This window comes from Capsicum annuum, chromosome 1 (assembly GCF_002878395.1).
Source record: "Capsicum annuum cultivar UCD-10X-F1 chromosome 1, UCD10Xv1.1, whole genome shotgun sequence".
In the NCBI taxonomy this organism is placed as follows: domain Eukaryota; kingdom Viridiplantae; phylum Streptophyta; class Magnoliopsida; order Solanales; family Solanaceae; genus Capsicum; species Capsicum annuum.
Genome location: NC_061111.1, coordinates 51,393,165 through 51,537,343, shown reverse-complemented (window position 1 = coordinate 51,537,343; position 144,179 = coordinate 51,393,165). Strand labels below are relative to the sequence as shown.

General features: G+C 36.3%; 1 long non-coding RNA gene across 4 annotated transcripts; it reads right to left on the bottom strand.

Moving 5' to 3' along the window:
* Positions 1-56,852: 56,852 nt before the first annotated feature.
* On the bottom strand, positions 56,853-115,509 carry LOC107854691. 4 transcript variants are annotated; one of them, XR_007057659.1, is made up of 4 exons: positions 115,187-115,509; positions 114,405-114,537; positions 114,246-114,321; positions 56,853-57,419 (listed from the first exon to the last, which is right to left on the bottom strand). It is a non-coding gene; the product is annotated as an uncharacterized LOC107854691 (long non-coding RNA). The 4 variants fall into 4 exon arrangements; XR_007057648.1 differs by lacking the exon at positions 56,853-57,419 and adding an exon at positions 68,096-69,651; XR_007057666.1 differs by lacking the exon at positions 56,853-57,419 and adding an exon at positions 78,306-88,775.
* Positions 115,510-144,179: the final 28,670 nt, after the last annotated feature.

Below are 144,179 nucleotides of genomic sequence, written 5' to 3'. Positions count from 1 at the left end.
GGTATGATTAGTCCCAGACCAGGGAGCCCTAAGTGCTCTATGGGGACTTGTTTGAATCAAAGAGACTCCCAGAGCAATAACAAAATAAGGAGAGTGAACCTAGTTACGTGTCCTCATTCCGTGAGTAAGACGAACATCTATTGTCTAGGTATTCTAATCATTAGAGCAGTATGAAGGCATGATATCTTTTTTAAAATACATAATACCATTGATTAGGCAACATTCAGACTCTACAGCATGGACTAAATCACAAAGAAGGAAAATATTCCTAAATACCTAGTAGCCTCCTGTCTATAAGTGTGGAGCCCTACACACCCAAAAACAAGACTCTACACGACGTGATTTCGCAGAAACCCTAGGACCACAAACCATGCTCTGATACTAAGTTTGTCATGACCCGAGATGGGGCCCTACCCGTGATGAGCGTCCCGAACCACGGAGGCGTGGGCGCCCTTTTATTTTTGGTAATCATACACAATACTTAATAGTAAAGAAAATAATGCAAAAATGAAATAAATAGAATCATGGCCATACTCTGAATTCAATTTAACAATACTAGTAAGAAATCCATCAACATCTAAACGTCTTTTCAGTCTGCGAAATCTCTAATAAATACAAAAATAATTAAAACTATCTGAAATCTGGGATAAGGCCCCCAGTAGACCAATACAATAATGAAATAACAATACTATGAGAATAGCATTCCGAGGTAAGGGAGGCTCTCCAACTGCACTTTTCTGGCTATCAACTCTATGGTTTAGCAGGACCTCTAGACGACGCCTCAGACCCTAAAAGATAGAGGGTCAATACAATTGTACTAGTATGCAGAGAAATCCAAAATAATGCATTTATATATAAAATAGGTGAGAGCAAGTCATGAAAACATCATGCATGATATAGTTTAAAACTCATGGGAAATTTTATGAGGTTCATAAAACCTTCTTATCAATGCAGTTTTGATATTTGTATTACTTCTGAGTTAGGTGGTCCACCCTATAATTCTACAACCCCACGGGCTATATGGAGTCCGCCCTTAACTCGGTGGCCAAGCCTCCAACCCATGTTTGCCCCAAGAGTTGGAGTTTCTAATTCTGATACGCCCCAAGGCACTAGGCCAACGTATAATTCCTCTAGGGAACATAATAATCCCGTATCGGGAAAACACAATTTCGGGCAATGAGTCTTCTGGACTCATGCCTTCTTTAGGTGACCACCTAAAATCTCATTATTCCCATTTTTAGTTTTTTTATGAAAATGTGTCTTTCTAAGTTCAAAATCTAAAAATTTTAAAAAAAATTCCATATTCTGTTTTGTTCTGTGCTACTATGGCATTATCTAAATAGGTATCATCATACTAAGACTTTCAAGTCATGTTTCTGAGCCATAAAAATCATATCTCAGTTTCTTCTTTTAAAACATAATGTTTAGACCACCATATTTCAACAATTCAAGAAGATTCATTCTTTGATACTGTAATACCCCACAAAATCGCATGTCAAATTCAGCTTGTAAAGATCCATGAAAGATCCCAAGACTTAGAAAATTTTGCTAAGTGTTCAAGATTCAACACTTAGTCATATTTTAGACCTCCAAACTTTGGGGATTTATTTGGTGACCTTCTCGACGTCCGTTTTTCAATTTTCAAGTTGAGTTACAATCGGGAAAGCTTTTAGTATATCCCGAGTGAGTTTCAGAATTTTTGGAGTAGCGTAAAGGCATGTTTGGGTCCCCAAAAAAGAAGCCCCGGGCGATTAGCCCGCGCAGCCTACTAACTCCAGTGCTTGTCCAATTTTTTCCGCATTTCAGGGTCAACTTCAAATGATAATAAATCCCAATATAATGAACTGTGAGAGCTTATATATATAAATGGAAATATATTTGAGTCTTCTTTCTAATGAAATTAGTTTCATCCCATTTGGACATCTAAATAAAACGTTATGATCAATTTACTTCAGCTTGTCAGACAGTCAATTAGGGATAGATTTGACCTTAATTGTTCCTTAGGGGTATTTTGGTCATCTTCCACCCCTATATATACCCCAAACATGGGATTAAGTCTTATTTGCAAAAAAATATACTCCTCTTCTCAAAATCCTCTCAAGAACTGAAGCTAGGGTTTAATTTGAAGACCCAATCCCATCAATTGAAGAACATAACTCCTCATTTATCTTCAACATCAAAAGAAAGGTTTCTCTCAAGATCATAACCTATAACAAGAATTAAATCCTTCTTCAAGAATATATGATATTCAAGTTTTTCATACTCAAGAGCCAATTTATTTTCTCTCAAAGGAACAAGAACCCTAGTCAAGGAATCAAGAACATGTCTAAGAATTTCTTCAAGAATCTTACACCTAAGGTATGCGTAGTGTTCATCCACAGATTCCTTTCAGCTGTACGAGTCCAAGAACTATGCTTTAAATACTATATTGTGGTTTTCTTGTTGAGATATGATCATGTACATGTTGATGGTTGTTGTTTATGCTTTAAGATGTTAATTTAGGGCATTTCTCATGAAGTGTGTGTGCTTGTAGTTAAAACCTATGAAATTGGGTGGTTTAAGATGACTAAATTATTAAGAACACCTATGCCATAAAGTGTTCATGCAAGGTGTTCGACGAAATGTCTAGAATAGGCATAATCATGTTTTCTTGATTTAAGAGTGCTCAATTAACAAGTCCTTACTCCATGTTTTATGATTTCACGTGAATTCCATGTTGTGTGAATAAAGTTCGAATCTTTACATGTTATTCATGATACCATGATATTTTGTGGATTCAATTGGTAGAATTGAGTTGAATTATGGTGTTATCGTGTATAAAATTGATCATTAAACCTATTCCCTAAATAGTTCATGTAAGGTGTTTGTTAAAATGCCTAAGTGAAGAAGAATTGAGCACTTTGACGTATTTGTGATCTAAATGATGATTCCATGTCATATCCATGTGCTTAAGTTGACTCCCATGCTAAAACTATGCCTACCATGTGTTTGATAATGTGCCTCAACGAATAAATGATGATCAAGTACCTAGTCTTCATGCTCAAAGATTTTGCCATGTCTCTTAAGTTATGCCATGTCTACTTGATCAAGATGATTTCTATGCTATTAATGTGCTATGAATATGTTGTTGGCTTGTCATGATATTAGAATTGACCATGATGTTAGCTATATGAAAAGGTTATGAAAACCACATGATGTATGAATTCCCCGTAGATGCTATATTATGGATTGTTAATGTTGGTCAAGTACTCTTGTATGTCAAGTCATGTAAGTTTCCTTCAATCGAGTCCTGGGGGTATTCGTACACGAAAAAAATATAGTTTTGTGCCTAAAAACATGTCATGTTTTCATGATACTCTTAGTCAAGCCATGTTCAGTAGACTTCAGTCAGCTAACAGAACTCAATAGCATTTAGTCAGTTAATATAATTCAGTAGTGTTCCGCTAGTCATCGGAACTCAATAAACTCATTCCATGTTCAGTTCAGTTAAATAGAACAATCAGTAACAGTTCAGTTAATTATAGTATGAACTAAGAAATCAGTTCAGTATAATCAGTTTAGCGTTATTTAGTTGGGAGTAGGATTCAGCACCGAGCAAATCGAAGGATGGGAACTCACCTGCCAGTAGAGGGTGTGATTCTCAGAAAAAGTCCTTGCGTTCTAGAACTATGTAGCCAGCATAGGTTGAGACATCAATACCTGTCAGTTGAGGGTAAATGAGGTAGCTTAACCTGTCAGATGAGGGTTCCCACCATTCTCATTAGAGTAACTGCCAGATGAGGGTCACTCACAGATTGTCCTTACCAGTGGCGCGGTATTGACACCCTTCCAATCAGGGAAGAGATTGGACCATAGCTTAGCTATTATAGCGTATTTTGGGCATGTCGATTAGATGACTACTTCCCACAGTTTTAGTATCAGTCTCAATAAAAGAACTCAGATAGTTATTCAGGATATCAGGACTTTCATATATAGTCAACTCAGATACAGTACAGAGCTCAACTAGTTCCATCAAATATAGGACTGTCAGATATAGTCATTCATGCTATAAGTTATCAGAACTCATGTTATCAGATATATCAGTTATCAAAATTCAGTTATCATTCATGATATGTTATCAGTACATTCATGTCATCAGTATTCATACTCAGTAGTCAGTATCACCACGAGTTTAGTTGCAGTTATGTATGTATGTATGTATTCTCACATTCATATCAGTCAGCATTGTTCATGCATATAAAACCCTTAGTATTTAGCCTACCTCACTCGTATACTCAGTATATTCAGTCGTACTGATGCATTCACACTATGGTGTTTTATTTGACGCAATAGGTACAGAGGAACGAGTTTCAGAGCAACAGTAGCATTGTAAATTTTAGCAGTCAGTGCTCTTCTTCATTCGAGGACAATATTATTATTACTTTATTACAGTATTTCAAATTAGTTTTTCAGTTCATGGAGTTAGGTGGAGACATGTTCCTTCAACTCCTTATTCAGTTCAGTTAGAGGCTTTCGAACTATATGTCAGATTAGATGTTCAGACTTCAGTATTTAAGTTTTTTTTTTTGGTATTGTTATACCTTGTTTTTCAAATATGTATCAGTATTTAACCTTATGGCCTTATAGTTCATGTTTCCGCATATTTTATGAGATATTATGTAGTTTATAGGTATAGATATCAATCATGGGTTAGCTTGTGGTCCTTCAGGGTCATGAGCACCGTGTAGCATTTTGGTTCAGAAAATTGGGGCGTTACAGATACACTTATCAAACTATGTAAAATCATTCCTTTGGATCATTTCAACAAACATGTGGTGGTTGTGCATTTTTGATAACCATGCAATCTTTCATTATATATTTAACATTTATCAATATGTGAAACCCCTCTCATCAATTTTAAGATCAAGCTTACATCATTCAACAATAGTCATAAACATATGAAATCATGCTTCTAAATAACATTCTAAAAAACAAGAGGTATCACAACATGAGAGGGAGCATAAAAAGTTATGCTCTCAGTTCAATTATCAAATTTAACCACATACACATATATATAAGATTTAAAATCAATTTGGGGGAAAAATGCCTAAAGACCAAAACCTTAATGTCACTAAAGAATTCAAAACACAAATTTCAGTGTAAATTCCAAAACCACTTTAAGATTTCAAAATCTCACAATGCTAAACGTTGTTGAAACAATATTTTATGCCCAAGTAGTTTTACAAAAATCCCACATACCTTATATCCCTTATGAGGAAGAGTAGAACCTAAATCACACCTTAGTTCTAGGAATTTTTGACTTGCAATGATGAACTCCTGCTCTTAGATGAAGGGACTAGGGTTTTTATTTGAGATATTCTAAGTAGTTTTTGATGATATGAGCCCTCAATAATTAATAATTTCATGTTATGGAAGAAATAAGATGAGGAAAAAGACTAATATGTCCTTTCCAAAGTTGGTTATTATTTAACATGATGTAAACTGGGCACCGATGTGCCAACTGACGCGATGCGTCGATATCACATAGGTTCACTACTTTATCGACACGACCGTAGATGTGGCATGTTGAATTCACATTGATTCACTATTTCCAACATCCAAACACACTTATAATGTCGTACGAAAAATCTGAAACTTCCCCGACACATTCCTTTCACTCCCCCAAACATGAAACAAATTAAAAATTAACTCTCTGAGGCTGGGAAGGTCAAAAATAAAATCATCAAAGAATAGGGGTTCAAAATATGACTAAGTCCTTTTGACACTTGGAAATTGTTTTCAAAAGATATACCATTCCAACTATTCCATGATGTGATACCAATTCGAGAAAACTATGGGGTGTCACACTTATTCTCCTACCAAATGACTAAGAAATGAACTAGCTGATGCTCTAGACAAATTGGATGAATTTAGAGCCTCCCTTGATATTGAGAGACAAAGGCTTTAGGCTCGGATCCAGACTCTAAAAGAAGATCTTGTAAGAGAATGGGCTGAAAATACTGAGATCATCTGCAGATTGACCAAGCTTATCTGACTTGTTTCATTCCCTTTCATCCATATTCCTTAGAGCTCCTAGGATTAACTCTCTACTTGTTTCTCTCTTTTGTATCTTGTGTGCCTATATAACTTCATATACTCTTTTTGGTGCTTTGATGGTAAATTATATATTGCTATATCAATGAAATCTTCATTTGCTTATGATTACATCATTACTTTATTAAATTATCCTTATACTGATTATCTTATTGATAGTTTGTGTGGACATACTAAGAATAGTCTATTTTGAAGTTTATAGGTTTTAGATGATGTCAAAAGGGGGAAAAATTGAATAGTGCAATGTTTATAAACCAATTGACCTAATTTATTTCTTCTGTTTCTTTTGACTGTTTTTCTGGCAAAGTGTTTCAAGAAAATTTGCTTCAAGATTGCAAAGTTTATCATCATTGAAAAGGGGGAATTTGTTAAACCAATGAAGTTTTGATGATTGACATATAAAATAAATATATTGAAGAAATATGTTACTCAATCTCATCCAATTACATGGAGACAAGCACTAGGAAAGCAGACTAGAATTAAAATCTCAATTTTCTGGAGAATGGATAAAGCTCTCTTGCATTCTTGGTGGATCATGTGTGATAAAAAGAAGTTTTAATTGAATACAAAGCTTGATGATAAGCTGAATAGAAAGTGTTGCACTCAAACAACGAGATTGACTTGAAGTAGGAGTTTGAAAACTACAAGAGTTTCACTAGAAAAGGGACTCTAACGGAAGACAGAAGTCTGATAAAGTTGAAGAGTCAAAGGGGAGGCAAAAGTAAACAATTAGTGAAGGAATCTTTGAAGAGTCAATATATATAGAGGGAGTAACTCACTTTGTTACTCATGCACTCAAAAAGGATAGCAACGCATCGATGAATTATCAAATAGTTTCAAAAGCTTGAAGCATCAAAGAAGAACCTGTTCCTTGTACTTAGAGTTAAGGAGTCTTAGACTTTATATATTAGGTTGGTTCTTGAATTGTAATGTTGTATAATCTCAGTGAAGTATAAACTGAGTTAGGAACTTTGTCTTCAAGTTTGGGAACTCGAAAACTTCGGAACACTTACCTTGTGAAGGTGTATGTTTTTTAGAAATAGGAGTTAGAGTTTAATTCCTTGAGTACAAGTGTTTTGTAATTTGTTGATTTGTTGAGGCTCAAATTGTTTTAGTGAAGTTGGGGTTAAATTTTGTAGAGGTACAAGTCATTTTTACACCTATTTTAGCTTGGTGTTTTCCACGTAAAACTTTATTGTGTAGTTACTTATTGTTTTAGCTAAATAGGAGCACATTGGTTAACCTGTTCCATCGATAGGCAGCAGTTAGGTAGAAAATAGGAAATCAGTAGGCTCATACTCTTAACAATCTCATATCAATTGGAGTTCAAATTCTGCATAACATGAATCTCCTTCATGAACTTCCCGAAAATTCATTTACCATAATCATGATACAAGTAAGCTCAAAGGGAATTGAAAGGTAATTGGGATACCCATACCAATTTTTGATTTAGTCACAATGAACACCTCGGCACAAGAAATTCCTTCACAATCTTTGGAATTATCTATAGAAAAAAATACACCTTTGAAGGAGGTGAACAAGAGGTAACATGGAAAACATGATCAAGCTATATATGTGGTGTCTTTGGTAACAAAATTCAGCAGTTCAGGAGGCTGCCAAGTAACTCAACTCCTAAAAGGATCAAACTACGAAAATGAAAACAAGCTACGGTACGTGAAATGAAATATAAAGGATAGATGAAACCATGTAAAGATAGACACAAAGTAGTAATTGAAATGCAAATAAAAGGTATATAAACACCTTCATCCTCAATTCAAATTACCTACAAACACCTAAACTCCTATGTGGACCACAAGGGAATCAATTTCCAAGCAACCGATGTTTCCAAAAGAGAAATGAATGCAAGCTAATTCAAGATTACAACTCACATGAGTATAATTGTTCATTAGCATCAAAGTTAGCCTAAAAATGAAAGAGAAACTCATACTTATAGCCTAGATCTAATTATTACAATTATGGGCCCAAAAGTAAGCCATTTCAACAAATTGGGCACATGCCACGCAGACCAAGCACCTACTCACGCAGGTCACAACACATGTGACACTGGTTTGGCCAAAGTGAGCATATATTTTTATATCTCACAACTTGTGCATGCAGGTGGCCTTAGAAGGTGCTTCCAGTGCACTTTTAAGCACTTCTTTTCATTTTTTTGGACCCACCAATTCCCCTTAACTCTCCTTAAATTTAATCGCCATCCTTTGGCTCTCTTTTGATAGCATTATGGGTTCTTTAAAACTCTCTTACTTCATGGTCATCCCACCAAAAGGTTCGGAGAAAATATGGATTGCATCAACTCTAATCTAACATTAAATCCATTCAAGGTGACATTGAACACCTCGGGTCATAAGTTACTTTCCCAATCTTTGGAATAGCTTGTTGAACATCAAGGTGAATCTGGCAACTTGCAATGTCTACCGAGAATAACAAAGACTTGATGTAAGGGGAGATGAGTGCTCTTAGTGGTTTGATTTGGTTGATGGAGATGAGCAATTTTGACCTCCTCTTTTGAATATAAAAATCAGTACAGAAGATCTTGTATTTGTGCCTAAAAGTGTGACTGTAAAGAAAAATGACTCAGGGGCCCTAGCATCAGGACTTAATCCAACTAATGCTTATTCTATTGATTTGGTCTAGAATTTTTTATGAAGGTGAGAAAGTGGAAGATAATATATTGTATACGCGTTTTGATAATGTGGATAGGGAGAAATGTAAGAAACAAAAGTAATAAACAATAAAAAACATGGACTGCAACGTAGTTTGGATGGTAAAGTGATTAGAGAGTATGTTGAAGGCATCTACTGATACGACCGGCAAAGCAGAATCATATGACAGTTTCAGTAGCTTCAACAAAATATAATAAATCCCTGAAGAAATGATGAACTATCCAAGTGCTGTTGAGTTTGATAAATCACCATTGTTCTTGGATTTTTTATTTTTGCACTATATTAGCATCCTCAATTTTTAATATCATTATATAGTCTATTACAACCTCTATGATATTCATACCTTACCTAGTTCTCTCTATCTCTTATTTTCTTTATGCTTGTTAAACAGTAGAGAAATTATAGAACTATAGAGTTCCTATAGCATCTAAGTCTATAACATCGCCATTAACATGATGTTGGTACTCCGGCATCAACGCCGACACAGGAACATCGACAGTAGATAAGTGCGCACATTACCTCTCTTCCCCAGTTGGTTTTCTCTCTCTATCCCCATCTCTCTTTGCTTCTCTTGTATTTTCTACTACTATTTCCAGTGGGATGGGATAAGGTCGCCATCGGCTTGACCAGTTTAGGATTCTAGCATGCACAGATTACTGAATCTGATTCTGGTGCCACTCCGGCGAGAATTTTTTGGCAAAATTTTCTGCATCAGTTAGCTAATCCGGTGACTTCTAACCTTTTCCATCTACTTTTTCTTGATTATTCTATATCTTGAATTGTTTTTAATTTGTGGGATTGACTTTTTTCTAGATTAGTCCATCTACTTTACACGTACCTTGTATTTCCTATTGTTTCTATGTTACTTTCGTTATGTTTTTATTTCGTTGTTTTTTCTCTTAAAGTTGTGGCTATGGGCATTGATGGTAGAATAGGGTCATGTCTAAGAGGGTTGGGGAAGAGGTCTATTTTGGGGGTAGGGTGCAGGGAAGGGCTAGTATAGGAACAGAGGGAAAAGTCTGGCATTAGTGGCAGTAGAGAAAGATGTATTGCTAGAGTTAACAGGTTGAGGGTTGTGTCTTGGAATAGGGGACTCTCCAAGGTAAGTCCATAGAGCTTGTGAAGATTCTTAGAATGAGGATGATTAATATTATGTGTGTCTAGGAGACTAAGTGGGTAGGGTCTAAGGCTAGGGATGTGGAAGGTTACAAGCTTTAGTACTCTGGAAGTGATAGGTGTAGGAATAAAGTTTATATCTTAGTTGATAAGGAGCTTAGAAGGCAGGTAGTGGAGCTTAAGAGGATCAGCGATAGGTTGATGACTATTAAGTTAGTCATTGAGAGGTGTACCATGAATGTGTGTAGTGTTTATACTCCGCAGGTGGGCTAGGATGGGGAAGAGAAGATGTAGTTTTGGGAGGCTTTGGATGTAGTGGTGAGAGGCGTGACTAGCTTGGAAAAGATTGTGGTAGCAGGGGATTTCAATAGGAACACCGAGGCATTATTGGGAGGCTTTGGCGATGTGCATGGTGGTTTTGATTTTGGGGATAGATATGAAAAGGGAGTCATTTTATTGGATTTTGCGAGGTCCTTTGGATTGGTGGTGGTGAATTCGAGCTTTCTGAAGAAGGACGATCACCTGATCACCTTTCGAAACACGATAGCCAAGACCCAAATTAACTTTTTGCTACTTAGGAAAGAGGATAGGGTGTTGTGTAAGGACTATAAGGTCATTCCATGTGAGAACCTTTCAACCCAGCGTAGGCTCTTGGTGATGGACTTGGGTATGATGAAGGATAAAATGAGAAGGGGTGAGGAGAGTTGACCTAGAATTAAGTAGGTAGCCTGATATCAATAAATGCACAGGATATATGGGAGAAGGTGATAGGTATGGGAGGTAGGAGTATGGGTGGACATGTATGGTATGTGGGATAAGGTGGCTAGGTGCATCAAGGAGACTGCTAGGGAGGTGTTAGGTGTTTCCTGGGGTCGGGACGGTCATCGTCAGGGGGATTTGTGGTGGAATGAAGAAGTTAAGAAGAAAGTGTAGACTAAAAAGGGGGCGTAAGCTAAGTTGGTTGAGAGTAAAGATGAAGAGGAAAAATGGGTTAATAGGTAGAAGTACAAGTTAGCTAGGAAGGAGGCTATGTTAGCTGTTATGGCTACTAAGATGTCAATGTTTCAGAGATTGTATACGAGGTTAGAGGAGAAAATAGGAGAAAAAAAATTGCTTAGACTTGCTAAGGCTAGGGAAAGAAAGGGTCATGACCTATACCAGGTGAAGTGCATTATGGGGGAGGATGATAGAGTTTTGGTAAATGATGGTCATATTAAGAAAAGATGGAAGTCATATTTTTATAGGATCTTAAACGATAAAAGGGATAGAGTTATTGAGTGAGGGGAGCTGGAGCACTCAGAGTTGTGTCATAATTTTAGTTATAGTAGACGTTTTAAGGTGGAGGAGGTCAGAGAGGTTGTTCGCAGGATATAAAGGGGTAGGGTAACGAGGCCTGATGAGATTCCTATAGATTTTTGAAAGCTTTCTGGCAAGGCTGGTCTAAGGTGGTTGACCGAATTATTTAAAGACATTTTTAAGATGGAACAAATTCTTGAGGCTTGGAGATGGAGTACTATGATCTCTCTTTAGAAGAACAAGGGTGACATTAAGAGTTGCAACAACTATAGGAGTATTAAGTTATTGAGTCACATTATAAAGATTTGGGAGAGAGTGGTTGAGTTGAGGTTGAGGAGGATAGTGTCTCTTTCGGAGAACTAGTTTAGATTTATGCCCGGGCGCTCAATGACCGAGGCTATTCACCTGGTGCGGAGATTGGTAGAACAGTAAATAGAAAGGAAGAAGCATCTGCACATGGTGTTTATAGACTTGGAAAAGGCGTACGAGAAAGTCCCTAGGGAGGTTCTTTGGAGACGAGTGAGGTCTCGGTGTTGTATACCAGAGCAATCAAGGACATGTATGATGGATCTAAGACCCAGGTGAGGATGGAGGGAAGAGATTTCAGAGAATTTTTGTCTTGACAGGGTTGCATCAGGGATCTACTCTTAGTCTATTTTTATTTACTGTGGTGATGGATGTGTTGACATAGCGTATTCAAGGAGAGGTGCCTTGGTGTATGCTTTTCACAGATAATGTAGTTTTTATTGATGAGATGCGAGGGGGTGTGAATGATAAATTAGAGGTGTGTAGATAGACCCTTGAGTCTAAAGGGTTCAGGTTGAGTAGGAGGAAGATAGAATATTTGGAGTGCAAGTTTAATGACTCAAGCAAAGAGAATGGGGTGGTAGTAAGGTTGGACTCCCAAGTGGTGAGTAAGTTTGGACTCCCAAGTGGTATGTAAGAGGGATAGTTTCAAATATCTTGGGTCCATGATTTAGGGGAATGGTGAGATTAATGAGGATGTCTCCCGCTTTATTAGGGTGGGATAGATGAAGTATAAGCTCACTTTGGGGGTGTTGTGTGATATGAAGGTGTCGTTTAAACTTAAAGGAAAATTCTATAGGGTGTCAGTCCGTTCGGCAATTTTGTATGGAGCGGAGTGTTGGCCAGTCTAGAACTCAAACGTTTAAAAATTGAAGGTGTCAAAAATAAAGATGTTGCGTTAGATGTGTGGGCTTACTAGGATTGATAGAGTTTGGAATGAGTTTATTCGAGAGAAGGTTTGAGTGGCTTTGGTGGAAGACAAGATGTGGGAAGTCCGACTGATATGGTTTGGACACGTGATGAGGAGGGCCACGGATGCCCTGGTTCGTAGGTATGACAGGACAAATTTGGATGGTTTTAGGTAGAGCAGGGGTAGTCCGAAGAAATACTGGAGAAAGGTAATTAGGCAGGACATGGAGCAGTTATTGCTTATGGAAGACATGGCCCTAGATCGGAAGATCTGGAAGACACGAATTAGGATAAAAGGCTAGTGCCAGTTAGGGACGTCAGGGTAAGGTATTACTTGTTGGGTGTACTTTTCTTGTTATGCTACCTTTATTCATACTTTATTACTAACTTGTTTACTAGTCTTTGTGTACTATTCCTTGTGGACATCGTATTTATGTTATGTCAGCCTATTCCATGCTTTATTACGAATCTAATTATTGTTCCTTGTCTTGAGCTGGGGGTCTATCGGAAACGACCTTTCTACTTCTCCGGAGGTAGTGGTATGGACTGCGTACATCTTACCCTTCCCATACACCACTGCGTGGGAATACATTGGGTTTGTTCTTGTTGTTATTAATTAGTAAAGGCTCATTGCGTCATTAGGATTGGTAAGCTAAGGTCTAGCTCTCCTTGTATGTACTATCCATGTTGAGAATTTCTAGTTTTATTAAAAAGCTACTAGACACTTTTTCTAGTAGTATATATTTGCAATAAGAAAAAGCATATTATATTCTGTATAACTCAATATATAATGAATAAGAACATATCATAAACGTAAAATTATTTCTTGACACATATATTGAAGGTATACTGATTGTAGCTTAACATCAAACCAAATAATACATGTACTTCCTATAGAAAAGACTGGCCAAATTTGAGGTTAAAGTCAATGAAGTTGGTTGGCACCTGGTTCAAACCACAGCAACAATAAAAGCAGTAGGTGATTTCTTCCTATCTATACCAGCATTGGTAGGCAGATTTTCCTAGTGCATGTTGCTGGTTCATTTTCATGGTTCATCTCTAATTTCATTGGGCTCTGAAAAGAAAATTTACATGCTCTCTCTACTGTTGAAGCTGAATATGTAGCAGCAACTTCATATTGTGCTCAATTATAATGGATCAAGTTGTAGCTGAAAGATTTTGGAATTGTTACTGACACAATTCCCTTAATGTTTGGTAACACAAGTGCTATAAATATGGCAAAGAAACCTATGCAACACAAGAAAATAAAAGCACAATGACGTAAGACATTATTTCCTAAGAGTTAATGTGGAAAAGGGAGCAATTCGTATGAACTTTTGCAAGACTGAAAATGAACGTGACTAATATATTTATAGGCTTTCCGCAAGGATCAATTTGAGTAAAATAGGTTAAAATTAGACCTAATCAAAATAAATTAAAATGCCCTAGTAGATTAAATTCCTCAAGTCATGGCTATGATTAAGGAACAGGTATCCTAGTTTCAATTTGTTCAGTTGATCTTACTCTGTAAAACACCTTTGCAGGTATACACGCATGGTGAGCAAGCACTTGAAGGAGAGATGATGAGGTAGACATCAAATAAAGGAATTTATTTCAAGCAAGGAAGAGACCTGGTCCCACCCCTCCGGTTAGTTCATGAGTTTCTTTCTTAAAAGTTGCATAAAGTAACTACTCTGAAAAGCTACATGTCGTTTCCCGCATTTTAGAAAAGTTGTCACATCATTCAAATAAAAAATGTGCACCAATTGGGACAATACGGGCCCCTTACTCTTTAACTCTATGTTACCGATTGGGACAGGACAGGTCCCTTATTCTTTAACTCAATATATTTACCTCTTTTCCTCTTTTTAAATGCAAATCAAATTTCCTCTTTTATCTTATTATCTCTTAAATATTCATTAACACTGCCCTGAATGATCATCTTCAACTTTTAAACTTTTTCCCCTTTTCATCTTTTTCTTCTCTAAATCACAATGTCTCACAAAGATTTATCCTTGAACCCTTCAAAAGAATCTAATACTACTTACTCACATACACCCACTGAAGAAAATCCCTTTTTCATTCCACATCCAGCACCCTTGGCCTTAGTAGAACACTCCGTCGATGAGATCTCAGAATCCACTAAACCAAATCCAAAAATGGCCATTCTCGTAGATGCTAGCGAGGCATTTGGTTCACGTATAGAGACTAAATTACTAGAAATTGCTACTCCTTCCGAGACACCAAAAATTGTTACTCCCTCTGAAAACCCTAAAGAACTAGGTTCCCCAACCCTCTAGGTCTATCCTATTCATTGCTCAATTATTTGAAGAGGACCTTCCAATTTAAAAATCAAATTCTTCTAGCAATGCTTTGGTAGGGAAAGATTTGTGGTAGAGAGTTACATCTTATTGGCTGGTGCTCAAAGAAAAGGTCATGTTGAGATAGATAAAAATCCTCTTACTGAATCTTCACTCCCCATATTTGATACAACCCTTATAACTATCGAAAAAATAGTTGTGGTTATGCATCCTCCAATGAAAGATGGGGAGGAGGATAGTTATGTACCATTGAGATGGAAAAGGCAAAATCAAGTGGAAACTAAAGGGAGAAAAAAATCTAAGGATCCTGCAACAATGCTTAATACCTATACCACTAAGAGTGTTCAAAAGAAGTTACTAGGTAACGCTATGAAAGCCAATAAATCAGCAATTACTAAAAGGAAAATAATGAAAAAGGCCTCAGTAGTAGATGAAGAGAATGTTGATGTGGTGGATATTGGTAAAGGAGAAGGTGATGTTCATATTCATATTGATGCTACAACAGCAAGGAGGAGGAATGAATCTCATTAAGGGAAGAGAATCAGTTCCTAAGAAGCAAGAAAAAAATCACTACCCTCAAAATGCATATTGCAGTAAAGAGAAAAGTTTATGGGGTACCTGGTCCCATACAAGAATGTTTGGCATGAGAAGAATTTAGGAGTGCATATAAGAGAATAAAACTAAAAAAAAGTGCAAGTGATATTCAAGGAAGAGAGAAATGAGATGCTGAAATCTCAAAAAGTTAAGCTAGGTAGGTTGTTTGATCCAAGGATTTTTATGCAACCAGGAATGGTTGAGTTGTTTGAGTACATAAGGCATCAGGGATAGTTGCACCTCTTTGAGAAACCAGTCCCCTTAGTGTTAGAAAAAGAAATGAGAGAGTTCTTTTATACAATAGAATAGGTAGAGGATGGATTGAGTATGTCAGCAGTAGTACAGGTGATAAAAAAGTTGGATGAGGAAATTTTGGGGAAAATTATGGACATTCCAATTTGTGAAGTCACATCTGTGAAAAATCAAAACCTTTTGTGGTGTTCATGTAATCAGCCTCTTAAGTGAGAGGGACATCTATAGTAGGAGTTAGAAGGAAGTTCCTAAAAAGAAGAATTTCAATAGCTGATTGAGTTTGAAAACAAGGTGTTATTGCCAAGGTCTGAGAAGAGGACCGTCCCCTCAATAATTGAGCTTTTTCTCATAGAATGCCTTAGGAAGTTTGAGCTTACAAGTTTGCCTGCAATAAAGATTGAGCCCATGTAAAAGTGTAATGGTAATGCCCTGAGAGTATACCCTAGATGCGACATGGTGCCTACATCCCCGAAGGAGCACAAGCTAACCCATACTGGTACCTGCTGTGAACACTGAATAAAATGACAGAGAACATGTGCAGAACTTAACTGAAAATTACAACTCTGCTTTTACAACCAAAACTGAAATGGAATACATCAACTTCTACTGACTGTCTATGAAGCTCTACTAGTACTGACTATAGGTAACCAGGTCATGACTCCTGACTAACCCAACTCAATACGATTGAATAAAGAAAGTACAACACTTCTCAAACTGTATACCTAACTCAAGCCCTTTAATCAAAAGGACTCATCACCTGCTGACTGGATGCCGCGAACTGACTGAATCTGAAGATGTACACTATACCTTGTACCTATATTCCGAGAAAATATAGCCCATATACGAATACGTGGGTCAGTAACATGGAAACACACCGAGCATATTGGGGTGCAATGCACATATAAAATAATATCTTAATATCATCATAGTTTATAAAATTATGCATGCTTATATAAATGACTCACTTAGCTCGAATTTAAATCATCATAATATAAGAGAGTAAAATATATCGGGTGAAACATGTGAGTCATCATAATAAATCTCAATTCACTTCCATCTCGATTCCAAATCATCAAGGCAAACTTAGTGAAATCTGAAATATTGAATACATCATAAATCTACATTTCAAATCTTTTTTAAATCAGTAAAATCAATCTAAGAATGAGGGACGACTCTTTGGGAGGTTCTTCTAACTGACATGTACACCATGTGAGCACCCATGATGTCCCACGACTATGCCCCGTAAGGTTAGGACTGTCCTACCCTTGCCATCGGTGTAGAACAATCTCATCTCAGTGATCACTATCTCAATTTTCCACATATAGTGGAAGTCAATGTCTCAACTTACGGTGGCACGCATTTCTGGGGTATGAAACCGTAGTAACATACCCAACTCAGTGCTAAATACTACTCCCAGTACTATGCTAAAAAATATCAAGACAAATCCACTTTAAGGGTAATCTTATATTTCTTAAGTTAAATAAATGATAAAATCCATAACTTGGTTCATAAAGTGGATTTTAACTCTATTGTGACCAAAAGGTCAAATCTTTCTATACTTCATCAAAAATAGTCTAAACATGGGTGTATGTAGCACATAAATTCTCAAAACAACAATCTCAATGTGGGTTAATGACCCTTACAGTGATACTTAATCAAAACATTTCAACATTTATGCTTTATATCACAAGCATGCATAATTTATACGGAAATCTAAAAATTTCAGCCTTTAATCATAACAATAATCTCAAACTCATGGAGTTTATTTTCTAAACATTCAAACTAATTATAGTATCTTGAAAAACAACATAGGATAAGATTTATCACTTCAAAATTCATGATAAAACATGTAAAAATCATGTATCTTTGTAAAATAATGCAAACTTTGGGCACAAGAACGAAAACGTGTTCTTGTTCATAACCCCACATACCTCTATGGTAACGGATTCGTTGAAAGATTGGACCCTCAATGTTGACTGTGTATCCCTAGTATTTTTTTCTCCTTTGGTGCTCTTGGATGATGAAATAAGACTGATAATAGGGGTATGATGTGTTTAGAATATATTAAATTCGTAAGGTTAAGTTTAGGGGTGTGTAAGGATTTCCAAAAGACTTAATTGCCCTCAAAATAACCCAAAAACGGAGTGTTTAAGTCACTTGAAACTATAAGATATGAGCCGCATATGATATCGCATATATTTACATAGGCGTCGCATATGATGTCGCCTATATTTACATAGGCGCTGCATATGATATTGCCTATATTTACATAGGCACCGCATATGCTATCGCATATGCTTTCCAGTGGCCATGTGCGATTAGTTAGGCAACGCACTCTACTTCGCAAAGCCATAACTCGTAGCTTGGGTGTCGGATTTTGGTGAAATTGGTATCGTTGGAAAGCTAATTCGATTCTATATAATTTTGTGGGTAGAAATATGAATAAATATCACATATTTATCAAGGTATGCTCATTCGAAGATGACCCTTGTAAATTCAAAAACTAAAACTTGATGGATTTCAAAACTATTAGCTTATACTACCTTAAGTGACTCATATAACCACACTTAACACATCATAAGATGTCTTATAAATAGGGTACTCTTGGTAATTTAGGTGCCCAAATATGTCTTACAAAATTAGGGTTTCCACATAAACAAACAACGGTTCATTTTCTAGCTTAGGAAAGTATGGGGCATTATAGTCTAGGTGCGGTTAGGAACATGAGTGTCTAAACCTATGATATGAGACATCATAGCTCAAAAAACGAGTATGCGTTTAGTACTTTAAATGTACTAGTATGCTAAATGGGGTTAGGCTGTTGTGTATGGGTTCATGTGCATTAATAAGAACTGACTGTAAGTATGGCATGAGCAAATTGATTTATTGCGTGTATGAAAGCTGTAAAATCTGAGAATGCATAACCAAGCATATGACATGAAATTGGTAAAGTGACATACTAAAATACTGATACTATAAAACTAGTGACTATATACCGTGGTCAACCAATCCTGAAACTAAGTACTGGACTGAAATGGTGTAAGCTATCATCCAACCGACATGCCCCAAAATAAGTTAAAAGGGTCCAACCTATAACCCCAGTTGGAAGGGTGTCAGTACCATGCCATGGGTACTAACACTGGCTACGTGAATCCACTAAAGTGTTGTCCCAAAAGAGTAAGGGCCAACCTCAACTGGTAGGGCCCTAATAAGATATGATTCAACCCTCAACTGGCAGGTTAACATCTCAACCTACATTGGCTACATAGTTCTAGAACATAAGGATTTCTACTAAAGGTCACTCCATCAAGTTGTAGGTGAGCCCCCATCCCTAGCTTCGCTAGGTGCTAAATCCTACTCCCATCTAAACTGACTCTAATTACTAAACTGAACTTAGCTCACTAACATGATGTACTAACTGAACTGACAATACTATATCTGTAAACGTACTGACAATGCAAAGACTAAGTAAACAATTAAGTTTTTGGGTATTCATAACCCCAAGGACTCAATAAAAATGATAACAAGATCATACCAACACTTTGAGAACATGACATGTAATCAACATTCAAAACTCATTTTTTCAGGCATTTCATCAAACACTTGCCATTGGATTACGCATGGAAGTAGTTTTTAAAGCGTGTAGTACTAGCATGATTTTGATACTAAGTTCTCAAAATAAGGCATAAATCAGCGACCAACACCATTCAAATATGTAGGGTTTAATAACAACAACAATTTCATGGAAATATGATATAAGCTTGAAATTTATGGAAATATACAGGCAAAATTCATAGGAACATGTAAAAATCATAACCTTAAACTTAAAATTGGATTCTTGGACTCCATGGGTGAAAAAGACACATGGATGAGCTTTTAACATACCTTAATTGAAGAATTCTTGGAAGTTCTTGGTGAATTTCTTGAGAATTGAACTTGAATGTTAAGGGGATAGGGTTTGTACTTTAGAGGGAAAGTTTTTTATTTTCAGAGGATTATGAAAAATGAGGCAATAATACTCTTTTGGGACCTAAAACCATTGTTAAAGTAAGGGGAAAAAACTGAAATACTCTTCTGGACTCGAGATTAAATGATGCCCAGTGATGCGATAGGCGACGAGCCGCGTCGCTCAACCTAAGGCGATGGGCGACACGCCGCATGCTGGCCAATGCGGTACTCCATGCGACGTAACCTAATGGCATTGAGTTGTTGTTTTGGTCATCCAAAAAAAGATCAAACCTTGCCCAAAAAATCTAAAACTTATCCAAAATTAAATAAATAAAACCCTGATATGAATTAACTTATAAACAACCTTTTCAGGGTCGGGAATATAATTATCAAAGTTTAGAGGCTAAAATGAGACCAAGTCTTTAATACTTAGCTAAATTTTTGATGTCTTAGGCCTCTCATGCATACTTTATGAGCTGAATTGAACTAGGAAGCATACGGGGTATTAAAATATCTCCATCTTGGGAACATTCGTACTAGAATGATACTGGTTAAGCTGAGATTTCTGAGCAAATGATATTACATATTGGATATGCATAACTGAAAACATGATCACATGACTAAGCCTAAAACATGGTAACTAACTAAATTGATTCATGAGTGCATGCAATGAAACGAAGGTAACTACATGGCTGGAACTGAGAATGGAAAAGATATAATATAAGGAAAACTATTATCTTGAGATAAGTCTGAGTTTGCAGAGAAAAGTTGAGCTGTACTTTCTAAAGGAACAACCTTAGCTGGGTCACCAATACACTTCTTTAACAAGGACACATGGAACACTGGATGGACTGATGCCAACTTTACAGGAAACTCAAGCTCATAAGCTACCTTTCCAAAACTACTCAAGATCCTGTAAAGGCCTACATATCGGAGATTGAGTTTCCCATTTTTGCAAAATCTCTTCACTCCCTTCATGGGAGAGATACACGAATAAACTATGTCACCAACCTCAAACTCAAGGTCTCTCCTCCTCACATCTGCATAGGATTTCTTCTAGCTTTGGGATTCCTTAAGCCTTTCTCTGATTAGCTAAACTTTCTCCAATGCATCAAATAAGGAATCTGGCCCTATCGATGCAGTCTCCCCTACTTCAAACCAACCCATAGGAGATATATACCTCCTTCCATAAATAGCCTCAAATGGAGCCATTTGAATATTGGAGTGATAGCTGCTATTATTCATAAACTCAATCAAAGAAAAGTGATCATCCCAACTACCCTTGAAATAAAAAATGCACGCTCTCAATATGTCCTCTATGGTATGAATGGTCTTCTTTGCTTGACCATATGTCTGAGGGTGAAAAGCTCTATTGAGATAAACTTGGGTGGCAAGGCCCTTCTGGAACACTCTTAAAAAGTTAGAGGTAAACTGAGTACCCCTATCAAAAATAATAGACAATGAGACTCTATGCAACCTAACCAACTCCCTAATATAGGGCCTGGCATAGTCCTTCGCTGAATAAGAGGTATGGACTGGTAAGAAATAGGCTGATTTGGATTTTTTTTTCTATAATAACCCAAATCAATTCATGCTAGCAACGTGAACAAGGCAACCTTATCACAAAATCCGTGTTCACCTCTTCCCACTTCCAAGTAGGAATACTGAACTCCTGCATAGAGCCACTAGGCTTTTGGTGCTCAACCTTGGCCTACTGACAATTAGAGAACTTAGCTATAAACTCCACAACATCCATTTTATTCCACTCAAACAATAGATTTTCCATAAATTGTGTTACATCTTAGTGGCCCCAAGATGAATAGAGTAACACGCACCATGCGCTTCTGTAGGAATCTGTTGCCTCAGGTCATCTACACATGGAACATACAGCCTACCCTGGAAATGCAACATACTGTCTCTCCCTTGGGAGAAAACCACCATTATCTCTGACTGATTCTTTCAACTTTACTAGGCTGGTATCCCTATCTTGCCTTTCTCTTACTTCGGCAACCAAAGAACATTCTGATCTATTTAGAACCCATACACTACCCTCAACTGAGCCTACCAAATGAATACCTAATCTGGCGAGCTGATGAACTTCCTGTACTAACTTCATTGTATCCTCCTCAACATGAGAAATGCTACCCATAGACAACCTATTGAGGGCATCTACCACTACATTGGCCTTGCCCGAATGATACAGAACACTAATGTCATAATCTTTTAACAATATTAACCACCTTCTCTAACAAGATTTAACTTACTCTGTGAAAATACATATTGCAAACTCTTGTGATCCGTGAACACATAAACATGCACCCTATACAGATAATGCCTCTAAATTTTTAAGGCAAACACCATAGCTGCTAACTTAAGTTCATGGTTAGGATAATTCTTCTCATAGGGCTTAATCTGCCTAGAGGCATAGGCTATAACCTTACTTCTCTACATTAATACAGAACGTAAACCAACTTTTGCTGCATCGCCATAAACCACAAACTTACCTAAACCATCGGGCAATATCAAAATGGGGGCTGAGGTTAGTCGAGTCTTCAACTCTTGAAAACTATTCTCACAAGAATCTGAACACTGAATCTTGACTTTTTTCAGAGTCAATCTGGACATGGGGGATGCAATAGATGAAAAACCTTAAGCAAACCATACGTAATAGCCAGCCAAACCCAAGAAACTCTTGATATCTTATGGAGGAATGGGTCTGGTCTAGTTCCTCACTGCATTGGTTATTTGAGGTTCAACTCTAATTCCATCACTGAAAACAACATGGCCAAGGAAAGCTATTGATCTTATTCAAAATTTGCACTTACTAAATTTGGCAAACAACTGATGGACTCTAAGAGTCTGTAATACTACTCTTAGGTGGTTTGTATGATCATTTTTAGTATGAGAATAGACAATAAATATCATCATTAAAAACTATGAAGAATATGTCTAAGTTCTATTCGAACACTCTATTCATCAAGTCCATGAAATCTATTGGGCAATTTGTAAGATCGAAAGACATGACTAGGAATTCAAAGTGACCATACCGAGTTTTAAAAGATATTTTTAGAATGTCACATTCTCTGACTCTGAGCCGATGATAGCCGGATCTGAGGTCTATCTTAGAGAAGTAACTAACACCTTGAAGTTGGTAGAACAAATCATTGATTCTGGGAAGTGGGAACTTATTCTTGATGGTGACTTTATTTAACTGACGGTAATTGATACACATACAAAGAGAACCATCTTTCTTTCGTACGACATGGATAGGAGCACCCAATAGGGAAATATTGGGCCTAATGAACCCATTATCTAGAAAGTCTATTAACTGATATTTTAACTCTTTGATTTCTACTAGATCCATTTTATATGGTGAATAGAGATAGGCTGGGTAACTGGAAGTTGGTCTATTCCAAAGTCAATTTCCCTTTCGGGAGGCACTTTAAAAAGATCTTTAGGGAACAAATCTAGAAATTCCCTTACTACTGAAAATGACCTGAGATTTAGAGTTTCTAAATTAGAGTCTTTAACTCAAAAAAGATGGTAAAAACACCCTTTCGATATTATTTTCCTCACTGTAAAGTATGAAACAACATAAACCCTAAATATTGAAGCACTACCTTTCCATTCAAGGACTTGTTCATTCCAAAACTAAAAATGAACAACTCTATTTCTACAATGAACTAAAGCATAGCATGAGTGAAGCAAATCCATGTCGAGAATGATATCAAAATTAGTCTTCTCTAACTCCATAAGATCAACTGAAGTAACTTTCTAGGATATTATGACCGGACAGTTCTTGTATACCTTCCTGGCTATAATAGAAACACCTACTAAAGTAGACACTGAGAAGGGTTTTTCTAAAGTCTTAGGGCTGACACCGCAATCAACAGCTATGTAAGGGGTTACAAAAGATTGAGAAGATCTGGGATCTAATAGAGCATAAATATGTAAATAAAAGACCTGTAACATACCAGTAACCACATCAGGAGAGTTTTCCTAATCCTATCGGGACTGAAGTACATACAATCTATTTGGGCGCTAACCACTAATAGCACGGGAAGTAGCACCCTGCGGAGTCGGTCGATCAAATAGAACTGGAGGATGACTGACTGCTGCTACTAACCACTCAGTGGGCAATACCTGATCCTATGGACTAGCTTGCCATACCTAAACATACATCACTTCTAACTCTACACACACCCTAATGGTTTCTATCGCATCTATGGAAAAGAGGATTTGTGAGACCACTGTTCATACTTCCCTAGGGTTTAGGGCCTAGTGCCTTATCCCAATCATAATTTCTAGGCCTCGGTGATGGCGCACTAGATGAAGATGGAGAAGGTCCTGAATACTTCTGACGAAATTAAGAAAGGTCACTACCCTTAGACCTCGACTGAGTAAAACTGAAGCTACCTATTCTAGCCCTCTTATTCTCTTTTTTCCTTATACTTTTGCTTCTCAATCTATTGAGAATTGACCATAAACCTAGAAAATTCTATATCATTAATCAACATAGCAGTCCAAAACTCTGTAACCACGCTATCAGCTATACCATAGACAAACTTACTCATCCTAGACCTATCATCAGACACAACATTAAGAGCATACCTGGATAGTCGAGTAAACTTAAGAGAATACTCCTTCACACTTATGTTTCCCTACCTCAGATTAATAACTCCTGCACCTTATCCTTCCTTAAATCCAACAGAAAAAACTTATCTAGAAAAGTTGTAGCATACACTTCCCATTCAATAGGTCCTGCATCTGCCCCTGTATCTCCCTTCCATTGCTTATACCAGGTGTTAGAAACATCCTGCAACTGGTAAGCACAAAAATCTGCACTATCACTAGAATTTACATGCATAATATTAGTTACCTTTTGAACCATGTTGAGGAATTCATGTGGATCCTTATTAGACTTAGATCCCAAAAACAGAGGAGGGTTTATTCAGGTGAAGTCCTGAATCCTAGATGCGACAGTATTGGCAACCAAAACAGCTGCGATATTTGTTGGCTAATTATTCTGGGCTACTACTGAGTGAGATAAGGTAGTAAATGGCGCTCTAAATTTAGCATGAGAGATAGGATTATTTAGGGGATCTTTCTGAATAGGTAGAGGTGCAGGATGATTCCTGTTTATCCTTATATTGGTGTTTATGGGAGGTATGTTCTATAAACTTAAAGGAAATTAGATTTGAAAGGGATTTTAAATTGAGATCATGCTCAGTCATACGATATGAACACTGAAACAAGGAAAACTTTTCCTAAACTATCTTGTAGCTTCTTACCTATAAGTGTGGCGCGCTTCACACCTATGCACAAGACTCTACTCAACGCGGCTTTTAGACTTCCTAGGACACTTTAAAACCTTAGGCTCTAATACAAAGTTTTTAACACTCCGAGAGTACACCTTGGATGCTACACAGTATCTATAGCCCCGAAGGACCATAACTAACCCATGCTGGTACCTATTCTGAGCACTGAATAAACTGACAGAGAACATGTGTAGAACTTAACTAAAAATGCCATAATGTTTTAAATATAAGAAACAATAATGAATCAAAATACTGAAAATATATATCTAAAAATAATACTGTAAGACTATCAATAACATCTGATAATTGAATAAATAACTGAAAGTGTCCGAAAGACTCTAACTGATTGACTATGGAGTTAATGGGAAAAGTCCCCAACTAAATCTGACTGACTACTGATTTAAATTGAAATAAACATAAATGGTACTCTAAATATGAGGACTCACCACTGCTACTATTGCTAATGTGCTGGGAGATCTAGTTGCATCAGGAACCTAAACGTTTGAATCTATAATATGAGACATCATAGCATAAGAAATGAGTATGCGGTTAGTACTTTGAATGTACTGATATGCTAAATGGGGTTAGGCTGTTATGCATAGGTTTATGTACAGGAATATGAACTGACTATAAGTATGGCATGAGATAACTAATGTATAGCATGCATGAAAGCTGTAAAATTTAAGAATGCATGACGAAACATATGACATGAAATTGGGACAGTTGTAAACTGACATACTAAAATACAGATACTATACTACTAATGACTATATTCCATGGTCAAGAAAGCCTGAACCTAAGTACTGGACTGATTACTAGACTAAAACTGTGGGGGCTATCATCTAACCAACATGCCCTAAAATAAGTTAAATGGGATCCAATCAGTAACCCCAGTTAGAAGGTGTCAATATTGTGCCATGGGTACTAACACTGGTTGTGTGGATACACTAAAGTGTTGTTTCAAAAGACTAAGGGTCACCCTCTACTGGTAGGTCTCTAATGAGAAATATGTCAACCCTCAACTTGCAGGTTAATATCTCAACCTACACTAGCTACGTAGTTCTGGAATACAGGTATTGCTACTAAAGGTCACACCCTAAACTGGAAGGTGAGCCCCCATCCTTGGGTTCACTCAGTACTAAATCCTACTTCCAACTGAACTGACTCTAATTACTGAACAGAATTGAGCTTACTGGCATAATGTACAGAATGAACTAACAATGACATATCAAAAAACATACTGACAATGCTTAGAGTAAGTAAACAACTATGTTTTTGGGTATTCATAACCCCAAGGACTCAATAGAAATGATTACAAGTTCATACCAACACTTTGAGAACATGACATGTAATCATTATTCAAAACTCATTCTTTGAGGCATTTCATCAAATACTTGCAATGCATGGCTTAAGTATGGCAGTAGTTTTTAAAGCATGTAGTAATAGCATGATTTTGATACTAAGTCTCCAAAATTAGGCTTAAATCAGTGAACAACACCATTCAAATATATAGGGTTTAATAACAATAACAATTTCATTGAAATATGATATAAACTTAAAATTCATGGAAATATATAGGCAAAATTCATGGGAACATGTAAAAATCATAACCTTAAACTTAAACTTGGATTGGACTAAATGGGTGAAAAATACCCATGTATGAACATTTAACATACCTTGATTGAAGAATTCTTGGAAGTTCGTGGTGAATTTCTTAAGAATTGAACTTGAATATTGAAGGGGCTAGGGTTTGTTATTAAGAGGGAAAGCTTTTGATTTTGAGAGGATTATGAAAAATGAGGCGATACTGCTCTTTTGGGACCTAAATACCATGTTAAAATGAGGGGAAAATACAAAAATACCCCCTAGACTTAGGATTAAATAAGCTGAAAATGCCCAGTGACGCGATGGTGACACGTTACATCGCTCAACTTGAGGCAATGGGTGATGCGCCGCTTTTCTAGCCTATGCAGTACTCGGCACAACGCGACCCAATCACATTGGGTCATTGTTTTGGTCATCCAAACAAACCTCAAATATTGTCCAAAAAACCTGAAACTCATCAGAAATGAACTATAGAGAACCCTGATCATGAATTAACTTAGAAACCAGCTTTTCGTGGTCCGAAAGATCAGAAAAAAATTATCAAAGTTTAGAGGCCAAAATTAGATTAAGTCTTCAACACTACCATAATTTTTGAGGTCTTAGGCCTCTCATGCATACTTTATGAATTGAATTGAACTAGGAAGCATACGGGGTATTACAACAAGGTTGTGTATGTCAACGAAGAAAAACATGGAATATCGTACAGGTATTTCTTGAATAAGGTATTCACTCACTTCAAGGTTGTCTGTGAAAGAGGCACACTTGGTACAGTGAAACAAATGTATACTCTAAAAACCCCTAATAGAGAATGAGTGCATTAAAGGAATAGTTGGGACGAAGTCCTAAGTTTTAGAGTTAATAGATGTTCAAGAAAAGTTTAGTGTGGAGGTAGATGAACTGAGACTGGCACTAGTTGTAAAGGATGCAAAGATTTCACATCTTAAGTTGAAGATTTGACAACTATCATTCGAGGGACTTAGTGCTTCAGAGGAATTGAAGAGTGAAAATGCAGCATCGAAAGAACATGTCATGGCTTTATCTTGATAAATCAAGGAACTGAATGTTGAAGTCAAGGAACTTGCTAAGAATATTCTAAAAACTCACTCTACTGAAAATGGAAGGATGGAGATTCTACTCATCTCTCTTGCTTCTAAGTCTCCACCTTCATAAGCAACCGTCTCCCCCCCCCGAGTCAGTTTCCTTTGGTTGTCCCTGTGGTTGTTTAATTAAGTTCTTTATATTTTTTTTTAAAATTGAAATGTATAGTACTTCTCCTAATTATGAAATTAATGGAACTCTTTATTGTGTCTATCTTTTACCTCTCCTCTATGTTTGTTTATTCATGTTATGGGCCTAGTGGCCATGAGTTATCCTATTGTGCTTACTGATTAACTTGGTTTACTGTCATTCTTTTTTTATAGTGCCAAAGGGGGAAGAAAAGTCTCAGTGAAGGTAGCTCTTAGGGACTTGGTTTTTATTATTTGTACTACTGATGGACTAATAGGAGTGTTGTTGAGAGGGGACGTTAGTTGAAGGGGGAAGTGCTGGTGTAAAGGTGGATTTGAATAATTCTTTCGAATGCTGAAGTAAGGGAGAATTCAAATGAATGAATGCTGAAGTAGTGGGAAATTCAAATATTCTTTATGTACACAGTGCATGCATTAAAACGGAGGAAATTGTTGTTCTATATTTTAATGATGACTAAGTAACATGTTTAGGGAAAAGATTCGTCATATGCAGTTACTAAAGAATGTTTAAGGACAACTATACAGTGTTTCACTCTGCATAGTTTTATCATGTAGCATAGTTATTATGCAGACAGTGTACAATATGGGACACCCGGTCAAATCGAATTCCTGCTAAAATTCTCACAAATCTATATAAGCAAAAAGAGATCATCTTCGGGAATTACCTTTTGCAGTCTCATATTCTCGAAAAAGAAACAAAAGTTCTTTTGCTCATGATCCAGAAGCTCTCTTGTTCCATAATTTTCTTATCTTGATTCTTATTCTAAAACCAAATTTACTCTAGTGTTTCTGAGTAAAAATTTTCATTTGTTTCATTTGTCATGAATCGGTAGAGTTGTCTAAGGATGGATGAATAGAGATAGTCGATTGAGTGAAGAGTGAGGCAGAGTTGTCTTGGGTGTTTTTTAATAGAGGTATTACAAGCTTTAGAATTTGGAATTAAATACTGTTGGAGTCTATAATCAGAGTTGAATGGCTATAGTGGAGCTTGGGAAATCCTGTGATGGCAAATCGTGGTTTTCCTCCCTTGATAAAGAGGTTTTCACGTAAAAAATTTTTGTGTTGATTTGTTTTGTGCATTTATTTTGTGTTCCTAGTTTATCTATCTATCTATCTATCCATCTCTCTCTCTCTCTCTATATATATATATATTATTAAAAGGAGAGGAAAAAGCCTCCTCATTTATCTATGTGGCATAACCAGAAAAAGTCACATGTGTCTTAATAACTAATTCAATATTAACTAATTAACTATTCACTAATGGCTGATTTCTTTAAATAATGCTTCATAATTGCCTTGCTTTAAAAAAATTATTTCAAATTTTTTAATTTTTTAATCATTATCCTCATCCTTATCCTATTAATTTGCAAGTTGGAATTCAAAGTAAAATATTATTATTACAAATTATTGAAGTAAATGAAAAGATCTTATCATATTCAAATTTTGTAATTTTGCAATTTTAATTATTGATTCCTGCAAAAAAAATATTTTTCTTGCGGGTTCTTTTACACTTTTTTATCAAAAAAAAAAAAACTTATCTAATCTCATAAGCTTTTACAACTTCTCAAATTACAATTCACACTTTGAATTGGAAACTGTTTTGTGATAAGCATTATCCATAACGTAATTGTGGTACGTCAGTTCAAACCAAATGGGTTACTTAATGCAAATAAAATTTTCTACGCTTCTAGTTCAATTAATCAAACAGTTTCTATGCATGTTATTAAAAATCTGCAGTTCTCTTACTGTAAGGCATCTAATTTGCTTCTACAACCAAGACACCGGCAATCTCCATTTTCAGCAAATTTGATTGGTAACCTTTCTACATCTATGAGTCTATGTAAATGTATTTAAAGATAAAGAATCCTATTATCCAAATTTCTTTTTATTTATAAACAAAATTTTTTATGCCTCTTTGGGAATTAGTTCTTACTTATAAATTGGGTTCAATTCTTTCTATGAGATTTCTTGATTTGCCTATACTTTTGAAGCACAGTTTTTTGGCATGCATATGTGTATACAACAATTACATTATTTTTGGTCAAGTGATTTACTATTAGCAAAAAATGTTAGCATCCCACTTTGACTCTGATATCAAATACTATGTTTTAACTGTTATTATATTAATTGTTGTTTGTTGTAAGATTTTTCTTGATAGACATACCAGGGATGGTCATATTCTATAATCAAGTGATTTCAATCATGATTTCATCTCACATTGTCAAACGGCCCCAAATAGCTATGAAGCCTGAAGAAATAAGTGAAAGTCATCGTCCTAATTTCGCCGAATTATATTGCAATTTTGACATTGTGAATGAGAGAAAATTGACATTTTAATCTACAAATATAACATTTTCTTGCTTGCTTTACATATGGCAATGAAATCATCACGTGTTTGCATCATATCAGTAACCGAAAATACTATATTAGTCAATGTTTAAAAAATTTAGTGAACTACCAATGACATGTATATAAGGGAATTCACAACACCTTTATAATGCATTTGTTCAAGTAAAATGGCACAATTGACATAAAGTGTGTTAATTAAACTCTATTCTTGCTTAGGGCAATTTGGCCAATATAAAACTTTTGTATTAACAGTTTCATATATCTTCTATAATGAATGAGGATCTATATAATTTTTTTACATTAAGTTATCATATGTTTTCCCATTGTTTTTTTTATATATCCCATTTACATGCATCCATGCAGCAAATTTGAACTTATAGGGGAATCAATAGGCATAATGGTACAATTGCTACCTTAATTTGCTCTGTTTATTTTCAAAGTTGTCTGCCTATATGGTTGAGTCTCAAATACTACCTTGCTGTAAAAATAATACGCATCTCGACTTCATTTGCTAAAATATAAAATTTGCTTTCTTATATGTTTTTATTACATCTGTATTTTCAGGAAAAAAACCGCCATAAAATTTGGCTAGACTGCAGTTTTTCAACCATCACTACCTGCAAATGCTACCGGTAGTATGCCAGGTGGAATATTTGTCCTATATTGTAATGATGTTCAACTAAAGCATGCATCCTATCATATGTCTCAAAATTATGGTGGGATCTATCTTAGAATTTTCATTATTTGGTTTCTTACACTTTAATAATATGAGAATTTAGACCAGCTCATATATATATTCCATATTACCTTCAAGATTTTTATTGTCAATCTGTTCTATATGTTCTCGAAGTTATCACGACACACAGATTTTGCATGAGCACATATCAATTTTATTGTCATCTTGTAGTTTCTCTGAGCTTACATTCTCTTTCTTTATCAAGTACCCCAAGTTCTTAACTTTATACAATCTATAAGCTCTTAAAGAAAGTGGAAGAAGAACACTAATAGGTATGCAAATATTCTCTTGCATTAAAATGGTTATAAACGATGCGCTAAAGGTGATGATGAAACTGACCCACTAGCTAAAGCCAATTCTCTATCACTTTTCAATTATCATCTTGATTTTGAAGAATGGTTGTTGCAGTAGATCTTAAAATGATATCTATGTTCAACGTATAATATATAGTGTACAAATGTGATATTTATAAACCTCTCACTTTATTTCGTTATGACATTAATCATTCATGAAATGGTAAATGTGAAATATTGACTATTCTCTATTATGTCTTGTTAGCGTAACTATGACAATAATCTACTAAAAATGCACAACCTGCAATTTAGAGCATTTTTAGCGTAATCTTATGAGAGTACTTGATAAGTGGTAAATTCTTAACTACTTTAAAATGCATGCAAGTCACATTGCATTTTTTTAAAGCCAACCCTGTCATGCATATTAGGGGAAAACAGAGGAAAATCCTAAGAGTAATATGTGAGGGACAAGAATTAAATTTGTTCAAACTTCTATTGAGGTGTATCTTAAGAAATCTTTCTACTTCTTGGTGAAACTTGAGTGATTTTAACAAACCTTACCTACTACTTGAGCTTGATGATGAAGATGTACCTATGAGATAATTTATATGGCAGATTTTGAGCTTCTTCATTCTAGTGTATTGTCTATTTTTTATGAATGATCATGTCTGCTATGCCAAATAGTTTATTTATCTTCTCATATGATTTTTGTATTTTTTTAAATAAAATAAAAATAAAAATTCTCAATAGATGGATGCATCATATAGGATAACTGGCTCCTCATTGCATGGGAATAGAATATTGTTATTGGTATAAATCTTTTTTTTTTTGAAATATTGTAGATGATATACTGATTAAAGTTTTAGTTTTTCGAACATCAGTTGAAACTTTTTTTTAACCATTGTTTATTTCATTTTATTTTCTTTTTGTCTATTTTTTTCGTTGGCTTACCTATTTTTGTTGCTATTGATGAGTAGTTTAGACAACTATGATTTTAAAGATACGTTTGTGTTAATTTTTTGGGGTTAATAATTGAGGTGTCTTCTCTGTTTTCAAATGTCATAGGTACTTTGGGTTTGCCTGTCGCGCCGTTTCTTGCTTCGATTTTCTTTCAACTGGGTTGCAAATTCTTTTTCAATAGCTTTCTAACATCCAATTTTCCTAGGTAATTAACTTGCCCAATTATTTTTGGTTTGTTCTATTTGCATATTTAGATTTTTCTTTGTTTATCAAAATGGAATTGTAATTTTCTTTTTCTAATATCTTCAGCAAATAGAGCTGTCTCTCTATCAAATTAGTAGTTGACATGCCAGATCAAGGATGCAAATATGGAGATTGTGGTTGGTAAAGTTTTCTTCTTTAACAAATTATGTATAATGGAGTATTTGAAAAAACTATTCTTATATCAAATAAGAATTTTACTTATCACCTCTTGACTCAAAAAGACACAAATTAAATTTTCAGTAGATATCTCACTAATCTCTTTTTCCTGGTAAATTTGATTGGTAATGTTTTTCCCTCTACTACGACTCTATATTTACATATATAGAATCCAGTTTTGTTGTACATGATAAAGATTCCTGTGAACAAGACAAGTCAAAGTGATGTACGTTAATTTTAATTGATTAGTTTATGTATAGAATTTGACAAATGTAGTGTCAGGAATTGACTAATATATGAGTTTTACTAAGATGCTGAATTAAGTGTCTTCTTTTTATTACATAAATTGGACTATGACTTCTCTCTCTCAAAAAATGAACAATAGGGATGTAATAACTGCAATTGTATTTCACAAATATTACTTTTACTGCTTGTTGTTCAAGGTGCTAGTTTATGACCAAAGGTTTTGTTTAAGGCATCATTTCTTGTTAATGGCTAAATGATTTGGTCGATATAAATTCTTAAGATTAAATTATCAGATATTTGTCCCATTGGTTCATGAGTTTTTGGTATATCACATTTATGTATCCATTGGTACCTTAATTTGCATCAGCATATTTATAGAGTTTTAAATATTACCTTGCGTTGAAATTATTCATATAAGAATCTCTTCAAGTTCACTTACTAAACTATAGACTTTGTGTTTACATTTTTCATTTGCATTTTCATTAAGAAAGAACTGGCAGAAGATATGACGAAATTCAATAAATACTACATCTTATTGCATTTTTTTCATCTTCACTACAACAAATACTATTGGTAGATGTGAAAGACCACCTATTCTCCTATATATGATGGGATATGTCCTACAAGCATCACTATTAATATATAATCATCATTTACTATAAATCCACGAGCTGCAACTCAATTTATAAATCATTCTTTGTCTAATCCTAGACCTTATAAATGGTAAGTTCTTAACTACTTCAAAACGCAAGTTAAATTGTATTTGTTTTGTAAAATCAAGCATATCTTGCATACCATGTGAAAAATAGAAGAAAATCTTCAAGAGAAACAAGTGATGGAGAAGGTTTAACAATGTTCAAACTGTTGGGAAGGAGTATTCTAAGAAAGGTGTCTGTGAGTTTCTTGATGAAAAATTGAGTTGTTTTAAGGGACCTTTATACCTCTAGGTTTATTTATTGTGTCTTACCATATATGCATAATATTTAATGGTGAAAAAGTGTAAAAATATTTACTGATGTCTTATGGTGTGCCTAATATTGCAGGTATAAGAAAACAATTACTGAAATTTCAATTCCAATAGGAGATGATGTAGGGTGTTTCTTTTGTTGACTATCTCTATTCGTTGTGGAATGTGCTTTGTGATTAGAGCATTATTGTGATTGACTAATAATATGTAAAGCAAAACTTGGATTAGAGCATGGTGTCATGGTTACCTTTAAGAGATTGAGAACATTGTGCTTGGTTCCTAAGTTACTGAAGCTAAGGATAAATTATATAAATTACAAGTTGTATTGAATCCATAATCTGCTTAAGGAATTCATATATCCCTATAACACAAATATCCTACAACATAGGAAAAATGACATCAATAATATAGAGAACCTTTTACAAACATCATTATATATATTTTAGGTAGTCTTTCAAAGTACAAAAATTTTATCAATAGCAGTCCCTTGCATCGAGTAGCTTGTAGGAGTTGTTTTACTAAACACCACAATTTTGAAAACGAATCAAGAATATTACAGTTGTTTTAGCATAGTGGCTATAATTAAGAAGTATCTTATCATAGTGGCTAATATTAATGCGTAACTCGCTCAACATCTATAACAAGTGTTGTTGTCTATTTCATTTTTTCTCCTTCTGTTATAATACAATAACTGCATTTTGAATATCTAAAATGTATAATAAGCTTTTACTGCAGTTCTCAAATTTATTTGGACTGTGATTTAAATCAAACATATTTTAGCTACCTGCATTTTTTGTCATTTTCTAGAAGGTAATTTTGATTTATTGAATAAAAAATCACAAGTCAAGATTAGTAATCAAGATGAAGTGAGAAATATAGTTATAACTTGCTTTTATTTGGCAATAGACAAACAAATTATTTAACCTACAGGTGTGGCTAATGGTAAAGCCTGTTATGCACTTCATCCCTCTGTATTTGTCATTGTTTATTTACTTAACTAACGTTCATATAGTTCTATTGAATTTAGAAGCTACAACATCTTAGTGAAGTAATTTAGATCGCATCCATTGTTGAGCTTTTTATTTGGTAAACAAAATGCATGCAAGAACTTGTCCTAATTATTTTTTGTGTGTCCTTTTCCAATTATTTTCAAAACAACAAATACCTATGTTTGGACACTTGTAATCAGATATGTGGAATGATGTTTTTCGTGGCACATTGGATAGTCAAAAAGTTATGATACCACTATTGTTTGAATGATAAGTTGTATAAGCTAAATATTTGTAACAAGTTAAGTATATTCTCTCTCTTTTGGTGCAAGTTCATTAAGTTGAGTCAACATTTGATGTTTTTTAATTGATGATTTGATATTGTGTATAGTTATTTGATTTATTTCTACATCTATTATGTACGATTTTAATTTGTCCCAGGCAACATGAATTACACTTATGAGATACAACTCAAAATTTATAAAATATTCTTGAGCAAAAGAAAATCAATCCCTAATGATGTCAAGTAACTTCTAAAGTAAAAGATCTTGATTATTCATGGTTTTCTATTCTTGGAAAACATTTTTATCTATTTGTACTAAATATTATTTATTTTTTCTATACTTAATTAAAAGTTATACCTTTTAGTAAGTTAATATGTCACCTTACTAAGACTTTGAGTTAAATACACACGAATATAGGAAGGCTTTTGCTAACATAACTTGAAGTTCTTTATCTTTTTTTAATCGTTCTTTATCATATTTTAATCGTTAAGTGTTTTTGTTCTTATTTAATCAACGCAAATATTTTTAATGATTAATTTCTTTTTGTCCACGCATCACGTGGGTACATATATTTGTTATTATTAGTAATTACTCAGGGACCTTGTCCCTTAGTGGTGGTGAACCCATATGATTCAACAGTGCACAATCAGTAAAGCTTGCAATTGATGGTCGTAGAAAGTTTGGACATCTTACCACATAAACAAAAAGTAAGAAGTCGGAGATCCAAAGATGAACACCTGGAGATCAGAGAATTCATTCTTGATAGCCTAGTTAATAAATTCCTTATAGTCAATCATAGGTAAACCTTATCTTTTTCTTACCCACTGCCAATGAAGTGTGGGAAACCATTAGAAAGGCATATTCTGATGTAGAAAATGCCACCCAAAATTTTGAGTTCAAATTAAAACTATCGAAAGCTAAGAAGGGTGAGAAAGAATTTGTTGCTTATTATAATAAAATGGTGTATTTGTGGCAGGAGCTAGACCATTGTTACAATGATAAATGAGAATGTTTTGTGGATAGCGTGAGAGGAAATAAAAGGACAGAAAATGAGAGAGTTTATCTTTTCTTATCAAGATTAAACTTAGAGTTTGATCAGGCCAGGTCACGAATCCTAGGAAAAAACCATCTACCTTCACTTCATGAAATATTATCTAAAGTTAGAACAGAGAAAACTCGGAGGAAGGTCATGTTAAAATGCGATTTAAATGTAAAACTAAAACCTTCTATAGGCTTTTCAACTTTTATAACAGTGAAAATTGAAGATGACAAAAAAAGTCCATGGTGCAATCATTGCACGAAACACTAACACACTCGTGAAATATGTTGGAAGATTCATGGGAAACCACCAAACTAGAAGAAGAAGGGAGTTGATAATCATGACTTTCTATATCAAAATTATCAGCCCATCTAAATGGCTTATTTTAATTGGGGCATCAACCTTCTCCAGTCTCCATTTATCAGGGGACAACTGGTAATTCTGCCAAACTCCTACAATCCCCATAATTTCGTCCAAATGTACAAAATCCCCCTATTTTTTCTTCTTCTTTTTTTTGAAACGTGTAGTGTACTATTCGTTTTTCTTAGTGCCAACTTTAACCCAAAAGTTTTTTGGATCATAGATTAAGGAGCTACTGATCACATGACCTAAAGTTTTGATTTTTTCTCTACTTATACTCTTTGTGTAGGAAATAATAAAGTCAATGTAGCTGATGGTTCCTTCTCTACAATTGCTAGAAAAGGATCTATTAACCTCGCACCTTCCCTCACACTTCATGATATTCTTCATGTTCCAAAACTCTTTTGTAGTTTGGTTGTTGTCCGTAATTTAACTCATTCTCTTTATTGTTGTGCTATTTTATTATTCTGATTTGTGTGAATTTTAGGAAAATGTCTCAGTTAAGATGATTGCAATGCGAGAGAATCTGTATGTCTTTATTTTCTTGAAAATTTGAACAAATGTCTACAATTGAATCCTATTTGTTTGAATCTACTTTTGTTTTGAATAAAGTAATGTGTTGACACTGTAGGCTTGGACATTCAAGTTTTTATTATTTAAGACATTTGTTACCTCAGTTTTTTAGAAGTAAAACTTTGTCCTTGTTCCAGTGTGAATTATATGAAATAGATAAGTATCACCGAGACATTTTTCCCTCTAAAAAATATCATGCTTTAAATCCTTTTATGATGTTTCATAGTGATGTTTGAGGACCATCAAGAATTACAACAATGCCTGAAAAATGGTGGGTTTTCACTTTTATTGACGACCATACTAGGTTGAGTTGTGTTTTCTAATTAAAGGACAAATTTGAGGTTAAAAATGAGTTTAAGACTTTCTGTGTCATGGTGGAGACACAATGTAATGAGAAAATTCAGATTTATTGAAGTGACAATGGTCGTGAATTCTTTAATGAACAATAAAAATATTTTTATTTAGAAAAACTGGGACAGTACACAAAGTTCTTGTCCAGATACACCTCAACAAAATGGCATCACAGAAAGAAAGAATACGTACCTTTTAGAGGTGACGATGGCTTTAATGCTTACTATTAAAGTTCCATACTACCTTTGGAGAGAGGCTCTCTTGACTGCTACTTTCCTAATAAATAAGATGCTATCTCGTCCTCTCAAATTTAAAACACCTTTTAACATTTTCAAAGAGAGTTTTCCAAATTCTAGGTTAACTGCAGATCTGCAAGTTTTTGGGTGTACAATATTTGTTCATGTTCATAATCACAACAAACTTGAATCGCGGGCTAAGAAGTGTGTTTTTTGTGAGATACGCTCCAAGTTAAAAGGGATATAAGTGTTATGATACACATTATAGGAGGATAATTGTCACAATGGATCCTATCATTCTTAGTGTCCCAACTCTATTTTACTACTCATCTTCACGGAGAGTATCATGTAGGTGAAGATTCTACCTTTTGGGATATTAAGGAAAATAGACATCAGAAAAATGAGGAGATAGATATTACATTAAATACTGATGTTAGGGATCTAGGATAATATATGATTAAGTGTGATTCAAATAATTAAAATGACAACAATACGAGAGATGATAGGGACCTAAATGACATAAATGATAGAAATACTGATGCAAAATTTGTAGAGCCTTCAAATGGCATAAATAAAAATGGGAACAGAGAACAAAGAAAAGAAATACAAGTGTACTCGAGAAGCAACCGAACTCAAGAAAAAAAGGCAAAAGATTCTCAACACTGCCAAAAGTCACTTCCACAAGACTTTATTGGGATTCAAGGTAATATTCCAACAGAGTCTATTTCTAATTTCTTCTTTGATTTGAGCCTACCTATTGAAAAAGGAAAAAGTATTAGAAATGCTCCTAAATATCTTATTTCTATGTTTGTGTCATATAAAAAGTTTGTCTCGCAGTTATTCAAACTTTACTTCACAACATTCTAGGGTGGAGATTCCAAAAACTTTGTAGGACTCTCTACGTGTTCCTGAGTGGAAGTAGACTATTTTGGAGGAATTGTGAGCTATTAAAAAAGCTGAGACATGGGAAACGGTGGATCTACCCATTGGGAAGAAACCACTAGGTCGGAAATGGGTGTTCACCATAAAATTCCTATCATATGGATCCTTGGAGAGGTATAAGGCCAACCTAGTAGCTAAGGGATTCACACAAACATATGGAATTGACTATCTTGAGTCGTTTCCTGCAGTAGCTAAGCTAAACTAAATAAAAGTACAATTGAAAATCGCAATAAACCTTGACTGGCTGCTTCAACAATTTGATATGAAGAATTCTTTCCTTAATGAGCAACTAGATGAAGAAGTCTATATGGATTCCCCACCAAGTTGTGAAGAGAAATACAAGTAAAAATATGCCGATTTAAAAGATCTCTTTATTGTCTAAAACATCTCCAAGCAATTGGTTCAAAATATTTACTTAATTTGAGAAGAAGAAAGGATATATGCAAGGACAAATAGATCATACAATGTTTACTCAACATTCAGTACATTTAATAAAAGGAAAAATAGCAGTTCTTATAGTGTATATCCATGATATCATCCTCATAGGAGATGATGTGTTTGAGATATAAAAACTAAAATAGTGTCTTGCCTCATAATTTTAGATAAAGGATAGGCCCGCTGAAGTATTTTCTTAGCATGGTGATTGCATGATCGAAGAAAGAAATTATAGTGTCACAAAGAAAGTATGTTCTTGATCAGTTAAAAGAAAGAATGAGTGGATTTAGAACAACTAAAACTCCAATTCACCAAAATTTATAGTTTGTGAATGACAGAAAATTCACCCATAGGGGCCAATATCAGAGATTTGTAGGCAGATGATTTACTTATCACGTACTAGACCTACTATTTCATTTATTTTGTGTCTAGTTAGTCATTTCATGTATTCTCCATCAGAATAACACTAAAAAGTTGTGTATCCAATCGTAAGGTATCTAAATAATTCTCTTGGAAAAGGGTTGTTTGCTACAAAGAATGAGCAAAGAAGTGTTAAGGCTTATACAGATATGGACTAGGCTGGTTCATACATTGATAGAAGATCTACATATGGATAATATGCATTTTTTTGAGGAAATTTAGTGATATGGAAGAGTAAGAAGCAAAAATTGGTGGCTCGGAGTCATGATGAGGCTACGTATCGATCCATGGCACATGAAATTTGTGAAATGTTGTGGCTCAAGAGATTTTTGTAAGAACTAAGAAGACCTATGAGTTTTCCAATGAAGTCCTATTGTGACAATAAGGCTGACCATAAGCATTGCTCATAATCCATTTCAACATGACAAAACAAAACATGTTGAAGTGGAAAGACACTTCATTAAAGAAAAATTTTTAAATAGAAGTATGTTAATCCCATTTGTTCCTACAACTGAACAAGTTGCAGATATTTTCACAAAATTTCTTGTAAGAAATACTTGCAAGTCCTTTGTGAGCATGTTAGGCACGCTCGATATTACATGCCAACTTGAGGGGGAGTATCGAATGAGTTGGCGTATTTAGTCATAATCTGCTCCACCGATAAGCTGGAAGATTTGATTATAATCTTCTCCACAAATGAGATGGATATGATTACAATCTAATTCTATAAATATGGGATTCACATATTGTTATTCTAGAAAAAAATATTAGAGAAAATCTCTAGATTTATGTATCTCCTAGGAATTAAGAATTGATTAGCTCTGTTTGATATTCTTGTTCACCTATAAATATTGTAAGACTATGAATAAAGCTATACTTTTGCAGTATCTAAACTTTAAATTTTGTTTGGTTATAATCAAGCCTGAGCTGTTGTGTTCTGCTGGACTGGCTATGGAGAAAGGAATCACTCAAGATCGAAAAGAAACTTATCTGAAACAGTTATCAGACTACCTAATACAAGACTTGATGGAAGTTTTTCATAAGGTTGACTTCAACTTACTCTATTGGAGGAGTTAGTGTTAATCATTCTTTGTTCAATTGTATATGTATGGATATGAATTATGCTAATCATTCTTTGTTCACTTGCTATCTCATTTAGGAACCTAACACAGCAATATCCAGAAGTCTGATGGATGCTGTTTTCAAAGGTTGTAGGTTTGTTATTTACTATGCGAATTTAGTTCTTTTATTCAAACTTACTGATAATATATTTTATTTATTTATGGTTCACATTCTCGGATACTTGGTAGGCATATTGTTGGGATATTGGCCTTTTCCCTTCCTATGTGGATAAATAAAACACAATTTGGACCAACCCACTTTTTCCACAGGCCCATTACTATGGGGAATAGATATAGATCTTTTTAGGTCTTATTTCACCATCCAAAAAAAAAGTGTTTTCAGCAACCAAAAGAAGGAAAGAGTGCAGATTTTCGTCCAAAAATTTTAGTCACAGCTGTCAACTTCAAATAGCGATCCCCGCTTCATTTCTTATCTGATCAAGCTGATTTTGGGAAAGCTTATTCCTAATCTTATTACTTTCATCTCAATATTTTATTAAACACTCACGGGGGTGGATTTGATGTCCTGTAACTCCTATTTTTCATCCATGAACAACAACTACATTATTGATGTTTTTGCTCCTTTTTATTCTCTAGTGTTGTTGCTCATTGTTTGGCACTTGTTTTGTTAAAAAATTTTGAGAACAATATTATAACTCTTGGTGATTATTGGGGAGGTGTGGTCCCGTATTTTTTTTCCCTTCACATCGAAGGATTTTCATTGCAAATTTTGTGTCTCGTATGGTTGACTTTATTTTTTTCTGCTATGTTCGTTTGGTTGATTTATTTTATGTCATATTATCTTTGATTTGCTTATTTCCTATTGGTTCAAATTGAAAGGAAAATTTTAAACTTGGGTATTTTTCCGCTATTACCCTGTCGTGCACTTTGATAGTGCCTTGCTCCTTTCCCAACAAAGTGGTATCTGAGTGTAGGATTAAAGTTGTTGATTGTCAATTTGACTGATGGAGGAAAACATAAGCAAGATGGTGTGTTTGAACGGTAATAACAATCATACATGGAAAGTCAAGATTAAAGATATTTTGTTTGTCAAGACAATGCATTTGCCTATGTTTGCATCTACTAAACATCAGTCCATGACAGATGAGGATTGGGAATTTGAGCACCTTGAGATTGGTGCCTATATTAGAAACCATATTTTTAATGAGACACATGCAAAAAGTTTGTGGGACAAGTTTGAGACTCTTTATGCTTCGAAGAACGACAATAACAAGTTGTTCATGCTTAAGAAATCAATGAATATTAGGTATAAAGAGGGTAGTCCTATTTATGATCATATAAATGATTTTAACGGTGTCCTTGACCAGCTTCCCGAAATAGGTGTAATGTTAAATGAAGAAATTCAGGGACTTTATCTCCTTAATACTCTACCATATTCTTGGGAAACTCTTTGAGTTTCTTTGACTAATTCTGCTTCTACTGGCGTTGTAACTATGCAATATGTTAAGAGTGGTGTTGTCATGACCCGAGCCAAGGCCCTGGCCGCAACGAGCATACAGAAACATGAAGGGTTAAGCACCCTTCACTATTTGGAAATCATGCGCACATTCAATATTATAAAGGAAATATGAAAATACACAACAATACGGAATCATGGTTAGTATTATAATTCAATTAAATAAATTTGGAACGAAATCCATAAACCTCTAACAACATCTAACATCAGTCTGCGAAATCTCTAATACATGGATGCCATCATCTTGTCTAAAACTGGGACAAGCCCTCAGTCAAACCATAAAACAAAAGAAATAAGAAAGTTTAATAACTAGGCCTTCCGAAATAGAGAAGACTCACTAACTACAACTTCTGACACACAAGTCTACTATTGAGCGGGACCCCGAGACTGTGCCTCAGATCCTGAAATATAGGGGTGAATACAAATGTACTGGTTTGAGAAACAACCCAAAATAACATGTTTTTATACAAAATAGATGAGAGAATTTCATGAAAACATTACACATAAGTTAAATAAAACACATGGGCATAATTTAGAGTTTCAAAAACTTTCTTGCAATCATGACTCAAACACTTTGCTACTCTTCCAAGCTAATAGGTACACCCTACATTCTGTAATTCCATGGGCTATATGGAATCCACCCTTGACTTGGCAGCCAAGCCTCCAACCCTAGTGTGCCACAAGAATTGGATTTTTAATAAGTTGGTATACCCCCTTACAAGTACATCATAGCATCACCCTTACATGACGTCCACATTATTCCCCTTTTGGGATTATACCCGTATCGACAACTAAGATTTCCAACAATGAGCCCTTACACTCAAACGTATTCTTCGGGTAACCAACTAGCTCTCTTAAGACCAAATTTTAATTCTTTGAAATCATGCTTCATACTTTCAAAATGATCAATACTTTTTCTATTAAGGGCATGTCATCACAGGGTATCATTATAACCTGACTTGCAAGTCAATATCATATCAAATTCACAACCCATCATATTTAAAAGATGCACATGACCACCAAGATTCATAACATCAAAATAGAGTCATCACTTTGAAATCTCAAGAAAACTTAGGCATTTATGCTTTCTTTGCAAGATTCGAAAGATGTAGTGGTCATGTCAATTTATTCAATCACATGCAATTCTTTTCCTTTAAAGTAAGAATGTAGTTATAGAAATAAAATCCCTCTCATCATATATAACCTATGTCAAACACCATGATATTGAGTAGATCACTTTTGAATATTAATGCATGCATTTCAAATCATTCACATTGAAAATATAAACTTTAGTTTGCAACAAGAGAAGGAATTCATACTCATGCTCTCAATCAATGTTACAAAATAAATGAAATCATATATATATATATATATATATATATAGTTATAATTCAATTTCCATGAAAAAGTGATTTAAGACAACATATAATTTTATCAAAACAATCCCATGACGCATATTTTTCAAAAATAATATTCAATACTTCATTATAAAACATAATTGGGGATCTTTAATCTTGATAAAACATTTAAACTTATGCCCATGATTTTTAGAGTAGTCCCACAAACCTTAAATTCCTTGGTTTGAAGAATGGAAATCTAATCTTGAAACTTCCTTGATAATCTTAACTTAGAAGATGAATCTTTGATATTTGGGAGGGAATTAAAAGTTTTAATTTGAAGGAATTTGAGTGGTTTTTGGCATAATATGCCCTAAAAACATTTTAATTCTGTGTTATGGCTGAGATATGATGAGGGAAAGGACTGAAATACCCTCCCAAATCAAAAAATTAAAAAATTGTGAACTGGGCACCCAACATAATTAGCAACGCGATGCATCGAGATTGGTTTAGTCTTCTGTTTTGCTCGACCAAATGGGCCTCCGACGTTGTTCAAAAAATTTGAAAATTCTTTGAGACCACCCTTTTACACTCCTGAACATTAATCAACTTAAAAATCCCCGTCGTGGGGTCAAAAAGATCTATTTAGAAATTATTTAATATTTAAGAGTTGTCACGACCCAAACTACGGCCTGGCCGTGACGGACATCCCGAACCAAGAAGGCCAGGCAGAAATATAATATAATACAGAAACATGGTCATACTCTGAATTAAGTTTAAAAATAAGGAATGAAATCCGAAAATCACTAACAACATCTGGAACAATCTGCGAAATCTCTACTACATGATCTAAAGATAACTGTCTGAAAAGCTGGGACAAGGCCCCCAGTAGACCAAAACCATTATTGATAATAAATGTCTGAAAATAACTAGGCCTTCTGAAATATAGAAGGCTCACCGACTAGACCTTGCTCTTTTGTCTGAAGAAATCTACTGCTTATCAGGACTCCTAGATTGTACCTCAAAACTTGGAAGGTAAGAGGGGGGGTCAATACAAATGTACTGGTACGCAAAGCAATCTGATGCGTGAATACATGACTGAACCGACTCATGAGCATATGACTGAACATGTAAGCATAAAGATACCAAGTTTGAAATGTAAACTAAGCATGGAAAGAAATACCAAATTTGTAATGGTAAGTTGAATATGGAATTGAGTAAGTTCAAGAAAAACCCATTGTGTAAGCCATAAATACGGCGAACCCATGATTATGCTAGGAGTATGCATGAACGGGAACATGAGGAAATAACTGAGACTGAAACGTGAAGCATGAACTGAATTTCTATGAACTAAACTGAGTCTTCAATACATGGTATACAACTGAAGATAGAGCTTGAGGGTCAACTTATGAGTACCCTTACTCCAAATTGGATTTATTACATGAGAAGAGAAGCTGAAGGGTCTAGGATATGATAGATCGGGGATTATAGAGCATCTCCCCCTCGGGACACTTTGTCCCTCGATGAATACTGACTGGGATGAGTCACTGAGGAAACTGAAGTGATGCACAAGTCATCTATGAGATGAGTCTTAACTAAATATTTGGGATCTAAAACTGAGGCATGATACATAAACTGAGCTGAACACGCAACTACCTGATTGTTCCATCTTAGAATAGTTACATTTGTAAGACTTCAAATAGTACGACTAGATGGAAGGGACAGAAGTTCAAACCATACGAACTTATTTGCCTGACTGCTAAATTAAATTACTAGTTTTGCGGACTAGTTCTTGCTGAAAGTTTATAGTTGACTGGAGAATTTCTATGACTCTTTTTATAGAGTCCTAATAACTTTTAGAACGCAAGAAAATATTGGTGTGGTCTGAATAAGACAACTAAATTAGAAAATCATAATTTGGCTCAATTTCGGTAAGATGAGTTGAGGTGTACGAACATCACCTAGGATGAATTAACTACGCCTCATGCATTTCAACTGAGACTACTGAAAGGACTCATGTGGGTGATCAGCATGAGTTCACAAATATACTAATTTATCTGATTAACTAAATAACTGGAAGCTGAACACTGGGTCTGGAAAGCTGAACTGTGCTTAGCTTGAATAGCTGGGCTGAGATTTTTGAGTGTTATGTATAGGAGATAAGGCTAACTGAGTAACATGAGGTGACTGAGCATGGATTCATGAAGTTTGTATTATTTGTGAATGCGAGATTGAGTGTATGACATAGTTCTGAAGTATTTTGTGAACTGAGGTGCTGAAACACAATGACTGAGTTACTAATAATTGTACGCTATGGCTAAGCAAGTGTGAAACTAAACTTAGTTTCTGGTCTGATTACTGAACTGAAGCTGGTATCATAACTAAGACTGTAACTGAGATTCTTACTGGAACTGAATACTAGGTCCTGATAACTTAATACTTATAACTGAGGTATAGACTTATACTGAAATACTAAAATACTGAACTCTGGGATTGAATACTTATTACTGAGTACTGAATACTAAAACTATAATCGAGATAGCAACTGAGTTTTGATAACTACGCCATGGAGACTGACATAAGTTAAGGATCTGAATGTACATTCACACTCTGCGATTTCCCAACTCCTAAATACTACTTCATGCTAGCCATTTACTTCCACACTAACATGACGTTCAAGCCTATCTTCATAACTACGCCCTCATGTAACATGAGCAAGAAACAATCCTCTTAACATGAAACATTTACTCTCTCCCATCAAAGCGCTGCTTATCATAACACTAATTTCACAAGTAGAGCTTACTGAATGATTAATTCAGGAAAACCTGAAATATGAATGGATACTGAATGAACTTGACACTTGAACTGAAGCCTGAGGAATGAAATATCAATAATATGGATTTACCAGAAAGTTCTGAACTGAGGATATACATGACATTATCTGAATTTATCTAATCAGTAGGAGCATACCATGAGTCATGGAAATTGAGTATACTGTAAAGGATGATATATGTACATGAGTCATGAGCTGCATGACCTGAGTTTGGAGTTTTCGGCATTGGTCGAACATGATTTTGATTACTGAGGGGGATGGAACTGAACTCCTTATGCTGGGAACTAGAATTGTACACGATTCTATGGAATACGTGTGAATATAAGCTTTATTCATGGAACTAAGATGTGAAGCATACATACTCATCATACTGACTGAAGTGTAAAAATCTAAACTGAGATAAGGATGGGTTGGGAATATTATTCCCTAACTGCTTTCCTATACATACTGGCACTACTATAGGAATCAAAGATCCTAAATTGGTAACTTGATCTATCATCTCCCCCTTAGATTTAAGCCATTATATTAGGTTTGATAGGTCTATTACTAGACTCTAAACTGAACTACACTCACTGCACTCTGGGTCCTGGAATACTACGATACATGCAATTAATAGAACTTAACACGAATGACTACACCTGCAAGTGGAAAAACCCACTGCTAATACTACCTTCTAAGACACACTCCTATATTTCTATAGCCCTCAATAGTCATCATATAATACTTGAACACTTACTAACTTCAAATCTGTATGAGTATCCCTATAGTAGGAGTGCACACCCTCTAGCACTTCAGCTCTTATTTCTATTAGCTCAACCTTCAAAAACTCTACATTAGATTCTAACACTTAACATGGATATCACCAAGTCTTTGATGAACCACTCTACTTTCGTCATAGACTACCAATATCGTGACCCCAAACTTATATTTCTCTACCATGAGAATCAAGATCATATCATCAACACTATCAGTCAAAACTCCTTAACTTGGCCATTTAAAACACCATGTACCAGCTAACTAGTCTTTCTCAACCTAGCAACTCAATGGTACCACTAGCCACACACAACATGTAATAGCCTTAGAATATGTCACCACTCCATATTACCTTGGGCATACTTCTATATCATGCATACAACATCGTACTTCATTACGAATCAAATAAACTTAAGCTCTTGCATACACTATTCAAGCCTATTAGATCACTTCCATATAACTAGTATCATTAATTAAGAAATCATCACATCCACCTTCATGGCCATCAACTGATCAAACTTAATGTCTAGTGCTAAACATGATTTACAACCCAACCTTACGCATAATTCTCACTTGGAAACCATGAAATAAACATCTAGAAATACTGGTACACTAGAATTTCATTACAATAATAATCGATCATGACCTTATGATTTTCCTTATCATTACTCATTAGCACGTACTATTTCACCACATCGAGCCTACTAATTTATTGCCACAAAACATACATCATTAATCTCATGCCACTATTCTTACCACCAAATTCTACATTTAAATTCAGGCCTATAGTCTAGTATCAATCATCTACCACTAATGAAGAATACAATATGATGAACTAGTCCATCAAATTGGGAATTCTACCTAAATACTTCATTTTATCTAGATACTACCCATAACCAAAACACCTTTAGGTCATGACACAGACACTTTAACTTATATTACTACACAGGTAGAAATACAGTTCCAACAAACACAAGAACAACAAGATGAACATCAAGTTGCTAGTGAATCGAATAGTCCTCACACGGCTTCACTAGACTTTGATTTTTGTGTTTTGAACAAAAAATGAATTGAATAACAAAGCAACTATGCTAGTCAATCGAAAGAGCCCCACACGGCTTCACTAGACTTTTTGTTTCAACAACATAATGATATCAAGATTACAAGAGATAGAAACTTGACACATAATATTTAATGACCCAAGAATACACATCATCCTCTTGTCTTAACTGAACGTCTCTTAAGAACGAGGACACAATTTTAAAATTGAGGGACTTATGACTCATCAGAGAGATCCTCTCAAGCCCTTTGTGAGACTTCTGAAATTTCTATTAGTAAATCTGAGAGCATTATCTGAGAACACCATAGTAAGGAAAAGAATTAGGATAACTTTTCTTTCGTATGGGCGACACCATAGGACGAATAAGAGTATGAAAGAGGACTATTCTGACTCTATTGCACGCACTAGAACATAAAGAAAGAGAGGTATTCCTAAATGCCTTATAGCCTCCTGCTTATAAGTGTGGTGTACTACACACCCATAAATAAGACTCTACCCAATGCAATTTTGCAGACCCCCTGGGACCATGAATCGTGCTTTGATATCAAGTTTGTCATGACCTGATATAGGGCCTGGCCGTGGCGAACATCTCGAACCAAGAAGGACCGGGTGCCCTACTCTATCTGGTAAACATGTACAACATTCACATAATAAAAAAAGATACAGAAATATAATCTGATACGGAAACATGTTCATACTCTAGATTAAGTTTAACAATAAGAAATGAAATTCGAAAGTCACAAACAACATGTGGAATAGTCTACAAAATCTCTACTACATGATCTAAAGATAACTGTTTGAAAATCTAGGACAAGGCCCCTAGTAGACCAAAACCATAACTAATAATAAATGTCTTAAAATAACTTGGCCTTCTGAAATATAGAAGGCTCACCAACTAGACCCTGCACTTCTGTCTGAAGAAATTAACTTTTAATCAGGAACCCTAGACTATGCCTCAGAACCTCTCTCTAATGTGAGGTTTCTTTCTTAGGAGGACGAGACGTTGGACTCTATATAGCTCGCATGATTTATGTCAGTTAAGAGAAATTCCCAACTAGGATAAGTAAATAAATAGTTTGAGTGTTTCCCTGCTAGTAAGAGAAGTTTTTAGTAAACTAAGTGTAAAGGCTCACAAAGTTTACTCAGATTATGCTTTACAGAAAGATATTAGCTACAAACTTCAGCTTTCAGATTTCAGAATTTAGAGTGAGTCCTTTATACACTTAAAAAGTATGATTTAAAGGGAGAATACAAACACATCTTTCAGAACAAAATGTTATGACTCACTAGATTTTAAAGTATAATTTGTTATTTATGATCATAGATTTTAGTATTTTGGATATTCCAACTTGTCTGAGTCATTTACATTTTGAATGCATTTGTTTTATAAATTATGATAATGAAATGATATTTTACTTATGTATTTCACCCCATATACTTAGTACATCCTTAAAGTACTAATCCACATATACATCTATGTGCTACATTGTCTCATAATGTAGATTCAGGTTCTCACATCAGCAACGTGAGTAGTTCCAGCATCTTCAACTACATTTGATAGCTGGTGAGCCCTCATAGTTTGGGGACTTATACATTCAGATTCTATAGCATAGTAATTTTATATGATTCAGTACTCTTTTTAGACAATTCGAGTTAGTTGGGGGTCTATCCCAGTGACTCTCTAGTATTAGTAGTAGATGTTTGTCAGACTGATAGATTTGATTCAGTCTTACTATATTTGATTTTCAAATTATTCTCACTTATTTCAGACAGTTTCCGCATTTCGTATGAATTTCATGTCAATATTACCTTGATTATGAGATTTATACCTACTAGAAGGAAGACAGGGTTAGCTTAAGTCTACTCATAGTCTCGAGCATTGTGTAACGTCTCGAGATTAGATTTGGGGGCATTAGAAACTTGGTATCAAAGCCTAAGGTTTTTAATAGTCTTAGGGATTTTGACAAGCTGTGTTACATAGATCTTGATCATGGATGTAAAGGGTGCCACATTTATGAGCAAGAAGCTACAAAACGCTCATAGGAAATCATCTATTTTTTTCATGATTTATTGTGTTTAAAGTATCTCTATATGCTTTTAACTCATGCTCTTACATGATAGTTGAATATGCCACCTCATCGAGCTAATGCCGATAAGAATGGTAACCAGCCACCCTAGCCTACCGATTCTTTATATAAGAATATATCCCATACTAAGTTTAGGGCTGCCTTTTAGGCATTGGCCTAAGTGGTGACTGCTAATGTTCAAGGTAACCATTAGAATCAGGCTATAGTCCCACACTTTAGCAGAATGGGGATTTAGCGACATCCAGAATCAGAGACTTTATGAGAATGAACCTGCCAAAATTTTTTAGGTCGAAAGCATATAAGGACCCACAGCTTTATCTAGATGAGATGAAGAAGATCACCTAGATTATGCATGTTTCTAAGTTGGCAGGTAATTCAGGTTTCTTTTCTAGATTCTTCTCACGTGAGATAAGAGAAGTTAAGATAGAGTACTACCTTAAGTTCACTAGTTATCTAAGTATACCCCTGATACAATGGTTGATCCTAGGGATATTATGAGTAAGTTTGTTACTCGAGTATCTACATTGGTAGTCAAGAAGTGTACGAGTGCCATGCTCATTGGAGACATATATCTTTCGAGATTGATGATGCATGCTCAGCAAATTAAGGAAGAGAAGTTAAATGAGAGAGATAGGAACAATAAGAGGTCTAGAACAAGGCAGTTTGAGTATGGCCAGGCTAGATCTCAAGGGGGAAATCATTCACAATTTTAGAATCATTCATCTATACCAGTTCCATCTTCAGCTAGTACTCCTACTCCCAAAGATAGATAGAAGCAGTGGGGTAAGTCTTCTATGTCTAGATGTCAGAAGAGTGTAAGTGGAAGACCTCATTATTCTCCTTGAGATAAGTGTGGTAGGAATCATCCCAGTGAGTACTTGGCTGGATAAAAGGGTTGTTTTAGTTGTTGTAAGTTAGGTCATAGAATTAAAGAGTGCCCATATGCTATGTAGGGAAATAGAGATGATCATCCCCAGACTTAGTCTAGTAGTACACTAGCTCCTTTAGTTTGCTGAGTCCCTCCCTAGGGTGCATCATCTAGTACTAGTGGCGATCAGTGCCAGAATCAATTCTATACTTTACCATCCCTTTAGGAGTAGGAGGTTTCACCAGATTTTGTTACTGGTATGCTTTGTATCTTTCATCTTGAGTTTATATATTGTTAGACCTTGGGTTGAGTTTCTTCTATGTGACCCCATTAGTCGCAGTTAATTTTGAGATAAGTTCTAAAATAATCCCTAATCCTTTCTTGGTGTCTACCCCAGTAGGTGAGTCAGTTGTTGCTAAATAAATCTATAGAAAGTTTCTTGTCACCGTCCTTCATAAAATCATATTAGCGGACCTAATAGAGTTAGATATAGTTGAATTTGATCTTATTCTTGGTATGGATTGGCTCCATTCTTGTTATGCATCTATAGATTGTCGCACCCGAGTGGTGAAGTTTCAGTTTCTATATTAGCTCATCTTTGAATGGAAAGGTAATTTAGTGTCTCCCAAAAGTCATTTAATTTCTTATCTTAGAGGCCGAAAGTTGATCTCCAAAGGGTGTATCTATCATCTAGTTTGAGTTAAAGATTTTAAGTATAAAACTCCAACAATTCAGTTAGTCAGTGTAGTGAATGAGTTTTCTAATATTTTTCCTGAAGATTTGTCAGGGATTCCTCCCGATAGGGAAATAGAATTCGGTATTGATCTTGTTCCAGATACTCAGGCTATTTCTATGTCTCCACATCATATGGCTCCTGCCGAGCTTAAGAAATTGAAAGAGCAACTCAAATATCTCTTAGACAAAGGTTTTATAAGGCCTAGTATTTCTCTATGGGGTACTCCCATCTTATTCATGCAAAATAAAAATGGTTCTTTGCATATGTGCATTGACTATTGTCAGTTGAATAAAGTCACAGTAAAAAAAAATATTCTTTTCCTAGAATCAATGAGTTATTTGATCAACTCCAAGGTGTAAGTTATTTCTCAAAGATAGACCTTAGATCTAGATATCATCAGCTTAAAGTAAGGGAAAATGATATTCCAAAGACATCTTTTAGAATCCATTATGGTCATTTTGAGTTTCTAGTTATGTCCTTCAGACTAACAAATGCCCCTGCAGCCCTCATGGACTTGATGAACAAAGTGTTTAAATAGTATCTGGACATGTTTGTCATAGTCTTTATCGATGATATCCTTGTCTACGCTCGTAGTGAGAATGATCAGACAGACCAACTTATAATTGTGTTGAAAACCCTTATAGATCACCAGTTTTTTGCCAAGTTCAGCAAGTGTGAATTTAGGCTAAGATCCGTAACTTTTCTTAGTCATATCGTTTTCAGTGAGGATATTTAAGTTGATCCCCACAAGACAAAAGTTGTAAGATATTGGCCTAGACCTATTTCTCTATTAGAATTTAGGAGTTTCTTGGGTTTAGCTGGCTACTACAGACGTTTTGTTGAGGGTTTTTCATCTATTGCATCTCCTATATCTAGATTGACCCAAAAAAAAAAGTTAAGTTTTAGTGGTTAGATTCCTGCAAGAAAAGTTTTCAAGAGTTAAAGACTCGACTTATTTCAGCCCTAATTTTAGTATTACCTGATGGTACAAATGGTTTGGTGGTTTATTGTAATGTCTCTAGAGTTGGTTTGTGTTGTGTTTTGATGCAGAGAGGTAAGGTCATCGCTTATACCTCTAGATAGCTAAAGCCTCACAAAAAGAATTACCCAACCCATGATCTTTGTTAGTTTTTGTTCTGTTTTCTTTGAAAATCTAGAGACATTATTTGTATGGGGTGCATGTTAATGTGTTCACGGATCACAAAAGCTTTCAGTATGAGTTTACTTTGAGAGAGTTAAATCTTTGTTAGAGGAGGTGGTTAGAATTATTGAAGGTTTATGATATAAGCGTGTTGTATAATCTGAGAAAGGATAATATAGTAGCAGACGCCCTTAGAAGATTATCTATGGGCAGTGTTGCCCATGTAGAGAATAATAAGAAGGAGTTAGTTCGAGAAGTGCATCGATTAGCTAGATTGGGTGTTTGGTTGGTTGACTTAGCTGAAGGGAATGTTTGGGTTCAGAGTAGTTCCAAATCTTTCCTAGTTTCAGAGGTAAAGAAGAAGTAAGATAAGGATCCTAGTTTGGTCAAACTGAAAGAGTTAGTTAAATACCAAAAGGAAGAGGTTTTCTCCCAAGGGGGAGATGGTGTGTTGAGATACTAGAGTTAATTGTGTGTACCATGTGTTGATTTTTTGAGGCAATAGATTATGGAGATGGTGTGTTGAAACACATGATGCATGTTATTCCATTCATCCTAGAGCCACCAAGTGTACCACGACTTGTGAGAAATCTATTGGTGGAGTGGTATAAAGAGAGATATAGCAAAGTTCATAGCCAAGTGTGCAACTTGCAAAAAGGTTAAGGTAGAGCACCAAAGACCTGCTGGTGCATTGCAAAAGTTTGGGATCCCCACTTGGAAGTAGGAAGTGGTGAATATGGATATTTCGATTAATTTACCCCATTTGTGTCGTCAGCATGATTCGATTTGGGTTATTGTTGAAAGATTGACTTGGTCAGTGCATTTCTTATCAGTTCACACGTCTTACATGGATGAAGATTATGCTAAGTTGTATATTATAGAAATATTTAGATTGAATGGAGTTCCTTTGTCTATCATCTCATATAGGGGTACTCAGTTTACCTCTCAGTTTTTGAGAGCCTTTCAGAAGGGTCTTGGAACCCAAGTTCATCTTAGTTCAGCCTTTCATCCGTAGATACATGGCCAGGCATAGATGACCATTCAGACTTTAGAGGATATGTTGAGGGCATATGTTATTTATATAAAAGGTAGTTGGGATGAGCATTTTCCATTGATTCAGTTCACTTATAATAACAGGTATCATGCTAGTATTCAGATGGCTCCGTTTGAGGATCTTTATGAGAGGAGATGTATATCGCTAGTTGGTTGATTTGAAGTGGGTGAGGTCACTTTGATTAGGACAAACATGGTGTTTGATGCCATGGAGAAATTTCAGTTGATTCGAGAGAGATTAAAAGAAGCCCAGAGTCATCAGAAATCTTATGCAGACGTAAGAAAAAAAGACCTTGAGTTCGTGGTTGATGATCTTGTATATTTAAAGATTCACCCATGAAAGGGGTAAAGAGATTTGGCAAGAATGGGAAGCTTAATCCCTATTATGTTGGTACCTTCTGGATTATGAGTCGTGTTGGGAAGGTGGCGTATGAGCTTGAGTTCCCCACAGATTTATCCTCAATTCATCCAGTATTCTATGTGTCCATGTTAAAGAAATGTATGGATGATTCAGCTATTGTAGTTCCTCTAGAAAGTACAGATATTCAGAATAGCCTTTCTTAAGAAGAAGTCCCAGTAGATATTCTTGATCATCTGATTCGTAGACTAAGGAACAAAGAAGTTCCCTTGGTAAAAGTTTTGTGACGAAATCAGTCTGTTGAGTGTGCAACTTGGGAAGCAGAAATAAACATGCGTACCAAGCATCCACATCTTTTCATCACGAACTCAGATTCAGCCCAAGGTAATAGTTTTTCTTCATTTAGTTCTTTTCCAGTTTCAGATTCAGCTATATAGTTATCTTCATGAGAATTCATGCACTCTCGTTTAGTAGCTCATTATATTTGAGATTCAGTCATATAGTTTATTCTAGTTGTGCATGATAGTTTATAACCTCAGATTTCTCACTATTTTTCAACTTAAATTAGCCACATTCGAGGATGAATGATACCAAAGGAGATATATTGTAATACCCCTCACTTTTCTTAGCTTAAGTTCGTTCCTAGAATGTTAAGAAATAGCTTCCAAAATGAAGAATATTTATTTCATGTAGAATTTTCTAGATTTAGACCTCCCATTGTGTTGGAAATTGAATAACCTTTCCATTGATACCAAATTCTCCTAAATCTGACACGCGATTGAGAAGTTGTGGCATTTTAAGTTAACAGAGTGCTACCTGTGCACTCAGCGCATCACAAAGAAGGAAAAAATGCAAATCGTCAATTCCAATAGACCTCCACAATACTGGTGCATCGCAGAGTAGTCCATTTTCCCATTTGTAAAAATTCATCAGCCCAACATGATCTTACCGCATCGCGTTGGAGGCCAAAATAGCATTCCAAAGGGGCACGGCAATGGTGACGCATCGCGGAGCACACCCAGTTCCCACTCATCCACTTTCCAGTAAGCCACAGAGATAGTAGCGTGTCGCAGTGGCCTGCCAGTTCAAAAAATGTTGCATTTTTTAGTTCCGACTTAAAGTTAAATAAGGGTATTTTGGTCAATCCCCAAGGTCACAATTCATCCAAAACAAGGAATTAAATATATTCCTAGCACTTTATGCTCATTATTCATCATTTACTTCAAAGAAAAATCCTAGAGCTCTAAAGCTTCTTCTCCGAGAAATCAAAATCCTTCATTGTTTCTCCAAGAAAGCTTAAGATTGAGGATTCCCAAGACAAGATAATCAACAATCCACCTCCAAGAACTCAATTAGGGATCAATAATTCAAGTTTCTCCATCTAATCATCTATCATGGTATGTGGGGTTTATGAACAAGGATTTTCTTCCATCCTGGTGCCAAAAACCAAGCTTATATTTAAAATTCATATGATTTTGAATGATTATTCATAAGATCAGAATTAGGATTCCTACCCATTATTAATCTTTGCAAGATTTTGAGATTTCAAGTGTTTTAGAAGTTGAATTGTATGTCTATTTTCATATTTTTCATGCCTATTGCAGTAATTTACAAATTTTGAGATTAACTATCATTGTTTTCAATATCAAGCATGATTATTATGATTTGTTGACATGCGATTGAAGCATGGGTTATTTCCCCAAGATTTAAAATATTATTATTTCAAGAAAGTTGATTCTTTAAGCATCCTATTATCAGATAATTTACAGATTTTAAGTAAAGCTTTGATCTTTCAATCACCAGATAAATTTTGGAATCTACTTTATAGATTTATTACAGATTACAAAAAGCAAAATAGCTTCATTTATAGATTGATTCAGAGAAGTACATAACTGGTTTTATAATAAGCCCCTATGCTAGTTTTAATGTGGATTTGCAATAAGATGAGCGTAGTAAATTAGAGGGAGTAGTATTTAGCACCGAGTTGGGAATGATTCCAAGGTCTCATACCTTAGAACTACGTTCCACTGTAGAATTGAGAATAAAATGCCCATAGTGGGCTGAGATAGTGATCACTTAAACTGAGATTATACTCCTTGGCAAGAGTATGACACCTCTCCCCAATGTGAGGTTTCTTCCTTAGGAGGACGAGACGTTGGACTCCATGTAGATTGAATGTTTTATGTCGATTAAGAGAACCTCCCTTCTAGTAAAAGTAAATAAATAGGTTTGAGTATTTCCCTGCTAGTAAGAAAAGCTTTTAGAAAACAAAGTGTAAAGGCTAACAAAGTTTACTTAGATTGTGATTTATTGAAAGATATTAGCTACAGACTTTATCTTTTAGATTGTAGAATTTAGAGTGAGTCCTCTCTACACATAGACAGTATGATTTAAAGAGATAATACAAGCACAGATTTTAGAACTTAATGTTATGACTCACTAGATTTTCTAGTATGATTTGTTATTCATGATTACAGATTTTCGTATTATAGATATTCCAGCTTGTATGGGTTATTTAAATTTAGCATGCATTTGTTTTATAAATTATGATGATGAGATGATGTTTTACTTATGCATTTCACCCCATATACTTAGTACATCCTCAAAGTACTGATCCATATATACGTCTATGTGCTACTTTGTCTCATAATGTAGGTTCAGGTGCTCAGCATCAGTAACATGAGTAGTTTGAGCATCTTTATCTACATTCATAGTTGGTGAATCCTCATAGTTTGGGGACTTATTCAATTAGATTCTACAGTATAGTAGTTTTATATGATTCAGTATTCTTTTCAGACTGTTTGAGTTAGCTGAGGTTCTATCCCAGTGACTCTCTAGTATTAGTAGTAGAGGCTTGTCAAACTATTAGATTTGATTCAGACTTACAGTATTTGATTTTCATACATTTCTTTCAGATTATTCTTAGTTATTTTAGATATTTTCCGTATTCAGTATGACCTTTATGTTTATATTACCTTGATTATGAGATTTATACCTAGTAGAAGGTAGACTAGTTTAGCTTAAGGCTACTCGTTGTCTTGAGCATCATGTGACGTCTTGGGATAAGATTTTGTGGCGTTACACAAGGGCCCTTCACTATTTCACAATCATGTGCATATTCATATACTATAAAAGGAAATGTGGAAATACACAACAATACAGAATCATGGTCAATATTATAATTCAATTAAACAAATTTGGAACGAAATCCATAAATCTCTAACAGGATCTAACATCAGTCTGCGAAATCTCTAATACATCAATTCCATCATCTTGTTAAGAATTGGGACAAGGCTTCCAGTCAGACTGTAAAACAAAAGAAATAAATAAGTTTAATGACCAGGCCTTCTGGACTAGAGCAGGCTCAACAACTACAACTTCTGACACAAAAGTCTACTGTTGAGTGGGACCCTGGGACTGTGCCTTAGATCCTGAAATATAGGGGGTAAATACAAATGTACTGGTATGTGAAACAACCCAAAATAACATATTTTTAACCCAAATAGATTAGAGAATTTCATGAAAGATTACACATAAGTTAAATAAAACACATGGGCATAATTTAGAGCTTTAAAAACTTTTTTACAATCATGACTCAACACTTTGTTACTCTTCTGAGCTAATAGTTATACCCTACATTCTATAATTCCATGGGCTATAGGGAATCCGCCCTTGACTTGGTGGCCAAGTCTCCAATCCAAGTGTGCCGTAATAATTGGAGTTTTAATAAGTTGTTATACCCTCTTATAGGTACACCATGGCATCAGCCTTACATAACGTCCACATTTTCCCATATTGGTACCTATGATTTCAAATGATGAGCCCTTACACTCAAACTCCTTCTTAGGGTACCCAATTAGCTTTCTTAAGCCCAAATTTTAGTTCTGTGAAATCATGTTTTATACTTGTAAAATGATCAATACTTTTTCTACTAAGGGCATGCCACCACTAGGTATCGTCATACCCTGACTTGCAAGTCAATATCATATCAAATTCACAGCCCATCATATTTAAAACATGCACATGACCACTAAGATTCATAACATCACAATAGAGTCATCACTTTGAAATCTCAAGAAAATATAGGCATTTATCCTCTTTTTGCAAGATTCAAAACATATGGTGGTCATGTCAATTTTTTCAATTACATGCAATTTTTTACCTTTAAAGTAAGAATGTAGTTATAGAAAGATACTCCCTCTCATCATACATAAACTATGTCAAACACCATGATATTAGGAAGATCACTTTCGAACCTTAATGCATGCTTTCCAAATCATTCACATTGAACGTATAAACTTTAGTTCGCAATAAGAGAGGGAATTCATACTCATTCTCTTAATCAATCTTACAAAATACACAAAATTTTATATATATATATAGAGAGAGAGAGAGAGAGGGAGAGAGAGAGAGAGAGAGTTATAATTTAATTTACATGAAAAAGTGATTCAAGACAACATATAATTTCATCAAAACAATCCCATGATGCATAATTTTCGAAAACAATATTAAATACTTCATTATAAAACATAATTAGGGATCTTTAATCTTGATAAAACATTTAAAATTATGCCCAATATTTTTAAAGTAGTCCCACATACTTTAAGTTCCTTGGTTTGAAGAATGGAACCCTAATCTTGAAACTTTCTTTATAATCTTGACTTAGAAGATGAATCTTTGATCTTTGGGAGGGAAGTTAGGGTTTTATTTTGAAGGAATTTTAGTAGTTTTTGTAATAATATGCCCTACAGACATTTTAATTTCCTGTTATGGCTGAGATATGATGAGGGAAAGGTTTGAAATGCCCTCCTAGAGACAGAAATTAAAAAATCACGAACTGGGCACCCGACGCAATTAGCAACGTGACATATCTAGATTGAGTTGGGCTTCTATTTTACTTGACAAAACGGGCCTCTGATATTATTTGAAAAATCTAAAACTTCTCCGAGACCACCTCTTTACACTCCTAAACATGAATCAACTTAAAAATCCATGTCTCAGAGTTAAAAAGATAAATTTAGAAATCATTTAATGTTTAAGAGCTTAAACTATGGCTAACTCCTTTTAAAACTTAGAAAATGTTCAGATGGTTAACTCTTTAAGCAAGCCACTAAGTGAGGTATTAAGTCAAGAATGCCATGGGGTGTTACAGGTGTCTTAAATGAAGAGTTAAGAAGAAGATTTCAAGTATCGTCTTATTCATCTTCGTACTGATAATTTAGTTATTGAAGAGAGAGGGAGAAATAATTCTAGATGCCAGAATGATAGAAATAAAAGTAGAACCAAATCGAGGTCCAAATTTAAGAATTTTACGTGTGACTATTGAAACAAAAAGAGACATCAATAAATATTGTTACAATCATGAGCGAGATATAAGACCACAAAAGGTAGAAGGCAATAATGAAAATTTTGTTGTTGCCATTGCTAATGATGATCTTTTCATTGCTTGTGGCGAGAATGCCATTAATTTTGTTCGTGATGAGCCTAGCTGGTTTGTAAATTCTGGTGCTATTTCTCATGTTACGCTAAAGAAAGAATTATTTTCTTCTTATTCTTTAGATAATTTTGGAATGTTGAAAATGGGCAATAATGATGAAGTTGAAGTACTTGGCATTGGCACTATTTGTTTGGAAAGAAAGAATAGTTCCAAACTAGTCCTCAAAAATGTCAAGCATGCTTCAGATGTTCGCTTGAATTTGATTTTTGCAGGGAACCTTGATGATAAGGGTTGTTTTAATACCCTTGGTGCTGCTAATGGAAGCTTACTAAAGGTTCGATGATTGTGGCTCAAGGTGACAAGTTATCTAACTTATGCATATTCCAGGGCTCCACTTCTAGAGGCTCAGTAAACTTTGTGAAGAATAATACTTCATCAGAGTTATGAAGGGTATTGATAGTTTGGCTAAGAAAATATGCTTTCTGGAGTGAAACAAGAAAAGTTGAAGAAGTCTGTTCATTGCTTAGCCGGTAAACAGAAAATAGTTTTTTTTCAGTCATCCGCCTTCAGGAAAGCTTGATTTGATGGAGTTGGTACATTTTGATTTGTGTAGTCCTTTAATGTAAAGTCTCATGGTGGTGCACTTTACTTTGTGACTTTTATTGATGATCATCCTCTTTAAGCTCTGGGTATTTCCTTTGAAGTCCAAGGATCAAGTACTTGATGTATTCAAGGATTTTTAGGACTTGGTTGAGAGGAAGGTGGGGAAGAGATTGTAACGCATCCGATCAGATAATAGTGGTGAGTATATTGGTCATTTTGATAAATATTATAGAGTATAGGGTATTCGTCATAAGAAAACTCCTCCAAAAACTCCTCAGTTAAATGGTTTATGTAACACCCTATGCTTTTTCTTAGCTTAAAATTTATCCCTAGAATGTTAAAGACTTTTTTTAAAGATGAATACACTTTTATACAAGTAGAATTTTAAAGATTTTGACTTTTTATTGTGTGAGAAGTTGAGTAAGCTTTACATCAATACCAAATTCGCCAAAATTTGAAACCCGAGCAAAGAGTTAGAGCCATTTTAGTAAGACAGTGTACTATTTGGTACTCCAACGCATCGCGGAGACAGTCCAAATGGCATTTGTCATTTTCTACTGAGACAACGTGATACCACCGCATTGCATCACTAGCCTTTTTCCCAATTGTCACTTTCCAGTGTGACTCCGGAATCATGGCAATCGCGCCAAAGGGAAAATTCGCAACCAATGAGGCACCGTGATGGAACCGCGTCACGCTATCCGCCCAGTTCCCTATCATTAGTTTCTAGTGACACGATGTGATAGTGCCACATTGCATCAGCGTACAAATTTGGGATTTTCAGTCAGTTCTGAGTTTTAATTTTGGGGGAACTAAGGTCTTTTTCCCTCATCCCCAATCAGCCTAAACATGCAATAAAACCTTAAATGAGCACAAATTGCTCATTAATTCACTATTTTCTCAAGAAGCAAGCCATTCTCTCTCAAAGGACAAAATCCTAGTTCAAGAAATTAAGGTAAAGCTCAAGAAATCCTTCAAGAACTTCAAGAATCTCACAAATTAATGTATGTTAGATGCTGATTCACGAGTCCCTTTCACCCATGAAGTTCAAGAATCCTTTTTAAAGTACAAAGATGATGTATTTATGATTTTCTTGTTTGAATTAGATTGAATTCATGTTTATAATATTTGTTGGGTTCCAATCCATGATTTAAATGCAAGTTTCATGAAATTAAGTAGCATGTATAACAAATATGTGATTATCTTGATAGACCCTTAAATTTATAAAGTGATTAATGCATCTATGATGTTGATTTAGTTTACAATCCATGATTATGACAATATTTATGTAAAATAGAATAGTATTTAGGGATAATTATATGAATTACATGCCAAACCCTTGGATTTCCAATTAAGTATTGTCTTCATGATGTTTATGTGATGACCATTATCATGTGAAATACTCATGCTCCCCAAGTATTTGCTAAAATACATATGTGAAGTAAATAGAGGAATTATGAGATGTTATTATGAGATCTTAATCATGTACAAGCTTATGACCTACAAGTGTTTGATAAGATGCTTATGTGAATTGACTAGTGAAGGCATGACATCTTATTATGTCATCCCATTTATTTACAAGTTAATGCATTACAAGTGTTTGATGAAAAGTCTCTATGAATGAATTATGACCAAGTGAACATTGTTATATTATTCAAGATTATTCTTTGCTTTACTTTTCATTCTATCAAGTCCTGAGGGTATTTAATACCCGACAATTTCGTTGTTTACCTAGAGCCAGTGTCAGTTATAGAATGGTATCATTCATGTCACGATCATTACCTTCAGTCAATTATAGAACTCTATAGAACTTAGTTAACAACAAAACTTAGGAAAACTCAGTAAACTCAGTCTTAGTCTAGTCCAGTCCAGTATACTCAGTTCACTGTCTTTTAGTTGGGAGTAGGATTCAGCACTGAGCGAGAGCAGGGATGATGGCTTCCTCGTTAGATAGACAGAGTCATTAGTAGCAACCCCTATACTCCAGAACTGCATATTCAATGTGGTATAAGGAGTCACCCATCAGACTAGGCTTGACTACCTCCCAGGGGTCACCAGTCAGATTAGGCTTGGCTCCTCCCAGGTGTCACCGTCAGTTAGGCTTGGCATCCTAGTTTTCTAGTATTAGTACCCATGGCACGGTATTAGCACCCTTCTAACTGGGATTATAGGTTGGACCCCTATCAGTTCAGATTTTGGGTATGTCAGTTAGTTGATTACCTCTTACAGTTTCAGTCTCAGTTATAGTCTTCAGTTCAAAACTCAACTTAACTTTATAGAATCAGGACTGTCAGATACAGTCGATTAGTATCAGTTAATCAGTTATCAGAATACAATACTTAGCATAAGAAAAACTCATTTACAATTTACATATATGTATATGTATATGCACAGATTACATTCTCAGTATTTATAGTATTCTCAGATTCTCCACGTACTCTCATGTTCAGTTATTCTCATTTAGTCAGTTATATCCTCATGCATATGAACCCTTGCATTCATCCTTACCTCATCTAGCATACTAGTACATTCTTACGTACTGACACATACTTTTCTGTGCTATGATGTTTCATATCATAGGTTTGGACGCTTAGGTTTCCAATCACGCATAGTAGATTCAAGTTCAGCCAGTAGCAGTAGATTTAGCAGTGAGTCCTAATCATTCGAGGATATTATACTATTTCATATTTTTAGTAGATGTATTAGTTTAGTAGATAGAGTTAGTTAGGGGACTGTCCCATCAACTCAACTTTCAGACACATTCAGGTAGAGGCTTTTCAGATTAGTTTTAAGATAGTGTTCATTTTTTATCAGATATTATTATTTATCAGTATTTCAGATGTTTTGAACCTTATGTCATTTCAGCCCATTTTTTGCATTAATTATAGTATTATTATTCAGTACTCACAGCAGATATCAGGCATAGGTTAGCTTATCGTCCTCCGGGGTCGTAAGCATCTTGTGACGACTAGGGGGTAGTCTCGGGTTGTTACAGTTTAGTAGAGAGACTGAACAAAACTTTAGTTGAGAAGGTTAGATGTATGCTTTTAGATGTTAAGCTGCCAGATTCTTTTTGGGCAGAAGCACTTAATACTGCTGCATTTGTTATCAATTTATCTCTTACGATTCTTTGTATGGTGATGTCCCTACAGAGTTTGGTCCACTAAGCATTTTTATTATAGTCACCTTAGAGTCTTTGGGTGTAAAGCCATTGTGCATATTCCTTAGGATGAAAGGTCAAAGTTGGATGTTAAAACTAGGCAGTATGTCTTCATTGGATATGATAAAGATGAATTTGGCTATTGTTTCTATGATATAGTTGAGGATAAACTTGTTAGAAGATGCTATGATGTGTTATTTACAGACCAAACAATTGGAGATTTTCACAAAGCTGAGAAGGTTGATTCTCGCAGTAGTGAAAGCCTAGTTGATGTTGATCTAGTTCCCTTTACTACTGCTCTTGAAGAAAATCTTCATGATGATGAAAATCAAGTTGATAAGAAGATGATGATCATGATTAGAATGACCAGTATGATGTTGTGGATTCTCTAGTGTAAGTTGTTATGGATGATCAACAATCAGTTGTTGATGCTACAGAGAGTTCTCTTAGAAGATATACTAAAGAGAGAATACATTTATCTCATTATTCTCCCAATGAGTATGTACTCTTAATTGATGGGTAGAACCCGAGAGTCTTGATGAGGTCATGGAAAATGAAGAAAAATAAAAGTGATTTTTGGCTATTGATGATGGGATTAAGTCTTTGCATGATAATAATACCTTTAATTTGATTAATCTACCTAAAGACAGAAAAGCATTGAAAAATAGGTGGGTTTTTTAGTGAAACATAAAGATGGTAATCTAGTTCCACGGTACAATGCTAGATTGGTTGTGAAGGGATTTAACCAGAAAAAGGAGTTTATTTTGATGAGATATTCTCTCCAGTTGTGAAGATGTCATGCATTCGTGTGGTTCTAGTCTTAGATGCAAGTCAAGATTTGAAGGTTGAGCAAATGGATGTTAAAATTTCTTTTCTCCGTAGTGACTTAGATAAAGAAATTTATGGAGCAACACGAAGGTTTTGAAGTCAAGGAAAAAGAGAATTATGTTTGCAAATTGAAGAAGAGATTGTATTGTTTGAAATAAGATCCCATCCAGTGGTATAAGAAGTTTGGTTCCTTATTGAGTCAGTAGGGTTTCAAGAAGAATACTTTAGACAAGGATGTCAAGCCTAAACTGACGGGTGACGCCTGGGAAGAGTCAGGACTAATCTGACGGGTGACCCCTAGGAGGTAGTCAAGCCTAATCTGACGGGTGAATCCTCATCCTACTCTGGCTATAAACATAGGTACTTCTACTAATGATTTTGCCTAACTGATGGGGAAGCCTCCATCCCTGCATTGGCTTGGTGCTAAATCCTACTCCCAAATGAAGGATACTGAAATTTGAACTGATCTAAGTTTAACTGATTATGATAACGGCGAAACTGATAATGCTCATGGTATATTCTTAAATCATTCTGTAGGTACTAAAAACTAAGTAAAATAGCTAAATTTTGGGTATTCAAACCCCTAGTACTCGATAGCAAAAATAGCAAAATCATAAAACATTGAGGACATGACATGTACACAATTTTCAAAACTCATTCTTTGAGGTATTTCATCAAACACTTGCAATGCATGACTTAAGCATGGGAATAGTTTAAAACATATGATAATCACATGGCTATGATACTAAACCATAATTTGGGGATTTACATAAAAACATCATCAATCTAACGTTTAAAGTTTAATTTCAGCAACTCCTTGTAAACATCATGTATAATCGAAAACCATAAGGATTCATACAGAGTTTATTGTAAAGATGTAAACTCATGATTTAAATCTTAAAAATGGATTCTTGGAATCCATGGATGAGAAGGGTCCATGGTTGAACATCTAACATACCATAAAGATTTAATCTTGAAAGGAAATTGACTTTTGTTGAACGTTCTTGGATTAGGAACCTTAAATTCTTGATAATCTTGTAAAGAGTGTAATGGAGTCTTGAAATTCTTAGGAGATTACCGTAAGAAGAAACCCTAATCTTGTTCTTGAGAGTGGAGAGGATTAAGGGTTTTTAAAACTGATTTATGATGGCCATGAACATATTTTTAATGATTTAAGTCATGGGAGGAGAGGGAAATGACAAAAATACTCCTCCCAATCTGCATGGTGATTGCTGAATTTCATGGGTGATAAATTGGGTTGATAAGTCGTCACTTAGGTGATGGCCCATCACCCCAGGTCATAACTTAGAAGCTAGAATTGATTATTTTATGCCTAAGGCTAATGACTTGGTAAGATAAGTCGTCACATAGGTGACGGCCCGTCAGCTCAGGTCGTCACTTTGTTGACAGGCTGGCATGCTGGATTAAAATGGATTTAACTTTTCTATCCAATATCGGATTAAGGTAAAACCAAATGCATTGGAAATAAGATTTAAAGATCTTTCTTTTGATATATAGTAGTCCACGTAAATAATTATGTACAAGGAGTAATGGTCATTGAAAATTGACCCAAGATGAAATGTTTGCTAAAACTTAATCAGTAGAAGTGTTCTCAACTCCTCTTTGAGTTTGGAGATTTTAATGACCACGACTGATATAAAAGAAAATTTTCAAACTATAGTATTGATCATCACACATATTTATACATAAAATCATTGGGTCTGGGTCTGTATACTAAGGAACAACGGGTTGAATTCTAGCACGAAAATGTGGGGTGTTACAATATCTCCCCCTTGGGAACATTCATCCTCGAATGAGGCTGGATACACGGAGAGTACTATACTAAGGTAACTGAGAGCATATACTGAACTTGAACATACATGAATCTGAACGTGATTGCATAATTGAGTCTGGGTATGATACCTGAACTGAACTGGTCTCGTGGATACATACACTTAAATGAGAATGGTTATAAGGCTGAGATAGAAACGAGAGTCAACTTATGAATAACTATTACCTCAGGCTAGATCTAGTTTTCATGAATAAAAGATGAGAGATTAGGACATAAAAAATCGAGGTACTATAATATCTCCCCCTTGGGATAGTTTATCCCCCAAATGATATTGAGTTGGCTGAATTACTAAGAAAAGACTGAGATGATGCATAGTACTCTTAGGAACTGAATCATGACTAAATATCTGGAATCTAAAACTGATGCATAATGTGTGAGTTGAACTGGATTCATAATCCAGATGGATTCGAACAAACTATCTCTTGCAAGGGACATATTCATGAACTTCACTTAGTAAGACTAGATCGGAAGATGGTAAAACCATAGGAACTTAATTTGGATTACTAGCTATAAAAAATAACTCATACTGAAAGCATATACTTAACTGGAGTATTTCTTCGACACACTTTTTATGAAGTTCTAATGACTTAGGGAGCAAAGAATCTTGGCATTCTGAATAAGAAATCACACTTGGATAAAATTCTGTAATATGAAACACAAACCTATAAAAAATTAGCTAGGATAGAGCTACTAAGCCTTATGCACTACAACTACTAACTTTCAAACTTAGACATACTCCTCGAATACTCTTTCAACTATACCTTACACCTTAATACTGAACAATAACTGAGACTACTGAAAATATTCACATGGTCACTGATAACTCTATCTACTGAGGTCTGAGCTGGACTAAATTCCCCCACTTTGTTCAATCCTACTCAAATAAATAAAATGCACACATAACACTGTAATATTAGTCTGAGTCATGAATTCAATACACTCTATAGTTTCACAACTTCTGATCTTATGAAAAATTCTGATTTCCCCTTCAACAACTAAATACAACCTTTTACTAGTCATTCACTAATGCATAATGCATTTATCCACTTACACACCAATATGACATTCAAGCCTATCTTTATAACTACAGCCTCGAGTAAAACAAGCATGAAACAATCTTTCTTTAACATGAAACATTTACTCTCTCCCATCTAAGCAATTGCTCATCACTATATCATTTCATAAGGAGAGGTCACTGAAAGGGTAAAACATGAGGACTTAAACCATGAATGAACACTATATAAAACTTGACACTTAAAAGAGGCCTGAGGATAGAATATCAACATCACATATTGACCAAGAGATCTAAACTGAGAAAGTACATGACATAAATCTAAATTTTGCTGATCATTAGGAGTGTAGCATGAGTACTGGAACTGAACATATGCTGGGTGAACTGGAAATCCTTTTACAAGGAACTAGAAGAGTACCTGATTTTCTATAAAGTGCACGAATATGAGCTTTGATCATAGGGCTGATATGTAAGGAATGAGTAGATATCTTGATTACTGAGAAACCTTGCACTGAAAAAAGAATGGGTTAGGCATTATCCTCTCCTACTACTTTTCTACACATACTGACATTACTACTAAAATCTGAAAGCCGAACTTGGTTACCTGTTCTATCATCCCCCCTTAGCTTAAAGTCATCATTCTAAATTTGTGAACCACTTAATCAATAACTCTAAACTGAACTATCACCACTTTACCTTAGAATATGGGGTATTATAATATGCATAAATGATGAACTTACCTTGACAAACTACACCTTATAGTGTAAAACCCGCTTCTATTACTTTCTTCTGAGATAGAATACTTAACTTTCTATAGCCCCAATATTCATCATACAATATCTTAAACACTGGCTAACTTAGAATTTTCAACTTTTCTTTCTATTAGCTCAACCTTCAAAGACTCAAACTTAGATTCTACCCATAATATGGATATCCCCAAATAATTAATAACCATACTACTTTTATCATAGCCTACAAATATCACATCCACAACATACATTTCAAATCAACAAACTTAAGATTTTGCATACACTACTTCATGTCTACTAATTCACATTTCATACAACTAGCCCCATGAAATATAATCTGTTCAAATTCAGATAACACTATCCCAACTTCACTACTATTGCTAAACTCCTGGTTTTATGATTTTAACTCTAGATCATATGATATCCTAGAATACTGAGAAGGGATCTGAGGCCACAACTTACTTTGGATTAGCACATGAGTTTTCATGATCATGAATGAAATCTTTAAAACTTTGGAACATAACAAAACTGATGGGATACATTTGATCCTACAGCAATCCTATAACTGTCTGCGGGGACTGTCTGAAAAGCTCTATCTGTAGGGATTTAAGCTTGGTTGTTTCTGTTACCTTGAAAACTAGGTATGGCTGGCATGGATAGATAAAAAATAAAAATCTTTATAACTTTTTAGAGGACCTTTCTATAGCATGATCTAAGATATGAAATAAGGGAAACTTTTCCTAAAACTCTTCATAGTCTCCTGTCCATAAGTGTGGCATGCTTCACACACATGCATAAGACTCTACTTCACATAGCTTTCAAACTTCCTAGGACAGTTTAAAACCTTAGGCTCTGATACCACATTTGTAAAGCCCCATCAATACACCCTGGTCACCATACGGTACTTACGATCATGAAAGACCACAGGCTAACCCATGACTGGTACCTGTTGTGAGCACCGAATAAAATCTCAAAGAAAAAATATGCAGAATATAACCGAAACACCAAAAGGTCTTAAGAACTGTAATCAATATTGAAATATGATGTTAACATCTGAAAATATACTGAAAACTGACTAACTATCTGCACTAGTCTGAAAGCCTCTAACTGAATAACTGAGGAGTTGATGGGACAAGGCCCCACCTAAATCTAAATGTCTGCTAAAACTGGAAAACTAAAATAACACAACTAGTCCTCGAAACATGAGGACTCACAACTGCTGTTTCTACTAGTGCGATGGGATAACTAGGTACGATCGAGAACCTGAGCATTTGAACCTATGATATGAAACATTATAGCGCAAGAAATGAGTATGCAATTAGTACTCTGAATGTACTGGTATGCTCAATAAGGTAGGCTAATATGCATGATTTCATGTGCATGAGTAATAACTATCTAAATGAATAGGATAGGATAGCAGGACATAAAGTAATAACTAGATCAATAATATGAGATAACTTAGTTGTAACGCCCCGAATATGGTACCCAGAAAGCTACACGGTGCTCATGACTCCAAAGGACCACAAGCTAACCCATTATTGATATATGTACCTGTTTACTGCATAGAATACTTTATAGTGCAGAAACATGAACTGAAAGGCCATAAGGTTTAATATTGAACATGATATGAATGATATAACATTTGTGTGGGGTAATAAAATACCCAAAATAAAATTGAACAAACTAAATTCTAAAACATGATAGTCTAGAAAGCCTTTAACTGACTGAACTGTCTGAGTAAGAAGTTGATGGGACATATCCCCAACTAACTCCAACTAATAAACCAATTAATGAGATAATAGGGAAATAATTATGTCCTCGCAAGATGAGGACTCAGTTCAAACTTACATGCGGATATTTAGAATCTATTGTTGCTCTAGAGCTCGTTTCTTTGAACCTACGATATAAGACACCATATCGCAAATGCGTCAGTGCTTTGAATGTACTGGTATGCTTGTGAGGTAGGATGAATACATGGGATTCATATGCATAAATAATAATAATACCTGAATAACTATCATGAGCATGAGAATACATACATTAGTCATAACAACTGACACTAATACTGTGATAACATGATTATTGAATCTAAATATAACTGATAACATGAGTGACTGTATCTGACAGTCCTAAATTTGATGGAACTATTTGAGTTCCATACTGTATCTGAGTTGACTGTATTTGACAGTCCTGAAATCTGAAAGTTGAAAAACTATCTGAGTTCTAATACTAAGACTGATTGACTGTGTCTGACAGTCTTGATTCTATAACATGAAACGGTAGGAAGTAGTTACTAACCGACATACCCCTGATACGCCATTATGGCTGAGTTGGGCTCCAATTTGTAACCCCAATTTGAAGGGTTTCAATACCGCGCCACTAATAAAGACAAGCTATGGGCAACCCCCTTCTGATAGTTTCCCCTATACGAGAATGGTAGGGCCCTTATCTGACAGTGTTTGTCCACCTCATCAACCCTGATCGGACAGTGTTGATGTCTTAACCTATGTTGACTACATAGTTCTGGAATGTAAGTATGACTTCTAAAGATCACAACCTTATTGGATAGTGTGCGTCCCCATCCTTAGGTTCACTCGATGCTAATTTGTTCTCCCATCTGAAGACACTAAACATAGTTTACTAAACTAAACATGGGCTGAGTTACTAAATTTCGTTGACTGACGGAATACTACTTATATCTTATAACTGATAGAGTTCATGAGATCATGGAGATTTCCTGAGTCATAAGATTGTTTGAAGTCTAAGCATTCATAGTTTGACTGATAATATCATGAAAACATGACATGGCTCTAGGCACACAGCTAATATTTTGGGTACAAGTACCCCCAGGACTCGATAGAGGGAAACTGACAAAATATGACTTGCTTGAATACATAATAATCACCATAATTCATTTACTGAAGCATTTCATCAAATATGTGATAGGCATAAGCTTGTACATACATGGGGATTTCATAACAACATGCTAGTTAGGCACTTTTCCTTCATTTAGCTATTAAATCAAACATATTGTAGGCATGGTATATGTAAATATCATTGTACAATAATTAAACATTATGGTCACATTCTAATTTCATCATTAAAGGTTTTAGTCATAGTTTGCATAAATCTATATCTATAATAATTAAGCTCACATAGAAATTATCACCCAACATGGAGTAGAATTCAATTTCACAATTATCAACATGAACAAAAAATACCCAATCATGAAATCATAAAGAAAATCCATAACTTAAAGTAAGAAAAGGGAGTCTTGGACTTCATGGACGAAAGAAGTCCATGAATAAACACTATGCATACCTTAGTTCGTGATTTCATGAATATTAATGGTGAAACTTTCTTGGAATTAGATCTTCTATGAAAACCCTAGCTTGTTCTTGAGGGGTTTTTGAGAGAAGATAGTATATTTGGGGTTAAAAGTGGCTGAATCACGTGTTAAAGGGCTTAAATAGGGGTGGGAAGTTGACCCTTTTAACCCTAGATGTGTCATTTAATTTTAGTAAAATTTACCCAAACTGAACCCTTGGCGTGATACGGCGCTATCGAGCTGTATCACTAGAATTTGACATTTGGGAAATTGAGGGATAGAGCGACATAGATCCATCATGTTGCCCTTTCTTTTACAACCTAGAACTTTGGCATGGCGCGAAGGGAATCGCGCTAAGACACTGAAAAAGAAAAATTCTAAATTTGGGCCCTGGCGCGATGCGCCATAATCGTGGACCCCTACTGTAATTTTCCAAATGCCATTTCCTCTTGTGGCGCAGCGTGGCACTGACTAATATGGCGTTGTTTTATGACAGAAACTTGAAATAGTCATAACTTCTGACTCGTTTATCGGATTTGTGAGAATCTTAATTGATGGAAAGTTTATTGAATTTCCCACATGACAAAAAGTGAAAATCTTGAAAATTACTCATGGAATAACCATGATTCAATTTAGAAGCTAATACTAGACATTCTTGAGATAAAATTAGCTAGGAAAAGTATGGGGTATTACAATATCTCCCCCCTGAGAATATTCATCCTCGAATGAGACTAACTAAGAGGGGAGAAAAGACAACTGACATACATACTAAACATGAATAACTGAAATATGATCTCATGACCGACATGACTGACAAGTTGAACATATAATACTAAACATGCATATCTGATGCATGTGTAACTGATTCATGAATGCATGACTAAGTGTTCTAAAGAACTAAGTTTCTCACAATGAGAATGCATGTTTGATGTATAATTACATGACTGAACTGATACATGAGTTCATGACTGAATATGCAATGGTACTTGATATAAATTTTATAATGGGGACATGAGCATGAAACTGCATACCAAGTTTGTGATGAACATGAAACTGAGTAAGCTTTAGAAGAACTATTACCTTGAGCTTGATCTGAGTTGGCGAAGAAGAGGTGAGGATACTTGGTACACATGTCTGCCTCTGCTTCTTAAGTAGTTCCCTCAATAGACTGATTGTGACAAAGAACCTTAATTAGAGGGACATCTTTGTTCCTCAACCTACGAGTCTGATAGTCAAAGATTTCAACTGGAATCTTTTCATAAGAGAGAGTGTTCTGAACATCAATGATCTGAATATGGACTACAACTGATGGGTAACCTATGCACCTCTCGAGCAAATAGACATAAAAGAGTGGATGAACAGAGGCTAGATCTGAAGGCAATTCAAGCTTGTAAGCTACCTTTCCGAATCAATTAAGAATCTTGAAGGGACCGATATATCAGGGAATAAGTTTCACTTTCTTGCCGAACCGCTTCACTCCCTTCATGGGAGAGATCTTTACATAGACATAGTCATTAATCTGGAGCTCAATATCTTTTCTACGAATATCTGCATAAGACTTATTTCAGCTCTGAGTAGCCCGAAGTCTTTCTCTAATTAACTGGACTTTTTCTAAGGCGTTGAATACCAAGTCAGGCCCTATAACTGAGGCCTCACTAAATTTGAACCAACCAACTGGAGATCTACATCTCCTACCATAGAGAGCTTTGAGTGGAGCCATCTGAATACTGGAATGATTGCTGATATTGTGTGAAAACTCAATCAAAAGTAAGTGGTCACCCCAACTTTCCTTGAAATAAATTGCATACACCCTTAGCATATCTTCTAACATCTGAATAGTCCTTTTTTCTTGACCATCTGTCGAGGATGAAAGGATGTACTGAGATGAACTTGGGTACCAAGACCCTTTCAGAATGCTTTCCATAAGTGAGAGGTGAAATGAATACCTCTGTCTGAGATTATATATAACAGAACACCGTTCAATCTGACCAACTCCCTAATGTAGAGTTTGGCGTAATCCTTGGTTGAGTAAGAGGTATGAACTGCAAGAAAATGAACTGATTTGGTCATTCTGTCTACAATGACCCAGACTAAATCATGCTGATGATGATTTTGAGTCAAACCCGTCACAAAGTCTTTGTTCACAACTTTCCACTTCCAAGTAGGAATACTAAACTCCTGCATGGACCCGCTAAGATTCTGATGCACTATCATAACCTGCTGATATGTAGAGCACTAAGCCACAAACTGAGCAATGTCTCTCTTCATCCCACTCCACCAATAGATTTCCCACAAGTTGTGGTACATCTTTGTGGCCCTTGGATGAATAGAGTAGCATGCACCATGCGCTTCTGTAAGAATTTGCTGGCTTAAGTCATCTACACCTAAAACACAGAGACGACCCTGATAACGAAGGACACCATCTCCCTCTTGGGAGAAAGCCTCTACTTTCTGATCCAGGACTGACTCTTTCAACTTGTCAAGGCTGGGATCTCTATCTTTATTTTCTTTCACCTTAAAAAATAGACATGATTCTAAACTACTCTAAACCCATATATCACCCTCATCTGTATCAACTAAGAAAATGACTAGTCTGGTAAGCTAATGTACTTCCTGAGATAACTTTTTATTATTGTAATCCAAATAAGCAACACTACCCATAGACAGTACACGGAGAGTGTCGGCCACTATATTGGCCTTGCCCGGATAATAGAGGACACTCATGTCATAATCTTTCAAAAGCTCTAACCACTTTTTCTGATGAAGATTGAGATCTTTCTGAGAGAAGACATACTGAAGACTCTTATGATCTGTGAAGATATATACATGAACTTCATAGAGATAATACCTCCAAATCTTCAAGGCAAAGACTACGGCGGCTAACTCAAGCTCATGAGTAGGATAATTTCTCTCATAGGGCTTAAGTTGTCTGAAGGCGTAGGCTATGACCTTACCATGTTGCATGAGGACACAACCCAAACCAACTCTAGATGCATCACAATACACTACGAAACCATTTGGACCATTTGGAAGAGACAATACTGGAGCTAAGGTGAGTCGAGTCTTCAACTCCTGAAAAATTTCTCGCAAGGATCTAACCACTGAAACTTGACTTTCTTCTGAGTTAATATAGACATAGCGGATGAAATAGAAGAAAATCCCTCAACAAACCATCGATAATAGCCAGCCAAACCCAAGAAACTTTTGATATCTGATGAAAAGACAGGTCTGGGCTAGTTTCTTACTACTTTGGTCTTTTAAGGATCAACTCTAATTCCATCACAGTAAATAATACGACCAAAGAATGCTAATGACCTTAGCCAAAATTTTCACTTACTAAATTTGGTGAATAGCTGGTGATCTCTGAGAGTCTGAAGTACTATCCTGAGATGGTCTGCATGATCTCGCTCACTGTAGGAATAGACTAGGATATCATCTATAAAGACTATGACGAACATGTCTAAGTACTTCTTTAATACACGGTTCATCAAGTCCATGAAAGTAGTTGGGGAATTGGTAAGGCAAAATGACATGACTAGGAATTCAAAGTGACCATACCGAGTACAAAAAGCTATTTTTGGAATGTTACATTCTCTGACTCTGAGCTGATGATAGCCGTATCAGAGGTCTATCTTAGAGAAATAACTGGCACCCTGAAGTTGGTCAAACAAGTCATCAATTCTGGGAAGAGTATACTTGTTTTTACCATGACCTTATTGAGTTGATGGTAGTCTACACACATTCTAAGAGAACCATCTTTCTTGCGTGCGAATAATACTAAAGTGCCCCATGGGGATATGCTGGGCCTAATGAATCCCTTATCTAAGAGATCCTTTAATTCTTATTTAAGTTGTCTGAGTTCTGTTGGTGCCATTCAATATGGTGGAATAGATATAGGCTGAGTAACTGGAAGAAGATCAATGCTGAAGTCTATTTCCCTTTCGAGAGAAATTCCTGGAAGATCTTCGGGAAAGAGATCTGAATATCCACCTACAACTGGAACTGATTCAAGGCTAGGAGTTTCAAAACAAGTGTCCTTAAGTCAAACAAGATGATAAAAACATCCTTTAGATATCATTTTTCATGCCCGAAGGTAAGAAACAAGCTGAACTCAGAACGCCGAAGTAACACCCTTCCACTCAAAGATGGGTTTATTCAAAACCTAAAAATGGACTATTTTATTTCTGTAGTAAACTATAGCATAGCAGGAGTGAAGCCTCTAATTCGACTAAGTCTACTGAAGTGACTTTCTGAAATATCATAACTGGGTAGTTCCTGTATACCCGCCAGGCTATGATTCTTTTACCCACTAGGGTAGAGACTGAAAAGGGATCTACTAGGATTTCAGTACTGATTTCGAATTTGCCTACTTTATAGGGAGTAACAAAAGACAAAGAATCTCCTGGATCTAGCAAAGAGTAAATATGCACATAAAAGATATGTAATGTACCAGTAACTACATCAAGAGAATTTTCTTGATCCTGTCTGGACAGAAGAGCATAGAGACAATTTGGGCATTGCCCACTAGTATCACTGGTGGTGGCACCCTACTAATTCGGGTGACCAGACTGAGCTGAGGAGTGGAGATGACTTTAATAACCTAACTAAGGGTAGTCTCTGACTCTGTGTCCTATCTTGCTATAACTAAAATAGACATCCCTACCAGCTCTGTAATCACCCTTGTAGTTCTTACCATAAGTCTGACAAAGAGGATTAGTTTGGGGATTGCTAACACTACCCTGAGACTTAGATCCTGGAGCTCTATATTTGTTACCCTTCATGAACTTAGGAACTGGAAAATTGGCTGATGAGGGGGATGGAACTTATGAGTCAGGAAAAAATTGGGAATGATTTCCTCCTTCTGATTTATGCTGAGCGAAGTTGAAACTAACTGTCTTTGCTCTCTTATTCTATTTCTCCTTCTGCTTAATCTTCTGCTCTGCTATCTACTAAGCATGAGTTATAAGCCTGGATAAATTCATGTCACTGTTCAACATTATAGATCTTCACTCATTTACCACGCTATCATTTACCCCTGAAGAGAACTTACTCATCTTGGCTCTGCTGTCTGCAACCACGTAAGGGGCATATCTTGCTAATTGAGGAAACTTAAGTGAATACTCTTTCACTGTCATATTGCCCTACCTGAGTTTGATGAATTCTAGTACCTTAGATTCTCTAAGATCCACGGGAAAGAATCTATCAAGGAAAGCAGAAGCAAACTCCTCCCACTCAACTAGCCCAGCATTACCTTCCCTCTCTAACTTTCACTATTTAAACTAAGTATGAGCCACATCATGCAACTGATATGCAGCTAGATCCACACTCTCAATAGTAGTTACCCCCATGATGTCTGTCACCTTCTGAACCTGATCAATGAATTCCTGAGGGTCCTCATTTACCTTAAACCCGAGAAAGGATAGAGGATTTATTTTGGTGAAGTCTTGAATCCTGGCTACAGCTGAATTGGCCACTGGGTTGGCTGGAACGACAGCTGCTCATTTATTCAGAGCAGTAACTAACTGAGTAAAAGTAGTGAATGTGTCCCTGAACTCGGCATGAGAAACATGATCTCCCAAAAGATCTTCGGGCTGGGGGCCTGACTAATTTCTATTTCTTCTTTTAGGAGGTATATTCTATAGAAGAAAGGGGGAAACGGATTAGACTGAGATATTGACTTGATATTATGCTCACTGGAATGACATGAATACCAAAAGAAGGAAAATTATTCCTAAAATATCTTATAGCCTCTTGCACATAAATGTGGCACGCACGCTTTGATACCAAGTTTGTAACACCCTGAATCTGGTACCCGAAATGCTACACGGTGATCATGACTCTGAAGGACCACAAGCCAACCCATGACTGATATCTATACCTATATACTGCATAAAATACTTTATAATACAGAAATATGAACTGAAAGGAAATAAGGTTCAATACTGAATATGATCTGAATGATATAACATTTTTATGGGGTAATAGAATACCCAAAACAAAAATGAACATACTGAAGTCTGAAATATTGTAGTCTAGAAAGCCTCTAACTGACTGAACTGTCTGAGCAAAGAGTTGATGGGACATGTCCCCTACTAACTCAAACTAATAAACTGATTAATGAGATAATAGGGAAATAATCATGTCCTCTTATGGTATAAGACACTATAGCGCAAATGCGTTAGTACTTTAAATATGTTTTTATGCATGTGAGGTAGGCTGAATGTATGGGGTTCATATGCATAAACAATAATAATAACTGACTAACTATCATGAGCGTGAGAATACATGCATGAGACATAATAACTAACACTAATACTATGATAGCATGATTACTGAATCTGAATATAACTGATAACATGAGTGACTATATCTGACAGTCCTGAATCTGATAGACCTATCTAAGTTTTATACTATATCTGAGACGATTGTATCTGAAAGTCCTGAAATCTGAAGAACTACCTGAGTTCTAATACTGAGACTAATTAACTGTGTTTGAAAGTCCTGATTCTATAACATGAAACTGTGGGAAGTAGTTATCTAATCAATATGCTCTCGATATGCCATTATAGATGGGTTGGGGTCCAATTTATAACCCCAATTAGAAGGGTGTCAATACCGCACCACTGGTAAGGACAAGCTGTGGGCGACTCTCTTTTGATAGTGTTCCCTATATAAGAATGGTGGGTCCCTTATCTGACAGTTCTTATCTACCTCATTAACCCTCATCGGACAGTGTTAATGTCTCAACCTATGCTGGCTAAATAGTTTTTGAATGCAAGGATGACTTCTAAAGATCACACCCTTATTTGATGGTGTGTGTCCCTATTCTTGGGTTCACTCGATGCTAATTTGTACTCCCATCTGCATAGACACTGAACATGATTTACTGTACTAAACATGGGTTGAGTTACTGAATTCCGTTGACTGATGGAATACTACTAATATCTAACAACTAACTGAGTCATGAGATAATGAAGATTTCATGAGTCATAAGACTATTTGAAGTCTAAGGATTCATAGCTTGAATGAGAGTATCGTGAAAACATGAATGGCTCTAGGCACACAGCTAATATTTTAGGTACAAGTACCCCCAGGACTCGATAGAAGGAAACTGGCAAAACATGACTTGCTTGAATACATAATAATCACCATAATGCATTTACTGAAGCATTTCATCAAACATGTGATAGGCATAAGCTTGTACACACATGGGGATTTCATGACAACATGCTAGTTAGGCACTTTTCCTTCATATAGGCATTAAATCAAACATGTTGTAGGCATGGTACATGTAAACATCATTTTACAACAATTAAACATCATGGTCACATTCTAATTTCATCAGTTAAGGCTTTAGTCATAGGTTTCCATGAATCTATATCTATAATAATTAAACCCATATAAAAATTATCACCCAACATGGAGTAGAATTCAATATATCATTTATCAACATGAACAAAAATAGACCAATCATGAAATTATAAAGAAAATCCATAACTTGAAGTTGGAAAAGGGATTCTTGGACTTTATGGACGAAAGGAGTTGATGAATGAACACTATGCATAGCTTTGTTCATGATGTAAAGACTGACGGTGAAAATTTCTTAAAATTAGATCTTCTATGAAAACCCTAGCTTGTTCTTTGAGAGGTTTTTGAGAGAAGAGAGTGTATTGGGTGAAAAGTGGCTGAATCACATGTTAAAATACTTAAATAGGGGTGGGAAGTTGACCCTTTTAACCCTGGATGCGTCATTTAATTTCAGTAAACTTTTCCCAAACTGAACCCCTGGCGCGACAAGGTGCTATCACACCCTGTCACTAGAATTTGACAATTGGGAAACTGAGGGATGGCACAATGTGGACCCTTGCGTTTCTCCTTCTTTTACGACTTGAAACTTTGGCACGATGTGGAGGGAATCGCGCTAAGACACTAGAAAAGGGCCATAATCGTGGACCCCTACTGGAATTAGTCAAATTTCATTTCCTCTGTATGGCACTTTTTTACGATGGAAACTTAAAATAGTCGTATCTTCTGACTCGGTTATCGAATTTCAGTGAATATTATATCGATGGAAAGCTTATTAAATTTCCCATATGACAAAAGGTGAAAATCTTTAAAATACCTCTTAGAATAACCATCATTAAATTTAGAAGCTAATACTAGACATTCTTGACATGAAATTAGCTAGGAAAAGTATGGGGTATTACATTAGTGAACATGCATGAAGCAAAGACTGACTAGTTAGCATGAGATTATTGAATATCAATGTATGAAAGCTATAAAATGTAAGACTGCATGACTAAGCATATAATATATTTCTGATATATTATGTAATTGAAATACAAAAATTTGATAATTGAATAACTGATAAACTGTAAGCTATGGTCAAGAAAAACTGAACTGAGTTTTGTACTGAATACTGAAACTAAAACTCTAGGAGGTATTATCTAACCGACATGCCCCGCTCTGAACTGATTGGGGTTCAACATATAACCCTAGGTGAAAGGGTGTTAGTACCATTCCATAGGTACCAACAATGGCTATGTGGATCCACTAAGCTTCTGCAAAACCAAGATGTCATGCCTAAACTGATGGGTGACACCTAGGTGGAGTCAAGCCTAATCTGATAGGTGACCATTGGGAGGTAGTCGAGCCTAATTTGATGAGTGACTCTTCATCCTACGCTGGCTACAAAGTTCTGGAATGCAGGGACTGCTACTAATGACTCTTTGTAACTAACGGGAAATTCACCATCCCTGCATTTGCTCGGTGCTAAATCCTACTCCCAACTAAATGACACTAAATTCTGAACTAATCTAAGTTTAACTAATTATGATGACTGGAAGAAGAGATAATGCTCATGGAATATTCTAAAATCATTTTATGGGTATTGAAAACTAAGTAAAATAGCAATTTTGGGTATTCAAACCCCCAAGACTCGATAGCAATAATAGCAAAATCTTACTAAAACATTGAGGACATGACATGTAGTCAATATTCAAAACTCATTCTTTGAGGCATTTCATCAAACACTTACAATGCATGACTTAAGCATTGGAATAGTTTAAAACATATGATAATTACATGGCTATAATACTAAACCATAATTTAATGATTAAAGTTTAATTTCAACAACGACTCCTTGTAAACATCATCTATAATCGAAAACCATAATGATTCACGGAGATAGTTTGTTGTAAAGATGTAAACTCATGATTTAACTCTTAAAATGGATTCTTGGACTCCATGGGTGAGAAGGGCTCATGGATGAACATCTAACATACCTTAGAGATTTAATCTTGAAAGAGAATTGACTTTTCTAGAATGTTCTTGGATTGGGAACCTTAAATTCTTGATAATCTTGTAAAGAGTGTAATGGAGTCTTGAAATTCTTGGGAGATTACCTTAAAAGAAACCATAATCTTGTTCTTGAGAGTGGAGAGGATTAAGGGTTTTTAAAACTGATTTATGATGTCCATGTACGTATTTTTGATTATTTACGTCATGGGAGGTGAGGGAAAATACCAAAATACCCCTCCCAATCCGTATAGGGATTGCTGGATTTTATGGGTGACGACTTGAGCTGATAAGTCATCACTTAGGTAACGGCTCGTCACCCCAGGTCGCCACTTAGAAGATGGGATTGATGATGTTTTTCCTAAGGCTGATGACTTGGGCTGATAAGTCGTCACATAGGTGATGGCCCGTCAGCTCAGGTCATCACTTTGTTGATAGGTTGTCATGCTGGAGTAAAATGGGTTTAACTTTTTGTTCCGATAATTGATTAAGGTGAAACTAAATGTGTTGGAAACAATATTCAAATATATTTCTTTTGATATATAGTACTCCACGGAACTCATTATGGACAGGGAGTAATGATCGTTGAAAGTTCACCAAAGATGAAATGTTTGCTAAAACTTAATCAATAGAAATGTTCTGAACTCGTCTTTGAGTTTGGAGAATTTTATGACCTCGACTGATATAAAAGGAAATTTTCACACTATAGTTTTGATCATCACACATATATAGACATAAAATCACTGGGTTTGGTTCTATATACTTAGGAACAACGATTTGAATTCTAGCCCAAAAATGTACGGTGTTACAATATTGATATAATTCTTACCAGGTTCAGCATGCATGATTCTAAGAAAGGATTTCTTCCTATTAGACTTGAAATTTCTGTTTCTAAGAACCAATGTTCTAAGATAGATGAGGAAATAGAAAACATAAAGGCAGTTCCTTATGCATCGAGAAGCCTCATGTATTTGATGTTGTGCACTAGACCTAATATTTGTTTTGTCGTGGGCAGCTTAACAGATTTCATCCTAATAGTTAGGCACATTATCAAGTACCTGAAAGGACTAGGGATTATATGCTATTTTACCATTTGAATAAGTTGGTGCCTATAGGGTACATAGACTAAGATTTCTAGTCTAACAAGGACTCTAGAAAATCAAACTATGAAAATGTGTTTATTTTGGGAGGTTCAACCATTGTTTGGAGGAGCATTAAGAAAACTTGTGTTACTGATTCCACCATGGAAGCTGAATATGTAGCAACTTTTGAGACAACAAAAGAGGTAGTATGGCTCAAAACGTTCTCAAAGACTTGGCAGTTTTCCCTGTGATAGAAGCATCACTTGTAATTTATTTTGGCAATAGTGGTGCGGTTGCAAATTCACAGGAACCATGAAGAAATAGTAAAGAAACACACATTGGGAGAAAATATAGTTTGATTCGAGATATAGTGTAAAAAGGAAATATGGTTGTTGCTAAGATTGCCTCAAAAAACAACCTAGTAGACCTTTTTACAAAAGCTTTCCTACAAAAACATTTTAAAAGACATGTAGAAGAATTGGGTGATAGAGTTGTGGGTGCATGGTTAGGAGTCTAAGTAGGAGATTAGGATATACTATAAATCATGTAGCATTGTTTATTGAATAATTATTTATTTATTTATTCAATTCAATAAATCATTATATTAAATGGATTATTGTCATGTATGTGTGCTCAACTTATATAGTATATAATTGGGTGTATAGAGTTTAGTTTATACGCAGAAGATTAAATCATCAGTTCTTATAAGTTAAAGTTATAGTTCATAATCATAGATGAAAATGTGGACAAATCTTCAGAATTATTGTAGCACGAGATTAAATGTAATTTATGTTGATTATGAGAATGGTATAGTTCTAACTTCTCATTCTAGTACATTTTGTATGTATTGAACAGGACCGAGTTGAGATAGTTGTTTTGGACTGACTGATAAAAACTTATTCCCTAAACTATTAAAAGGTGAGATTCTGAGATGGGCCAATATTCCTAGTAGATTGGATTTTAATAATGTATACTGGTGAAATAATAAGTTAGTTGATGGAATCCATGTCTCGGTATAGAGATTGATGATATGTCTATTATGAGAAGCTTATAAGTTTTAATATGTTTTCCTGACTGGAGGATTTATAATTCCAACATATGAAATAAGTAAAGTACTACTCTAAAGAAAATTAATTATTATATTAAATTTGTTAGTAATTTAATTTTTTTAGTTAATATCTGTAATCTTAACATGGAAATTACATAAGTGTTTAATGGAAAATTTCAAAATAAAAGTAAAGGAGTGCAATTACAAATTTTTAGTGGAATAATTAGTAATTTATTATGGTAAGAATAATTCAAATTAGTGTTTAGAATAATTTCCATAATATGGAGCCTTAGTAATTAATTTTGTGGTCCCTACAGTGATCATATTCTACTAAAACTCAAAATTCTAATTTTCTATAGGAAAAAAAAACGTTACCACCTGTCCTTATTCAAGTAGAAACAAGGGTGTGTTTTTATTTCCTTCTTTGAATGGTAGAGTATCTCTATAAATAAAGATTCCCCAAGCCTAGAAAAGAAGAATAATTGAGTATTTTATTTAGTACTTTTTGAGCCAAGTATCGAGAGAGTTCGATTATGAATTTAGAATCACTGTAGGAGACCGCATATTCGAAGACAGATTTGTTTCAAGATATCTGCTCATGCTTCAAGTGGTATTCCTGATTATTATTAAGCAGACTTTGCGTGAACTATGTGTTTATGTTGGTTGTCTTTATTATATGCATGTACTCCTTTATAGCTTTCTTTGTGTATGCCTGATTTTTCAACATTACAAAATGGTAGTTCACTATAATCTCTCCCCCCCCCCAAAGTAACAACAAGGTACAACGGTAACATCCCAAACTTTTTAATGCTTAAATAATGCATAAAATAAGCCTTTAGGACCCCAATATCGATGTTTAATCATGTCATGTTGAGTTGAATGGGTTGGAGGTGGTTTAGACATGAAAAAAAATGTGTTTGTGTCGTGTAACGGGCACACTACAATGGCACCACACCAAAGAGGGACCCTCAAATGGTCAGTTCCTCGAGATAGTGCCAGGGTCGCATAGCAGACCTCCAGAATCACACTAGGGATCGCGCCACAAACCTCCTGCAATGGGGGTCACACCGTAAACCCTCTCCCGTGCTTCAAAAATTGCTCTATTTTGAATTATTTAAAGGTCATATGGGTCTTTTCAAAACATTAAATAATTTTGAATTAATTATGAATTCATATAGTGCCTTAAAACGTTTTACACCATAGTAAATACCTAATTATAACCCTAATAGCAAGAGAAGAGGAAACTAGCTAGGGTTTGAGGAATTCTAAGCTCCAAGGGTCAAATTACTCTACATTCTTGTCGTTCTCAAGGTATGTAGGACGTCCTAACTCTCATGGGCATAAATTTAAGGTTTTAACAAGCTTTAAAATGTAGATATATGTATATGTAATGGGTTTTAAAAACCGTTTGAAGATCTTGCATCATGAACTTATTTTAATGAAAGTACGCATTTATCATGGAGTTTTTCCATAAACCTGAGTTATAATCCTGTACATTTATGATATGAGTTTTGAAAATTGATTTAACAGTATGATTTATGAAATTTACTCTCTCAAGATTAAATCTATTGCCTTAACATGTCATGGTTTGCTCAAACGAATGATTTAAAATCGTGAGGTTAAATACATTACAATCACTTATGGATTGGCATTGTTTTATGATCAATTGAGAGGGTGTTTTTGTGTCTCATAAATGTTGTTTGTGTCAAACATAAGAATTCTAGGTGATTGATGAAAGAGATGGCCACCCCATGTTAAATTCTTGAAAAAAGAGTGCTTTTGCATAAGTTTTCATATACTTTTGAAATAAAGACTCTCTTGTGAGATGTAAATCTTAGTTTGGTGTCCAAATAACATGTTTTAAATAAAAATACCATGGAATGACATGACATGATATAATATGGCTTATATGACTTGCAAGTTTTGGTATGATGATACCAATTCAGACGATTGCCATGATAGACTAAGACCGAGCTAGACTATGGACTTCTCAGACTTTTTACTATGTTTTGAGAAAAATGCATGCTTTAAGAGGCTACAAATATGCTCCAAGAGAGTTAGATGGTTACCTGAAGAAGGCACGAGTTCAGATAACTCATAGCCCAAAATTATATTTTGCCTATGCGGGAGTGATTTTGCCCTTAAATATGGATTATCACCGTATAGTTTCTTTAAGAAGTTGTTTACTCAGACAAGATACTCCTATCCTTGCAGCAAACTTGGATAGGTGGCTTGGATAGCGAATCAAGATGGATCCCATACAGCCCATAGGATAATAAACTTGTAGGGTGTACCATCTAGCTTAGAACTAAAATAAAAAGTTGAGATTATGTGTTTACTAGAATGTTTTGAAGCTCTTAATCTATGCCCATGTGTTTTTATATACATTATGCTAAATCGCTTTTCCAATGCTCTAAATTATTTTACCTAAACTATATGTTATTTTGGGTTAGTTCTACATACTAATACTTTAAAAGTATTGAACCTTATAATACAGATTTCCAGTTCAGCAGTAGAATGCTCTCAATTATTTAGAGTTGGTGAACCTCACTTACTTCAGAAGGCATTCTATTTATATGTTAGTTTTAGTCAGTTTTTTGGCCCAACCGGGGGCCTTGCCCCGGTTTAGACAGGCTAATGTTTTAGTAGAGTCTTTGTAGTCATGTTAGATAAGATTTAGGTTTTTCATGAATTTATGTCTTGAAGTATTAAGTATGGTTATAAATCATTTTTATATTTTTGTTTATCTTCCGTTTTTCTTTGATATGAATAATGGTTATGATAACTTGCTAAGGGGTCTCTCGAGCATTCATAGTTTGGGACGCCTGTTGCAATCAGGGTGTCCATTTGGGTCATGCAAAACTTGGTATCAGAGCATGGTTCAAGCCTAAGGTATCTACGAAGTTGTGTCGAGTAGAGTCCTTTTGATGGGTGTGTAGTACTCCACACATATAAGGATGAAGCTACGAGGCATTTAAGAATGTTTTCCTTTTTCTTTATGTTCTAGTTCATACTGTAGGGTTTGAATATTTCCTAAGTTCATGAAATTCAAAATCTCAGGTCATGCCACCCCGTAGATCTAATGGTCAAAAACCTTAGATGGGAACTCTGTATCTATTGGGGAAAATACTGAAGACGTCCTCCCTACTTATGGGTCGGACCTGTTATAAAGCCCGTAGTCTAGACTTCTATACTCTCTAGGGGTTCCATCAGTCCCCATTAGCCCTCCTTAAGCTCCTCGGACTGGTTCTAACCGTACTCAGTCCTCATATAGTGAGGTCTTAAATATTTTCCATCAGTATATCCATATGATTACCAGTTTATGACTTCTTAGTCTCATCGGGCTGGAGATATAGGTTTTGTGCATTATCCTTCTAAAATCACTCGGGTTGGTTAATTCATGAGGCTTAACCCACCCGCCTTTATGAGTACTAAGGTTGAGGAGGATCTTCAAGGGTTCGTGGATGAGATAGAAAAGATATTTAGAGTCTTGCATTCTAGTGATATTGATGGGGTAGAGTTTGTATCTTATCACCTGAAAGATGTGCCTAATCAGTGGCGCGATGAGTGGGAAGAGTTAAGGGTTAAGGATACTGAACCTGCATAATGGGAGGAGTTCTTACAGGCTTTTCTAGATGTCTTCTTTCCTAGGGGTTGATGGAAGCTAAAGCTGAATAATTTATTAATCTGAAGTAGGGGAAGATAAGCGTCAAAGAGTATATTTTAAAATTCACCTAGCTATCTTACTATGCCCCAGAGTTGGTGTCAAATTTGAGGTCTTACATGAGGAAGTTTGCATCCAGTCTCTCTGAAGATTTGGTATTAGAGTGTAAGAGGGTTGTTCTAAACTGTGATATAGATATCTCCAGGTAGTGTACATACAACAAGTGGAGAAAGAGAAGAAAAAAAGGCATGGAATAAGGAAAGGCAGTCTAAGAAATCTAGGTCGGCCAATTAGAATATCAGTCAGTAGTAGGGTGGAAAATGGGGCAAGAAGTGGTCCAAGATAAATCTTTTGAGTAATGCTCAGTCTTCAGCTAATGCTCTTGCACCCAGATCTTCAGGTGAGAAGAATTTTAATCCTAGTACGGGCCATGAAATCAAGACACTCATACTCATAGAGGAGTGAACCAGTCCTATTTCATCCACACTGCAACAATTATAAAAAGAATCCCCAAGGAAAGTGTCAGGTTAGAACTTTTATGTGTTATGGGTGTAGTCATCAAGGAATGTCCCTCTGCAAAGGGGACCTTTAGGGGTGCTAAGGCTCAAGGAAACCCCTCGACGCCTTTAGTTCAAGGCACTACTTCAGGTACAAGTGGTGGTCATAACCATCTATATGCTTTGTCTACTCGTCAGGACACAGAGGATTCACCAGATGTGGTTACTAGTATGTTACAAATCTTCTCTCGTGATATCTATATGTTATGGGATCCCGGGTCTTCCTTGTCTTATATGACCCCTTATGTGGCGTTAGTTTTGATTTTGAGCCTGAAAATATTTCTGAACCCTTCTCTGTCCCTACCCATGTTAGTGACTATATCATTGCTAGACGAGTATTTAAAAATTATGTGGTGTCTGAGTTCCATCGAGATACTATGGCTGATCTTGTAAAATTTTCTTTATCTCAACTCTCTCTTTCACTAATATAATTTTCACACATCATTTTTTCTACTTCATACAAGAGTATAGAAGACCACCTCTATTTATAGAAGAGGTACTTATCCTTTTCTGTAATGAGATGAATGAGGGATAGTAATGTGTGCAGATGAATAGTTTGGATGTTACATGAGTTACTATCATAATGAGCAAATAAAGTATTAGTAGTCGTAGGAGTTTCATGAAAACTTATGACCACATTCTTCCACTAATATATGTAAGTAATAATACTCATAATACACAATTTATACCCACTAACATATGCACTTAATATATTAATTTACTAATAAAATGCATATACACCAATATTTTCTATTCAAATGAGGAGGTGAAACTTACTACACTCCATCAACCAAATCAAACCAGCAAGGAGTACTTATCTCCCCTTACATCAAGTTTTTATTACTCCCTGTGGACAATTCGAGCTGTCCAGATTCACCTTGATGTTCCCCAAGCAATTCCAAAGATTGGGAAGGGACCTCATGACCCAAGGTGTTCAACGTCACATTGAGTGGGTTTGTTTATATTTGAGTTGAGTGACTTGGCAGCCTCATGAACTGCTGAATTTTGTTGCTGAAGACACCATAGATACAACTTGATAATGTTGTCCAAGTTGTTTCTTGTTCACCTCCTTCAAAGTTGTATTTTTTTTTCTGCAGATAATTCCAATTATTGTGAAGGAATTTCTTGTGCAGAGGTGTTCATCGTGACTAAATCAAAAACTGGAATGGGTGTCCCAGTTTTCTTTCAATTCCCTTTGGGCTGATTAATATCATGATTATTGTAAATGAATTTCTAGGCAGTACATCATGTTATCCAGAATTTGAACTCCAATTGAAGTGAGGGTAACAGTAGAGGGTTTGTGACCAACATTAACCAGCATAAGTTGCATCTCCTTGGATTGCAATTCATCCTTTGTTCTGACAGCTGCAACTCCCTTTATTCATCAAAATGTCTTACAAGTTTGTGCTAAGTAAATCCTTAGAGACATAAGATCAATAAATTTGTTGTATCTTGTTGTGACCTGATGAACCCATTAGAGTTACTACATTCTTCATATGTGAGCGGTCCATCCCTTCTCATTAGCCATGTCCAAACCTTTGCCCAAGTCTCTTGCATTTGACCTAGAAACAAAAGCATCAAAATTCCATGCAACATTTTCAGTGCTACTGGAATTTGAAATTAATTGCACCAGCTCATATCCGTCTTCTTTTCTTGTGATCTACTAGAATTCCTTTTATGTGTTACATCCTTAGAGTTCCTCGCTTGCGTCGACAAATTTCTATTGCCTTGCAAAATTGCATCACCAGGTTGCTTACACGTTAACTGATGCCCATTCCTTTGACTTTCACCGCAACTTCCTCACTTGTTTTCTGCCCAGAACCAGTACCTAGTGATACATTCTGAAACTCCCTGTTTCCACAAGTAGTTCGATCAATTCTGACACCTGTATCATCAGATTTCTTGACTTCTTGATGATTAGAAAGAGTAGCTATTCCCTTTTTTCTGTAAAAAAAAACTGTCTGAAATCTCCTGCATATTTTCCCCCCTGCAGCCTACTCATTTTGATCATGGACAGCTTCTTCTTGCCTTGAAATTTGATTTCTCTTCAATATCAAACAACAAACATCTTCATCATGCACTAGATGCTTACAGTGGTTACAATATTAAGGTTTATTATCATATATAATTTCGTGGAAAACCTGTGACATCTTACGGATTTATTGTCCAAGTACTGCAGGCTTATACGCTTTGGAAGTTTATCAACTAAATCCAAGATAATTATAACTCTAGTTGTACTAGGTTTTGATTTAACTTGCGTTGCCTTACTTAATAGCAACTGGTTTTCCCGCTACTGATGGAGTAGACATCAATGATTTTAAAAGAAAACAAATCTGGGGATAAATCTGGCAACCAAATCCAACCTACGGCCTTCATCATTTCGTCCTATGATAAAAACTAATGGTACATGGAAAAACTCAATATTGATGTTCTTTTCCATTGTAAGGAAAATATTCACAAGTCTTGTAAAGCAATCCCAAAATCATCGCACTGATCATACCTGATTAGAAGTTGTCTTGTAGTGAGTAAACCAATTAATCAGTGACCCTTCACGCCTAAAACTTTGGCAGTAGCATCATTAAAAGCGGTAAATTAGATGAACCCGATGATAATTAACTACAACCTCTTGATGAAGACATTCCTCGACAACAATTTCTTATCTTTGTTCCGGTGTAAATTGAAAAGTTGGTTCACTATGTACAAATTGCATTGGTTTGGTGGAAATTTTTGTCACAAATTGAGTAGATAATTTAACAATTATTTAGGTAGCATATGTAGGTTTTGAACTAGTGCCTTGTACAGCTTAAAGCTGGAGAGAGGGCTGCATAGCCTTAACAATGGTTTTCAACAGAGAAAAGCGAGAAGATAATGTAATGCCCCGGACTTTATGTCACTCAAATAATGCATAGAATGACATGTTACGCCCCCTATAGGGGTTTTAACCATTAGAAATTTTTTTAAATTTTTGGTCTCAAGACAGGGTACGACTAAGGGAAACAACTCGTACACTAGGATACGAGTGGTATGGGCTAGTCGTATGTTGACCAGTGTTGGTTGATGGGTTGGAATTAGGTTCTGGAATGGATACGACTTAGGTGGTATGAGTCGTATCGAGAAATATTAGTGGTTTGGTTACTTCACTTAATCTTAGACTTGGTAACTTAATTTGGATTTGTGTACGAGTGGCTCATCTTGAGCCGTAAACCAGGGTACGAGTCGTACCATGGACTCATATGGTGGGTAGTGTTCAATCCTCTTTAGATTCTATTCTGTCAGGTGTACAGATCATGGGTACTAGTCGTAAACTTGGATCCGACAAGGTTTGGGATGATTCATACCTTGAACAGTGTTGGGTCCAAGGGGAATGGCATTGGGTACGAGTGGAGGGTGCCACTTGTATGGGAGGGTACGACTAGTATGGATGATCGTACCCACCTGACAGTATTTTTAGGAGTTTAAGTGAGGGAAATCTGGATATTTTCCCACTTATCCTAATAAGGCCACACGACTTATATTCCTATTGGTAGGTTATTTACCTTAATATTCTATTCTTTTAATACTTAGAAACTTTCATAAGCACTCTATAATTCTCTCAAAGGCTTGTGGGTGGACAAAAGCTAGGGTTTCATACTAAGGATTAATTTGGGGCTTTTGTTGGTGATTTCTCTTCATCAACTTTGTCAATTAAGGCAATTTCTCTTCCCTCATTAATAGTTTCAACTAAAGGCATGATTTTATCTAATGTTTTCATGGTTTGATTATTGTATGATTTTGGGTTTTCAAATATAAATTGGGGGTTTTTGTTGTAAATGTTTGGTTATGGTTTTCCCATATTTTACTTATATTTTTAGTTTGAATGGAGGTTTTGTATAATTGATTGCCTGCAAATGGTTATTTGGTAATGGATTTTGGTTTTGGTAATACTATGCCCCCAATGTGTTTGATAAAATGCCTTTAAGAATTTTTTCTCTACATTATTGAACTTTTAATGTTTTCTCTACATTATTGAACTTTTATGGAACTTATGCATCGTTTAAACTTGGTAATGGAACCGTAATGGTTTATATTATTTGAAGGAACGGTTTGGTTTAATAAACATACTTGTAGGATACAAGGGAAACCCCCAAGTTAATATGGTAATGAACAATTGTGGGGTACATGGTAATCCCTCAAGTTAATTGGATATTATGATCTATGAGTACATGGTAATCCCCTAAGTTAATTGGATAATATGATCTATGGGTACATGAAAATCCCTTGATCTCTAAAAGGTTTGGCTAAGGACAATATTTATAAGTTATAGTCAGTATGACGATACCGCTATCTAATAGCCTTAGTTAATAATAATGGAATAACGATTTGGTTAGAAATGGTTTTAATTATGTAATAAAGGCAGGATGTGTAAGCTAACTGTGAAGGTGGGAGTTCAACGAACGAACACTGGAAACTCATGTTTGCTGACATGAGTGGTAGGGAATGGCGACCTTTATATGATACTCATAAGGTATACTAGAATCCTCTAAGTACACTGTACATATATATCATAGAGAGTGAAGGGTACATGGGAATCACCGACTCTTATGGTATCTCTAATTCGTTCGGCTACACGTATCAAGGCCCGTTCAGGGGGTACACTGGACCCATAATGCCCGTGGGTGGTTTAAAGATAGTTAAGCTGCACATACCCAGGTTAATGGTTTTAAATTCATGCTAAACCTAGTTCCCTTTCCCAACATGGTTATGTATATATGTAAGGTTTGTATGTTTATAGATGGTTTACTTGGTTTTATTAAATAGAATTATTTTGTCCTTATCCTGAGTTCATGATAGCGTTCATCCGCAAACCCATCTTCGGGCATTGTATCCCCATGCGATGCAGGAATTGGTTGTTCTACTCCTCCTACTTAATATTCGGATATTCGAGGTCAGCTTTTGGATTGAAGTGGTGAGGTTTCATTTTTTCATAAGGCTCTATTTCATGGATGTTATTTCATACATTGGTTTATTCATGGATATTGGTTTTGGCTATGGTTTGGGGTATGTACCAACTAGATTTTGGTATTCTTTTGGCGAGACGCTTTTATAGAACTTCTAAAGGTTGGCATGGGCGGGATCAGTAATGGTGTCAGTCTTAGTATTGGCATAATCATTGGGGCTAACACCCTTGGATGGTATTATTGGTTGTTCCATCCTTTTATGTTATGTTATGGAACTTGGTTTGGTTATTATCTGGGTTATGGTTTTGGTTTTGCTTGGTATGGTTGGACGGTTGGACTCAGTTAGGTCGGGTTGTTCCATCCTTTGAGGTTATATGTTTGAAATTTACCCAACTCAGGGCAGGTGGTTGGAGGTTAAGTTGGGTAACGTGGGTGGTCTCCAATCTTGGTCAGACTTGGAACACCTATTACGACAAAGCCCCAAATCGGGTCTTGTCAATATCGATGTTTGATTATGTCAAGTTTAGTTGAATTGGTTAGGGTTGGTTTAACTTGAAAAAAATGGGTTTGCATCACAAAACGTGCACCCCGTGATGGAACTGCGCCAGCATCATAGACCATGAGGTCTACGATGTGTCTGCATCACAAAACATATAGTTCATGATGGGGCTTTACCGTGGAACACCCTTCCCTCATGTCGATTTGCTCCATTTTATTTTATTTTAAGGGCATTGTAGAATTTTATCATTCTTAAATCATTTGCACTCCTTTTTAGTTGAATAAAGAGTCCCAAAAACATTATATCACCTCTATAAAATCCCTAAATATCATTTTTTATACAAAAATAGAGAAACTACCTAGGCTTTGAGGATTTTAATCTCCATTGGTCAAATTTCTCTATGTTCTCTTCATTTTCAAAGTATGTGGGACAATCCTAAATCTCATGGGCGTAAGTTTATCATTTTAAACTATCCTAAATCTCATTGGTGTATGTTTATCGTTTTAACAATCTTTAAAGATATATAATTATGTATATGTAGAGGGTTTTGGAAATTGTTTGAAAAGCATGCATTATGAACCCTGTTTTAAGATGAAAATTTTGTATTCACTATGGGGTGTTTCAATAAAATTGAATTATAATCGTGTGCATGTATCTTATGAGTTTCGAGAAGTGATTAAGAGCATGATTTATGAAATTTCCCTCTCATGATGAAATTTATTGTCTTGAAATATTATGGGCTATTCAAATGGATGATTGAAAGCTTGAATTTATGTGTTTTTCTATCACTTATGGAATGATATTGTTTTAATACCAAATGAGAGGATCTATACTCAATTTATAAATGCTTATGTTCCCTAACAAAGAATTGCATGTGATTGATAAAAGAGATGGCCACCATATGTTAAAGTATTGAAATGAGAGTGTTCTGGCATAAGTTTTCATGTGCTTTAGAAATAAGAATTCTCTTTTAATGTTTAAATCTCTTAGGTGGTCATCAACATTCTTTGAATAAAAAGGGACATGGGCATGATATGAATATGATATGATAAAATATGGTTTGCAAGTCCAGGTATGACGATACCTAATATGAAATGCCCTTAACATGAAAGTATACAATGCTAATATCATGAATCGTGTTTTTAAAAAGGTTTAAGGTGTGCTTGAAGAGATTTAGATGGTTAACAGAAGAAGGCACAAGTTCAGATAACTCATTGCCTTAAACTATGGTTGCCGACACGCGACATATTGTTCCTTAAAATAAGGGATGTGCCCTAAAATAGGGAATTTTACGCTGGCGATGGCCTTTTATGGTAGTACAAAACACGTACCCCAATTCTTGTAGAAAACTTAGATTGGGGGTTTGGTCATCGAGTCAAGGGTGGATTCCATATAGCCCGTGGGATAATAAACAATGTAAGGTGGAGCATCTTGATCAGAACTAAAACCAAAGAGTTAAGTCAATGTATTACAAGAATATTATGAAGCTTTTAATTATCCCCGTGTGTTTTCATTTATATTATGCTAAATTGATTTCACAATGCTCTCTATGGTACATAAAATTTATGTTATTTTTGGATTGTTCTGCATACCAATACTTTCCATGTATTGACCCCTTTCACCACAAGTTTTGAGGCACATCTTGTAGCTCAGCTCAGCAGTAAATTTTCCCTCAGATAGTCAGAGTTGGTGAGCCTCCCTTACTTTGGAAGGAATCCTATTCATATGTTAGCTTCATTTGTTTTATGGTTCAGTCATAGGCCTTGTCTTGTTTTAGCCAAACTATTTTATTTAGTTCAGTAGAGGCTTCGTAGACAGATTTCGACGGATATTGGTTTTTATGAATTGATCTTATGATGTATTTTCTTTGATTTCACTAAAAGCCCTACCATATTTTAGTTAATTTATACACATTACTTCTTATGGATTATACTTATGGTCGTATACTAGGGAGTTCTTAGACCTTCATGGTTTGGATGCCCATTTCGGCCAGGGCCCCGGCTCGGGTCATGAAAAACTTGTTATCAAAGTATGGTTGAGGGTCCCAGGGTGTCTACCAAGCCGTGTAGAGTAGAGTCCTTTTTTATGAATGTGTAGCATGCCACACTTATAAGAGGGAAGCTACAAGCCATTAGGAATAATTCCCTTTTTTTCATTCATGTGCTTGTTCATGCTAGTCAGTCTGAATATTTCCTAACTCATGACTTTCTGCATTTTAGATTATGCCTCCAGGTAGATCCAACAAGCAGGACACCTCAACTAGGGCCTTAGTTCCTATTAGGACAAACTGCTCATGGGATGCCGAACTATTTAAATCCCGTACCCCAGATTTCACTGCTACTCTCGGGTTTCCTCCAGTCAAAACTAGCTCACCTCGGGCTCTGCAGTTCGGTGTTAATCATAATCAGTCCCCTCAAAGAGAGGTCTCAAATTTTGAGTTCTTCCTCTTTATCCACATAATTGCTCAGCTTGTGGCTTCTCTGTCCTGCTGGCCTAGAGATATACATTTTGTCCCTACTTCTTCTGAAATCACTCGGGTTGGCCAGTTCATGAGGCTGAATACACCACCTTTATAGGCATCAAGGTTGAGGACGACCCTCAAGGGTTCATAGATAAGATGGAAAAGATATTCAAAGTCATTCATGCCAGTGAAACAGAGGGGGTAGAATTTATAGCTTATCAACTGAAGGGCATAAATTACTAGTGGTATGATGAGTGGGAAGATTGGAAGGGTGAGAATATTGAGCTTGAGTTACGGGAAGAGTTTTTGGGAAATTTCCTTTACCACTTTTATTCCCTAGAATTAACGGAAGCTAAGGGTGAAAACTTGTGAATCTGAAGAAAGGAAAGATGAGCATCAAAGAATTTGCATAAAATTCACCCAGTTGTTCTGTTATGCTCCAGGGTTAGTGTGAAACGTAAGGTCTTGTATGAGGAAGTTTGCGTCTGATCTCTTTGAAGATTTAGTATTAGAGTGTAAAGGGGATCTGCTAAACAATGATATGGATATTTGTAGGTTGGTAGAGTAAATACAACAAGTGGAGGAAAAGAAGAAGAAACAAGCAGAGGACGAGGAGATGAAGGGTAAAAAAGTAGGTTAGCCGATCAGAATATCAATTAGAAGCATGCTAAAAAATATGTAGGCAGTAGTCCAAGAAGAAATTTTGGAGTAATGTTTAGTTATTAGTAGGTTCTACTCCACCCAGACCTCCGGTCGACCAGTGGTTCTAAAATTTCCAACCTAACAGTGGATTGAGGATGCAGGGTATCCAATCTCAAGGTAGTTTGGCCCAAACCTTGAAGCCGTACTCTCATTGAGGTAAGTGGGGGAAGAATCACCCAGATATGGTAGTCAGTTATTCTATACTTGTGACCAGCCCGTCCATTTTAAAAGGGACTACCTCTCGGCTAGGGAAAATTTTGAAGCTGCTAAGTCACAAGCTGCATCCATATCTCCGCCACCAAAGGGAACTATATCTACTACTAGGGGTGGTCGCAACCTCTTGTATACATTTTCTACTCACCGGGACTCAGACACTTCACCAGATGTTTTTACGGGTATGTTACAGATCTTCTCCTGCGACATTTTTACGTTACTTAATCCCGGGTCTACCTTGTCTTATGTGACTCCTTATATGGAAATAAGTTTTGGTTTTGAGTCCAAAAATATTTTTGAACGCTTATCTATTTGTACTTTTATTGGTGACTCTATCATTGCTAGAAGTGTTTATACAAATTGTGTGATATTTGTTTTCCATCAGGATACTATGGCTAATCTTATAGATCTTGACAAGGTTGATTTGATGCTATCTTAGGGATGGATTGACTCCATTCATATTATGGTACATTAGACTATAGAACCATAAAGGTCATCTTCTATTTTCCTAATGATCCAGTAAAAGAGTGAGAGGGGTATTCTCTTTCACATAGAAGGAAATTAATATCTTATCTCAGATATCATAAACTCATATCAAAGGGTTGTTTGTTTCATCTTGTTTGGGTCAAAGATTTTAGTGCTAAATGTCATTCTCTTCAGTTAATTCTTGTAGTTAATGAATTCCCATAAGTCTTTCCTGATGAACTCCCTGGGATACCTCCAGATAAGAAGATAGATTTTGGTATTGACCTGTTGCCAGACATACAGCCTATTTTGATTACTCTATATAGGATGGCTCCTGTGGAATTTAAAGAATTAAAAGAACAGTTAAAAGACCTTCTTAACTTTCATGACCCGAACTGGGGCCCTGGCCGTGACGAGCATTCAAAACCATAAGACCTGGAACACCCCTATCTGTCTGTTAATTATGCACATGAACTTGTATGACAATGAAAATGTGGAAGATACACAATATAACGGAAAACATAGTCAGGAATCATATGAAAGAAATAATGGGGAATAATGTCCCACAATATCAAACAGCATCTCTAAAATGTCTGCGAAATCTCTACTACATGATTAAAATAAATAACTGTCTGAAAATTGGGACAAGGACCCAAGTAGACCCAAAACTAATAACTGATAAATGAAACCGCCAGACATCAGGCCTTCTGAAATATAGAAGGCTCACCAAGTAACTATGCAAATCATTCTGAGGAATCTACTAATTTTCTGGACCTCTAGACTGTGCCTTCAAACCTGGGAGGAAGGGGGGTCAATACAAAAGTACTGGTACGCAGAGATATAAAAAAAAACATAATATTTTTACAAAATATAGGTGAGAGCCATTATAAAGCAGTTTCATATCAATTCATTGGAAAACACATGGGCATAATGTAATAGTTTTTCAACAACAATGTAATGCAGCTGAGCTAGGTAGAATACCCTAAGTAATTTACACCAACTGTCAAACCCCGGTTGCCACCGAGATTAGAGTATATGTGAGGAGAAGACACACAAGATCACACAGCAGGGTGTCTTGAACCAGTGGTAGTGCCCTAGATCACTTAGCCTGGGCTCCTACCTATAGTCCCAATATGGGAATGACATAATGTCAAGCACATAGGTTCACTTAGCTTGGTACCAAATTCCCGTGTCGGCAAACACGATTTCCAGTGATGAGCCCTTACACTCAAACACCTTCTTCGGGCATCCACCTATCTCATGTAAAATCAATGCATTCAAATTTTATCTGATTCAATCACATGTCATATTCTGTAGGGTATTGTCATACCCAACTTGCAAGCCATCAATATCACATCATTCTTTCGTGCAGTCATTGTGTTCATCATATTTCAACATAACAATCCCTCTCTTTGCAAGTCAAAAATTATATTCACTTTCAAAATGTTTCATGTTATGCTTTTCAAGATGATTTCAAAACAATTCACATAATATGAAAATTCAAAACAATTTCATATCAAAAGAGGGATTTCATATCATTCATGCTCTCAAGTTAACATATTTTCGAAATACATGCATATACATATTTCATATATCAAATCACTTTAAAAATAGGCCTAAAGACCATATCAATATCATAAAATGTTCAATACATAATCATATTTGTAATTTCAAAACCCCCATTTGAAAACATGAATTTTTAAAGACCCATGAGATTTTTGGATAACCCTACGTACCTCTATTTAGGAATTCAAAAGGGTGCTTCTTGATGCCCATGACTTGGGGATTCCAAATCTTCAACTTGTTTTGAAAACCCACGGTTAAATCTTGAGTTATGTGGCTTTTTATTTTGAAACCCTTATGCAAGTTCTTGGAGCAATTTGATGATAATGCATGTATTTTGGAGAATTGGGGACTAATTTCGTGTTTATGGCTGAATAAGGGTGGGAAAAGGACCATTTTGTCCCAAAAATGGAGTGTTTAAGTCACTTGAAACCATAAGATATGTGCCTATGCTATTGACTATATTTACATAGGCGCCGCCTATGCCATCGCCTATATTTACATAGGCTTCGCCTATGCTATCCCCTATATTTACATAGGCGCCGCCTATGCTATCGCCTATGCTTTCCAGTGGCCATGTGTGATTGGTTAGGCGACGCATTCTACTTTGAAAGGCCATAACTTCTTGCTCGGGTGTCGAATTTTAGCAAAATTGGTATCGTTGTAAAGCTAGCTCAAAAACCTATCATTTTACACATAGTAGGATCTCAAATTCGACATATACAAAGAGTTATGGTTAATAGAATCTAACACAACTTACAATGTCCACTAAAACTTAATCGATCGAAATAGTTTACAACTTGTCCTTGAGTCAAAGGACCTGGTCTACATTCATGCTTGAATGGGTTCACATACGACACAAATAATTAACATGCTATATTGGCATAGGATTTATGGCTTCGGAATTATCAACGCATCAGAGTCATGGTCTATATTATAGCCTGAAATGTAGGGCATTACATTATCCCCCCCTTGGGATCATTCGTCCCCGAATGATGACACGAAATACAGTCACGCATGATTTCAAGTATACTCAAATATAGAAAAGAGGACATAGGACAAGAATTGTACCTTCCATCTCATCATTCACTCGATCAAAAACATGCGGGTATCTATTTCTCATGTCGGCTTCTGACTTCCAAGTTGCTTCTTCAACTTTATGATTTCGCCATAATACTTTAACTGAGGCTATTTCTTTTCTCCTCAACTTTCTAACTTGGCAATCTAGAATTGCTACAGCCTCTTCTTTATAAGACAAGGAATCGGTCACTTTGATTTTTTCTACATGTAACACTATAGAATGATCTCTAATGCACTTCTTTAACATGGATATATGGAATACCGGGTGAACAGAGCCCAAATTTGCAGGCAGCTCTAACTCGTATGTAACTCCACCTATCATTTTTACAACCTGGTATGGTCCTATATAGCGGGGACTCAACTTTCCTTTCTTCCCGAATCGCATAACTCCCTTCATGGGAGAAACTTTAAGGAATACCCAATCTCCAACCTCAAACTCTAACTCTCTTCTTCTAACATCAGCATAGGATTTTTGATGACTCTGAGCCATCTTAAGTCATTCTCTGATTAATTTTATATCCTCCATTACTTGATAAACAAGATCAGGCCCAAACAACCTCGTCTCACCAACTTCATACCACCCTATAGGAGACCTGAATCTTCTCCCATACAAGGCTTCAAATGGTGCCATTTTAATACTGGAATAGAAGCTATTATTGGAAGCGAACTCTATCAGTGGCAAATGATCTACCCAACTACCCTTGAAATCTATTACACAAGCTCTCAACATATCCTCAAGGGTCTGAATGGTGCACTCATCTTGCCCATTGGTCTGCGGGTGGAAGGTTGTACTTAAGTTCACTTGGGCACCTAAACCCTTCTGAAACGACCTCCAAAACTGAGAAGAAAATTACGTACCTCGGTTAGATATAATAGAGACAGATGCTCCATGTAGATGGACTATTTTCTCAATATACAACTTCGCATAGTCATCTCCCGAATAACTAGTCCTCACAAGTAGAAAGTGAGCTGGCTTTGTCAACCGATATACAATCACCCAAATAGAGTCATACTGGTTCCGGTACTTTGGAAGTCCTGTACTGAAGTCCATGTTTATAATCTCCCACTTCCACAAGGGCAAAGCTATCTCTTGGGAAGTACCTCCCGGCCTCAAATACTCTACTTTCACTTGTTGGCAATTCATGCACTTAGAAACAAAGTTAGCCACATCTCGCTTCATATTATTCCACCAATAAATAGATTTAAAATCATGGTACGTCTTAGTAAAACCAGGAAGAACAACATACCTCGAGGTGTGAGCTTTATCAAGAATTCTCTTTCATAAGTCATCTACATCTGGTACACAAAATCTGCCCTGAAACCTCAAGATACCATCACCACCAATTTTGAATAACATTACCTTTTGTTGACCCTCATATTTCTTAATTTGCATCAAGATGGGATCTTCGACCTGCTTCTCCTTAGCTTCATCACAAAGGGATGACTTAGCTAACTCATGAATAATTACCCCTCTATCCTCAAAATCTAAGAGTTGCACTCCCAGATTGTCAAGGCGGTGAATATCTTTCACCATATCTTTCTTCCCCTCTTCAACATGAGAAAGGTTGCCCATAGAAAACCTGCTGAGGGCGTCGGCTACAATATTTGCCTTGCCCGGATGATAATGTAGGCTCACATCATAGTCTTTCAAAAGTTCCATCCAACGCCTCTACCTAAGGTTCAATTCTTTCTACGAGAAAACATACTGCAAACTTTTGTGGTCAGTATAAATATCAACATGCACTCCATAGAGATAATGCCTCCAAATTCTGAGCGCAAACACCACAGCAGCTAATTCCAAGTCATGAGTGGGGTAATTTCGCTCGTGCACCTTCAAATTCCTAGATACATAAGCTATCACCTTACCACGCTGCATCAATACACAACCAAGTCCCACATGGGATACATCACAGTAAACCACAAAGTCATCTACACCCTCGGGAAGGGTCAAAATAGGGGCAGTGGTCAGTTTGTCTTTCAACTTCTCAAAACTATTTTCACATAGATCAGACCACACAAACTTCACCTTTTTCTGAGTCAATTTAGTAAGCGGAGCAGCTATGGAAGAAAAACTTTTGCGAATCTTCTATAATAACCCGCCAGGCCTAAGAAGCTCTGAATATCAGTTAGAGTCGTGGGTCTTGTCCATTTTCTCACTACCTCAATCTTTTAGGGATCCACTCTAATCCTGTCACTAGATACAATGTTCCCCAAGAAAATAATAGCATTCAGCTAGAATTCATATTTGGAGAACTTAGCATACAACTGATGATCCTTAAGGGTCTGAAGGATAATTCAGAGATGATTAGCATGGTCCTCCTAACTTTTGGAATAGATCAGAATATCATCTATGAACACTATGACGAACAAGTCTAGAAACTGATAGAACACCCTATTCATAAGATCCATGAAGGCTGCAGGGGCATTGGTCAACTCGAAGGACATGATTAAGAACTCATAGTGACCATATTGGGTTTGGAAAGCTATTTTGGGAATGTCTGACTCCCTAACCTTCAACTGATGATAGCCCGAATGAAGGTCTATTTTTGAAAAACACTTAGCACCCTGAAGCTGGTCAAAAAGATCAGCAATCCTAGGAAGAGGATATTTGTTTTTAATTGTGACCTTATTCAACTAGCGGTAGTCTATTCACATACGAAGGGACCCATCCTTCTTTCACATCAAAAGTACGGGTGCACCCCATGGGGAAACACTAGGACGAATAAAACATTTGTCTAGGAGGTCTGCAAGCTGCTCTTTTAACTCTATTAGTTCTGCGGGAGCCATTTTATATGGCAAAATAGAAATAGGACGAGTGTCCAGCAATACATCAACTCCAAAATCTATCTCCCTATCAGGTGGTATCCTTGGAAGATCTTTGGGAAAGACTTCGGGAAACTTATTCACTACAGGGACAGACTGAAGAGGAAAATTTTCAACTTTAGAATATTTTACTCAGATTAGATGATACATACAACCTCTGGAGATGTGTTTTTAGGCTCTAAGATAAGAGATGAAGTGGCCTTTAGGTGCCACAGAATTCCCAGCCCACTCAATTGGTGTCTCATTCAAAAAAGAAAAAGTGACCTTACGGGTTCTGCAATCAAGTGTGGCATAACACGAATGGAGCCAGTCCATCCCAAGGATAGCATCAAAATATATCATATCAAGTTCTATAAGGTCTGCCACAGTATCCCGACTAAGAACAGACACAACACAATTTCTGTACACCCTTCTAGCAACAACAGAATCATCTACAAGAGTGGAAATAGTAAAGGGTTCTACAATAACTTCGGGCTCAAACCCAAAACCAACAGTCATATAAGGAGTCACATAATATAAAGTAGACCTTGGATCAAGCAATACATAAACATCACGAGAAAAGATTTGTAAAATACCGGTGACAACATCTGGTGAAGCTTTTGCCTCCTAGCGGTTAGCCAAAGCATATAACCGATTACGACTGATCTCGGTAGCTGAAAGAGATCACTTAGGAGGAGGAGCCATGGACGCAGCTTGGGGATTAGCCCCTCCCCCTTCCCCACATATTTCCTCCAGCAGAAGGGAAATCTTTCTAAAAGTGACCCACCTTGCCACAATTATAACAATTTTTCCCCTCATAAAAGCACCTTCCTAGGTGATTATTTCCACAAATATCACACCATGGATAAGCACGACATTGCTGGGCCACACTGCCCTGCGATCAAGTATCTGGGGCTCTCGATCCATGATGAGTTTGGAAACTCTAAGATCGTCTTTCTGCGGTGGTCTGGGCGTTGGGGTACTGGCAGCAGACTGTGCATTACCCCAATTCTATTCTTCTACAATTTATTTTACCCACTTACCGCTTTGAGGCTGGTTGTGACCCTGGTCTGCAGATCTCGCTTTTTTTGCCTGTCTTTCTAGCTCCCTAGCCTCAGAAATTTTCTTTGTTTTCTCTTCTACCTGATTCATATGAACGGTTAGCCTAGAAAAGTCCAATTCCTTGTTCAACATAGCTCCCTGGCACTCAAGCACCAGGTCATCAGAAAGGCTGGATGCAAACTTTCTCATTCGGGCCCTCATACTACCCATCATCTCAGGAGCATAACGGGCCAGCTGGTTGAATTTCAAATTGTACTCCTGCACGCTCATGTTACCCTGCTTGAGGTTCATGAACTCTTCTGCTTTAGCTTCTCTTAGATCCATAGGGAAGAACCTTTCAAGGAAAGCATCAACAAAATTATTACATATTAAGGGCTCAGCATTATCGCCTTTCTCATTTTCCCAATCGGTGTACCACTGATTCTCCACCTCTTTCAACTGGTACACTGCCAATTCTACCCCTTCTACCTCATCAACATGCATCACTTTGAAAATCTTTTCTATTTCATCCACAAATTCCTACGGATCTTCTTCTACCTTAGTACCTATGAATTTGGGAGGGTTCATCCTCATGAATTGGCTTACTCGAGTAGCTCTAGAAGTAATAGATGCATACCCGGTATCCTCTAACCGCTAAGTTAACTCGCATTTGATAAGTTCCCTTGAGTAGTCGGGGGATGGTTCATATTGGTCCGTGGAGCCCGAGGTGGACTGGTTGGAACAGGAGGGACTCCCGGAGTAGGGACAGGGTCTGGAGTAGAAGCTCTGTTACGTGTCCTTATCCCATGAGTGGGATGGACTTCCTCATTCTGATCACTCTAATTAGCATTGCGATGAGGAGGTACGACTGTTATTTTTGTAAGACCAAAAGATTTCTGATTAGGAACAGACTTGACTCTGAAGCATGAACTAATTCACAAAGAAGGGAAACATTTCCTAAACGCCTAGTAGATTCCCGCTTATAAGTATGGTACGATACACACCCATAAACAAAACTCTACCCTATGCAATTTCACAGATACCCTGGGATCATAAACCATGCACTTTGATACCAAGTTTGTCATGACCCAAACCGTGGCACTGGCCGTGATGAGCATTCTGAACCATAAGGCCCGGAACACCCCTATCTGTCTGGTAATCACACACATGAACTTGTATAACAATGAAAATTCATAAGATACACAATATAACGGAAAACATGATCAGGAATCATATGAAAGCAATAATGGAGAATAATGTCCCACAATATCAAACAACATCTCTAAAATATCTGCGAAATCTCTACTACATGAATGAAATAAATAACTGTCTAAAAATTAGGACAAGGCCCCCAGTAGACCCAAACTAATAACTGATAAATGAAACTGCCAGACATCAGGCCTTCCAAAATATAGAAGGCTCACCATGTAACTCTACAAATTGTTTTGAGGAATCTACTGATTTTTGTGACCTCTAGACTGTGCCTCCAAACCTGGGAGGAAGGGGGGTCAATACGAAAGTACTGGTACGTAGAGATATCGAAAAAAAACATAATATTTTTATAAAATATAGGTGAGAGCCATTATAAAGAAGTTTCATATCAATTCATTTGAAAATATATGGGCATAATGTAATAGTTTTTCAACAACAATGTAATGCAGCTAAGCTAAGTGGAATACCCTACGTAATTTATACCAACTGTCAAACCCTGGTTGCCACTGAGATTAGAGTATACGTGAGGGGAAGAAACACAAGATCACACAGCAGGGTGTCTCGACCCAGTGGTAGTGCCCTAGATCACTTAGCCTGGGCTTTTACCTATAGTCCCAATTTGGAAATGACATAAAGTCAAGTACACAGGTTCACTTAGCCTGGTACCAAATTCCCGTGTCGACAAACACGATTTTCAGCGATGAGCCCTTACACTCAAACACCTTCTTCGGGCATCCACCTATCTCATGTAAAATCAATGCATTCAAATTTTATCTGATTCAATCACATGTCATATTCTATAGGATATCATTATACCTGACCTGCAAGCCATCAATATCACATCATTCTTTCATGCAGTCATTATGTTCATCATATTTCAACATAACAATCCCTCTCTTTGTAAGTCAAAAATCATATTCACTTTCAAAATGTTTCATGTCATGCTTGTCAAGATGATTTCAAAATAATTCACATCATATGAAAGTTCAAAACAATTTCATATCAAAAGAGGGATTTTATATCATTCATGCTCTCAAGTTAACATCTTTTCAAAATACATGCATATACATATTTCATATATCAAATCACTTTGAAAATAGGCCTAAAGACTAGATCAATATCATAAAACATTCAATACATAATCATATTTGTAATTTCAAAACCCCATTTGAAAACATGAATTTTTAAAGACCCATAAGATTTTTGGATAATCCCACGTACCTCTATTTAGGAATTCAAAAGGGTGTTTCTTGATGCCCTTGACTTGGGGATTCCAAATCTTCAATTTGTTTTGAAAACCCACGATTAAATATTGAGTTATGTGGATTTTTATTTTGAAACCCTTATATAGGTTCTTGGAGAAATTTGATGATAATGGATGTATTTAGGAGAATTGGGGACTAAATTTCATGTTTATGGCTGAATAAGGGTGGGAAAAGGACCATTTTGCCCCAAAAACGGAGTGTTTAAGTCACTTGAAACCATAAGATAAGAGCCACCTATGATATCACCTATATTTACATAGGAGCCACCTATGATATCACCTATATTTACATAGGCGCCGCCTATGCTATCACCTATGCTTTCCAGTGGCCATGTGAGATTGGTTAGGCGATGCATTCTACTTTGAAAGGCTATAACTTCTTGCTCGGGTGTCGGATTTTAGCAAAATTGGTATCGTTGGAAAGCTAACTCAAAAACCTATCAATTTACATATATTAGGATCTCTAATTCGACATATACAAAGAGTTATGGTTGATTTAAGCTGACATAATTTACAACATCCACTAAAACTTAATCGATCAAAATAGTTTTCAACTCGTCCCTGAGTCAAAGGACCTCTATGGTCTATATTAAAGCTTTAATGGGTTCACATACTACACAAATAATTAATATGCCATATTGGCATAGAATTTATGGCTTCGGAATTATCAACGCATCAGAGTCATGGTCTATATTGTAGCCCAAAATGCGGGGCATTACATTAACAAAGTATTTATTCATTCCATTATCTCCCCTTGGGGTGATATTGTACTCTTGGTCTCTATGAAAGATGGCACCCTCCATAAGTGGATAGTTTACCGTCAGCTGAACAAAGTCACAGTTAAGAATAAGTTTCCTCTTCCCAGTTCCAATAATCTTTTTTACCAACTTCAGGGTGATAATGTTTCTCTAAGCTAGAATTTCATTTGGGGTATCATCAGTTGAAGGTTAGGGAGGCTAAAATTCCCAAAAAAGCCTTCCGAACTCAATATGATTACTGTGAAGTCATGGACATGTCCTTCAGACTGACTAATGTGCTTGCGGTATTTATGAACCTCATGAATTGGGGTTCTGTCGGTTTTTGGACCTAGTTGTCATAGTCTTTATTGACGACATTTTGATTTATTCCAAGAGTGAGAAGGATCATTCCAATCACCTTTGATTCATCCTTTAGACTCTTAAGGGCCATGAGTTGTACGCCAAATTCTCTAAGTGTAAGTTCTGGCTTAGTGCAATAGCTTTTCTTATGCATATTATTTCTAGTGAGGGAATTAAAGTGGATCCCCAGAAGGTTGGGGCAGTACAAAAATGGCCCAGACCCACGACTCTAACCGATATTTGGAGATTCTTGGGTTTGGCATGGTATAATAGAAAATTTATAGAGAGTTTTTCATCCATAACTGGTCCACTTACCAGATTGAATCAAAAGAAGGTAAAGTTTGTGTGGTTTGAGTCTTGTGAAAATAGTTTTGAGAGGTTGAAAGATATGTTGACTACTGCACTGCTTTTGACCCTTCCTTACAGTATAGAGGGATTTGAATGTGTACTGTAATACATCTTGAGTAGGGCTTGGATGTGTACTTATGTAACATAGGAAGGTTGTGGCCTATGCATCCAGACAATTGAAAATCCATGAGAAAAACTATCCCACCGATGATTTACAGTTGGCAGAGGTGGCGTTTGCACTAAAATTCAAGTTTCACTATCTTTATGGGGTGTATGTTAACATATTTATTGATCATAATAGTTTGCAATATGTTTTCACCCATAAGGAGTTGAACCTTAGGCAGAGGCGGTGGTTAAAGTTGTTGAAGGATTATGATATGAGCTTGTACTATCATCTAGGTAAGGCTAATATGATTGATGATGATCATACAAAGATATCCATATGCAGTCTTTCATATGCTGAGGAAGGAAGGAGGAATTTGTAAAATGATATTCATTATCTTATTAATTTGGGATTCCGACTCTTAGACTTCGAGAATGAAAGTTTGTTCATCCAAGAAGTAGCTAAATCATCCCTTTAGGTAAATGTAAAGGAAAATTAGGCCAGAGATCCCATATTGATGCATATTAAGAAAGATGTTGGTCAACAAAAGATTATGGATTTTGATATTAGAAGTGATGGTATTTTGAGATACCAAGGTAGGTTATGTGTGCCAGATGTGGATGGTTTGCAAAAAAAAAATCTTGATGAAGGTCATACTTCCAGGAATGCCGTTCACCCTAGCTACACAAAATGTATCATGATCTCATGGAGATTTATTGGTGGAATAACATGAAATGAGATGTTACTAACTTTGTGTGTTTAAACTTTCAATATGTTAACGTGGAGCATTTGAGGCTAGGTGGTACCTTCTAGAACATAGTTTTTCCCTTATGGAAATGGGAAATGGTCAACATAGATTTTGTTATAGGGCTTCCACAGTCTGGGAACCAATAGGATTCTATTTGGGTAAGTATAGATAGGATAACCAAGTGTACTTACTTTTTGCCTGTGAGGACTAATTATTCTTGAGATGATTATACGAAACTATCTATTCAGGAAATAGTTTAATTACATAGGGATCCAATATCCATTATATCTGATAAAGGTATTTAATTCTCTTCTCATTTTTGGCGGTTATTTCAGAATGGTTTGGGTACCAAGGTGAACCTTAGCACCGTCTTCCACCCTCAAATGGATAGACAACTAAAATGTACCATTAAATCTTTAGAAGATGTTAAGAGTTTTTGTGATTAAATTTAAGGGTAGTTGGGTGGATCACTTGTCTCTAATAGAATTTGCCTATAACAATAGCTACCACTCTAGCATCCAAATGGCTCCTCTTGAGGATCCTTATGGAAGAAGGTGTAGGTCATCAATTGGTTGGTATGAAGTTGGTGGAACTCATTTATTTGGACCTGACCTTGTTTATCAGGTGATGGAGAAAGTGAAAGTCATTAGAGAGAGACTTAAGACTGCCTGAGTCGCTATAAGTCCTATACCAATATTAGAAGAAGGGTTTATGAATATGGGGTTGATGATTAGGTATTTATAAATGTCTTCCCTATGAAAAGAATCATGAGATTTGGGAAGAAATGGAAGCTCAATCCTCACTTTATAGGTCCCTATCAGATTACGAGAAGGATTGGAGGAGTTACGTATGAGTTAAATTTGCCTGCAAGTTTAGCTTCTATTCATCCTGTATTTTACATGGAGATGCTTAAAAATGTATTGGAGATCATTCACTTGTGTTGCCAGTTGAGGAAGTTGGTGTGAAATATTCTTTATCATATGAAGAAGAAACCATAGATATACTAAGAGATAGCTTCAGATAAAGTATTGTGGAGGAATCTAAAAGTTGAGGAAGCTACGCGGGAGTCGGAAGATGATATACGTGCAAGAAACCCATCATTCTTTGAATCCACAAATAATGATATAGAAGGTATTGATCTTATCCAACTCATTTAGTTTATGTAATATGTTAAATCATGCTTGATGTGTTCCGTGTCATCATTTAGGGACAAATGATCCCAAGGATGGATAATATGATGCCCCACATTTTATGTCACTCAAATAATTCATTGAATGAGACCTTAGGACCTCTTTATTGATGTTTAATCATATCAAGTTGAGTTTAATGGGTTGGGGTTGGTCAAAACCTAAGAAAATGGGTTTGCATTGCGAAACGTGCACCCTGCAATGACACTGCACCATGGAGGAGATGCAAATAGGCACTACCCCAGGTCCGCTTTGGGCCCACTCCATAGACCATGAGGTCCGCGATAGGTCTGTTTCACGGAACATGTAGTTCACATTGGGGCTACGCCGCGAAACCCCCTCCCTTACGCCAATTTTCTCCGTTTTATTTTATTTTAAGGGAATTGAGCTATTTTATCATTATTAAACCGTTCCTACTCATTTTTGGATGAATTAAGGGTCTTAAAAATGTTATATCACCTCTGTAGAATGCCTCAATATCATTCCTTAAGCAAGAAAAGAGAAACTACCTAGGATTTGAGGATTTTAATCTCCAAGGGTCAAATTTCTCTATGTTTATTCATTTTCAAGGTATGTGGAACAATCCTAAATCCCATGAGCTTAAGTTTATCTTGCTTTAAAGATATATAATTATGAACCCCTTTTTAAACTAAAATTTTTGGATTTACTATACGGTGTTTCCATAAATTTGAATATAATCGTGTGTATGTATGTTATGAGTTCCGAGACGTGATTGAGAGAATGATTTATGAAATTTCCTTCTCATGATGAAATTTATTATCTTGATATGTTATGGGTTATTCAAATGGATGATTGAAATATTGAGTTTAAATATTTTTCTATCACTTATGGACTCATATTGTTTGAACACCAAATTAGAGGGTGTTTCTAGATTTATAAATGCTCATGTTCCCTAACAAAGAATTATATCTAATTGATGAAAAAGATGGCCACCATTTGTGTAATGACCCTTCAGATCATTTTCTGTATTCCTGCTTAATTTCAGCATTATAGATTTTTTATAGATGTCCCAAGTAATTTATGACTTGTTGGAACTGATAGTCCAGTTATCGGGTAGTCCGTTTGATTTTTAGAGCCAATTTCCTGTTTAGAAGTCTTCGCGGATCCTAAATGGCTGTCGAGCAAAAACTTCAGCAAAATGATTTTGAATGCAAATTTTAACTGCGTCAGTAGCTCTGGAATATCAATTTTAGGCTAGGTGGACACTTTCTTTGGGTCCCACTTCACTCGAGCTCATTTCGACCTATTGGTCGAAAAGTCAAAAATTGAAAGATATTAGTGTGGGCCCACAAGTTTCCTAAATGACATCGGATGGTAAATCTGACTTCATCAATGCATCCAAAACATCGAAATTAGTGGGGTTACAAGTTTGTTTGTGAAAAAGGGAGTTTGACTGAGTCTGGGAGTTTGACCTTGCGGATCCCATTTAAGCTCTATAAAAAGGCCCTTTTCATCAATTTTGGGCATTCTTCACTTCCTTTGAAACCCTAGCAGCCCTAGAAAGACTTGGTAGCTTCAAATTGACTATTTGGGGTGAACTAAAAGCTTGTTTAACATTTATATTTGTCATTAACAATGAATTTGAAGTAAAAATCCTTCCATTTCATACTCTAATTTCTTGATTTTTTTACCAAAACCCCAATTCATTTAAGGGTTTTATTTTATCTCAAATAAGCTTGTTTTACACTTGATTCTTGAGGGCTATTATTCCCTAGTAGTGTATGAACATTGGGTTGATCTCGAAAACCTATTTTTCTTATGTAGGACCCACTTGGGGGTTTTTGGTGTCATTTTTGGATCTGAAGCACAATGGTGCAATATGGGTATCAAAATTCTCATAACGATGTGTAGTTTGTGTTTTTGATAGCTTGTCACCTAGAAGAAACTTCTTGGAAGGGAAAATCAAAGGGCTAGAGGTTCGTGGGGTTTTTTAGATTTGAGGTAGGTTAGGCTTACTTGTGTTAAATTGAGCTTTATTATAGTAAGATTTTGATATCTTGTTGAGATTGGGATTGGATTTAGGTATCGGTATGATAAATGGTATATTTTGGGATTAGTTGAACTACTTAGGCCATTGAGCTCGTATAGTGTGAAGCTTGACCTATAGCTTAGAACCTTGGCTAGTTGGACTTGTTGTCTCATGAATAGAATGAGAATGCTCTAGTTGTACTAAATAGATAGGAGTGAACTTGTTCACTCATTCTAAGAGTAAATTGACCTTAAATATGCTTATTTGTGAAATTACTTTAGATGCCTCGAATGAATTAAGGGTAATATTTGAGGAAGAATTGTGCCATAGGACTAGTGTGGGTTGATAAACCTCTAAGACATAATGTAGATGATGTATTCTAGTACCGGGTAGAAATTAGACTTGAATGGATATTTTGGGATATTAGAAGCGGAACTTGTCCGGCTTAAGCTTTGATTGTGTAAATTGTTAGTGACCTAGATATTTGTTAAATGCCTAGAATATGCTTTTGAGAATGTGATGGTTAAACCCGGTGAATAGGCTCTATTCACAATGTTGGCTTTAGAAATAATGTGTATATTAATTGTCATCTTTTTGAAACTGTTGATTAGTAATGGAAAGCCTTGTGAATAGAGCCTATGACTATGCTATCACTTGAATTATTGGCTTGTTGTTATGTAAACATTGGATTATGTTATTACACATATTATGTTGAAGCCTAGTGACTAAACTAATATTTGTGCAAAAGAATCCCTTAATCATTGTATTATGAATCATGCATATAAAGGGAGATTCTAGAAAGTAGAATCTTGGCTAGTTATTAACCATGCTAATAATCATGTTAAGCCCGATAATAGACATATATATATGTGTGTGTGTGTATATTGATGTCATGGTGAATATATTGATATTGTGATGATGCCCACCAAGGTCGGAGGATATATTAATATTATAATGATGTCCAGCAAGGTCGGAGGATATATTGATATTGTGATAATGCCCGGAAAGGCCAAAGGATATATTGATATCGTGATGATGCCCAGGAAGACCAAAGGATATATTTATAGAGTGATGATGCCCAAAAATCCCAGAGGATATATTTATATTATGATGATGCTAGCAAGGCCGGAGGATATACTGATATTGTGATGATGCTCGGCAAGGTCGGAGGATATATTGATGTTGTGATGATGCCCGATAAATCCGTAAGAGGTAATTACGACATAATGATGGATGGTGATTCCGGAGGATATATTGATGTTATGATAATATTAGGCATTGCAAGTATCTATATATATATGTATATGTGTGGTCATTCCTTTGCATGATTACTCCCCGTATGTGTATTAAGAGTATGATATTGTCCTTAGAAGGTTTTCTACATTTCCCTAGTAATAATTACTTATTAGGTGGCGTGGCTCATGTTAAGGTAAAATAGTGAGTAGAAAAAGGACATGTCGTATAATTATTATAGACTAATCTATAAAAAAGAAATATTGTGTAGAATTAAGGTTTCACCTAGTGGATATATTTGGTTTGCATAGACGGATTAATTATGGAATATTTCCTAGTAATATAAGTTATGTGATAACTAGTTGGCTATTAATTGACTTTATACTTGAATGACTAGAATCCTAGAATACTAGTTGGTGAACCTTGTTTAGTTAAGATGTGGTAACAAGTAAGTATGATTGTTAAATAGCTTAAGTATGATTGTTAAATAGCTAATGATGATAATAGACTTAGCATTATTGATGATTAATGATATTGATGTCTAATATGTATTGTCATTGGTTGTCTAAATAAGGACTTATAGATTTATGGTGTAAACTTGTAAGAGGCGTGGGTTAATAGATAAATAAGTTTATTTGGTGATAAATAACCCTTGTTCCTATATAATGACTAGTGCGCCTTGATAACTAGAGTTGAGCCTTGGTTAAATGGACTATGGTTTAGTATTGCACCTTTACTAGATGTGAATATTGGCAAATTAGTGGATTATAATTAATTACTATGTCTTGAATAAGGAGTTATATAATCGCATAGGCTTATAAATGATGGTTTAAATGGCTAATGAATTAGTAACTTGATAATAAGTAGTGGTTTGTTATATATGAATAGATGAAGTACTTTGATGAGTTTGATGTCCAAATGATCATATGATATTGATTATGAGTATGATTGTGAGTACTTGACTTTCGTAAATTCAATGGTGGCAATTGATGATAGTCATAAACTTGGAAAGTGACCATTTATGCGGAATGTGGTAAATCGTAGATGTTGATGAGTTGGTTATATGACTATATGCTTGATGATTTGATCTTTAATGCACTCTCTGGTGGTATGGGATGCCGTGATGAGTCCCTTTACTTTATATTTCTTATGTGTACTCCTCGGTGGTATGGGTTGCCGTAGTGGGTTCCATCACTTTATGTTTATAAATTTGTATGTATAACACCTTGATCTTATAAGATTTTAATGGTACTAATGTTGCTTTGCTATTTCGGATCATTTACTTCATATATAATTGTATTGACGCGTGATGAATTGATAAGTCATAATATTATTCTAGTTTGATTATTGATTATATATAGTGATGATCAAGACGATTCAAGTTCAATTTTGTACCTTGACTTGGAGATATTATCTTACTTTATATCATCTTCATAGCATGATTTAGCTCAGTCGGTCGATGATGTCTACTGAGTACCCATTATTTTGGTACTCATACTATATTTGTTGTACCCTTTTGGTGCAGACCCGAGTACTAGTTGTCACAACTGAGTAGAGTTCATGTTGCGTTGATCTTCCGGAGACAGGGTGAGCTCTTGTCTTTCTTATGTCTATTGTATTCGAGAAGAATGTATTGACTATTTTGGACTATTTGAGTTGTATCCTTCTATTGTCAAACTTAGATGCTCTTGTACTGATACTACCTAGTCGTGGTATTGGTAATCGTTTAATGTATTGTCTTATTTTAAAGTAGAAAACTGTTGTGCATAATTTTGTTTGTATATTTTGACCCGTGTTGGGTATTTCTACTAGGTAACCCATTGTCTTAGCTTCGGGTTACGGTGCTGGCTTACCTACTGGTGGGTTATAGTAGGTTCCATCATGAATCGTAAATCGGGTTTTGACAATATGTTAAAGTATTGATAGGAGAGTGTTCTGGCATAAGTTTTCATGTGCTTTTCAAATAATAAATCTATTGTGATGTTTAAATCCTTTGGTGGTCATTAACTTGCTTTAAATGAAAAAAAAAACTATGGGCATGATAAGAATATGATATGACATGATATGGTTTGAAAGTCTAGGTATGACGATAACTAATGTGAAATACCCGTAACATGAAAGTAGACAATGAGAATAGCATGAAGCACGGTTTTAAAAAGGTTAAAAGTGGGCTTAAAGAGAGTTAGATGGTTACCCGAAAAAGGCACAAATTCAAATAACTCGTTGCCCAAAATCGTGGTTGCCGACAAGGGACTTATTATCCCCTGAAATAGGGGATGTGTACTTAAATAGGAGATTTTACCCTGGAGACATCCCTTTGGAAAAGTACAGATCACGTACCCCAATTCTTGCGGCAAACTTGGATTGGGGCATGGCCACCGAGTCAAGGGCGGATTCTATATAGAGTTTTTAGGGTTTTCTAAATATTGAGCTTGGTTAACTTATTTTTTTTTTATTTTATGAAACTAAACTGACAATTTTTCTAATGACCGGATGAATCACCGAAAACATCCGTAGTAAGTAGTAACCTATAAATGATGTCCCAAATATTTGAGATGATGAGCCCATACCTATAGCATGTAACTATCAGTAGGATCATTTGTCTCCATTTGTGACCCTTGTATAGACATAAGAATTTCCATCAACCTAAAAAAAATCAAGAGTAATCACTATGCTTGAAAACTGAACCAATTCAAAGAAAATACATGGACTGAAGTAATCCTATATACCAAGTCATGTAACGATTAGCTTATGCATACGACCATGCTTTTTTGCTGTCCGACCCAAAAAGATTGACACCTCTTTATACTTGATAACTGATTCTGCGTTCCCATTTGCATCTGAATACTTGTAGATCATTACCTATTGCAGCAAATGGGACAATGATGTTTATTACCAAATCAAATTCACTAAAAGAGTATACATCAAGAAACAAACATCATATAAAACAATGATTATGAGTATCACAAACTCATAGATAATCACTTCCATGATCACATAACCATGAAACAAAAGAATAGTAATTAACCAAAAAACTTCTTATGATGCAATTCATTGAAAAGAGCACTAAAGCATCTAGTAATTATAAACTACTATAAATGCAAGCAACAATAAAAGTACAGAATGGCACGTAAGGACAATCCACACACATCCATTGCAACAGAATGGCCCTGTTAGAAAAAATTGTACAAACTTGTATATGGAATGTAAAATAATCTATGCCAGAAATATACCGAGAAAACAAAGAAGATAAGAAAAATAAATGAAGTCCCAAAACTATCATTAATCAAACACAACTAAGACAAGAATCTAGAATCAAGTTACTACAAATTCTTCCAACAATTCTTAAATTCACTCAATAAAAGATATCCAGCATTTTGAGAATTTTCTTAGATTTAAATGAAGAAACTGAAACTAAAAGGAAAAAATTCAGAATCAAGAATATCTTTATTGCTTCTATTGAAATTTAGGTAAGAAATAAAAGTTATCAAGAGTGTTTTCATGTGGTTACCAATTCTGGCATTTTGTGGGGGGAGGGGGTAATGGAGGTTAACTGTATTAGTGCAGTGAAGATCTATTGGTCGTAGGTACGATGAATTTTTTCGGTTGGTGTAACGGTGTTCCAAGATAGAACAATGGTAAAAGGAGGTTAATGATGATGCTCAGAAGGTGGTGTCATGGCTGATTTGCATGATGATAGGGGAAGAAAAGGTGGATGGCCAGTGAGTTTTGGTGGGGGAAATAGGGAAATGATGGAGACAAAGGGAGACTAGCGGTGGCTGGAAGAGTTGTTTGTTAGAGACTAGGGTTAAGGGATTGTTCAAATTTTACATATCATTTATAATATAGTCCAATTTTGGTAGTGTTTTAAAACTATTGGCGAATTTTGGTAGCATTGTTTTTTCAGTTGTATTTGCCCATAATTAATTCAAAACCTTGTCTGGTGTTTGTGTCAAATCTTCAGATTAACATAAAAAGGAAATAAAGAGAATAAAAGTGAAAATGCAAATCTTTAGATTAACATGAAAAGGAAATAAAGAGTAAATAAAAGTGAAAATGCACTTAGGATATGAAAGCTTATGCTAAAATCTGTGGTGCAAAATCTAAACAGGGAATTTTTTTTCTCATACCTTTGAGCAAGCTAAGCAATTGCAATGAGCACAGCGTGATTATTCTACTACTCGACAGGAACAATACTATTACCACCCGATGTTGTAGACAACATATCCAAACTAAAACACGCTGGGTTTTGAATCATTAGAAATTTCTTGGGTTTTGGACTCACTGGACATCATACGACTTGGTGTACTCGTCGTATGGCGTGATATGGTTTTTTTGGTCTTGGTCATATCTTAAACAGAGTGGATTGGTTGGTTTCTTCCCAAGTTACGGCTGGGGTATACGAGTCGTACCTTGGGGTACGAGTATGTTGCTAATCATATCTTGTCCATTATTGGATGGTTGGGTTTTTGTTTCTGGAATGGATACGGTTTACAGGTACCAATTGTATGATTAAGTACGAGTGGTACTTAGGAGTCGTATGTTGGTCAATGTGGTAGATTGATGTTCTGGTTAGGATACGAGTGGTGGATACCAATCGTACCCTAGGGTACGGGCCGTGAGGTGGGTCGCCCTCCTGCAGGATTTTTATGCAGTTTAAGTTGGGGGTAATCTAGATGTTTCCCCTCTTAACCTATTATGATCCCATGACTTATAACTCACTTGGGATATCATTTACCCTATTATTCTAATATTAAACACTCTAAACTCTCTCAAAATCTCTCAAGGCTCTTGGGTTAAGCAAAGGCTATGATTTCATCAGTAGGAGGTCAATCGAGTCTCTTAAGGGTGATTTCTTCTCATCTTCTTCTCAATCTAAGGCAAGTTACTCCCCCCTCATTGTTAGTTACAACTAAAGGCATATTGATGAATTATATTCAAGGTGCAAATTGTGATAATGTTTGGGTTTTGAATCATACTCTGGGGATTTGGTTAAAATGGTTTGTTATGTTCTTACCATGACTTTTACTTATAGTTTTCATATTATAATGATGGTTTGAACACTTGGTTGCATGGGAATGGTTAATTTGTACTTACTTTTGGCTTTGGAAACACTATACCCCCAACATGTTTTATAAAATGCCTATGAGAATGCTTTTACTATATTGTTGGACTTTTAATGAAACTATTTCATGGTACAACTTGGTAATGGAACCCTAAATGGTATAGATGGTTTAAATGGTTTGGAATAGTTAAATGGTAAGTTCTTGGTGGTCATGGTTATAGTTGAATTGAACATCCTAGTGGGGTACAAGGGAATCCCCAAAGCAAACATGATCATGAATATCTTGTGGGGTATATGGGAATCCCCAAACAACTAAATATTGAAATCTATGGGTACATACAAATCCCTTCTTCTCTAAGAGTTTGGCTAAGGAAATTTCTTCCAAGCTATAGTCGATATAACGATACCACTAGTTATATCCTTAGATAATAATAAATGAAATGGTAGTTTGATTGTGTGGTAATGGTTTAAATTCGGCAATAATGATGGGGTGTGATAACTAATCGTGAAAAGTGCGAGTCCAATGGACAGACACTGAAAACTCATGTTTGCCAAAATAAGGGTTGACCATGACGAGCCTATATGATCCTTATGGGGTACATAGGACTCCCCTAAGTACACTTGTATATATGTTTCATAGAGAGCGAAGGGTACTTGGGAATCCCCTGCTCCTGTGGTATCTCCGGTTTATGTGGCTACACATATCGAGGACCATTCAGGGGATTACACTGGACCCATATAGCCTATAGGTAGTTCTAGGATGGTTAAGCTACACATACCCATGTTAATGGTTTTAAATGCATGCGAAACCCATTTTCTTTTCCCGATATGGTTATATATATGTGTATGGTTTATGGTTTTGAATTCATATGGTTGTTTACTTGGTTTTTATGGTTAGGATTATTTTATCCTTATCTTGAGTACTTGCTAGCATTCACCCGCTAACCCGTCTTTGAGCGGTTGTATCCCTACGCGATGCAGGAACCAGCCAATCTACTCCTCTTGCTTAGTAATCAAATTTAGGATTGGCTATTGGATTGAAGTGTTGAGTTTTCATATTTTGAAAGGATCCATACCATATCATGGATGCCTTCATATACTTTAGTTATTTTATGGATATTGGTTTTGTCTATAGTTGGGGGCATGATCTAATCAGATATTATTTTTCTTTTGGTTAGAGGCTTTGTTGAACTACTATGGGTAGGTATGGGCAGTGTTGGCAGTGGTGTCAGCCTTAGTATTGACATTGGTATAGGGGCTGATACCGTGTGACTAAATTTATAATTATTCCATCCTTTTATGTTATGTTATAGACAGGAACGTGCTATTATTTTTGTTTTGGTATGGTTATTAGTTGGGCATAGGATGGTTGGACTCGATTGGGTTGGTCATGGTCATGGACCTATCCTAGAGTCTGAATTGGTATAGTTATGTTATCTTGTTATATGCTTGAAATTCAGCTGACTCAGGGAAGGCAGATGGAGGTTGGGTTGGGTAACAGGGTTGGTGTCCGATCCTTGTCAGACTTAAGATGCCCAGTATGATAAGGCCCTAGTTTGGATCGTGTTAAGCTGGTATAAGAGCTTTAGGTTCATGGTCAATTGGGAGTCCACAAAGTCGTATTGAGTACAGTCTCTATTACAAGTGTGTAGTATGCCATACTCATAAGGGAGAGGCTACAAGGCATTTAGGAATGTTTCAATTTCTTGTTGTCTTATTTCAAGCTATAGAGTCTAAGGTCTTCGATTCTTCTAGTTTTTGTTTGCTTGATTTTCATATCGTGCATCCTCGACGATCTGAAGATCATGGAATCTCTTCTATCCTAACTAGGGATAATGTTGATAGGACACGCTCTACTCAGATGATCTATACTCGGTCTAGGGGTCTCATCCCTGATTATTCTATAGTTCCACCGGTTCCTTCCAGTCCTCCTTAGGCTAATATGAAAAATGTAGAGTTTTATCAGTCGATTCATATGATTGCTCGGTTTGTGGCTTCTCAAACTAAGCATGGTGTATCTGGTATTTCATCTTCTAAGTCCATAAGGGTTGGCCAATTCATGAGGTTGAGTCTTCCAACCTTTACTTGTATTAAGGTGGAGGAAGATCCTTAGGGTTCAGGGTAATGCAGACCATGAATATGGATAGGGTGAAATCATCTTATTAGCTAAAGGATGTGACGTACAAATAGTATGAGGAATGGGACAGGCCAAGGGGTGATGATGATGATATTGATGAGTCATCTTTGTGGGAGGATTTCTCTAATGCATTTCTGGACAGCTTCTTTACTCAAGAGCTTAGGGATGCAAAAGCGGAGGAGTTTGTTAATTTGAAGCAAGGGAATATGTCAGTCAAGGAATATGCCTTCAAATTCCACTAGTTGTCTAGGTATGCTCCAGAATTAGTATTGGATATGAGAGCTAGTATAAGAAAGTTTTCTTTAGGAGTATCTCTGGATTTGATCCTTAAAAGTAAGACATCCTTACTGATTAAGGACATGGATATTTCTAGATTTGTTTTCCATATATAACAGGTGGAGGAGAAGAAGATGAAGCAAGCGGAGATAAGGGAAAAATAGGGGAAAAATAGTTAACAACCAAGTGGTAGGAGGGTGGTAAGTGGCCAAAGATGAAGTGAGGGAGTTCTAGTTTCTTCTCCACAGCTAATGCTCCCTACCTGAAGCCTTAGAGTGAGAACCATCAGCAGGGTGGTGAGAACTTTTGGTAACAGGGTGAGCAATCACAATCGAGTAAGGCACAATCATCTACATTATATCCTCCTTGTAGGTTCTATGGTCGGTTACATCGAGGTTCTGTGATATGTAGAGGGACAGATTTTTTAAATATGGTCAGCTAGGACATATGCTTAGAAACTATTCTCTTAGTAAGTTCTCTTCAGGAGTGAATAAGGCTCTGATTTCCTCTTCATCTGCTCCTGCACCTAAGGGTGTTTCTTCTGCATCTGTTTCTACTTCTGGTACTGGAACTGGCCGAAATCGATTAAATGCTCTTACATCCCTAGGAGTCTGAGGCATCACCCGATGTCATGACTTGTATGTTACAACTATTTTCTCGTATCTCCCCCTAGTTTTCTCCTATTGTAAGACCCCACAAAATCCTAGTCATTTTCGTCCTAAATAGCAAGCCAAAAGAGGCCCCATACTTAGAAAATTTCAACTAAGTGTCAACAATTAGAATCATTTTAGCCTTCAAAATTGGAGGGCCTTATTTTCAACCTTCCCAACCTTAGTATGTCGATTTTCAAATTGATTCATGATCTGGGTCACTTGTAGGTCATCTCAGGCGAGTTTTTGATTTTTTAGACTAGCATAAGGGTGAGTTTAGATGTCCAAAATAGCAAGGGGTCGCGATAGGTCCACAGTGTGAGGGATAGTTGATCCAGCTTAGGGTTGCATCGTGAGGGCTGCTTGACCCAAGCAGGGGTCGAATCGCGATGGTCGCTTGACCCAAGCAGGGGCTGCGATGCAATGGGGACCCCATCCAGCATTATTTTATCCGAGTTGGTGGGGGAAAATGGGTTATTTTCCCCACCCTTATTCAGCCTTAACACGAAATTAATCATCCTATAGTGCAAAATCTCATCATTTATTCATAAACTCTCTCAAGAACAAGCCCTAGCTTTACCAAGTTCAAGAATCAAATCTCAATAACTCACCCCAATCTTCATGAAATTATCAATCAAGGTATGTTAGGTGTTCATCCAAGGGTTTCCTTCCACCCTTGGAGTTCAAGAACCTCTTTTAAAATCACAAGTTGATTATTTTCATGAACTTCATGTTGAATTGGATTGTATTCAATATTATGGTGTTATTTGGATTTCTAATCCATGTTTTATGACAAGATTCATGTGAAGCAATTAACCTATGTGTGGTGTTATTTGGATTTATGTTTAAAGCCCCCTGAAATTGAGAGTTAGAATTTTAATCATGATGCATACATTGTTTATCATTATTATGTGCATGAGTTATGCTCCCCAAGTATTTGATAAAGTGTTCATATGAGTTAAAGGATGAAATAATGTCATAATAGTATGTGTACAAGTTCATGCCATGCAAGTGTTTGATAAAATGCCTCAATGAATGCATTGTGACAAAGTGACTAGTTATCATGCTCTTATGATAGTGCTATGTTTAAATATTTATGCTATTGAGTCCTGGGGGTATTTCATACCCAAAACCTAGCTGTTTACCTAGAATTTCAGTAGTTTCAAAATAGTCTCAGTGATGTCACATACAGTAGTACTTAGTCAGTTACAGAACTCAGTGTATTCAGTTAGTTAACAGAACCCAGTGAACTCATTCTAGTTCAGTTAGACAGCACTATCAGTAACAGTTCATTCAATCCTAGTACATCTAGAAATCAATTCAGTGTCCATTCAGTTAGGAGTAGGAATCAGCACCGACCAAACCTAGGGATAGGGGCATTCCTGTCAGTGAAGGGTTTGACCTTTAGTAGCAATCCCTATTTTAAAGAACTATGTAGACAACGTAGGTTGAGATATCTTCCTGCCAGATCAGGGTTGATACATATCGTATGAGTTTTTCTGCCAATGAGGGTTGACGAAAGATATTTCTGCTAGATAGGGTTAACTCACAACCATTATCAGTATCCCTTGGCATGGTGCTAACACCCTTCAAACTGGGATCATAGGTTAGACCCCAACTCAATTCATAATCAGGGTATGTTGGCTAGATGAATACTCCCACAGTTACAGTTTCAATTTTAGACTTAGTATAAAATCTCAATTTAGTTTTCAAAATCAGAACTGTTAGACACAGTCACCCAGCTCAGTACGAAACTAAATTCAGTTCCATAGAATCAGGACTGTTAGAAACTGTCACTCAATTATTGGTAATTCAGTTATTAGTGATCTCTATTATAGTAAAGCAGATTCACACGCGGCATTGCATAATCAATAATTATAGCAGTTTTAGATATACATGTACTTTCATCCAGTTATATTCATGTTCATACATATAAACCCTTGTATATCAGCCTACCTCACACAGCATACCAGTACATTCAAAGTACTGACGCAAACTCTTTCTTTGTGATATAATGTCTTATATCATAGGTTCAAACGCACGGGCTCCTGACTGTACTTAGCAGCCCAGACTTTCAGTAGCAGCAGATTTAGAGGCTTTCAAAATAGACTATTTTAGACAGATGCTCAATTTCCAGTATTTATTTATCAGTATTTATTTTTAGTTATGAACTTTATGGCAGATTCAATCGAAATTCCGCATTATTATAGTGTTATTATTTAGTATTTGCAGTATGTACCAGTCATGGGTTAGCTTGTGGTCCTTCGGGATTATGAACACCGTGTGATGTTCGGGGTGCAGACTCAGGGCGTTACACTTGTACTCTTTGGGTGTAATAAAGATGGCTTCCTTTGTATATGTATAAATTGTCGTTAGTTGAATAAAGCCACTATTTAGAATAAGTACCCTTTTCCCAAAATTAATGATCTTTTTGACCAGCTTTAGGGTGCTAGATATTTCTCTAAGATAAACCTTTATTTGGGTTATCATCAGTTGAGGGTTAGGGAGTCTGACATCCCCAAAATAGCTTTTTGAACTCGGTATAGTCACTATACATTTTTGGTCATGTCCTTTGGACTTACTAATGCCCCTACAGCATTTATAGACCTCATGAATAGGGTGTTCCATCAAATTCTAGACCTATTTCTTATAGCTTTCATTAATGCTATTTTGGTTTACTCTCAGGGTAAGAAGGACCATGCTATTTACCTCTAAATCATACTTTAAACTTTTAAGGATAATGAGTTGCACACGCAAATTTTCTCTGTGTGAGTTTTGGCTTAGTGCAATTGTTTTCCTCGGGCATATTGTTTTGAGTGAGGGAATTAAGGTTGATCCCCAAAAGTTGAGGTTGTAAGAAAGTGTTCCAGACCCACAACTCCAACCGACATCCGGAGCTTCTTAGGTTTGGCGAGATACTATAGGAGAGTTGAGAGTTTTCCGTCCCTAATGCTCCACTTACCAGGTTGACTTAGAAGAAGGTAAAGTTTTTGTAGTATAAAGCTTTTGAGAATAGTTTTAAGAGGCTGAAAAACAGGTTGACTGTTGCGCCAATTTTTACCCTTCCAGATAGTACAGAGAGTTTCGTGGTGTACTGTGATGCATCCCGAGTGGGACTTGGATGTGTACTTATACAGTATGGTAAGGTGGTGTCCTATGTATCTAGGCAGTTGAATGTACATAAGAAAAACTATCCTACCCATGATTTAGAGTATCCTACCCATGATTTAGAGTTGGCAGTTATGGTTTTTGCAATTAAAATTTGGTGTTGTTATTTGTATAGAGTGCATGTTGACATCTTTACTGATCATAAGATTTTGTGGTATGTATTCACCTAAAAGAAGCTAAATCTTACGTAGAGACAGTGGTCAGAACTGTTGAAGGATTAAGACATGAGCCTAAACTATCATCTAGGTAAAGCTAATGTGGTTGATACTCTTAGCAGGTTATCCATGGGCAGTCTTTCTTATGTGGAGGAATGAAAGAGGAATTTGGTTAAGGATATTCATCGGCTTGCTAATCTAGGAGTCCGACTCCTAGTCTTTGAGAATGGAGGGTTGTTCATCCAAGAGGTAGCTAAATCCTCCTTGTTTGCTGAAGTTAAGGAGAAACAAGTCATGGATTCCATATTGAAGCAGATCATGAAAGTTGTTGGTAAACAAAGGTGATTGCTTTTAAAATTAGAGAATATAGTATTTTGAGATGCCAAGGTAGGTGGTGCATGCCAAACATGGATGGGTTGAGAGAAAGGATTCTTGATGAAGTCCATACTTCCAGGTACGTTGTTCATCCTGACTCCACAAAAATGTATCATAACCTAAAAGAGATTTACTGGTGGAGCCACATGAAAGGTGATGTTGCTAACTTTGTGGCTAAGTGTTTGAATTGTTAACAAGTTAAGGTAGAGCACTTGAGGACAGGTGGCACCTCTCAGGACATAACCCTGTCTTTATGGAAATGGGAGATGATTAACATAGACTTTGTTATTGCTCTCCCATAATCCCAAAACTAGTATGATTCTATATGGGTTATTATGGATCGGATGACCAAGTAAGCTGACTTTTGCCTATGAGTACCAATTATTCAGGAGATGATTTGAGGTTGATGCTTGGGTGTTTCTAAAAGTATCCCCTATGAAGGGGGCCATGAGTTTTGGAAGGAATAGAAAACTCAGACCTTGTTGCATAGGTCCTTACCATATTGCAAGGAAGATTGGTTGAGTTACATATGATTTAAAATTATCCGCCAATTTAGCTTCAATTAATCCTGTCTTCTATATTTCGATGCTTAAGAAATATCTTGGAGATCACTCAATTGTGTTGCTAGTTGAGGAGATTGGTGTGAAGGATTCTTTATCGTATGAAGAAGTACCCATAGCTATACTATATCAACAAGTTCGAAAGTTGAGAAGTAAGGAGATAGCTTCAGTTAAAGTATTGTGGAGGAATCAAAAAGTTGAGAAAGCCACTTGGGAATTGGAGAATGACATGCGTGCAGTTTTCAATCACTTTTTGAATCCATGGATGATAGTATATAAGGTATTATTCTTATCTGGTTTATTTTGTTCCCTATAGCTACTTAAATCATGCTTAATGTCTTTCAAGTAATCATTAGGGGGTACATGATACCAAGGGGGGATAATGTAACACCTCAAAATTTTTAACACTCAAATAATGCGTAAAAATGAGCTTTTAGGACCCCAATATCAATGATTAATCATGTCAAGTTAAGTTGAATGGGTTGGGGTGTTTTATACTTGAAAAAATGGGTTTGCGTTGCAAAATAGGAACCTCACTATGGCACCACGCCATATAGGGCCCGCAAATGTCATTCCCATGAGACCATACTAGGTTCTACATCACAAACCTCCCTATCATGTCATAAAACTTCTGTTCTGCGATGAGGGTCGCACAGCGAACCCCCTCCCGTGCTTACAAAATTGCTTCGTTTTGAATTATTTGAAGGGCATAGGGCTCTTTTCGCATCCTTAAACCGTTCCCAACTAATTATGGATGAATATAGATCCTTAAAAATGTTTTATACCTCGGTAAATCCCTAATTATCATCCTAATAGCAAGAGAAGGGGAAAATACCTAGGGTTTGAGGAATTCTAAGCTCCAACGGTCAAATTACTCTAAGTTTTGATCGTTTTCAAGGTATATAAGTTAGTCCGAACTCTCATTGGCATAAATTTAACATTTTAAAAAGCTTTAAAATGTATATGTAATGGGTTTTGGAAACTGTTTGAAGAGCATGCATTATGAACTTATTTTGATTAAAGTATGCATTTATCGTGGGTTTTTTTTCATAAACATAAGTTATAATCATATGCATATATGATATGAGTTGGGATTTATGAGCACGATTTATGAAATTTCCTCTCATGATGAAATCTATTGCCTTAACATGTCATGGGTTGCTCAAATGGATAATTTAAAAGCTTGAGGTTAAATACTTTACTATCACTTATGGATTAGCATTGTTTTATGAACCATTGAGTGGGTGTTTTGCTTGTCTTATAAATGCTCTTTGTGTCAAACATAATAATTTCATGTGATTGATGAAATAGATGGCGACCCCACATTAAATTCTTTAAAGTAGAGTGTTTTTGTATAAGTTTTCATATACTATTGCAATAAGAACTCTCTTGTGATATGTAAATCATTTTTTGTGGCCAAATAACATGGTTTAAATAAAATGACTATGGTGTGATATGAAATTATATGATATGGCTCATATGACTTGCAAGTCTTAGTATGACGATACCAATTCAGACGACTATTATGACAGACTCAGACCAGACTAGACTACAAACTTTTTAGGCTTCAATGTTTTGAGAATGATGCATATTTTAAAAGGATAAAAATAGGCTCTAAGAGAATTAGATTTTTACCCGAAGAAGGCACGAGTTCAGATAACTCTTTTTCCAAAATCGTGTTTTGCCAATGTTGGAGTGTGTAACACCTCGATTCGTTGAACGGAATGCTACACGGTGCTCATGACCTCGAGGGACCACAAGCTAACCCATGACTGATATTTGTACCTGTATACTGCAAATCATGATATAATAATGCGGAATACATGGAACTGTAAGGCCATAAGGTTCAACTGAATACAATCATGTGGGTGAAAATACCCAAAACAACTAAATCTGGACGTAAATCTAAAAGTAGATCTGAAAGTAAATCCAAAAGCCTCTAAATTATCTGAATAAGGAGTTGAAGGAACATGTCTACAACTAACTCCATAAAACTAAACTAAAGAAATAAATGGGTGAATCAAATCATATTGTCCTCCAATCAATGAGGACTCACTATGTCTCTGTGACTGGAACGCTACTGCTACTGCTGGGCTGGAGCTCATGTCTCAGAACCTATGGTTTAACATGAAAAGAAAGCACCATAGCACAAATGCGTCAGTACAACTGCAGTACTGAGTATACGAGAAAGGTAGGCTGAACATAAAGGGTTTTATGCATGAACAACACTCACTGACTAATATGAACATGGGAGTGCAAACACACATATATAGAAATTGGGACCATGAATACGTGATAGCATGACCTGTAAGCTAATACATCGTTTACTGAAAACTATCATGACTGATACTAAAACTGATAACATAAACGACTATATCTGACAGTCCTGTATATACTAAAATCTGAAGAACGCCCTAAGTTCTTTTACTAAGACTTTTACTGAACTGATAACATGGATGACTGTATCTGACAGTCCTATATATACTGAAATTTAAAGAACGCCCTGATTTATTTTACTGAGACTGATACTGAAACTGTGGGAAGTAGTGTTTCACCGACATGCCCCATGTATGTCGTTATGGCTAAGCTGGGTTCCACTCTCTGCCCCAACTGGAGGGGTGTCAATACCGCGCCACTGGTAAGGACAGTTGTGAGTAACCCTTATCTAGCGGGGACTCAATGAGAATGGTGGGAACCCTAAACTGACGGGTTAAGCCACCTCATCAACCCTTAGTTAACGGGTTAAAATGTCTCAACCTACGCTAGCTACATAGTTTTGGAACACAAGGATTGCTACTAAGAATCACACCCTAAATTGGCTGGTGAGTTCCCATCCTTGGGTTCACTCGGTCCTAACTTGTACTCTTATCTGGAGGGACTGGACATGAATAACTGACTGTGCATGACTTGATCTTACTAAATTCCATCGACTGGCGGAATGTTACTGATATCTGGCAACTGACTAAGATCATGACGTTTTCCTGAGTCACATGATTGACTGAAGTCTACGGAATCATAGCTTGAGTTCGGATATCATGAAACACGACATGGATCTAGGCACACAGCTATAGTTTTCGGGTACAAGTACCCCCAGAACTCGATGGAAGGAAACTGACACACATGAATGACTTGATCATAAGAGTAGAGTCCATAATATATAATATCATAAGTAGGGATCTCATACTATGCATGGTTATCAACAATGTATTGCATGGAAAGGATTTCATAACACATGGAAGTACTTGCACAATCTTAATATCATGTTCGTTGCATAATCATATTGGCAGCATATACTAATAGCATGGAAGTTCATGTAAGTTGCATGATTATCATACATCTTGTTCATAAGTAGGATTTGCAAGTAAACATAGCATAATCTCATAAGAAAAGTTCATGGATATTCCAACAACATTTACAAGGCACATTAACAACATAAAAGTCATTGGAGCGTAAGGGCATATCATGAATCCTTCACTTAGTCACAATCTAGCTATATTGCATGATTTATAGTTCCTTAGGCATTTTATCAAACACCTTACATGCACATCTTAAGCATAGGTGAATTCATCAAATTATACATCATGAACAACCAAATTTACATGTTTACAACTCATATGATATCATGAATTCACAAAAACATATAAAGGTTCCATCTTGGGAATCACCCAATATCAACAACATGATCATCAACACCCAACAATATAGAAATCATACTTTATAATGGAAAAGAGGAAAACAATCAAGCATCAACATGGGTATGATCATATCACCACAATCAACTAAGATTTTGTATTTTAAAGATTGATTCTTGAACTCCACTGATGAAAGAAATTTGTGGATGAACACTACGCATACCTTAGTAGGAAGATTCTTGATGATTGATGGAGGAATATCCTTGAAATCGAATCTTCAAGCTTACTTATGCAACCCTAGTTGTTTTTCTCCTTTAGTTCTCTTGGATGATGAGCTTTGTGATGAAAATAGGGTTGCAATAGGTTTAGAGGCTATATATTTCATAGGGTTAAGTTTAAGGACATGTAAGAAGTATTTAAAGACGTAATTACCTTTAAAATAACTTAAGACGGAGTGTTTTTGACACCTGAAATTGGCTTAGGAAGCGGCCAACTGATCGCCTATGCTTGGGTTGGGCGGCGCCTAACCAATCGCCTATGCTTACTGTCTCTCACAAAAATGGGCATAACTTTTCGCTCGGGTATTGGATTAAGGAGAAATTGGTATCGTTGGAAAGATAATTCGAGTTTCTACAATTTGGTGGGTCTAAATCAGCCAAATTACCACATTAACATCGAGTTATACTCATTCAAAGATGACCCTTGCAAAATCGAACACTAAAACTTGATGGATTCAAAAACTCTTAGCTTGCATTACCTTAAGTGACTCATATGAACATGCTTAATGGATCATAAGCTATCTTATCACTAAGATATTATTTGTATCTCATGTACTCAAGTATGAATCACAGGATTAGAAATATACGGGGTATTACAATATCTCTCCCTTGGAAATATTCATCCTTGAATGAGAATTTACTGAGAAGGGATACAAGATTATAGAACCTGAACTGAACATTAAGAACTAAAACTTGATCTCATGACTGATATGCTAAACATACTGAACTCGTGCATATCTGATGCACAGACAACTGACACATGAATGCATGACTAAGTATGAAACAGTTAATAGGTACCAAGTTTATACTGGAAACATGAACGTGAAACTTAATAAGCTTAAGGAGAACTGTTACCTTGAGCTTGATCTGAATTGGTAGGGAAGAGCTGAGGATACTTGGTACGCATATCTGCTTCTGCTTCCCAAGTATCTCCCTCATGAGACTGATTTTGCCAAAGAACCATGACTAGAGGGACTTCTTTGTTCCTCAATCTACGAGTTGGAAAATCTAAGATTTTGACTGAAATCTCTTCATAGGAGAGGCTGTTCTATATATCGATGCTTTTAATAGGGACAACAACTGTTGGGTCACCTTTGCACTTCTTTAGCAAAGAGACATGGAAGACTGGATGGACTGAGTCTAGATCTAAAGGCAACTCAAGTTCATAAGCTACCTTGCCGAAGCGACAAAGAATTCTGAAGGGACCAACATACCGGAGACTGAGTTTCCCTTTCTTGACAAACCTCTTCACTCCTTTTATTAGAGAGATATTAAGATACATATAGTCAATGACCTCGAACTCGAGATCCTTTCTACGAACATCTGCATAGGACTTCTATCGGCTCTGAGCAGCCTGGAGTCTCTCTCTGATCAACTAAACTTTCTCTAAGGTGTTGAATACTAAGTCAGGACCTATGAATGAGGCCTGACTAACTTTAGACCAACCAACTGGAGATCTACATCTCCTACCATAGAGAGGTTCAAATGGAGACATCTGAATACTAGAATGATAGCTATTATTGTATGCAAACTCAATCAAAGGCAAGTGGTCGTCCGAACTTCCCTTGAAGTCAATTGCACACGCCCTTAGCATATCTTTAAGAGTCTGAATGGTTCTCTCTGCTTGACCAGCTATTTGAGGATGAAATGCTGTGCTGAGATGGACTTGGGTACCGAGACCCTTTTGGAATGCTTTCCAAAAGTGAGAAGTGAACTGGGTACATCTCTCTGAGATGATAGATAGTGGAACACCATGTAATCTGACTAACTCCCTTATATAGAGTTTGGCATAATCCTCGACGAAATAAGAAGTACGAACAAGAAGGAAATAAGCTAACTTGGTCATTCTATCTACAATGACCCAGACTGAATCATGCTGATGATGAGTTCTAGGTAAACCCATCAGGAAGTCCATGTTAACTTCTTCCCACTTCCAAGTAGGAATGGTGAACTCTTGCATGGAACCACTAGGTTTCTGATGCTCTATCTTAACCTGCGACATATAGAAAACTTAGCCACAAACTCTGCATCATCTCTATTCATCCCACTCCACCAATAGATCTCCCGTATGTCGCGGTACATCTTAGTGGCCCCTGGATGAATAGAGTATTGCGCACCATGCGCTTCTGCCAGAATTCGCTGCCTCAATTCATCTACACCTAAAACACATAGGCGACCCTGACAATGAAGAACACCATCTACCCCTTGGGAGAAAACCTTGACTTTCTGATTCTGCACTGACTCTTTGAGCTTGACAAGGCTAGGATCCCTATCTTGTTTCTCTTTCACCTCGGAAACTAGAGATGACTCTGAACTACTATGAACACATCCACAACCCTCTGAAGAATCGACTAAGTGAACGCCTAGTCTGGCAAGCTAATGGATCTCTTGAGCCATCTTTTTTTTACTATCCTTAACTTAAGAAACACTACCCATAAAGAGTCGACTGAGAGCGTCGTCCACAACATTAGCCTTGCCCGGATGATAATAAACACTCATGTCGTAATCATTCAAGAGCTCTAACCACCTTTTCTGGCGAAGATTGAGATCTTTTTGGGAAAAGACATATTGGAGGCTCTTATGTTCTGTGAAGACATCTACATGAACTCCATAGAGATAATGCCTCCAAATCTTCAAGGCAAAACTACCGCTGCTAACTCAAGATCATGAGTAGGATAATTCTTCTCATGTGGATTTAACTGTCTGGAGGCGTAGGCTATGACCTTACCATGATGCATGAGGACACAACCTAAACCCACTTTAGGTGCATCATAATAGACTACGAAACCGTCTGAACTATCTAGAATAGCTAGAACTGGAGCGGAGGTGAGTTGAGTCTTCAACTCTTTAAAGCTCTTCTCGTATAAATCTGACTACTGAAACTTAATCTTCTTCTGAGTCAATCTAGACATGGGAGATGCAATAGAAGAAAATACCTTGATAAACCATCTATAATAGCCAGCCAAACCCAAGAAACTCCTAATATCTTATGGAGATACGGGTCTGGGCCAGTTTCTTACTGCCTTAGTTTTCTAAGGATCTACTCTAATGCCATCACTAGAAACAATATGGCCAAGAAATGCTACTGATCTTAGCCAAAATTCGCACTTTCTAAACTTAGCGAATAATTAGTGATCCCTGAGTATCCGAAGAACAATCCTAAGATAGTCTGTATGATCATGCTCTGTGCAAGAATAGACCAGAATATCATCTATAAATACTATGACAAACATGTCCAAGTACTGCTTGAACACACGATTCATCAAATCCATAAAAGCTGCAGGGGCATTGGTAAGACCAAATGACATAACTAAAAATTTGAAGTGACCACACCAAGTACGGAAAGTTGTCTTTGGAATGTCACATTCTCTAACTCTGAGCTGATGGTAGCCTGATCTGAGGTCTATCTTGGAGAAGTAACTGGCACCCTAAAATTGGTCGAATAGATCATCAATCTTGGGAAAAGTATATCTATTCTTGATCGTGACCTTGTTGAGTTAACGATAATCGATACACATCCTGAGAGAACCGTCTTTCTTGTGCACGAATAATACTGGTACACCCCATGGGAAAATGTTGGGTCTAATGAATCCCTTATCTAAGAGATCCTTCAACTGATGCTTCAATTCCTTGAGTTCTGCTAGTGCCATTCTGTATGGCAGAATAGAAATAGGTTGAGTAACCGAAAGAAGGTCTATGTCGAAGTCTATTTTCCTTTCGGGAGGAATGTCTGGGAGATATTTAGGAAAGACATCTGAGTATTCATTAACAACAAGGACTATTTAGAGGTTGGGATATTCAGGACAAGAATCTTTAACATGCACGATATGATACACACACCCCTTAGAAACCATTTTCCTTGCCTGAAGGTAGGAAATAAGTTGACCCCTGAATGCTGAAATTGTTACCCTTCCACTCTAGGACGGGCTCATTTGGGAACTGAAACTGAACTATCCTATTCCTATAGTCTACTATGGCATAGCAGGAATGAAGCCAATCCATGCTGAGAATAACATCAAAATTAGTCATCTCTAACTCTACTAAATCTGCTGATGTTGATTTCTGAGATATCATAACCGGGCAGTTCTTGTATACTCACCGGGCTATGATGGTTTTACCCACTGGGGTAGAGACTGATAAAGGCTCTGCTAGGACTTCAGGACTAATTCTGAAATCGCTTGCTATGTATGGAGTAACAAAAGACAAAGATGCACCTGGGTCTAGCAAAGCATAAACTTGAACATCTAAAATCTGTAACATACCAGTAATGACATTAGGAGAATTTTTCTAATCCTGACGGGACTGAAGAGCATAGAGTCTATTTGGGCGTTTCCCACTGGTAGCACTGGAAATGGCACCCTGCTGGTTCGGGCGACTGGACTAAGCTATAGAATAATTTTGCTGACCCTGAAGACTTGACTGCAAACACTCTCTAATTCTGTGGCCTGGATTGCCACAACCAAAACAAACATCACTACCGGCTCTGCAAATGCTTTTGTGGTTCTTACCATAAGTCTGACAAAGGGGATTCATTCCAGCACTACTAATACTGCCCTGAGATTTAGAACCTGGCACTTTATCTCAATTGCCGTCTCTGAACTTCGGCACTGGAGCGCTGGCAAAAGAAGGAACTGGAATGACTGACTTGGAGCAAAATTGTGAATGATTTTCTCCATCTGACTTGGAGTGAGCAAAGTTGAAATTACCTGACCTTGCTCTCTTGTTCTACCTCTCCCTAGTCTTAAACTTCTACTCTTCTACTTATTGGGCATGGGTCATGAGTCTTGCTAAGGTCATATCACCGATCAACATCGCAGACCTACACTCATTTACCAAGCTATCGTTGACTCCTGACATGAACTTGCTCATCTTAGCTCTATTGTCTGTAACCACATGAGGAGCATACTTGGCTAGCTGAGTAAATCTAAGAGAATACTCCCTAACTATTATATTCCCCTACCTGAGGTTGATGAACTCAAGAACTTTGGCTTCCCTCAACTCTTGGGGAAAGAATCTGTTTAACAAGGCTGTGACAAATTCCTCCCACTCGATAGTGCCTGTATCATCTAACCTCCCAGACTTTCACTGTTTGTACCAATCATGAGCAACATCCTGTAACTAGTAGGAGGCTAACTCAGCACTCTCAATAGAAGTAGCACCCATGATGTCAATGACCTTCTGGACTTGGTCAATGAACGCCTGAGGGTCCTCATCAAACTTAGAAACATAGAAAGATGGAGGGTTTATCTGGGTGAAGTCCCGAACCCTAGCTACTTTAGGAGTGGCCACTAGATTGGCCGGAATGACTGGTGACCATTCATTCTGTGCAGCCATGGACTGAGCAAGTGTGGTAAATGCGGTTCTAAACTCCGCATGGGAAATATGTTCGCCCAAAGGATCTTCGGGCTGAAGAGCTGGCTGGTTTCTTCTCTTTAGGGCCATGGTCTAGAATAAGAGAAGAATGGATTAGACTAAGAGTTTAACTTGTGATGCTCACTAGCATGACATGAATAATGAAGAAAGGGGACTATTCCTAAAACATCTTATAGCCTCCCAAACATAAATGTGGCACGCAACACACCCATGTACAAGACTCTACTAGATGCCGCTTTCAGACTTCCTAGGACTCTATTGAACCTTAGGCTCTGATACCAAGTTTGTAACACCCCAATTTACTGAACCTGAATGCTACACGATGCTTATGACCCCGAGGGACCACAAGCTAACCCATGACTGATATATGTACCTGTATACTGCAAATCATGATATAATAATGTAGAATACATGGAGCTGTAAGGACATAACATTCAACTGAATACAATCATGTGGGCAAAAATACCCAAAATCCTATAAACTATCTGAATAAGGAGTTGAAGGAACATGTCTACAACTAACTCCATAAAACTAAACTGAAGAAATAAATAGGTAAATCAAATCATATTATCCTTGAATCAATGAGGACTCACTGTGTCTCTGGGACTGGAACGCTACTGCTACTGCTAGGTTGTACCTCGTGTCTCGGAACCTATGGTGTAACATGAAAAGAAAGCACCATAGCACAAATGTGTTAGTACAACTGGAGTACTGAGTATACGATGAAGGTAGGCGAAACATAAATTGTTTCATGCATGAACAACACTGACTGACTAATATGAATGTGGGAGTGAAAACACACATATATAGAAACTAGGACCATGAATATGTGATAGCATGACCTGTAAGCTAATACATGGTTTACTGATAATTGTCCTGACTGATACTAAAACTGATAACATGGACAACTGTATCTGACAGTCCTATATATACTAAAATTTGAAGAACGCCCTGAGTTCCTTTACTGAGACTTTTACTAAAACTAATAATATGGATGACTGTATCTGACGGTCCTGTATATACTAAAATCTGAAGAATGAACTGAGTTTTTTTACTGAGACTGATACTGAAACTATGGGAAGTAGTGTTTAACTGACATACCCTATGTATGCCATTATGGCTAAGCTGGGTCCCAATCTCTACCCCAACTGGAGGAGTATCAATACCGCACCACTAGTAAGGACAGCTGTGAGTGACCCTTATCTGGTGGCTACTCAATGAGAATGGTGGGAACCCTAAAGTAATGGGTTAAGCCGCCTTATCAACCCTAAGCTAACGGGTTAAGATGTCTCAACCTACGCTGGCTACATAGTTTTAGAACACAAGGATTGCTACTAAGAATCACACCCTAAATTGGCTGGTGAGTTCCCATCTTTGGGTTCACTTGGTGCTAACTTGTACTCCTATCTGGAGGTACTGGACATGAATAACTAACTGTGTATGACTTGATCTTACTGAATTCCATCGACTGGTGGAATTTTACTGATATCTGACAACTGACTAAGATCATGAGGTTTTCCTGAGTCACATGACTGACTGAAGTCTATGGAATCATAGCTTGAGTTCGAATATCATGAAACGGGACATGGATCTAGGCACACAACTATAGTTTTCAGTTACAAGTACCCCCAGGACTCGATGGAAGAAAACTGACACACATGAATGACTTGATCATAAGAGTAGAGTCCATAATATATAATATCATAAGTAGGGATCTCATACTATGCATGGTTATCAATAATGTATTGCATGGAAAGGATTTCATATCACATGAAAGTACTAGCACAATCTTAATATCATGTTCGTTGCATAATCATATTGGCAGCACATACTAATAGCATGGAAGTTCATATGAGTTGCATGATTATCATACATCTTGTTCATAAGTAGGATTTGCAAGTAAACATAGCATAATCTCATAAGAAAAGTTCATGGATATTCCAACAACATTTACAAGGCACATTAACAACATAAAAGTCATTGGAGCGTAAGGGCATATCATGAATCCTTCACTTAGTCACAATTTAGCTATATTGTATGATTTATAGTTCCTTAGGCATTTTATCAAACACCTTAGATGCACATCTTAAGCATAGGTGAATTCATCAAATTATACATCATGAACAACCAAATTTACATTTTTCCAACTCATATGATATCATGAATTCACAAAAACATATAAAGATTCCATCTTGGGAATCACCCAATATCAACAACATGATCATCAACACCCAACAATATAGAAATCATACTTTATAATGGAAAAGAGGAAAACAATCAAGTATCAACATGGGTATGATCATATCACCACAATCAACAAAGATTTTGTATTTTAAAGATTGATTCTTGAACTCCACGGACGAAAGGAATTCGTGGATGAACACTACGCATACCTTAGAAGGAAGATTCTTGATGATTGACGAAGCAATTTCCTTGAAATTGGATCTTCAAGCTTACTTATGCAACCCTAGTTGTTTTTCTCCTTTAATTCTCTTGGATGATGAGATTTGAGATGAAAATAGGGTTGCAATAGGTTTAGAGGCTATATATTTCGTAGGGTTAAGTTTAGGGACGTGTAAGGAGTATTTAAAGACGTAATTACCTTTAAAATAACTCAAGACGGAGTGTTTTTGACACCTGGAATTGGCTTAGTCAGCGCCCAAGTGATCGCCTATGCTTGGGTTGGGCGGGTCCTAACCAATCACCTATGCTTGGGTTAGGCGGCGCCTAACCAATCGCCTATGCTTACTGTCTCTCACGAAAATAGGCATAACTTTTGCTCGGGTATTGGATTAAGGCGAAATTGGTATCGTTGGAAAGATTTTTTGATTTTCTACAATTTGGTGGGTCTAAATCAGCCAAAATACCATATTAACATCGAGTTATACTTGTTCAAAGATGACCCTTGCAAAATCGAACACTAAAACTTGATGGATTCAAAAACTCTTAGCTTGCATTACCTTAAGTGACTCATATGAACATGCTTAATGGATCATAAGCTATCCTATCACTAGGATATTATTTGTAACTCATGTACTCAAGTATGAATCACAGGATTAGAAACATTCGGGGTATTATAGAGTTGTTTTGTCCTAAAATATGGATTATCACCGTATACTTGCTTTGTGCAGTTGTATACGCAGACCAAACACTTTTTACTTGTGGCAAACTTAGATAGGTGTAATTGTCGAGGTGTCAAGGTGGATCCCATATAGCTCGTGGGATAATACACTTGTAGTAGGGTTTATTATCTAACTTAGAACTAAAGTAAAGAGTTGAATTCATGTTTTTACTAAAATATTTTGAAGCTCTTAAACTATGCCCATGTGTTTTTATATACATTATGCTAAATCGCTTTTGAAATTCGCTCAATTATTTTACCTAAACTATATGTTATTTTGGGTGAGTTCTGCGTACCAATACTTTTCAAGTATTGACCCTCACAATATAGTTTCTAAGGCATAGTCTTGTGGTCCAGTTCAGCAGTAAAATACTCTTGGACATTCAGAGTTGGCGTGCCTCCCTTACTTTGGAAGGCATTCCATTCATATGTTAGTTTTTGTCAATTTTATGGTCCCCTTTTTTGTTTCAGTTTATCTTCTGTTTTTCTTTGATATGAATAATGCTTATGATAATTATGTGTGAGCTAATGCTAACACATTTGAGGCTTTTAAGTAAGAATAATTGTGAAGTCTTAAGCAACTTTTGTCATTTTTGATTGTTTTATGTTTGATTTTGCAGAAGAAGCTAATATGTTAGAGAACCAACAAGAATGGAAGCAAATGAGCTGAAATCTGAAGTAAATAGAGGTAAAGTGTGGCTGACAATATTTGTGATAAGTCTTCATCCCTGTGATAAGCTATCAGCTTCATTGTTAGCTATTGACAGAGAATTGGCATAAGTTGAAAGCTGTGATGACATTTTGTGATAGCTTATCAAGGAACAGATAAGTCCTCAAGAATGTCGTCAGCCTAAGGCAGCACATGAGAACTGAAGCATAGACTTGAAGACATTTTTGATAAGTCGTCAGCCTCCTGATAGTCTATCACAAATGGCGTCACCTAATCCAAAGAATTTCTAAATTTTGTTATTTTGTTTCCATAATTAGGGTGGAATATTTAAAGCCATGTTTAGGGTTTTATTAAGGGTTCAAAACCCTGAGGTTTGAGACACGATACTTTGATATTTTCTCTCTCTAACTTCTTAGCTTGAAAAAGCAATTATTTTGAAGAGAATTTAATCATTATTTTGGGATTTTCTGTTGTGATCTAATATGAGATTCACTAGTTATTATTTATCTTGTGGTAAGTTTATTTTTCAAAGAATGAATTCATCTAGTTGCTTTTACTATTACATTATGAGCAACTAAATTCCTTTAACCTGAATTATGGGATCTAAGGTAAGTCTTGATAAGGTACTGAATGTTCAAGATTTGAGAGGTGGTAGGACTTCCTGATAATTTTGATGTTTTAATTATTGTTTGTTGGTTGCAAACGATAGATAACAGCTTCTTTAATTTGCTTGAGAAAGAAATCAAATGTAGCAGGTAGTGAATTATCAACAGGCACTTGGAAATACTAAACTTCTATTTAATAATCAGTTTTGTAACAAGGTTGGTTAACCAAAAGTAAAATTTGGTCAGTGAATATAAATTCCCTAAGTTCAAGAGGATTAGGTAATAAAATGCTTATGTAGGTCGAGAGACATTTACGCATAACTTTGATAAAGATAACTTGTTGTCCTACCTACCATGAGAATCTAGAACCACTAGTAGCATCTGTCAAGTACCAAAAGCCCTAGTGAACATAATTCTGGTTTTTCATAAACTCTTGATTACGAACACTGATTAAAGTGATTAATAATTACTTGCTCAACTAAAAACCCCCATTTCAAGAAACATCAACTATCAGTTGATTAAATTACAAATGACTTAAGTTTACACCATATTCCCTGTGGGATTCAACCCCAACCTAGTTGGGTTTTATATTGATAACGATCGCTTATATTCTCGTTTAGAGGTGTAGTTTGAGCATTATCAAAAATGGTGCCGTTGTCAGGGAATACGATTGAAAACTGAAGTTTGCGTGCGCTAATTGACTGTTAGTCAAGTTTCCTAGTTTTACTTTTATTTGTTGTTTTTGTTTATTTGTAGGATCTTTATAGCATATACCAAGAACCAGAAGTTCTGGAGAACCGTTATTACTACCTAATTCGAAACCACAACAAATTGGAAGAATGGCAGAACATGAAGAGGCTGACAGATTGGTAGACTTAGCTAGAGCTTAGATGAATGTGTAAAATGTCAGGAAATAGGCACGACATCCAAATCCTGAGGATGAAGATTTGGGAGATGAGTAGTTGTTAAATCCTGGTAACCCAAGGCATGCAGAGCAAATAGTTGCACCAGTATAGCATAATGATAATAGAATTCGTCCATTTTAAGAAAGGCAAGAGTACCATCCATTTCATTATGATCTCAATGATGATGACAATGGAATAGACGAGAAGGTACAATGGGTACAATTATTTCTCCAACGTTGGCACCTAGGGAAAAATTCAACATTACGAGTACTATGACTCAACTGCTAAATCTGAAGGGAATGTTTGGTGCCCTTCCTGGGGATGACCTAAACTTTTATCAGGGAAATTTTCCACCATCTGCAAATCTTTTGATAACCTAGGAGTGGGCCAGAATGCTATCCGATTGAGATTGTTTACGCTGCCTCTGTCTGGGGAGGCAACATTGTAGCTAAATGAGCTGACACCTAATTCTATAACTAACTGGAGGTAGTTGAAATGAGCTTTTATAGAAAGATTCTTTTCGCCTTCTCGGAGGGTACAGTTGAGGGGAGAGATCAGCAACTTTAGGCAACTCCCCACTGAAGCCTTGCATGAAACCTGGGAAAGATTCAAGAAGAAGCTAACACAGTGTTCGAACCAAAACAGACGGACATACATTTGATAAAGATGTTTTACAGGGCTCTTAACTCTATTACAAAGCCAATTGTAGACAATGCTGATGGGGTTTTGTTTGTTGATCTTACATTCCCAGAGGCTTCAGAGATGCTGGACAGAATGACCAAACAGAGTCGAGAATGGCATACTAGAGACTCTGTGATGGCCAGCCCCACTGCTTCTGTAGGTATTACTGCAAAACAATGCAAAAGAGAAGAGGAGAATGACCAAGACATGGCTCACCTTAAAACACAAATAGACTTACTAACCAAGCACTTGCTATCAGGCAAGATTGAAAAGGTAAAAGTTGTAGGATCTCAGGATAGAAGTGAGGCTAATGCAGATGAAGAGACTAACTATGTTAATAATCAGGGGGGTTTCCGAGGCAATAGCCAAGGGAATAAAGGTCAGACTTACTATGATAAGCCTGGTTATAAAGATAAGAAGGAAGGAAATTGGAGGAATAATAATGACAGGAGCGGGTTATATGTTCCTCCTAGAAATTGTGAGGCTGCTTCAACAAGTTCTGAAAAGATGTCCATGGAGGACATGATGGCTAAGTTGTTGAAGGGAGTAGAATCTACCAAATCTGGTGTGACCACCATGAAGATCGATCTGACATCCATCAGTCAGTTGGTGAACTCACACTTCACCGCAATTAAATAGTTTGAGCAGCAGATGAGCCAACTCTTCACAGCATTTAACCAGAGGAAGAGCGGAATGTTACCAAGTGATATGGTCCAAAATTCGTGAAATAATGGATCATGCATGGCTATTACCACTAGAAGTGGTAAGATATTATCTGACCCTTCTGTGGGTAAACCTATATTTGATGAGGTAGTTGATGTTGAACTGGAAGAAAGTGGTCTAGTGGAGTCTAAGAAGCTGGATAATTCTGATGATGCTCCAGATAAAGACAAAGAGAAGGAGAAGGAGGTAGTGCTAAAAACTATCCCAAGACCACCACCTTCATTTCCTCAGCGGTTAAAGAAAAAGGTAGATGATGCAAAATTCAGAAAATTCATGGCAATGCTCCAGTAATTAACAATAAATGTGCCTTTGGTTGAGGCACTTGAGCAAATGCCAAGATACGGAAAGTTCATAAAAGACCTTGTGACTGAGAAACGGAAGGTTAGCCATGAGCCAGAGGACAATATCTTTCATTATGACACTATCTCTACAAGGTCTTTAATACAGAAAAAGGCAGATCCAGGAGCATTTACCATCCTGTGTACTATTGGGTCCCTAAATTTCACAAAAGCACTATGTAATTTGGGATCTAGTATAAACCTAATACCACTTGTTGTGTACAAGAAATTGGTTTTGAGGGATCTTTCCCTGATGATCATACTATTGGTGATGGCAGATAGGTCTATAAAGTAGCCAGTGGGTATATTACATGATGTATTGGTAAAGGAGGCTGACTTTATTCTACTTGCTGATTTTGTAGTCCTAGACTGTGAGGTGGACTTCGAGTGCCCATCATTTTGGGTAGACCATTCCTTGCAACTGGGAGAGTGATAGTGGATATAGAACTAAAAAAGCTAAAGTTTAAGTTCAATGACAAGGAAACAAGATTCAAAATACACTCATCCATGACAGCGATAAAGGAGATGAGTGTTTTCTCAATCGTGGACGTATTCTATAAAGATGGTAAAGGGGTATCAACAGGTTATCTTGGAAAAGTCTGAGTAGTCAAGATAACCAAGTCGTGCTGCGATGGTAAATTAGGCGCTGTTAGGAGGCAACCCAAAATTTTTATATTCCAGCAAATTATTTATTTTTGTAGTTAGGTTCTAGTTCTAAGAAGGTGGAATCGATATATCCAACCAAGTGCTCCTGACGTAATTTTTTATGGGCTTTTACAATTATGATAAGCCATCAGCTTTGTCGTTAAAAATAGTAGCTCTGAGGCAATTTCTATTAAGGATGATGACATTTGTGATAAGCTATCAAAATTGTGATGGCTTATCAGAAATGCCATCACAATTAGCGCAACATTAGCTAAAACTGTGGACCAAATTAAAAAGACCTGACCCAGCCCACAGCTTGGCCTTTCCACCTTCCCGCTTAGTTTTTAATACCTTTAAGTTATTCTCTTTCCATCTTTGGTTTATTTCCTTCCCTTTTCAAAGTCTCTCCAACTAAAACAAAAGAAATTTTCCTTGTATGTGTGGGTTTACAATCAAAAACAAGAACCTCTCTTTATTTCCTTTTGCTCATGTAACCACATTGAAGGCTCCCACTAGGTCTTGAAATCGCACCCAAAGGAAAGAACTTAAAATCTACAAAGAAAGTGACCAAGGGAAGTGTAACTCGGAGACTCTTCACAAAGAGTCTAATTATGAAGAGAAAGAGCCTCTGCTCAGGAAGCAAAAGAAGAAGCAAAGCACTAAAAAGACTCCAACACCCTTACTAGTTGGGGTGGAGGAGAGTGAAGAAAGTGAAACTGATCCAACAACATCTGAGCATACAATTTCTAAGCAGACGATCTCTAAGAAACAAGAGTCTAAACATGCTGAATTTGAAGAGCATAATTTAGATCATCCTGATTCTAAGGGGCATAAGTCTGAGGGACCATCAACTGAGTCCCCTTATGCTAAGCCACAAGATATTAAAGAATCTCTGATTTGGGGAACTATGGTCAAATACAAGAATCCTAAAGTCCGAGATGGAACTAGATGGAAGATTCCCAAAGCTCAAAAAAACTTCTTTGATGGGTTTCGCAGAACTAATAGAAGAGCTGTAAAGAGGCTAATCTTTGAGGAGAAAAGAATCATCACAAAGGGGTTGAGCAGGTACCCGATGGTGGAGCAAAACTTTCATGGCTACGATTTGGGATGGACTATACAAAGAGGAAATTCATTTTTCCCTACACTAGTTAGGCAGTTCTATGCAAACTACCAAGCTTGTTTGGAAAACATATGTAGAGAAGGAGAGAAAGTAGCTGACCAATATTTATTGGAAAAAGTTCCGGTATGGGGTGTAATGGTATATATTTTTGAAGCAACAATCAATAGGTACCTTCATGGCTCGAACTTCACTCCTCAGGCCACTTCACCTACTTTTTAAGCCTAGTTGAAGCATGGGGAAAATCAACAGAATTAGTTATCCACACTCATAGTCGGTGGAGAACCATAATGGATAACGAATCTGGATGAAAGGATCTTCAAGGCCTTCCTGACTTGAGAGGTAAGATTTTGGTTCGGTATTATACATATGTGGTTGATGCCCACAGATGGTGATAATATCCTTAGGGATAATAGAGCAATATTAGTTGTAAGTTTTGTGGCTAACCTCAAATTAAATTTTAGAGAGATTCTCGCTGAAGAGATAAAAATTTGGGTCTCGAGGTCTGATATAGCATATTCCTTCCTTTTTTTAATTACAAGGTTTTGTAGGGTTGTAAATGTGCTAAAGATTGTAGGGTTAGAATAAGAACTCTTTGCCAGGAAGACCCATAATCCAATCCAAAATGAGAAAAATCAGCCAAGGCTAATACTTGACAGGGACGCAGAGATTCTAACTGATCCACTAGTTACAGGTACTAGTTTAGTACCTAATGCAGAGGTTCTTGATTCTAAAGTTGTACCTTCAACATCTGCAACAATGGAAAAATTATCAGTGCCCAGAACTAAGACAATTTCTCCAACTGTAGTGCCTACAATAGAATTTGCCTTTAACCCTATGATTTTTAGGAGAGTAGCAAAGCAGTCCAAGTGGTGTGAGGCTTAGATTAAAATCTTTACCAAGCAATTCGCAGCTACAGTTGACAAAAGAGTTAAGGATGCACTTGAGCCTTACAAGGATCAGCCGGGCTAGATTAATGAATTAGAGAACCACTTTAATGCATAGTCGAGAGAGAGGTCAGCTCCAGAGATGGCATTATTCAGATCAAACCTAGACAAAGTAAAGGTGGAGGTTGTACAGCTATAACAACACTACTTTATGGTGTCAGTAGATCTAGTAGCTGAGGAGTTTGAGGGAGAAATCCCAATGCTTGATCTCATGGAGGATCTAGTGAAGAAAAAGAAGAAGAAAGGTGAGAAGAAAGGAAAAAAAGAGAGAGAGGCCCGACAATGATAAAGAAAAAAAAGAAAAAAGAGGGCAAGAAAGAAGTCTAAAAAGGACAAGATAAAAAAGGCAAGAATTGAGTCCTTAGTGGACAATGAGAGATGGGAGATAGCCTTTCGAGCGAGAGCTGCAGGTGCCTCTACTAGTAGGCCTTCAGAGACTGATAGACCAGCTACACCAGAACATAAAGAGGCTCCTGATGGAGATGCGGTAGCAGGGTCAAGAATCCATGACCCCTAGGAATGATCTATTCTAGGTATACTCTAACCCTTAGTTTAGATTTTCTTTGATTTTAAGTTGAGGGTGTAGGGTAAAGTTGTTGTTGTAAAATTTTGTAGTCAACTAGGAGAAATACTTGTACTTGAGGTAGTTAAATTGTTTTTATGATTTTTGTACACTTTTTTAAGTGGTCTATAACTTTAAACTGAGTGATTTGCATTTAAGTGTGACCCCCGTGCATCGTGGTACCGTTGAGCTGCTAGGCAGAGAAAGACTAGTTAGATAATATGTGATGTTCTTGATAGCTAAGTTATGGAGTTATTATTAATGATGTTGAACCTTTTTTTAGCATAATCTTGATTCTCATAGTTTAGAAATATAAGTTTGCAAGCATGATGCTGGTAGACTATGACAGAAGTGGTATGGTCCATCAAAGGTTTGGAGATATCCATGTTTAGTGTTAGAAAAATCTAAGTTGGTGAATATTTAAGCTGTTATATATTGACTTTTGGGGCTATAGAAACCTAAGGGTTGAATCTTAGAAGGAGGTATTAGCATTGGTTATTACACATGAAGATACCGCCTTA